Source organism: Hibiscus syriacus, unplaced genomic scaffold (genome assembly GCF_006381635.1).
Source record: "Hibiscus syriacus cultivar Baekdansim isolate YM2019G1 unplaced genomic scaffold, ASM638163v2 tig00111427_pilon, whole genome shotgun sequence".
NCBI classification, from domain to species: Eukaryota; Viridiplantae; Streptophyta; class Magnoliopsida; order Malvales; family Malvaceae; genus Hibiscus; species Hibiscus syriacus.
In genome coordinates, this window is record NW_024063088.1 from 3439106 (window position 1) to 3555946 (window position 116841).

General features: G+C 33.3%; 3 protein-coding genes, 1 long non-coding RNA gene and 2 pseudogenes across 5 annotated transcripts; 2 read left to right on the plus strand and 4 right to left on the minus strand.

Moving 5' to 3' along the window:
• Window positions 1–11275: 11275 nt before the first annotated feature.
• LOC120162969 (peptidyl-prolyl cis-trans isomerase FKBP53-like) lies at window positions 11276–15657 on the minus strand. Its single transcript, XM_039173003.1, has 11 exons — window positions 15559–15657; window positions 15219–15292; window positions 14715–14956; window positions 14411–14553; window positions 13397–13742; window positions 13103–13252; window positions 12181–12454; window positions 11842–11929; window positions 11700–11741; window positions 11555–11603; window positions 11276–11473 (listed from the first exon to the last, which is right to left on the minus strand). Exons 1-11 carry the CDS (start codon window positions 15569–15571, stop codon window positions 11392–11394), a joined length of 1503 nt encoding a protein of 500 aa, XP_039028934.1. The 5' UTR covers window positions 15572–15657; the 3' UTR covers window positions 11276–11391.
• A 1714-nt stretch (window positions 15658–17371) lies between these two features.
• On the minus strand, window positions 17372–20035 carry LOC120162978 (protein PPLZ12). The gene is made up of 5 exons (XM_039173011.1): window positions 19722–20035; window positions 19008–19128; window positions 18800–18891; window positions 18186–18282; window positions 17372–17925 (listed from the first exon to the last, which is right to left on the minus strand). Exons 1-5 carry the CDS (start codon window positions 19914–19916, stop codon window positions 17552–17554), a joined length of 879 nt encoding a protein of 292 aa, XP_039028942.1. The 5' UTR covers window positions 19917–20035; the 3' UTR covers window positions 17372–17551.
• A 2118-nt stretch (window positions 20036–22153) lies between these two features.
• Window positions 22154–26442, minus strand: LOC120163013 (serine/threonine-protein kinase rio2-like). Of its 2 annotated transcripts, none has more exons than XM_039173048.1 (13): window positions 26210–26442; window positions 26080–26126; window positions 25926–25996; window positions 25353–25466; window positions 25088–25263; window positions 24906–24994; window positions 24340–24457; window positions 24083–24156; window positions 23924–23971; window positions 23035–23203; window positions 22769–22873; window positions 22552–22659; window positions 22154–22438 (listed from the first exon to the last, which is right to left on the minus strand). In XM_039173048.1, exons 1-13 carry the CDS (start codon window positions 26291–26293, stop codon window positions 22238–22240), a joined length of 1404 nt encoding a protein of 467 aa, XP_039028979.1. In that variant the 5' UTR covers window positions 26294–26442; the 3' UTR covers window positions 22154–22237. The 2 variants fall into 2 exon arrangements, with proteins under 2 accessions (XP_039028979.1, XP_039028980.1); XM_039173049.1 differs by having other exon boundaries at window positions 22154–22429; window positions 26210–26441.
• Window positions 26443–57242: 30800 nt separating this feature from the next.
• Window positions 57243–57656, minus strand: LOC120163067. Its single transcript, XR_005519618.1, has 3 exons — window positions 57537–57656; window positions 57343–57430; window positions 57243–57254 (listed from the first exon to the last, which is right to left on the minus strand). It is a non-coding gene; the product is annotated as an uncharacterized LOC120163067 (long non-coding RNA).
• Window positions 57657–60690: 3034 nt separating this feature from the next.
• LOC120163066 lies at window positions 60691–61810 on the plus strand (annotated as a pseudogene).
• A 12173-nt stretch (window positions 61811–73983) lies between these two features.
• Window positions 73984–86980, plus strand: LOC120163143 (annotated as a pseudogene).
• The last annotated feature ends 29861 nt before the right edge of the window (window positions 86981–116841 follow it).

The window sequence follows — 116841 nt, forward strand, 5'->3', positions numbered from 1 at the left end:
TGGCCGATTCCGTCAATCGATTAACTCAACAATTGGTATCATAGCCTCACTCATTTAAAGGTTTAATCGCCTCTTGAGTCGATCCAGGAAGAGTTAAATCAATAAAGATGGCGTCTACTTCCGGTTCATTCTCCATGGAAGAATCCAGACCTATTGACGTGTCTCCACACTTCAATAGAACAAATTATCGTCATTGGAAGAGGTGTATGATGATATTCATCAAAGCATTTGATATGGAAGCTTGGATGATAATCAAGAAAGGATTCCTCTCCCTACTAAGAAGGCAAAGAAGTAGACTGTTCAAGAACGGAAGGAAGCTCAACAAAACTCAAAGGCTATGCACATGTTGTGTTGTGCAATTGATCCTAATGTATATAAAGGAGTTTCTTCTTGTTCAAGTGCCAAGGTAATGTGGGATAAGCTTGAGGAGATCTATAGAGACAAGGAGGAAGAAGAACCAATAAAAGTGATGTCTCTATTAGCTCTCACAGAGCCAAAGGTGTCTTCTAACTCAAATATATCAAATTCAAAATCTTTTAATGAGTTACAAGATGCTTATGATAAATTATTTTCGGAGTTTGAGACCATGAACTCCAAATACAATAAATTGATTTCTAAATTTATTACTAAAAATGATCTTATTTTGAAAGCTAAAACAGACTTGGAAAATCAAAATGAAATGTTGAGAAAGGAGTTAGAGCTTTCAAAAATAAAATCTGAAAACTTTGAAAAAGAAATTTTCAAACTAAACAAACTTCTTCTAGAAATGAAAATGGATTTTGAAAATCAAAATGAAATCTTGAAGAAGGATTTAGAACTCTCAAAAATGAAATTTGAAAGTATTGAAAAAGAAAATTTCAATTTGAAAGACAAGCTTGAATGTTTAACAAGAGATAAAGAGATCATTCTAAATAATTCGTCTAGTTCAATAATGAAAATATGTTCACATTGTCATTATCATGGTCATAAGGAATATACTTGTCCTTTAAAGAAAGGAAAACAATTTAAAATTAGACAAGTATGAGTTCCAAAAGGAACAAGAGGCATTGAAACTAATGTTCAAGGATCCAAAGCAATTTGGATACCAAAATCTACTTAAATGTCTCTTGTAGGTGTGTGAGAGCAATTGTGATAAAGATGATGATATTCAAGATGCTCTAGCCACACATAAAAAGGGAATGAGTAACCTCTAAACTTAATGTTTTTATTATTTGGTTGCTCATTTAGTTTATGCATGCATGAGGTTTTAAATGTTGAATTATGTTTTATCTCATGTATGTTGAAAAATATTGTATGATGAACATGGTAAATTTTTTAATGTTTTATAAACTCTAGTTCATCATATTAATTTTTGGTCAAAATTGTTTTTAAAAAGTATTTGATATCTCTTTAACAATTGATATCGATTTTTCAAGAACTTTGGTTTTGCAAAATTTTGACCTGAAATTTTTCTTAATGTTTATGCATAGATTTTTGTTTAAATATTATAAAGTTTTAATGCATAACATTTTCAAAAACTTTATGCATGTGCTCTTAATCTCTATAATCAACATTGCATAATGTTTTATATGTGAATGGGTTAAAAGCATAATCTTTTGAAAAAAAAATTTGATAAAAGATACAATGTTTTATTTTGCAAAATTGATTGACATTGCATCTATTTTCGATTATGCCTGTTGGTCATAAAATAGGGATATATACATGGTGCATTTAGATTCTTTTGATATGACTAATTTATGCCTAGTTGCTAAGGATGAGCATGATAGTTGGTTATGGCATAGGAGACTAGGACATGCTAGTATGAGTGTTTTGCAACGGTTAATTCAAGGAGACCTAGTAAGAGGGTTGCCTAAGCTTAAATTTGATAATGATAAAATCTGTGATGCTTGTGCTAAAGGAAAACAAAAGAGAGTTTCTTTTAAATCCATTAATGATGTATCAACTAGTAGAGTTTTACAATTGATCCATTTAGATCTTTTTGGGCCAACTAGAACTACTAGCTTGGGTGGAAAACAATATGCATTTGTCTTGGTAGATGACTATTCTAGATATACTTGAGTTCTATTTTTAAGTGCTAAATATGAAGCATTAGAACAATTCATCACGTTTTCAAAAGTAATCCAAAATGAAAAAGGTTACTCTATAACTAGTGTTAGGAGTGATCATGGAACTGAATTTGAAAATCTTGGATTTACTGAATTTTGTAACTCTAACGGTATTAGCCATAATTTTTCAGCACCTAGAACCCCTCAACAAAATGGAGTTGCTGAGAGGAAAAATCGAACTTTAGAAGAAATGGCTAGAACCATGCTTTGTGAAAATAATTTGCCAAAATATTTTTGGGCGGAAGCCACAAATACCGCTTGTTATATTGTAAATCGAGTAATGATTAGGCCAATTTTAAAGAAAACTCCATATGAAATTTTCAAAAATAAAAAGCCTAACATTAGTTATTTTCATCCTTTTGGATGTAAATGTTTTGTTTTAAACAACAGTAAAGAAAACCTTGGCAAATTTTATGCTAAAAGTGATGAAGGAATTTTTCTGGGTTATTCCTTAAATTCTAAAGCTTATCGTGTATTTAATAAAAGAACTTTAGTTGTAGAAGAGTATATACATGTTGTTTTCGATGATAATCCCCTTCCGAGGAAGGATTCTTGTGTGAATGATGATGTAGGTGTTATAAATTCAAATGACATTAGACATGACGTTGGAGAACCATCATCAAAGGAATAAACGAAAAATGAGGAAACTCATGATCCTCTTGAGAATCCAAAAATTGAAGAAAGGGAAGTATCTTATCCAAGAGAGTACAACTATGTCAAGGATGGTGAAATTATAGGTGATCCATCCAAAGGGTAACAACTCGATCTTCTCTTAGAAATATTTGTAATTATGTTGCATTTATCTCATGCATAGAGCCTAAGAATATTAAAGAAGCATTAAATGATGAACATTGGATTATGGCTATGCAAGAAGAGTTAAATCAATTTGAGAGAAGTAAGTATGGACATTAATTGAAAGGCCTAGTAATAAATCTACTGTAGGTACTAGATGTGTATTTAGGAATAAGCTTGATGAGAGTGGTAATATAGTGAGAAACAAGGCTAGACTTGTTGCTCAAGGGTATACTCAAGAAGAGGGCATAGACTATGATGAAACATATGCTCCCGTAGCTAGGATGGAAGCAATTAGAATGTTATTAGCATTTGCATGTTTTCATGAATTTAAATTATATCAAATGGATGTTAAAAGTGCATTTTTAAATGGTTTTATAAAGGAAGAAGTGTATGTGGAACAACCTCCAGGTTTTGAAGATTCAAAATTTCTAGACCATGTTCTTAAATTGACAAAAGCTCTTTATGGTTTAAAACAAGCTCCTAGAGCTTGGTATGAAAGATTGTCAAATTTTTTAATTGAAAAAGGTTTTTCAAAATGGAAGGTTGACACTAAATTATTTTTGAAGCATAAAGGTAAAGATTTATTAGTAGTTCAAATTTATGTTGATGATATAATATTTGGTTCTACTAATGATGTTCTTTGCCAAGAATTTTCTAAGCTAATGCAAAGTGAGTTTGAGATGAGCATGATGGGGGAGCTCTCATTTTTCTTGGGACTCCAAATCAAGCAAAGAAAAGATGGCATCTTTATCAATCAAGCTAAGTATGTCAAAGATATGCTCAAGAAGTTTGGACTGGAAAATGGCAAACAGCATGACACTCCAATGAGCTCTTCAACAAAACTTGACTTAGATGAAGAAGGTAAATGTGTAGATGTTAAATTATATAGGTCAATGGTTGGATCTCTACTTTATCTAACTGCAAGTAGACCGGACATTATGTTTAGTGTTTGCTTATGTGCTAGATTTCAATCATGTCATAAGGAATCACATTTACTAGCTGTTAAGATAATCTTTAGATACCTTAAGGACACTTCTAGTTTAGGACTTTGGTATCCTAGATACTCTAGCTTTAGCTTGCATGCTTTTTCTGATGCGGATTATGGAGGATGCAAATTAGATTGGAAAAGCACCTCCGTTACTTGCCAATTCCTTGGAAATATGCTAATTTCTTGGTTTTCAAAGAAACAAAATTGTGTTGCATTATCTACCACTGAAGCCGAATACATTTCAGCTGGTAGTTGTTGTGCACAAGTTTTATGGATGAAACAACAACTTTTTGATTATGGAATTGAAGTAGGTACCATTCCTATCAAGTGTGACAATGCTAGTGCTATTTGTCTCACTAAAAATCCCATCCAACACTCTAGAACTAAGCACATTGAAATAAGACATCACTTCATTAGATACCATGTCACTAAGGAAGATGTAGTTCTAGAATTTGTTGATACTTTTCACCAATTAGCGGATATCTTTAAAAACCCTTAGACAAGGAAAGATTTTGGACACTTAGGAGAGAATTAGGTTTGACCAACCTATCTTCACTTAGTGTTTAAAATAATTTTAGAACTTTTAATAATAAATGAAAAATGCTTATAATAGTAATTTTTGATTGCATTCATTGCTATTAGTTAGGGGGGGTTTATGATTCTTAATGAAAAATTAATTTTATGTTCAAATATCGTTTAATGATTAGTTTAATTATTTGAACATGATTAATTTTCAATATATGAGTTGCCAATACCACTAGAGGAAATTAATTTAGCATTTTGAGTGTTTAAAATCGGATTTTAGCATTTTGGTGCAGAGGGAATCGATCCCCCCATGAGGGAACCGATTCCCCCTTTGAAGGGGAACGATTCCCCCCACAGGGGAATCGATACCCCCCTGGGGTTCTGGTTATACACGAGCAGAACCCTTATTTTTGTTCAAAACCCTTTTCTCTTCCGTCGTTCCCTCTCAACTCTCTCCCTATCTCCATTGTTGCCTCAAATCATCAATTTTAATCGGAATTCACTTCAAATATCGTCTCCTAAACTTGCAATCATCATTAAAATTGTGCAAACAACATCAAAATCCACTCAATCTCATCCTTCAAGGTAAAATTTTCTAAACTCCCTATTTTATTGATTAGTGATTAGAAACTAGATATTACAACCAATTTCATCAAAAACACAAGAATTTTCCAAAAAAAATTTAAATTTTCGAAATTAAAAAAAATGTTAATTTTCAAATTATTATGTTTTGATTAAATTATGTTGTTGTTATGAAAACTATACATATATTGTTTCTCAAAACCATATTTTTCAAAAGTTTTTCAAAAACTTTGCCCATTAGGATTGATTTAGAGAACCTTGAAATATTGATGACTCAATTGAGTTTTGGGATTGATTGAATTTCATACATGTGTTTTCTAAATTACAGGTTTTCAATTCTATTATGATTTCCTAAACCATGTCCAATCCTAAACATGCTAGGTCATCATCTAGTCGCTCACACCGTCAACCAAATCCACCTCCAAATCCTCCTCCTATTCCAATTTCTAATCCTAATCCCATTGATCCTAACTTGACTATCCAAAATTCATGTTTTAATCATCCTGGTCCTAGAAATCATCGTTTTTGGTATTATCAATATTTCGACTCTTACAAAATCCGGGAAGAACGTATTTCTTCTCGTCAAGTTGTGTTAGCTATCAATTTTAAATATCTTCCTCTTTTACAAGAGTGGAAATTTGATAAACTCTTTGACCTTGAACCCATCGTTTACCATCAACTTGTTCGTATTTTCTATTCTAATGCCGTTTGTGTTAAAAACCAAACTGAAACCGAAACCATAGGAATTCATTCCTACCTCCTAGGAAAATTCTTATATATTGAATCGGCTTACATAGCCAATACATTCGGATTAGATAATGATGGTATTTCAAATGAAAAACAGGTTTTAGGATCTCGTTATAAAAGAAGGGATAGTGCAAGTGTCTTAGACCTTCATGAACGTTTTCTTCATCTAATGATTTCTTGGTGGTTTCGATCATTTCGGAGGTCGTTATTCTACTCTTAGAGCCTTAGATCTTTGGTGGTTACATTGTTTCGAAAACAATATTAAAATTAACCTACCTCAGATTATTTTTGCTGAAATTGTTGAAACCGTAAATCTTGTTCCTAACAAGAAACTCTGTTCATCTCTTGTTTACGGTTGCATTTTGAGTAATCTGTTTTCCAAAGCTGGGCTTAGAGTCGGTCTAGATGTCATTTTTCCCCTTAAGAAACAAATTAACCTTATTTCCTTAACGAGAGCGGGATGGATTAAGGATAAGGAAACCGGTGAATGGGTTCGATCTTCTGCAAATACTCCGGGAGCTAGTTCTTCACAAGCTCCACCCGAAGTTGACGAAGATCTCGAGCTTGAGCAATTAATGCGAGACATCGATGAAGCCGAAGATGAGCCTGAGCAGCCCGAGGAGCAGCCCGAAGAGCAAGCACAACAAACGCATCAAATGCCTCCATATTTTCAATCCTTTATGGAGACATTCGATTTCCGATACTCTACCATGGATTCACGCTTTTGTTCTATAGAGTCCCACTTATCCACAATGGGAGCTCAACAATTAGAAATTATTCGGGAGATGCGTGCAAACAACGAAGCAACCAACGCGCGTATTAATGACCTCACTCACGAAATGGCCACTATGCGAGCTCGTTTTCCTCCTCCTGATCCTGATATGTGATTCTATGTTTTACTTTGAACTCCAAACTTATTGTTTTAACATTTTGAATATTTTGGAATGTTTGAATTTGTGGATTGATTGACTATGAATTTGTTTGGATTTATGAATGGTTAGAAATTATCTATTTGGTGTGATTAAATTTATTCATTATTGCATCATTTACTTCATGATTAGATATATGACCAATTTTGCCATTTCACATTAACTATGAATATTGATTATGAAACTAATGGCTAACGTTTCTCTTGCTTGTGATCTTAGCAGTTTAAAATATAATCAATTGGCTAAATGATTTCAAAACCTTGTTTAATTAAAATGTCTTTTTGATTTGGGAGAAGTGTTAAATGTGCTTTTTAAATGATAAATTGGAGAAGTGTTAAAGTAAGGGGGAGTAATTTCAAAACTTGATTTCAAAATCTTAAAATTACTAAAATGTTTTGTTATATCAAAAATGGGGAGATTGTTGAAAACATTTTGATATTTCGATATAACAAATTAAGTTAAATGAATTTTAAGATTTTCCAAATGATTTTCTAAGTATATTCAATATAACTATTCAAATATCAAAACATTACTCCAAATCTTTTAAAGATCATTTTTAATCCTTACTCAAGTGTAAAATTAAGTTTTAATCTTAAAACAATTTCAAAATAATTTTACAAAGTATTTCGAATCATTTCAAAGCCAAAAATTCCAGATTACTCAGAGGGAACCGATTCCCCCCCAAGGGGGTACCGATTCCCCCCTGAATGGTTTGGCTCCGAGAATTCCAGTATGCTCGGAGGGAACCGATTCCCCCCAGGGGGTACCGATTCCCCCCTTGTATAACGGTCGAAATATTTGAATTTCACACTTAGGGAACCGATTCCCCATAGGGGGTACCGATTCCCCCCACGCTCCAAGATGTTCTATTAATTGTTTTCACACTAAAACGGCTATATTATCTTCTCTAATCATCCCCAACGTTCAGAAGTGATTCAAGGTGTATTTAAACAAGTTCTGAAGCCTTTGATCAACAAGAAATTATAGATAAACAAGAGTGAAAGCATCAAACACCAAGTTTGTGCAAATCAAGCCAATTTTCCTTTCAATATTCATTTTGCTTTCAAAGAACACCATTTGTGCTCATTTGTAATTATTTGTGAGTGTTCTTTTCTTGTTCTAGAATTGTGCAAACATCTTACCTTGTGAGGTTTTCCTTGTAAGTTTGCAAATTTGTAATCTTCTCTTTGGGAAAGAGTGTTCTCAAGAATTGGGGTATATTCTTGAGGGTGTTATAAGGTTATCTCTTTGGCCTCAAAAGAAAGAACAAATTAGTGAATTTGTTGGAAAATCCTTAGTGTGTATAGCTAAGGTAGTGGACATAGACTTTGATTGAGAAAGTCGAACCACTCTAAATCGCTGTGCAATTTCTTTCAATTTTCTGCAAAAGCTTCCACCAAAATTTTTATTGCCAATTTACCCCCCTCTTGGCCGATTCCGTCAATCGATTAACTCAACAAAAATATATAAGAAATCGGGTATCAGGTCGACAAGAACCCGATTAAGCATTATTTTATGACCTCGACCAAACCCGAAAACTTGCCAAAAATAATGTGTCAGATACCTGATGTAATACCCCAAATAGTGGGTTCGGTGATCATAGTGAAAGGATTTAAAAATTGTTGGGTTAAATTGAGTAAATTGATAAGTATAATGAATGATTTAGGAAGTTGTGTTTAAGACTAAATATTAATAATGGAAGAATAGAGAGGCAATTTAGTTCTTTTGAAGGAATGAATTTAATATTCATTTAAGTTGAATTATTAATGAAAGGGGGAATAGGAGGAGAAAAATGGATAAGTCTAAAGTATTCTCTTCTCCTTCTTCTTCCTCACGACCGAGCCCCCATAGAAAAGGTAAGGCTTTATTTAGTTAGTTTTTCCTTTCTTTTTTTGGGTTGGTTTTGAAACCTTAAATATTATAGAGGCTTAAGGAAAGTTTAAAAAGATTAAAAACTAAAAGATGAAGGTTTTATCTGAGATTCAAGGAAACGGGTTTTTAAATGATTTGATGAGATTTGGTCTGATATTGATGTTAAAGGTATATTTAACTTGCCGAAGAGGTAAATAAGAGATTTAGAGCTTTAGAAGTGATTAAAAACATGTTTAAGATTTGTGCGTGATTTTAGTTTTAAAGGGTTCTTTGGAGTTATTGGATGTTATAGGGAGATTTATGAATGTAAGAAAGTTGGTTTGAATAATGATTAGTTTAAGGTTATGTTTGGTGATAAAATTAAGGGATTTAGATGAAAATGTGGTAAAAATCAAAATGAAAAATGGAAAATACGGGTAAGGATATCGGTACTGGAAGAACAGTACTAATACTATATGTTTAAATTTGAGGAAATATGATGAATAATATCGATACTGATGCAATTAGTATCGATATTGTTGTGGGTATCGATACTAAGAGGAAAGTATCAATACTATGGATTCCAGAATGCATAAATGGTATTGATACTGAAGGGAGTATCAGTACCATAATAGGGGTACCGATACTATTGAGCCTGAAATTTTAAGATAGGATGAATTTTAATAGAAATTGAAAATAATAGTACTATTGAGTATTATTAAAAGTATAAATGTTAGAAAGTATACTAACATTACTTTCTAACATTTGTATGGTATGAGTAATTAATGGATGCTTGTATAGATCGTAACCAAGCTACAGAGTCAAGCAAGAAAAAGGGCAAGGATAAAGTTGTCGAATAGTCGGACATCATTACAGCATACTAGCGAGGCATATCAGGTGAGTGCATTTATTGTACTTCTATGAAATGAGGGAGATTTACGACGAGTCAACCTCGAATGATTTGATAAAACATGTTTTACAGTACTTTGATATGTTTTCATAATGTGTATAGAAATGATATTACGAATAAATTTTAGAGTATGAGCTGCTCTAAAAGGAATAGATGAACGTTGAAATTGTTCAATGGTTATCGATATTGCAGAAATAAATGTTTAAATATGTGAAATTAATTTAAAAGCTCATTGTGTGTGCATTGAGAGTCATAGGTGCATTTCGACATACTTCGTGTATGATGGTATCGATCGATTTTGTTTAATGCATAACAGTGTATTTTTGTATTGGTACTATGTGTACTTTTGGCACTATATGTGCAATCATGGTATTCATAATAAGTTTGTGAATTGCCATTTCGATATACAATTATATATATATAAGTTATCGATCGATTTTGTTTAATGCATAACGGTGCATTTTCGGCACTAAATGTGCAACCCATGGTATTCATAATGTGTTTATGAATGACCATTTCGGCACTATGTGTGCAATCCATGGAATTCATAATGAGTTTGTGACTTTCTATTTCGGCACTTCGGTGCAATGTATGTACCTTGCATTCTCATTTAATATACATTGGGCAAAATAAAGGATAAATTAGAAAATATTGATTGATAGGTATATTAGGCATATTAAAGATAGTTATCATGCTAATTGAATGAAGATTGGTTCGCCAAGCTAATTTGATGAATTGATATGAATTATACGATGTTCATTCGTATTTTGATAATTTGTGATATGCTTATATTTTAGTATAATTCATTTTATATTAGTATGCATCACTAAGTAAATATTTAGTGTGTGTTGATTTCACGCGTAGGTATTAGCAAAGACTAGTCGAGTAAAGAGTGCAACATAGATCATCAATCCAAGGTTGACTCATCAGTAATTGTAGGACAATTGTGTCTACTTTTGATAATTAGAAGGCATGTATTGGATTTATAAAATGTTATGGAATGTATTTGTCTTATGGTTATTGTAATATGTTATAAGCTTAAGATTATTTTATCTACTAAAAGTTAACGAGCTTTTATTTTTATTACACTAAAATGTTTTATTAATGAAACAAAAATTTTATGGGTTTACAAATAAAGAAATTTTTTTTAAAAAAGTTGTGTGACGCCTATAACTTGTGTACGGAAACGTATATGGGGAATGGGAGTTACACCTGACCCGAAAATTCTGATATTTTCACTATAAATACTCTATAATTTTAAACCTAGTCGATAGATCAACAAGTTGGATATTTTTAAACGTCCCAGATTATAACGTAAAAAAATTGTACTAAAAAAATATTATCAAATTTATTAGAAAACGAGTTTTGTCAAAACTTTTCTAATTCATTTTTTTCTACCAAAACAAGTGGGAGTTGGGCATAGTTCCATGATGCGCAAATAAAATTTGCAATTATAATAGCAACAAAATCTCAATAATTTTAAGAGAAGATCGAACCCGAGATTTTTTATTATTATTTTTTTATTATTATTATTTTAAAATAAATACAAGACTGTATTTATTCAAAAAAAATTCAATCATTTGAAACTGAACACTCAACTTTTCAATCATTTGAAATTGAACACTCACACATTGATATTCTTGATGCTCGCACCCGAGATTTAATATTAAACAAGATTAAGTGTATACACCACAGACTTAATAATCAATTACTTGTTTTAATTATTTCTAAACAAACATAAAATTGGCATAAACGGACATGACGAGTTTAAGTCATTCCTTTAATCGGCAACGGAAAAATAATGTCGCAGTCCATACAAAATTTGCAGCCACAAATCACCACTTTCTGCAAAAACTCAAAAATTGAAAATTGCAACACAACCAAAATATTGTTTCTGTTCTTGTTCATTGATGATCCCTCAAGCATTTGAAAACATTTTCATAGCTTATGTCGTGCGAATCACCGAACCCCGACCAACTCTACATCAAACTCAAGCCATGCATTTGGAGGTATCCTGCCACCAGCTCCCGCAGAACCGTAACTGCATTTGAACACGAACATGATTGCCGGTTACAAGAAAGTGTTCCCAGCATTAATGACAAATTTACATAAGCATACATACCCCATTGCTGGTGGAATTATGAGTTTTCTTTTATCACCAATGCGCATGCCTGCGGCCAATGTACATTCCCGATATATATAAATGCTTTGGAAATGAATCAACACAAGAACTAAATAACTTGTTAACAACTCAGATTAAATATTACCTTCAACACCAACATCCCATCCTTTAATGACTTCTCCTACACCTATAAAACAAACACAATATTAAAAAAAATCAACTAATCAGAAGTTTCCTTCCAATAAGAGCTAAGTTTTGGTATTTCATAAGTCTTAATGCTATAGTACCTAGGCGAAATTTAAAGGGGGCCCTTCCCACATTAGAATCGAAAATTTTGCCGTTCTTCTGCAGCTTCCCAATATAATGGACACTCACCTGAACGGAAAAGGCAGACTTGGGTAAGAGTCCAACTCAATCCTAATAACATGCATGCAAAATATAAACATAATCTGTGTCATCAAATTCAGTCCATTATCTTTCCAGACAATCTTCTATCCATTCCCTTAGTTCAGAAACTATCCAAATATGATAAAAGAATTCATGATTGAAGAAATAGAAGAAAGCACCAATGTTATTTCTCTTAGGGGAAAATAGATCAATTGAAAACTTAATGGAGAAAGAATCACCTGCTTCCCACGAGATGCTCGTTTACCATCTGGTTTGCCCATTGCTAACTCTTGGACAACAAAACCATTTGGAAAGGTTCTCACTTGGGATGACTTGCTAGCAGTTGGTTTCTCTTCAGACTCCAAAGTGGAAGTACCCTTATCTCCACTATGTGAAACTGATGCATTTGCATCAGTCTGATTGTCTTGGGTGGTTTTCTTTCTGTTCTTCTTCTTCTTTTTCTTCTCAAAGAAGTTATCACCAGGGATGTTGTCCAAGTCAGATCCAAGGACCCTAGCAGGCATAAACAGTAACATTTTTTAGTAACCAAAACATAAATTTAGCTAAGGGCAACAGCTAGAGTTGGTCTTAAATACAAATAAAAATTCACGCATTTCAGACTTCAGAGAGAGAGAGAAAGAGGGAGAAGAGAAAACCCCGACACCCAGTCATTTCCCTGTTTCCACCACTACAAGACTTCAGATATGTCTGTATAGAAGTACCATTGAAAATTAAGCAAGCTCTTGCTTATGTGAAGTTAGATTATACTACGGAGAAGAAAGTATCTTCACTATACCATTTTATATAAAGGTTATAACTTAAGACCTCACCTAATCAATATACTTGTTTATCATGCATGTATATTTATGAACTATTTTATTTGAGACAATTTGAAAGGAAAATAGCATTAACGAGCACATGCGTGTGCACATACAAAGACAGACACTGTTTATATAGTCTCATCTCACTGGAGCATTTTATCTAAAGGTTTTGAACTTAAGACATCACCTAATCAGTATAATTGTTTATCATGCATATAAATTTATGACCTATTTTATTGGAGATGATTTGAAACGAAAATATAATCAACTACTACAACCCTGTGCATATACAAAGACAGGCACCGTCCATGAATACACAAAAGTGTAAAAGTGTACTCACCTATCACTATGGGGATGAACTTGTTTGTTTCCAACAGGCATAACCTGCTCTGGATCCTGGCTCTCTTCCTTCACGGGCTGATCATCGTCTGGCAAACCATTGATGATGGTATCTGTACCCTTTCCCTTTTGTTTCTTTTTCTTCTTTTTCCTAACAAATTTTGCAAAACAATCTCAAAGATCAATGGATTAAAAATATCTTAACAAGTTAGGCTGCCAGCAAAATACAAATCGCACAACCAACTGTAAAATCATGTTCAGGAAACTGTTAAGTTGAAGGGGGTCTCACTCTCACCCTTCTTGCTGACTGTCTTCATCAATGCTTTTAACTTTTCTTTTCTTTTCACTAAGGTCCTTTCCTTTCCTCTTGTCTTCTTCAGTAGTTAAAGTTCCTCTCTGTTTCTCAGTTTCTGGTTGAGGCTGTTGAATAGCATCTTCGCTTTTATGTGAAGCAGAAACTGGAAAGCCATCTTCATCTTCAGTTTCCAAATCTGTCACAACAGCACCTCTCTTGACAATAAGTTGACACCGCGAGTTCTTTTGTTCCTCAGAGCTAGTCAATTTATTCTTTTTCTTGGATTGTTTAGATTCCTCATTTCCACTTAAAGGTTTTTCATCATCCATGATCTCCTCAATTACAACTAAAGTTAACTCAAACAAGAATAGTAAGCAAAAAGCCTGTCAAGTACCAGTAAAAATGCAACAAAAACCCTGTACATAGAATAATGAGCTTCTAGAAACTATAAGGCAATTTTAAAAAATGAGCAGTGAACCAACAAAGTGAAATAATAAATCAACTTATTGATAAATACTTTTGTAATGTGCTTAAAACATACGAATTTCACCAAAAATCTAAATTTTCAATACCGAATGATCCTTTTTAAAAACTAATAATAAAGTAGCTAAACCAATTATATTTACTAGATTCTCATCACATTGGTCAACCAGTTTTTAAATCTTCCTTTGTTCACACTTAAGTACTCTGATACTCTCATTTATGTTTCCATCTTGGGCCTTCTTTTAGACACTATTATAGACAGGTTCTAAACAAAAGAAAGTTTATCCATCTGCCAAACTTCTGCAGTGACATAAATATTAACCAAAATTTCAATTTGTTCAAAACAGAAAGATTCCTGAAGCAATAGGTCACAAGTTTGGGGACAAGACTAATACTTTCTCATACCATGTTAGCAATACATTACTTCCAAGTTTAGCCTGTATAAAATACTTTCTCATGCCATGATAGGAAAAGGAACAAGTATGATCCAATTTAATGAACTCCAGTAAAACTATCCAAAATGATAAATACCTCCACTATTTGGGACAGGTGAAGGTGGGTAGAACTCAAGGTCATCATCATCTATGAAGTCACCCCCATACTTATCATCAGAATCATAATCAGAGGACTCGTCTTCAGACTCAGTCTCAGCAATATCCTCCCCATAAGAATCACTTCATAATGTAGTAAAGGAATGAATAACTTACATTATTTGAACCATATTCTAATTTCTAAATAATGCAACCATGTACTCAGTTCTTTCATCAAATAATTAAAAAAAATGGAATGTAAAAATTCTTGTCAGTCAAATCAGCGAATCTGAATAAAAGGATACGACTCATATTCATCTCCTAGGTGACCACCATCATCATCAGCAACAAAGTAACCAGAGAGGTGGATGCTCCGAGAGCCAATTACTGAGAAAGCAACCAACTCATCATCTTCATCAAATTTAAGATCTAAGGAGCAAGTCTCATTCCGATTTGGTAACAAGGAACACAAGATGATTGGACTGTTGTGTCCGACAGAACACTGAAGTACAGCCCTCTCTTTAGATGATCCAAGGCCTAAAGTTGCCTGTGTTATTACATAATATACCTTAACAATGGAATATACAAGGATTCAAGGAAACCAAAACTAGGAACCCAAAAATTAATTGGACTAGCAATGCAGAGAACTAACAAGTAAGCCCTAATCATTAACCAATACACGCTATGAAATTATTTCAACTATTCAACTCCATAAAAACAATGCAGTCCATTAATGAGAAGGGTCAAAACCAGAAAGAATAACTATTCAACTCCAAAAAACGCTCTGGGTTTTTTTCAGGATAATATACCTGAGTAATGTGAAGCTTTCCCCGAACATTGTCGGAATGATAAGGGTGTGGTTTTCCAGGTTTCACTTCAATTCCTGGTTTAAAAAAAAAGCATATAATAACATATAGAGAATTTGAAGCTTAAACAGATACAAATAATCCCTCGTTTGGTTAATGGAAAATGGAAGGAAGCGGATAATAAAACTAGGGTTTAATTTCAAAAGCTTGATCCAAACCCATTTTCACAATTCAATTTCTGAAATCATTCCTCTACATTTTACCATAACCAAACAATGTTAAAATGAAAAACAGTAAGAAGAACTAAAAGCGTGAAACTGAAAAGGTTAGGTCAATAACAAACCCCAGAAACCCATTTCTTCCGGCAGGAGAAAATATTGGAAACTAAAGCCAAAAGCAGCTGCTTCTATGACTAAAACCCTTGTGGTTCGATTCTATTAAACCCTAAGGGATTACATACATCTACATGTAGTCTTACGGTAAAGGCATACAACCTGATACGAATGGTGACACGTGGATACGGAGGACGATTTATTCCGTGGATCGTCTTTTGCTCAAGGGCTGTAATGAGTCTTTGAGCCGTCGGATCAGATTTTGGATTAATAGATTTTTATTTTTTTTGAAAAATGGATTAATAGATTGATTAGCGATTCCAGGCCATAAACATGTTTTTTTCACATCACCCTAATATTTTGTTTAATTCAGTTTTTATAAAGGTAAATTATCGTATTTATCTTTTTTTTAGTATTATTATTTATACACTTTTGTATACTAAATTTTTAAAAAAATTATTTAAATCATTTATATTACCGGTTTATTTAATTTTAATCACATTCATTATTAATTGTTACATTTTAGTCATTAAATTGTTAACTCATATTATTATAATTTGATGATATGGCACGTTAATAAAAAAAGTTTAACTTTTAACTTGGTTCTCAATTTTAGATAGAATATTAATTTAACCCCAAACTTTAAATGATATCATTTTAACTTTTTAAATAAAATATTAATTTAATCCTTAATTTCAATCAAAGTCTCCTATCACTGGCCACCACTCACCACTATCACTACCGATCACTGTCGATCGATATTTGCCACTGTCGTCATCGACTATTAGACCTTCAAAATCCAGTTCACTCATTTTTGACCTCATGGACGTGAATCTCATGTCTATTTCATAAAAAAACATGGGACTCAACAAACTAGCCTAGAACCCTTACACTTCCTTTAAAATTAAACCATAATAATGAATTTATCATTAATATTCCTTTAAAAATAAGAACACAAAAAATCTAAATCTATATCATTATCAAATGTATAAATTTTTTGTTTATAAAATTGTCAATGTTATAATTTTTTTTTATGTTTGTAATATTAATTATGAGTATTTTAATAATTATAAATTACAATATTATTTTATAAATTTTTAATATTTAAACTAACATTATCATTCGAACTTTTTATATATTTTGTTATATATTTTGTTATATATTATCGATGACAAGTGTCGACGACGATGGTAAGTGATAGCCGATGATGGAAGACTTTAGTCTCAATTATAGGTTAAATTGATATCTGTCTGAAATTCAAGAATCAAAATGATATTTTATCTAATGTTTAGGACTTAAAATAATATTTCATTTAAAATTTAAAGATCAAAATAATGTTTTATCTAAAATTTAGAGGTCGTGATATTTCATCAAAAATTTAGGAATTCTTTCGACATTTATCATCATCAACTCCACTTGGATATCTTAGTTAACTGAAAAATCAAATTGTCGTTCTTAGCCATCACAATTAGAAAAATAAATGAAGAACCGTACACGACATATGCTTGGCATGTGTTTTGGATACAAAGAAGCTTTGCATGTTTGCAACTAGGGATGGACCATGTAGGTGCCGGGTACGATCGCACTTTTAAAAATTTTAAAGTCTTGAACTGACATTGAACTTAAGAGACAATGCCATGCTATAGCTGCCTACAAGTTCTGTACTGTAATTATTTAGATGCCATGTAAAAGCCAACAGTCATCAGGTTTCCCATGTATTTTCTTGCCTGTCTACTAAAATATCAGTGACTCGATCATCAGCCACACATGCCATTTTCAACAACGTGCATGCTTTTGGTTTGTAATATAACAAGTTCAAACAAATAGTGGTAAAAGTATGGCAATCTCATCTCATCAAATTGCTGAATCTTTTACAACCCTATATAACAAATCTTATTATAGTCTCACCACTCACAAGTATCACATCTGTATAAGAACTCTTATCACAAAGACCTACCTATTTGATCATCTTCTCTTTCATTTCAAAACAACCATTACGAATACTTACTCGACGATATTTACTCCAGCACTAGATGCCTCCATCAGCCCATTCCGTATTTGCTCGGTGATATCCCTGACATGACCAGGTCCGTGTGGAATGAAAACAGTAGTGTTCTTGGAGGAGTTTCCAAGGTCCTTGATTGTATCAAAGTACTGTGTGATCATGATAAGATCCATCACTTCCTTGGCTGAGGTGCCTTCCACCTTGTGAGAGAAATTCAAGATGTTCTCTCTCAAGCCATCCGTGATTGCCTGCCGCTGCCTGGCCACACCCAGCCCACCCAGGTACTTGGATTCAGCTTCAGCTTCTGCTCTTTTAACCTGAAGCACCTTCTCGGCTTCCCCTTTGTAAACACTGGCAAGCTGAAGTCTTTGAGCTGTAACCATTTTGAAGTTAATTATTTCTTCAACTTAAGATGAATGGATCTCAAGTTTGCACGGTCATCGAATTGCTTTGCATCATTTAAGTTCATATCTTAATTTGTGTCAATAAGATGGACATGATTCTCCGAGCAGCTGAACTTTAGGTAGTAATTTCCAATCTTTAACAAAATTTTATATGATTGCACCAAAATGAGAAGTACTAAAAGAGATAAATTGATAAAATAAGAACATGTTTACTTGTACATGAAATTACCAGCATTTATCTCATTCATTGCCTTGCGCACAGCAGCATCCGGAATAATGTCAACCATCAGAATATGCTCAATGCTATATCCATATTCTCCCATCACCTGATACATGATTTCAGATTCTATATACGACATGAAAAGCCTCATAAAAGGTAAAGAGGAAGCACATAGATGATAGAGAAAGGGTCACCAAAATTCAGATGGATCATTACCCACTCTGGTGTAATTAGATACAAAACATTCATAATTTATCATGTAGCATCCAAAAAATATCCTATTTTACTATAGCAGAATGGTTTTCGTTCCTCATATACTCATATTCCAGGAAAATGCAAGCCAAAGAACAGGACCACGAAACAATCCTAATCTCTGCTCTCTATTATGAAGCAAAGTACATATAGTGCTTCATTTACCATTAACTTTTTCGACACTTGAATATTTGTCTTCTATGGTTTAGCAGCTCAACACTTGTCTTCTACATTCACACACACACACACACATATATATATATATAGATATGTATTTATGCATGCCTTATGCACTTAATTTAAGCACACTTGAGTATTTTAGTGCAAGAGGGTAAATGGTAGAAAATGAATGCACCATGGACCATGGTTACCTTCTCAAGTTCCTCAAGAACAACTTTAGCAACCTCGCCCTTTTGTTCAAAGAGCTCATCCAAATTCATTCTTGGAACTAGAGCTCGAACCACTGGCATCAACCGGATAAGAAAAAAAAGGTGGATTAATATGCATAAATAAAATAAATGGGGATTCGGTAACATAATAAATAGGCTGATAAGCATAAAGAAAGCCAAAGAAAATGACCATCAAACACGTAAGCCTGGATCTGTTCTTTGGGATTTTGAAGCTCATAAAATGCATCATCAGCATGTTGCTTCATCACTCGGTACTGAATGGAGCAAACCAATTGAACAAACACGTTGTCCTACAAAATGTAACATTATCAATATTCACATTCGTTGAGCTTTTGCTAGTAGAATAACAAAATCAATATAAATAGGGTAAACTATATGTTTAGTACCAAACTATCACTTTTGTTCCGTTTTGCTCCTCTAATATATATTTTTTTTAATGACACCTTTAAAAAATGTCACGTCATCATTAAAGAAAATTGAATGGTGGGGACCAAAATGTAACGTTAAAACCAAAGCAGAACAAAATGATAGTTAGATACTAAGCGTGTAATATTTTTTGACAAATTCTAAATCTATTCTTAATACTTCCTAAAGGGAGGGGATGGGACTCTAAGAGAAGGAAGGTGCTCTGGGTCTAGAACCCATGACTAAAGAGAATATGGGAACAAAGATGAACATCTTGGCCAATTGGACTAACGTGATTGCTCAATATTATTGAATTATATAACAAAATACTGTTCAATAATCATATAGTTGAATTTGTCACAGAAATTGGGCGAGCTCAGACCAAAAAAACAAATATAGAAAGACTAATTGATCAAACATAAAAAAATGAATAGGAAATTAATCGAACATATAGGCGTTAGGGTGAAAAAGAAACAACCTTGGTTTTGGTTTCGATGCGGACATCGAGGGAAGAGATTCTGGTAGAGAGGACGCCGGCGAGACACTGTCCGGCGAAAGGGTTAAATAAGTGGAGGCCAGGCTCAGCCAACTTCTCGAAACGACCGCACCTCTCGACTACACCGATACTGGCCTGATCGACGCACGCAAATAATACGCAAGACGTATTACCCATTTCCCCCCTGGATGGATCAAATACGGATGGATAAAAGGAAAAAAGGAAAGGAAGGCGGTGGTATTGTTTAGATCTTAATGTAAAGTTGAAAAGTGGGAAGCTTAAGTCTTCATTACGCTTATGGGAGGGTGATAAGTAGGAGATTGGGCCGTAAATCATTTAATTGTAAATTACAATTATATATTACAACCTTTTTTTATTCTTATTTTGATCAAATTTAAAATATTAATTTAATTATTTAATTTTTCAATTTTTTTATATTTTAATCATTTGACTGTTTATCTTCTAGCTTTGTGCTAATCTAATTTTTATTAATTTTTGAGTTCAGATTTCGACCATCACATTAATCGTTAGACCTTATAAATTTTATATTTTTTTTAACCTGAATTCAACCTTCGTTCCACCCAAATCCCAAAAATAATTTAGTCTATCACATTAACCGTCTCAACATTATCTTTCACCATCTCAATAAGGTTAAATTACATTAGATATCACCGAACTTTAGGCGTTGTTTCGTTTATACCACTAAACTTTAATTTTTTCAATTACAACATTGAACTTTGGTTTTTATTTCAATTATACTACTGAACGGTTAGATCATTAACGACATAATGACGTAGTTGACGGCTGCTAACGTGCCTAACGGCTCGACATAGACATCTCACTAAAATGACGTCGTTTTAATTTGTTTGTTAACGATTTAACAACCCAGTAGTATAATTTACCTTTCAACATCTAAAATAAGTGAAATATATGAAAATATAAAAAAAGATGTTTCAATATTTTCATTAAAATTGTTTTGGAAATTTAAAAATAAAGAAACATGAGATCTAGATTTTTAACTTAACTTATACGGGTTAAAATTATTCTAAAAATAATTTTTTTATTTAATAGTATCTAAAACCCTTTTTTTTACACTCAATATAGTCCTTAAATTGAATTTTTTTAGGAATATAATTTTTTTAGTATTTTTATATTTAATGTATTGAATATCTCAATAATTGTTTGTATTTTATATTTTTAATTTAAATAATTTTTGATTTTTTTAAAAAATTAAAGTCATCAAATTTTCTAAAAAAAATCAATTACACCATTAAATTTACTCAAAAAATCAATTAATTCATTACCGCATCATCTTCTATCTTGCACTACCACAACAATATTGTAAATTGTCACATCAATATTGTAGATTGTCATGTAAGTTTATGAACTATCATGTAAGCGTCAACGATTATTTTGTTTTCAAAATGTTAGATTAATTTTTTTCAATGCAAAAACATTCAAGAACTGCATTAATTATTTTTTCTCAAAAATCTGACAGCCTCGGTTGTCATTAAATATATTTTAATGATATTTTTGTTTTCTCTTACTTATAACAATATTTTTGTATATTTTTAAAATTTGATTAATGTCCAATATACAATAACAATATATTCTTATTGTAAACTAAAATAAATTGTGTTAATTTTTGTGTTATCTAATCAATTTTTTTATTTTATATTTACATAGCTCATATGTTAAATTAATGTAATAAAACTTTTTAATAATTACAGTTTAATTTAATATTTTTAATAACAATTTATTCATTTCTATTTTTTAAATATTAGATGTCAAATAGATTTCTACTATTTTACTTTTGGATTCAAGTTTTATTTATATTAACCACACATGTTTTCTAATTTTCAATAAAACCGAAAATGAAAATTATTTAAAAAAACAGAAAATAAGAATAAAAATATTTTCTAAAACTAAACTGACCCTAATATTGTCACCGTCTCAATATACCGTTTCAAGTTTAACAATATTCTTTTAATTTTTTTCATATATTTAGTTTTAACAAATTGCATATTAAATACGCATACACATACATCCCAACTTCATAATACAAATATATTTGGTGAACATCTTATTCATAATTCGATAACTATGTTTGAAAACTATTAAAAATAAATTTATAAAATCAAAATCTTGCTGACTGATGTGCTACTTGTATGCAACACTTACCAAAACAGACCAAAACACACTACAAAATGAAATTTGAGCTAAAACTGAACATAAGCCCTAAATTTCTGGAAATGACAAACTTGGTCCAAACACAATTCAGGTTTAATATATATAATATAAATATTAAAAAAAATAGTATAGCATGAAAATGACCATTCGATGATCAACATGTTCTAGGTAATGGTCCTGCCTCTCTGATGATCTAATCATCAGATAAAGATACTATAGTATCGAATCGTCTCCACTGGCACGTACTGTAAAAATACTAGGAGGCATTTTTATATATACCTCAGATTGTGCTGGATCAATACTAAAATTTACCAACTACTCAGTTGTTTCTGGATTTTAGAATTATTGGAAGATTTACCCCCTTTGTCTTTGTAGGAATTTCTAGAGGCAGTATTCTTGTGTCCTTTGCGAGCTGCCGCCATTGCACGTCGTCTCTGCTTGGCCAAGCTCTTCACGAGTTCGGTGTCATCTTCTTCACCCTTCTGCTCATCATCTTCCTCCTGGAACATCTAAACTAGCATAAGCAATCTCCTTCATATCGAAACCACTACTTTGTTTGTGCACTTACATCTTCAAGGAAATACAGATACGAATATAGTTGGAATAAAGAAAATATATATACCTCATTGTTTGAGTTTTGACCTTCCGGATCACCGCTTTGGTCTGCTTCAGAGCTTTGCAGATTTTCATCTAGTTGATCTTCCTCGTTACAACTTGCAGTTGGCTCTTCCTGAATCAATTTGCAGTTATCCATAAGATCATCAGCATCCAGATATGCATATTATGATTGTCATAACTCAGAATTGTGTTCATAATCTAAAAGCTCCAGAAGAACACACCTGATCTAAGTGCAATGAATCAAAACCCTTTATATTAGTTTGATATAACTCAGAATCATGTTCACTGTGAGAAACATCGTCCTCTTCGACATCACCTTCAATGAACTGCAAAAAGTAGCATTAGAAGTAATTATTATGCATGATATGATATCCTATGAAAGTCTGAAAGAAGACTTCAGCATATGGCATAAGAATAAATTACCAATACATAAAAACACACACAAGCACATAAAATGGTAATAACAGTAAAGTATGCTTCGCCGTACTTTCTGAATTTCATCCTCATCTTTTCTAGTAAATCCACTGGCAGCGAGCTCCTTATCAAGAAAACCAGAAGTTTTGGCTATTGAAGAAAAGGAAGGTCTGCTACTTTCATCTGGGTCTACATCTGAGTTGTCAATATCATCAGAACGTTCTTCAAAGGACAAGTTGAACCTATAAAAACAGGAAAAGATTAACAGCATAGATGTCAGCAAGAAAGAATATGGAATAGGGTTTCATAAGGTATTCTTATGTACCGAAGAAAATGAGAACATAAACAATGATACAAGGATTCTATTGCTTTGGAATTCAAAGACTTTATGCAAAGAAAAAGGTATCACAAAATAATTATTAGAGTTCCTTTGTCATTGTAACTAAGTTGAATGCAATAACAGATCCTTCCTCTCTACAATTTAAAAGTTCACATGAGTTTTCTTTCGGAATGAAACATTAGCACTAACTTTCAAACTTCAACTGTCACCTTTAGGAATTGATCAAGCCATGTTTCAATTGAAAAGATTTTACCTAGTGCCACCACAACTTCATCTTCAACTACAAATAGGATAGGACAAAAACAAATGCATCTAGAGAAGGTTATCGTTTGAAAGTAAGAACCCAATATTCCCCTCTGGGGAAAGACAGAAATTATGGTGTTCAAATACAAGACGAGGTTGTTTACTAAGGCCAAAATAGCTACCTCCATGAAGGAGAATCCAAGTAGATTAACTAACAGCCTATGCCAACACACAAGTAGAGAATCAGTTTAAAATTCATCAACTAGCTTCTTACATACGAAACATCAGAAAGCAACAATGATACTGGGAAAGCTATTAAAGATTACATAAATCATCTTATAAAATGTAATAGTAAATTAAAAAGAAAAAAAACACTGACCTCTTGCCAAAAAACTTGTAAATGCATTCTATATCACGATCAAAGTACCTGAACAACATAACAAAAACTTTGAAATAAATAAGTATACAACAACTAATTCACAAGTAAAATGATCACGAGAACTAGGAATAGCATTAGATAGAAGATGGTGAAAGATACATCTGTGCATTACGATGTGAAACAGATACCATTTGGGGAAAATCAATCATTGTCACCTTTTCATCATCATCAATCTACAGAGAAGAAATTTAAAATTCATATTATTAACTTCAAAGAAGCATTTTTTTTTCTTTTTAATTGAAGGAAATTAAACCAAGTAACGACGTGATCTTACTAAAGTTGCAAGCCAACAAGAAAACAACTAAAAACAGAAAAAAATGGTCATTGTGATGAAATAAAGTGTCTTAAAGGAATACCATTATGTTAAACTCATTGAAGTCACAATGAATTAGGCCGTGTTCTGCCAGACGAACAACAAGGCCAATGATTGTTTCAAATACTGTCTCTGGATTTTGCAACTGTTTCACTTGAACACTGCATTACGGGGAAAAAACTAAGAGATATGAAACCAACTCCAATAGACAGTAAAAGTGATTGAAAGTCCAAAGAAAGAAAGATAAGATGAAAAAAAGGGGAAAGCATACTTTAGCTATCAACACATGACGAAGATAAAACCTAGAGTTTTAATGCAATTATGAAAGCACATAGCAAACTTATTTAAAACTGCAACGCCAATTAATGTTATCAGTAAAATTTATTGAAACAGCCAAGCCTACTCTCATCAACTCTGTGGAACTCATTTCAAGATAAATAGGATGAAAAGATTTAGTTTTTAAGGGGTAACAGATTATAATTCTATACGCTTCTTTCCAACAACCAATTTTATTCATTCAATTGCTAAGGATGGATGCTAAAGCCACTTGACATGCATGCAACAGGATTATATGCAAACAAATCCAGAGGATTAAGGAGAAACCCTTACAGTGGGTAACCTTGGATAAGAGACATAACCACACAATGTCTATTACTGTCCACAGCATTTGGTACAGGAAAACCATGCTCTTCCAAAGCCTGCATAAGAGAAGTACATGCATAAATCCTACTTTATTTACTACAAGAAAGAAACAAAGCAAGTAATGGGGAAAAACATTTTAAAAAAGAAACCTTCATAAATGCAAATTCCTTGAGTGCAGCTAACCGGGACAAGTAGAGCCAATTATAACTACTACGATGTCTCAAATAATCACGCTTAGATTTGACGGCCCTAAAGGAAGTTCTACCAAGCCTATGCAACTTCATTGCCATCACAGTACCATCTTCGCTCGCAACCTCAAAGATATCTTGAACAAGTAAAAATAAGAAAATTTTAACAACTGTCATCAAACATTTTAAAATACACAAGCTGGTAGATGTTGATAGAAAGAGTTACCAGACTCTTTGCCAACCCCAATTTGACGACCAACAGCAGTGAAGACTCCACGGTTGACCATGGTTTTAATGGCAAGGAAATCATAGCCAAGATACGTAAGACGAAACCCATCATCTAAATTTAAGAAGGAAAAGAAAACTTTAACACCTTGTTTGGTTACATAAGTATTAGCACAAGGATGGTAAAAACCTAGTAAAAGATAAGACCACATCAAAATAAGTAAAATATTTTACTTCCCTTTGTTCAAACCAAGTTATTTGAGTGTCTCAAATTTATCAAGGTAAACTAGTTTATTGCTAACTCATGTACCAAGACATGTTGAAAAAATTATATGCATAGAAGAACGGTAAAACACATAATGGTTATGCTTGATTATTGCCTTTGCTACTTACTATTTTGCCTAAAACTCCAAGATAAAGCAAAACTAAACCAATAACATTATACAAACTATACTTGATTCTATATGGGAAACATGTTTATCATCATTAAACTCTAGTAAAAAAAAAGGTTTCAAACACAATGTATAAAAAGAATTTAAAAAAAAGAAAAGAAAAGAGAAAGTATAAAACTAACATTTGGAAGAATCATGATGCACAAGTTTATGCTTGAGTAAGTTCTTCAACACCTTGTAAGTGCCTCCATGCCTACAATCAAAATTAATACATTTTATTACTCGTAAATAAAAAGGCATAATTATAATCATAAATCTAAACAATACTATTATTACTTTAGGGAAGCTATACGACCGATGAGCTCTGAAGGCACGATTTCATGCTGGAAAAAAAATAAGCAAGGATGAAAATTAAAAGAGAAACTAATAAAATAAATTAAAAGTAATAAGAATCATGCATTAATACATTTCGCATGCCCATCTCGACGGCGGTAAGAACCCTAAAATCATCTTTGGTGAGATATCTTAAAACGTCGACGTCCAGCTTCATCTTTTTCTCTTTTACTGGTGATTAATTACAGTTCTTCTTCAACACAAGAATTTAGTTCCTTGAGCAAATGAAGCCAACTGTTAAGAGGACGAATCGGCACGAATTCAATTCCTTGAGCAAATGAAGCCAACTATTTACCTAATTTATCAACAAACCGAATCTAAAACTAAAGTACAATCTAAAACTCAAGGCCGGTTCAAAATTAACGGGTAAAGGCGTTGGAGGCGGTAAATTCAATTCCAATTTGATATAACCTGCAAAAATTACGAAATTCGCATTAAAATCTCAATACAACGATTTTCAGATTAATGAAGCAATTTAACAACATTTATAAGGATTTCCGGTCCGAAACAGGGATCGGCAATGGGGGTTTTAACACGACTAAGGGATCGCCGGTCCGAACTAAGGGACTGTCGGTTTTGTCACGGCCCCCAACCGCCAAGGTACCCCCGCAGCACGGCAGCAGCCCCACGGCCAAAGTACGCTAGCCACAGGGCTGCCCACTGGGAGATCAGTGCTGTTGAACGGCGGTAGCAGCACCCCGATGAGGGAGAACACGTCGATTTAACACTCCCATCCGAAGCCACCATCGAACGGCCACGAGCTCGGAGTGTGGCGGCGGCGCAACTCACAGTTTTCTTACCGTGAGAAAGAGAAAACGTTGACCGAACGGCCAAGCGAGGGGAGGATCGCGACGAAAGAGTGGCGGCACGACAGATGACTTACCGGTGACGAAACCCGACGTGAACGGCGACGAGAGGTGAGAGAGATGGTGAGCGGCGTGCTTGGGCAGAAGAAAAAGAAAGAAGAAGAGTGAAGAAGCCGTTCGTTGAAAACAAACAAAGGGGAAAAGGAGGAACAGCGGCCGCGCAAGGGATTTTAAAAGTAGAGTTGTGATTTAATTAAAAATAGAAAATTTCAATATCAGTTCCTTAGTTATCTAGTAATTTATAATAAGATACAAATTTTACTTTAATTACAAATTAGGCACTAGACAAAATCAGGGATTTGAAGGACCCCCCCCCCCAAATTCTAGGGTTTTTAACACGTGGACGATTTATACCGTGGGTCGTCCTTGGCTCAAAGCTCTAATGAGTTTTTTAGCCGTCGGATCAGATTTTGGATAAATAGATTGATTAGCGATTCCAGGCCATTTAACATGTTCTTTTTTTCATGTTTCTCACATCACCCTAATATTTTGTTTAATTCAGATTTCATAAATGTTATTTTTTATTATGAATTTGTGGGTGTAATCAAACGATAAATAAAAAAATCTAAAATTTATTTAATTAAATTAGTACAAGTCAAACCAAAATTTCATTATGATAATATTTTAAAAGAATACAAGAATATAATGATCTCGATGGTTAAATGGATGAATATTATTCTTAAAGGTTATGGGTTTGAGAAAGTCGTTTAAAATACATTTGAGTGTTCATTGTTAAATAATTGATGGATGAATTACTAATTTATTATTTTATATGTGGGTATATATTTGATATTAAAATTAAGGTGGGCTCACATATATTTATATAAAAAAAATTGATTTTATATTAAATGTGTTATATATAGGGGTGTGAAAAAATACCCGACCCGTCGATATAAACTTAAAAAAATCGGGTAATTTTCTTAAAAAAATTACCGACTAGGTCGGGTACCCGGCCCTACATTTCTCCGGTCGAGCCCGAGTCACAAAATTGAGTTTTTCCTAGTACCCGATTAGTTTTTATTTTTTTATTATATTATATATATATATATATATATATATATATATATATATATATATATATATATATATGGATTATTTATATTATGGATTATTAGATTTTGTATTTCGAACTTTTAAATTTTATGTTCGGATGTTGAAATATGTAATTTGAAGTTTCGAACATTTAAATTTGGGTATTTTTTTAAAATTAATAATTTGAAAATAATAAAAAACCGGGTACCCGCAACATCCGAGTCGGGACACGGGCCGAGAAATCACCGACCTGGATGTTGTGGGTACCTGGATTTGCACACCCCTAATTATATACGTGTGTGTGATGGACTTAATTTAAAAAAAAAACCACTAATTTTATTCAAAATAGGAAAATATCTTAAATTACAATAAATATTTACAATTATAATCATAAATTAAGTACAAAATTAAGACAATGTACTATAATTATTGAAATAAAATAGCAACTTAAGATCACATAAAAACCATACAAATGATTATTAAAATATAACCAAGAAACTCTAACAAAGATAGATACAAACAGATATATTCGCATAGGCAATCGGCAAACAAACAACAAAAGGGCGTTTTTACCGAAAAATCATCGGTGACCTGAATATTTACCGATCTAACACCGGTCAGATTATATTTTCTGATCTAACACCCGTAGCAGTAAAGCGCGCTCCCTGCCCCTCGCTATATGTTGATTTGGCGCCACGTGGGGTATAGCGCGCCCCCTGTATCGCGCTATACGCTGACATGGCTTACACGTGGGTATAGCGTGCCCCTGTTCCACGCTATATGCCACATAGGGGTATAGCGTCGCCCCTGCTCAGCGTTATACCTTGGTACAAATTATATTTAGCGCGGACCCTGGTCCGCGCTATACTTTTTATCTGAATAATTACATATAGCGCGGTACAGGTACCGCGCCTTATATGGTTATAAATACCCTTCACTCTCGGTTAAGTTTCTCACATCTCTCATCTCAACTTATAAATTAATACAACAATTACGTCAACGAGTAATAATTCTGATAATTTTCTCATATTTGATTTAGAAGTTCGTGCGATTTTTCGTTATAAATTTTGTTATAAATTTTTTTATTATACTTATTATTTATTATGATTATTTAAAAAAATATTATACTAATTATTTTCAATTATTTTTTAACAAGCAGGAGCATACGTCAAAATAGTTTTGCAGTGCAGGTAATAATATAAAATTATATTATTTAAATTATTTACGTTGATGTGTAAAAAATTTATTATGTTATATTTTCGTTCATAAATAATTTATTTAATCAAGTTTGTTTCAGTTATTTTTTTTGCAGATATAATATTGTCGCACTTTTAAACTCAAAGAATGACGCGACTTTCAGCTATTGTTTATTATGATGGTGAAATTCGAGAAGATGAAACCGACTTTGTTTTCGTATCAAATGAGCGTGTTAAAATATCATTCAAGAGAAACATAACTCTTGAGGAGCTGATAACAAAGATTTCGAGGAAGATTCATGTTGGAAGTAGTAGAAGAATGTCGTCGTTGCAGTACAGATTTCCAACATCATTGTTGCCATTAACTTATACAGCGTTCGAAATTTTGAACAATGATGATGTTCAAATGATGGTTGAAGCTCAAAGTAATTATTCAGACGCCGCTATTGAGATGTATGCACATTTTGTTCAAGTGCGTGTTGTTCAGAGTCAATCATTAAGCTTCCACTATGGGCTGGCTGAACAAGTTGATCAAGTTGACAACCCGACCTCTTCAAGGGGTTGAAGCTGTGTCGTTAAGAGTAAATCTAAGGGACAGAACGTGCGACTGCGGGTTTTTTCAAGCTCTGAAGTATCCATGCTCTCATGTGATAGCAGCTTGCTCACATACACGTCAAGACTATAACCATTTTGTGGATCTCGTATACCTACTATCTAAAGTTTTTAAGGTATACGAATTTGAGTTTCCCCCATAGGTAATGACAAAGACCCTGATGAGGTTCAAGATTGGCTTTCGATTGTACCAAATCCGAGTTTATTGAGGGAGCGTGGTCGTCCAAAATCTAATCGAATTCATTGCGATATGGATATTTGAGAAAGATCTAGACAAGACAGAAGATGTGGCCATTGTAGAAACCCAGGACACACTAGAAAAACATGTCCACTTCTGTTTTCATCAAGTAACAATTGATGAGGAAATGATGTATTTGTTTATCAAATAATAATTCTTGTACTTTAATTTGCATTTACTTCAAGTTAATGTCATTCGATAATCGTTAATGAAGATTAAAAAAACGAACACAATCATTAAATTTTATCAAACTAATAACAATTTGGTATTTAAATACAACAAACTTACAATAAGAATTAAATGGTAAATGATAACCAAATTATAATAACTGATATTAAATGGTAATAAATAAAATTAACTGAAATACATTAAAAAAGAGTCCAACAAATTTAACAAAATAAAGTAAGTATTAAATGAGAAATAATAAAAAATTACAATTAAACAAATAAAGTAAATACAAATATAATTAAAAAAATCTATCGATGCCTACATCGCGAATGTGTTCGCAGTGGTGGTTGTCGGTCTCGAGGAGGATTTCTTCGTATCACTGGTTCTGACTTCTCACTGTCATTATCGTCGTCGTCGTCTTCGTTGTCCTGAGTAGGTACATTAGGTTGATGAGGAGATGATGACGATGAAGCACCTCCATAGAATAAGGACCCTGGAGGTGTATGACTGATTATCCCACCGGCCTGCGAAAACTGGGAAAACTCATAAAACCCAGACATCATTGAGTGTAAAAACTGTACAGGAGGTGTTTGTGATGCGGTCATGGGTGATGAGGCTGAACCCGCCAGATATCTAGTATATGAACCCCAAGTTGGATCTACAAACATAGACCCATAATAGCCTACAGGAGGGGTCATCTGTGACGATGGCGGCGGCGGGGTCATAAAACCAGGTGAAGGCGACGACGACGTCATCTAATAATGGAAAGGCGGCGGCATCATATATGGTTGCGGCATCATAAATGGTTGCGGTGGCTGTTGTGAAGGTCCTGCTGGTGCAGCTGAGGATGAACCGGAAGCACCTACTCTCTGTCCACAAGTCGAGGGATGATGGTGCTGTATCGGTGAACGTCTCTGTCGACGTCGCGGAAAGGTCTGCCCTCGTGCATCCTCAAGAAGTAGAAACGATTTCCCGTTACTGTTGAACCACTCATAATAACCTTCAGCAACACTCAAAGAGGTCAAGTAAAATGGGCTCTCTACGGGGAAGGCGCCGATGTCGATCCTCCCACAACACGACCCACTGATGATGCCTCACCAGCCAATTTGTATCTGTTTTGCCGCGTCTATTTAAGCTATGCAACTCGTCCATATTGCGAGGTTCTTCCGGAATTGGTTGAAAACAACCAAACTGCCGGAGCACGCGATCAGTAGAGCGCCACTCAACGGTCGCATAACATATCAGAGGGACCGTCGCCATCCAAACATCTGATGGGCCCCTCAACTTAGGTGGGATCACCGCCCTCACATCATCAGTACAATATGGCACCCATTCAAACTAAAACAAATATTATATAATTTTTATCAAAATAATAATCTAATTATATAACTATAATCTAAAATCAATTTTTAAACATTAAAATTCATATATGTATGCCAGCCTTCTGATCGATTAGCACCCTAATTTTTTCTAAATCATCAGGTAGCTCCTGATGATTTTTCCTATCAGTAGACCACCTATTCAAGGAAAAAAATTATTATACGTTGTATAAAATTATTAATATATAAAATCAGTTTTATATACCTCAGAAGTAGTGGAAATACGAATGGTTTCTTCACAACGGGACATAAAAAAGGCAATCGATACCATGCCCAAGACTGTAGCAGCAGGAGACATCCGCCGATAGCATTACGCATGTAGTCAGTGGCTCCACACATCTCCTTGTACAGCAAAGCCAAAACTACCAAGCCCCAATTGAATGATCCGGCCAGACGAAAGTCGCTAAGATGTCGCAACCACATGCAGTGAACTAGGTTGCACGATTTGTCCGGCATCAACCCTCCTATCAACTGCAGTATGCATGCCCATGCATACATCTTAACTTTATCCTCAGAGGCGTCTGCGCTCAACTCCCGAAAATTGGCATCTAACCAATTTAACGGTATCCTACCTCTGATAAAACTTTCTGAGACACGTCCTAGATTATCCCGGCACAAAGTAGTCCAAGAACCCTGCGAGATCCCTGATATCACATCTCCATCCACCGGAATCCCTAGGTGCATAGCAACATTCTCAAGTGTAATCGTGCACTCTCCGCACGGAAGATGGAATGTATGGGTCTCCGGCCTCCACCGCTCTATTAAGGCAGAAATAAGGTCTGGTTCTATCTTACAGTGACCCTGATATCTACCTATGTAACCAAATCCAGCCTCTATTAAATACGGCAAGACACGACTAGGTATCACTAACTTAAGATTCCTAATAAAAGGATCTAATACATGGTCCTTCGCCTAAAATCAAATAATTACACAAATTAATTCTTAATATAATAATCATGTATTAAATAAATCAACAAATTATTACAAATAATTTAAATTAAATTAAAACGTTAAAATGTTACCGTATCAGCAAAGTGTCGAGATATATGATTTCTATCCAAGCAAAGTAGACCACTTTCCATTATATATCTGCAAAAAAATATATTAGTAAAATATTAAATAAAGTAAAATGCTTAAATAAATTAAATACATAATATTAAAAATATTATAAAATATACCTTAAATAGAGAGAGAATTTGAGAGGATTTGAGAGAATATGATGTGATGAAAGTGATAGAGGAGGGGTATTTATAGGGACGGTGGGGGGTAATTAAAGGTATAGCGCGCCTCTTGTACCGCGTTATACCCCACATGTCAGATAAACAGCTATAGCATGGATCAGGGGGCGCGCTATACCCACGTGTAAGCTATGTCAGCGTATAGCGCGGTACAGGGGGCGCGCTATACCCCACGTGGCGCCAAATCAGCATATAGCGCGGGGCAGGGAGCGCGCTTTACTGCTACGGATGTTAGACCAGGAAATATAATCTGACCGGTGTTAGATCGGTAAATATACCGGTCACCAGTGATTTTTCGGTAAAAATGCCCAACAAAAGGGGATCAAGCTACAGAAAGACCACATACAATCGACAAATCAGACTCGAGCGACTTGAAAGCTATCCACAAACGCATAACGGATATCCAAATCCAATATAATGGTCTAGAGCAGGGAATATCAACAATATAACAAATAAGCGCCATCTTGATCAGTCGTGGCGATGTCTAATCAACCCTTAGAAAAAGATAAAAGAAAACAATGACCAAACGATCGAAAAACGTGTCAAAAACAGAAGAAAATATGTCATAAAGGCATAGAAAAAAATGTTATACAGGCATACTTATTGAAAGAAAAAAATAGAGAAAATAAAATGACAATAAAGAATATCAGTGGTTGGCAACAACATTAAATTTAGTGACATCGCCGATCAACAAATACAAAAAGAAAAAGAGATGAACGACTTACCAATGAGAGAAAACTATAAGAAAAAACTGTGTTGGACTTAATTAGATTGATTGGTTTGATTAATAAATTATTATTATTATTATTTTATTGGAAATAATGAAGGATACACTTAAATATTCTTTTGAGGTGTCTTATGATGGTAGTATAAAAGTATAAAATTAAGGGTTTTAGAATAGTGGAGAAATCACTAAATTTTTATTCAATGAGTAAAATTCATTTAGGTTTTTATAAGAGACTCAATCGGGTTAACTTTTAAACCTAACTTCTTATCTAATAATCGAGTCAAACTCGTGAACTAATATCATGTTCTAACATCATGATAGGGAACTCAGTGTGTGTGAATGACTCAGCCATTCCATCTAGCACAACCACCTCAACAGGTATTGTCTCATCCTAACAGTGGGCCACCCAAAGATCCCAACAACTGTAGTAGTAGACAATCAATGACCTTCTCAACAACAATCGCGTCCTCGACCAACAACAATAGTAGCAACCATGGTCAACGCACATAATCAACCTCATAAAAAAAATCAACCAAAATCAAAGTAAACTAAAAACATAAATCCAAGGAAAAGGGAAAAAGAGCCTGACGAGCAAAGGGATGGTGTTCCCCTGTGATGGAGCCCTCGTTTGAGAGATCTCGACGATAGAGATGCTCATCGCATCATCATAAATCACATATCTCAAAGGCAGTCCCATTAAATTATTGGCACTAATGGTCAATGAATTTTGTTTCCATAATCTCGCAACATGACATTTAAACAACCCACATACAATTTATCAAAATTAATTGGTAACCAATAATACCAATAAAATTTAACCAACTCAAAAAGATCGAGAATATCGTCACCAGTCGATTATAAATTGATCATTAGCTGTGACTCTCTATTTGAATCAGAAGGGGTGAATTGCCCACAATCACCATAACTCACTTGGTCCCATCAACCTTCGAGGTATGAAGTCTTAAGTTGAGCCACTTCATGACACTCCCTTGACAATGAAGAAACGATTTGTTATACCTCTAAAAATACCACTCTTTACCAACATGCCTGCAAATTTCTCTTGAGAGATTTATTAAAGAGCATAAATCATTGACATAACTCTTAAAAATATTTTAGGTCATCTTCATAAATTTTTTCATAATCAAATTTTCTAACTAGAAGGTAATAGTTACATTCATGCGATCAACTTACACATAACAAATTATGATTTTAGATTTCACATAAACATACTAAAAAAGTTAGTTTATAGTCAATATATAAACCAACAACAAAGAAGAAAAAAAAGGCTTCTATTTTCTACACACTTAAAAAATTGGCTGTCTTATATCATTTGCAACTCCATTTCCAACAAACTAATCAATTATCGATTGATCATTGGCTATGGATCTCTATTTGAAATAAAAGAGGTAAACCGATTTATATAATCATCTTTATTTCATATATATATATATATATATATATATATATATATATATATATATATATGGTTAGAATCCACTTATAATATGTAAAACTATTAATTTTACATTAATTTATAACCATTAGATTTAAATAAATAAATAAATTATATTTAATTAAAAATTATAACACATAAATAAATATTGTTTTAATTCACGGTAAAATAATTTTTTATTTTTATGGTTAGGGTTAAGATTTATGATTTAGGGTGCGTTTGGTTCACGGAATGTAAGATTACCAGTAGAATGTAAGATTACCATGGAATAGGATTTCTGAGAATGTTGTATTTTGTGTTTGGTTGGTTTAGCAGGAATGTAAGATTACCATGTTTAGTTAAAGGAATAAAAGATTATTGGAATGTATATTTGACCAAATTGTCCTTATTATATATTTGTTTTTTAACAAGTTGGAAAATATTTATATATTTTCTTTAAAAAATGTAAATTCATAAAATTTATATAAACCTTTTTTACAAAATTGAAAATATAAAAAAGGTATAATGAAAGGGTAAAATTTTATTTTTAACCCCTGAACTTCATATAAAATTTTAATTATAGACTTTTTTTGTAAATCTAAAGTAGTTTAAGGATAAATTTATAATTTAACCTTCGTAGAATTTTTATTATTAAATGACAGAAGAATTATATTTTTGAAAAAAAAATTTAAGGCATTTTAGTCCAAAACGCCGGTAATCCAACAATACGTAAGGAAAGGGAGGTAATGACATTCCCGATAATATACCCCAAAAAAATCCACTATTAGTAATCTTACATTATCGGGAATGAGATTCTCGGGCTAACCAAACGGGGGAATGTGGATTCCATTCCCATGGGAATCCCACATTCTCCATCCAAACCCTCTTAGGGTTTATGATTCTGGATTTTGAGGTTTAGAGTTTGAGATTTTGGAGTTTAGGTTTAAGGTGAGTAAAAAGATTATTTTATTACGAGTTAAAGAAATATTTGTTTATAAGTTATAAATGTTAATCAAATCTAAGCCATTTATTATTTAAATCTAATGGCTATAAATTAGTGTAAAAATTATTAATTTTATAGTGTAAATGGAATCTATCCCACACAAACATACATGCATACATACATAATAAAACATCATCAATACCGGGTTAGTGACCAAATTGCTAAATTTTAGAATTTAGTGGATAAAGTAGATAATAGAAGTTCAAGGATTTATACGAAAATTGTGTAGGATTAAATTATAAAGAGGGAATAATGAAGGACAAAAATGGTTATTTGCAAGGAAATAATTAAATATGGTTATATATATTAACCACGTGGGGGGAGAGGGAAACTAAGTGAGTTTCCAGAATTCTCTTCTTCTCCGTTCTTCTTCACGTGTGGAAACTAAGAGCTAAAGGTGAGTTTCGGTTAATTGATTCTTGTTAAATTTAAGTTGAGTTTTGATTATAAGTAATTTAAGCTTCAGGAGAGCTTAATTATCTTGAAACAATAGATGAAGAGAATAAGGGAATTAAAGAAAAGAGGGGAATAAGTGAAATCTTGAAAGAGGGTTCTTTAATGAAGTTTGAGATCGAATTTGACTTATCATCAATCTAATTAACATGTATGAAGTGTTAGAATTGGATTTGAAACATGTTAAAATTTGGGTATGATTCTAGGATTTCATATGGATGATAAGATTTTGAGGTTTAAGAGGTGATAAATGAGTAGTAATGGATTTAAGTATATGGATGAGAGTTAGGATTATGTAAAGGGATGAAATATAAAGTTTTTGAACCAGGTTGAGTAATTTTCATGCATAAAATGTGAATTTTGGGCTGGTGTATATCGATACACATTCAACATGTACTGATACATCAAGGGTAAATTTCTAGAAATTATTCAGTGTGTATCGATGCACAAGATGTGTATCGATGCACCCCTTAAAATGAAAACATCGAATGTAATTTATGTATAGATTCATATTTAGTGTATCGATACACATCTTAAGGAATGTACCGATACACTACAGAGTGTATCGATGCCTACCTTAAATAAAAGATGAAATCAACCTTTCTTTTAGTCTAAGGAGTGAACAATTAGAGTATATTAATTAGAATATTGATATGTATTAATGTATAATTATATAGATATTGAACGTGACTGTGTTCTAGAGCAATCGAGGAATTAGAATCGATTCAATTCAAACAAGGCTAAGGTGAGTGCATACTAGCTAATATATGATGTGTGATGGAAATAAGACTTTTGATAAGTCTATTTTCCATATTAGAGCTTATATATATGAGTATATATGTCATATGTGATTGAATGAGTTACATGATACATTATGTATGTTAAGTGTGTGATGTGTTTGTTATGATTCATATGTGTGCATGAGCAGATGTATTGACATGTTACAATATATATTACATGAGTTGTGTAAATATATATTAGTGTGATAAATATGTGAAATAGTTAAAATGATTTATATGATTACCTAAGAATATGAAATAAGAGGTATGGTAAGAACATAAGAAACAATATGAACTATGTAGCATATGAATATGAAATCATATGAGAAGTAACATGAATTACACGAAAAATATATGAAAATATGCTAGTGTGATAAGATATAGGAACTGGTATAAGTGATGTATATGTTTATATAAGTTATAGGATGAGAATATATCAGATCATAAATTAATCCAGGTGATATGTGATTAGATGAGAAATGAACATGAGATATACGAATATGAATGAGATGATATGTTTATATGAATATGAGAAAAGGTATATGTGATAATGTGATCATATGAACATGTGATAAAAAGCTATAAGAAATAAATATGTGATATGAATATGTGAATGTGTAATAAGATAAAAGATAATGCCCATGATATGAGTTATGAGAAATGTATGTATAGTTGGCATGCCAAGAGTCGAGGGTTACCTATATCTTTCGAGACATATGGATAGTCTACCTATGTCCTTTGAGACATATGGACAGGTTACCTATGTTCTTCAGAACATATGGATAGGTCCTTCGGGACACAGATTTCATATGCCACTTGGTGGATTTTATACAAGCTGTGGTGACAACATCTGTGTACACAACCTCATAGTACTCGTATACCTTGAGTTCTCACTAGTGTACATGGGCTTATAAAGGACAGAAAGAGTATGTATATAATTGTATCTTAATACGATATTGTTACTTACATTATTCTGTGCATGAGATAATAAATTATGATATGACAAGCATAATTATATATTAATATGGTACCATCATGATATTGATTCATATATATTGTATGACTGGTTTATGATTTAATGAACATAATTGCATTTGGATAATAGATGGCATGTTTATATTGATAGAAATTCTTTATTATATGATTATGCATCACTAAGTCTATGACTTAGCGTGTAAGTGATTTACACGCAGGTACCGGGAAACAAGAAGATCAGCTTTAGGAGCAGTAGAGCAGCATATCTCCGTGTGACGATCAGATCAGAAGTACTTTACACAATATGTTTTGGTTATGTATCAGATATGTTGGCATGTAAATAGAGTCGTAAAGTATGCATGCTCTGATCAATTTTGTAATGTGTTGAAATCAATTATGTATATATGACTTTTATGTTAATAAAAGTTTAAATTTCTTATAGTTTTATAAATGTACATGTTTTGAACAGTCAATGTGACACCTCGGGCTAGTATTCGGGTCGGATACGGGTTGGGGTGTTACATTTAATGGTGTCAGAGCCATGGTTTAGTCGATTCTCGGCATAAACCGGAGTCTAAATTGTCATATAAAATGTACATGCCAACATAGTTGTAAGAACTTCTTATTTGATAAGAGTAAAGAGTATGATGTTTTGCTGATAGAGACATTTGCTTATATTTTATTAGATGTCAGGACAAGATAGCAACCGAAGTGAAGCGTGGGATGATAGATTAGCTGAGAGCAGTAATTCACCTGCCTTGGCCAGGCAAGGTGAAGGACAAACACCCTCTAGAGTGCTTGTGCAAGATCAAGATGTATTCTTCAGGACGTTGGACACTATCTTGACACGTTTCCAACCTCCTGTATCCTCAACGCAGAGGATGAATGTAGAAAAAGAATTAAAGAGATTAGGAGCTCTAAAGTTCAATGGTGAAGCCAAAGAAGGTCTTGTTGCTGCGGACCTTTGGTTTAATGATGTAAAAATTATGTTAGAGGGACTCCACTGTTCTGATGTGGAGAAGTTAGACGGCTCCTTGCTTCGTGGGCAAGCGAGAATTTGGTGGACGAATGTTACTATGAGGATGACCAGTGATCAAGTAACATGGTCTCTGTTTCTTGAAGAGTTTAAGCACAAGTACATAGGAGATCAATTCATCAAGCAAATGAAGCAAGAATTTCTGAATTTAAAGCAAATGAACCGCACTGTGTATGAGTGTGAGTTCAACAAATTAAGTCGTTTTGCAGTAGAATTGGTGCCTATAGAGAAAGATGCATATGAGTGGTTCATTGAGGGCTTGCGCCCAAGACTAAAGGAGATGTTAATTGTGTTGAATTTGTCCTCATTTAAAGAGGTAGTAAATCGTGCTAAAGCTCTAGAAAGAGTTCAGAATAAACAGTTTGGGAACTAGAGAGCTCAACTTTCCAAAAGAATGGAGGCTTAATCGAGCCCTGTACCACCCAAGAGAGGTAGAGATCCTGGTTTCCGATCCCAAACAAGGTCTGAATCAGTGGTATCCTCCGCTAGAGGATCAAATCAGATGAGAGCTAGACAGACTCAATCAGGAAGGCCTGGTGATGGAAAAGCACAATAGAGACACTGCCAGACTTGTGGAAGATATCATGGTGGGATATGTAGAGTGGAATCTAGAGCCTATTTTTGATGTAGGGAAACAAGACATTTTATGAGAGAGTGTCCATTGAAGATAGGAGAGCATGTGCAGTTGGAGTGATCTGTTTCGATGTCTCAGAGATGAAGAAGTAGAGGAAGAAGCAGAAGTCAACCAGAATCCTCTACTCAACAGGAAGTTTGCTCCATTGCTCGAGTATATAATCTCAAGAATGCGAAGATGGGGATGATCCAGAGATAATTGTAGGTACTTTTCTATTATATAATAAATGTGTTATGGTGTTGATAGATGTGGGGTCTAAATATTTATGTATTAGTAGTAAATTGGTGAAATAAGTGAGAAATAATTAGAAGTTAATGGTAATGATGTGATAGTGATCAATTCATTAGGACACAATGCTCAGGTTAATAAAGTGTGTCAAGGATGTTTCCTACGGATTCAAGGAATTGAATTCCCTGCTAATCTGATGAAATTACCTTCTGATAAATTTGAAGTGATACTGGGAATGGAAAGTTTATATTGCTATCATGCAAATATGGATTGTGAAGCAAAAAGAGAACACTAATTATTTCAGATGAATGAGAAAGTATAGTGTTAGAAGATCTCCATCATTTTTTCTAGAAGAGTAGAGGAATATATATTATTTGGAAAATAGTAAAAGAGCAAGTGATAGGATTATTGCTTTGGAAGAGTTTAAGAATGTGTATATCAGTGATCAATTTAGAAGACAAAGGTAGATGGAATGTTGAATTTAAATTAAGGTAATTGTATAGTGTATGAGAAATGATGTGGACTTGATAAGTTAAGTAAATTATTGATGGGTTAATTTTGACTGAAAAGAATGTATATAATTGATTCAATGAAGGTTTACATTTCATAGTGGAAGAACTGGTATCGATTAATGAAATTATATGATAGTAAGTGAAATTGAGTTAAGGAATTAGAAGATGATATCTGGGTAAATTAATCAAGTATCAAGTCAAAAAGATAAGGATTCGTATGATAAGGGGGAATTAAGGATTGATAGAAAGGTTAAGATGATAAAAAGGGATATGTGTATTGTGATTCGAATAAGGATTTTGCAAATAATAAGGTTTATGCAAGTAATACTAACTTAGAGTTATTAAATGCGATAAAGATTGGTGATCAGGATAAGTATAAACGATATGAAAAGAGTATATGAGTATAAAGGAAAGGATATGATCCATTTTATAAGGGGATTTTGGTTTCTGGAAGAATAATTAAATTGAAACTAAAGAGGGAGTTAAAGGATCCCGTACGATAAGAGTTATTTTGGGGTGCAGATTATAAGTTTAATTAGAAATAAAAAGTATGTAAGGTTGTATAAAGAGATTGTTGGATTCTGCAAAGAGTATGTTGTAATCATTTGTAATAAAGATTTAAAGTTATGTTTCTTAGTTAAGCAGACGTGGTCAGCAAAATAAAGAATAATTTATATGTATTAAGGAAGTTTATGAGGTGGTTAAATGATGATAGAATAAAAAGTTTGGTTATTATTGCAAGGCAATTAAAGATTGATAAGAAATTATGTTCGATTTATGATTTTGAATAATAAGAATTGATGTTATTGTTTACATGATAAGTGACAATAGAGGAAGGTATCAAAAAGAAAGGTAGTTGAAGAACTAAAGGAATGAAGGTAAGTTTCTGACGATGACAGGAAAGATTAAGTAAAGGAAGTAGTATGAGAACATTATGAGATATATTTTTATCAATGTGCACAGTGAAAATTCGAGGACGAATTTTCTTAATGGGGAGATTTGTAACATCCTCAATACCGGGTTAGTGACCAAATTGTTAAATTTTAGAATTTAGTGGATAAAGTAGAATAATGGAATAGTTCAAGGATTTATATGAAAATGTTGTGTATGATTAAATTATAAAGAGGGAAGAATTGAAGAACAAAATGGTCATTTGCAAGGAAAATAATTAAGTATAGTTATATATATTAACCACGTGGGGGGAGAGGGAAACTAAGTGAGTTTCCAGAATTCTCTTCTTTTTTCCTTTCTTCTTCACGTATGGAAGGCAAGAGCTAAAGGTGAGTTTCTGGTTAATTGATTTCTTGTTAAATTTAAGGTTGAGTTTTGATTATTAAGTAATAATTAAGGAGAGCTTAAATTATCTTGAAACAATAAGATGAAGAGAATAGAGGGAATTAAAGAAAAGAGGGAAATAAGTAAAATCTTGAAAGAGGGCTCTTTAATAAAGTTTGAGATTGAATTTGACTTGTCATCAATCTAATTAACATGTATGAAGTATTATAATTGGATTTGAAACATTTAAAATTTGGGTATGATTCTAGGATTTCATATAGATGATAATATTTTGAGGTTTAAGAGGTGATAAATGAGTAGTAATAGATTTAAGTATATGGATGTGAGATAGGATTATGTAAAAGGATGAAATATGAAGTTTTTGAACTGAGTTGAGTAATTTTCGTGCATAAAATGTGAATTTTGGGCTTGTGTGTATCAGTACACATTCAACATGTTCCGATACATCAAGGGTAAATTTCTAGAAATTATTCAGTGTGTATCGATGTACAGGAAGTGTATCGATGTACCCCTTAAAATGAAAACATCAAATGTAATTTGTGTATTGATGCATAGTTAGTGTATCGATACACATGTTAAGGAATGTACCGATACACTACAGAGTGTACCGATGCCTATCTTAAATAAAAGATGAAATTCCTTTCTTTTAGTCTAAGGAGTGAACAATTAGAGTATATTGATTAGAATACTAATATGTATTAGTGTATAATTATGTAGATATTGAACGTGACTGTGTTCTAGAGCAATCGAGGAATTAGAATCGATTCAATTCAAACAAGGCTAAGGTGAGTGGATACTAGCTAATATATGATGTGTGATAGAAATAAGACTTTTGATAAGTCTATTTTCCATATTATAGCTTATATATATATATGAGTGTATGTGTCATATGTGATTGAATGAGTTACATGATATATTATGTATGTTAAGTGTGTGATGTGTTTGTTACGATTCATATGTGCGCATAAGAAGATGTATTGACATGTTACAGTATATATTACATGAGTTGTGTAAATATATATTAGTGTGATAAATATGTGAAATAGTTAAAATAATCTATATGATTACCTAAGAATATGAAATAAGAGGTCTGATAAGAAGATAAGAAAGAATATGAACTATGTAGCATATGAATATGAAATCATATGAGAAGTGACATGAATTACATGAAAAATAAACTAGGTGATTACAAATATATGAAAATATGCTAGTGTGATAAGACATAGGAACTGATATAAGTGATGTATATGTTTATATAAGTTATAGTATAATAATATATATCAGATCATAAATTAATCCAGGTGATATGTGATTAGATGAGAAATGAACATGAGATATACGAATATGAATGAGATTATATGGTTATATGAATATGAGAAAAGGTATATGTGATAATGTGATCATATGAACATGTGATAAAGAGCTATGCGAAAGAAATATGTGATATGAATGTGTGAATGTGTAATAAGATAAAAAGATAATGCCCATGATATGAGTTATGAGAACTCTAGGAATAGTTGGTATGCAAAGAGTCGAGGGTTACCTATGTCTTTCGAGACATATGGATAGTTTACCTATGTCCTTCGGGACATATGGACAGGTTACCTATGTTCTTCGGAACATATGGATAGGTCATTCGGGACACAGATTTCATATGCCACTTGGTGGATTTTATACGAGCTTTGGTGACAACATCTGTGTACACAACCTCATAGTACTCGTATACCTTGAGTTCTCACTAGTGTACATGGGCTTATAAAGGACATAAAGAGTATGTATATAATTGTATCTTAATATGATATTGTTATTTACATTGTTTTATGCATGAGATTATAAAATATGATATGACAGACATAATTGTATATTAATATGGTACCATCATGATATTGATTCATATATATTGTATGACCGGTTTATGATTTAATGAACATAATTGCATTTGAATAATAGATGGCATGTTCATATTGATAGAAATTCGTTATTATATGATTATGCCTCACTAAGTCTATGACTTAGCGTGTAAGTGATTTACACGTAGATATCGGGAAACAAGAAAATCAGCTTTAGGAGCAGTAGAGCAGCATATCTCCGCGTGACGATCAGATTAGAAGTACTTTACACAGTATGTTTTGGCTATGTATAAGATATGTTGGCATGTAAATAGAGTCATAAAGTATGCATGCTCTGATCAATTTTGTAATGTGTCGAAATCAATTATGTATATATGACTTTTATGTTAATAAAAGTTTAAATTTCTTATAGTTTTATAAATGTACATGTTTGAACAGTCAATGTGACACCTCAGGCTCGTATTCGGGTCGGATACGGGTTGGGGGTGTTACAATATATATATATATATATATATATGATTTAGGACAGTTAAATGAGTGAAAATAGATGGATGAGATTGACAGTAAGAAATGAGTAGATATTAACTGAAAAAACATATGTAGTCAATCTCAACTATATATTTTCACTCATCCAACGATCTTAAATTTGTGTAAAACTAAAGAATTTTACATTGTGTAAGACTAAAGAATTTTACATTATGTAAGTGGATCATAACCCATATATATATGATTAGAGAGTAGTGTTTAAATTGTAACCAATCAATATCATAATATTATAAATAATTATAATTAAATTTAAATATAAATTTAAATAAATATATTTAATTTGACTTAACTTGAATTACATAAACTTAACTTAAATTAAAATATTATGTAAAATTAAAAATAATAAAATAATACTCATCAACTCAATTAATTTAATTTTATTTCTTAATTTAACTTTACTCGATTGAATATTCACTTCTATCTACTTTAAACTAAAATTTGAAAAGTAAGAAGAATATAAGGTCTCCCAATTAGGGGTGTGCAAATTCGGATATCCGAAAACTTTAGATATCTAAAATAATTATTCATATCTAATCTGAAAAAAATTAGATATCCGAATTTTCAAATATCTGAAATTTCAGTTCGAATATTTGGATATCTAGATCCGAAATAAAATTTAATTTGACAAAAATTAATTTTAAAATTAATTTTCTTATTTAATATAACTTATTTAATACCTCTACTATATTACACACACTCTCTCTCTCACACACATATATATATATTTAATTACTCACACACCATAAACAATTAAATACCCTAATTTTTATTGGGTTAGAGCTTTAATAGGTTAGTGATTTACTCATTTTTTGGGCTAAAAGTATCTAAAATCTAAAAGCCCAATTTTTTTTGGATTTTTGAATAATCTGAAATTAAAATTTATTTGATTTGTATCTAATATAATGATCTAAAATTTTTCAGATATCTGATCTAAATTATCTAAAAATAAAAGAAACGAATCAGATATATAAATTTTCAAATCAGATAATCAAATCAACGTATTAGGTCGATCGGATTAGATATTTTTCACATCCTACCCCAAACAGTAATTTATGGGTAGAGTTGTGTTAATAGCGGGCGCACATGAGAAAAGGACACAAAAAGAAAAGAAATGGGTCTGTCTGGAACTGAGTTGTAGTACTGGGTGGTGGTGTCCCAGTTGTCATGGCCGCATATTGCCATGGTTTTCAGAACCGGATCGGCTAGTGAAACGGTCATGCTATCGTTTTATTGGTTCAACCGGTCGAATCGGTTCGATCGGTCGGAAGAACCAGACGACGACATAATTATTTAAAAAATTAAATAAAAATACCAAAAATATTTAATAAAAAATTTTTTTTATATCACAAGTCATATTCAAAGCAAGTCATAATATATATAAGTTAAAAACCATAAAATAAAGTGAAACAAAATGATTCAAATTAACTACAACATAATATTTAAGGTAAAACATATTAATAATAAATATAATTATATAACTATAATTAAAAAATAAATTTGAGGCTAAAAAAATCATAACAAAAGGATATTGTTTGGTTTAATTTTTTTTAAAAACAATCTCACATGGCTAAGAAACATAGAAGATTATTCCAAAAGTCTAAAGAGTAAAAATATGAGAATAAAACAATCCCACGTGGCTAAGAAACATAGAAGAGCATCCCAACTAACTTCTATAAATAATAGAGGTAATTTGGCATTCAAAATCATGGAGCCTTTTGGTGAGCATTGAGTGAACTATTCTTTTACTTCAATCAAGCTCGAATTTTAGGCTTCAATCTAGCTTCTAATTTTTTTTTTGAGTTCAAGCCTTTTCGAGTTCAAGCCTTTTCGAGTTCAAGTCTTTTCGAGTTCAAGTTTCAATATTATATTTCGAGTTCGAGTTGTTTTTAACTAGTAAGTTTGAGTCGAGTTGAGCTTACTTTTAAAGTTTTCAAGTTCAAGTCGAGCTCAGTAATACTCGAGTTTGACTTGGCTCGTTTAACAAATGACGTCGTTTGGTTTAATTTTAAAAAAATAAATAAAATTGGCGGTTTTTTTTTAGTTTTTAGTCGGTCCGGTTCGAACGATTCAGCGATTCCGGCCGGTTCACTAATAACGATTCAACCGGTGTAGATTGAATCGGACTAGACAGCGATTCCCGATTGAACCTGCCGATCCGATCTGATTTTCAAAACACTGCATATTACTCCGTGATTTGCACTTATCACTTTACCACCCACCCATCCTCCTCTACTACTTGTCTTTAATACCCCTCCCAAATTTTACCTTTTCTTTTTATTTAAAATTTAGGGTTAAGTACACAAATGGTCCCCCAACTATAGGGTGATTTTTTTAGTCCACCAACTATTAAAAGTTACAAAATGATTCTTCGACTATAAGGCGCTACTTTGTTGAGTTCACTGATTATTAAAAGATACAAAATTTTCACCCGACTATTCATATGTTCAAAATTCGTATTTTTTCGTTAAAAAATTGACGGTTGTCTAAACTAGATGTAAGCATGTTATCTGTGATATGATAAAACATGATCTCATAATCGTTTGAGTTGTATTTTGATGATCAATTCTCTGTTTACTATACCGTCGAGCTAGTGCATGAAATATTATGTCGTTAATTTAGTGTTTAAAAGAAACAATAATGCCAGTAGACATCATTAAAATATGATTTTATCATATCTTAGTCAGCAGGTTAACTTTTAGCTCAAACTGCCGTCAAATATTTTAATGGAAAAAGTCAAGTTTAGAACATATGAATAGTCGAGTGAATATTTTGTAACTTTTAATAATCGGGAGACTCAACAAAATAACATCCTATAATTGGATGATCATTTTGTAACTTTTAATTGTTGAGGGACTCAACAAAGCAACAACTTATAGTCATGGGATCATTTGTGTACTTTACCCTAAAATTTATTAGTTTTGCGTTCAAATTCATAATATATTTTTACATAATTTATTATAGTGATTTAATTATTTTAAATAGTATGTTTATGTTATATTTTATTTTTTCTTGTATAAAATATTATAAGTTTCTATAATATTTAAAACATCAATAATCCATTTGTATAAATTCCAACATTTTTTGTGTTCATTTTATTTTTTATAATGACAAATTTCTATTATATTCAATTTTTTTGTTTCATAATTCAATTTGCTATATTAGTTGTATAGACATAACAATTTAATTTATTTAAAAAAATGAATTATTACACATTGATTGAATACTAATTCAATTATAGTCAGTTTGTTTCACTGAAAATAAAATCATGGAAAACAAATTCTGGAAAATGAATTATATTTTTGAAAAATATTTTTCAAAAAAATATTTTTCGTTGTTTGGATGATACGGTGTAAAATATTTTCCACTGTTTGGTAAATATTTTTGAAAACAATTTTGAGAAACTGTTTTCCAATAACAAACATGCATATTTTATGAATTATTCTTGTGTTTTCTATTTTTCTAATTTTATTATAAATTTATATTTTAGCTTATGATTAATGCTATAGGTAGTTTCGATTGATATAATTAATATTGATAATTTATTAAAAAACACATCGATAGCATCAATGACCTCTTCATCATATACACCAAAGACAAATTCTCGAACCACATGCAACAATTCCAAAATCATAGAAAACGTACATAGCAGGTTGAGTATCCTCTAGTTGAGTATCCATAACAAGTTCTGCTGATTGAGCATGTTTGCCCTATTTTGTTCAATTCATTTTAGAAAATAATGACATTCCGCATCACTAAAGGATACATCATAGAAAGAACTCACACCCTAGTAAAAAAAATACGAGTCTAATGTAAATATGAGCACCTTAAATTCAATAAAAAAAATACCTTATCATATTCGGCTTGCTGTGAATTTTTTTTCTTGAGATCATGTTGTTGAAAAATTAATTGATGTAGTCCGAATAAACTGTGCATGTCGTCCAAGCAACCAAGAAAGGTCACCAAGCAATCCATGCTTTGCTGCGTGCAAGGTTCTGGAAAAATGAAAGCAATAAATAAATGGAAACAAATAATATTTTATTTTAGAGTAATAAATGATGGGTCCAATCTTTTTGTTAGGTTCTATATTTTAGTTTTTTAGGTTAAACTATAACAAAGACCACCCAACTATAATCTTTTTCCAGTTCAACAACTATTTTTGAATTATTGTCAATCAGATCACTTAACTTTTTTTTAATTAATCATTGGTATCCGATCTATTGATCGACTAATCCAGATCGACAATTAATGGAAGTGATGACATGACAGTTAATAAAATTTGTATAATTTACATTTAGTCCTTATTACTTACATAATCTATCAAACTAATCATAATTTTAAATTAATTCAATATATTTAATCCTCTAATTATATGAGGACACGTGTCACGATATTATTGGAGGGATTTTATTAATTTAATTTAAATATTTTTCCTTTAATCAAATGGTAACACGTGGCACCATCTAATGGAAGGAAAATAAATTGAAACAATATTGTCCAAAAAGGGAAGGAGAATCAAACATGGACCTCTTGGATGATAGGTAGCAGCCTCAACCAATACTCCAAGACCAATTTCTGGTATAATATTTACATCAACTAATATTTATCTTATAATAAAACGAAGATCAAAACAATGAAAATAAAAACAACACTAAAACGACTCGATCCAACTCAGTATAAATTATTAGTTTATTCTTTTATATCCATATTTGAATTGGATCATGTTTAAGGGAAAATATATTATTTTTACTATTTAAATAATAACAAATAATTATAAATATATTATTTTAACTATTTTAAAGTATTAATATATTTTAATAGGGACGGGCCAGGTTTAAGGTAAAAAATCACTAACCTGACCCAAACCGGTATAAATTACTAGTTTACTTTTTTATATATTCAAATCGGATCGAGTTTAAGGTAAAAACATATTATTTTAACCATTTAAAATATAATAAATAATTATAAAGAAATTATTTTAACTATTTTAAAATATTAATTTATTCGAATCAAGTCAGGAAGAGTCGAATATAAACAATATATTTTTTGAGTAGGGCGGGTTTAATGTAAATAATATATTTTAAAATATTAATTTATTATGTTTTAGTGTTGCTTCTATTTTTATTGTTTGGTCTTGATTTTATTATAATATAAATATTAGTTGATATAAACATTGTACCAAAAATTGGTCTTCGAGTAGTGGTTGAGGCTTTTGCCTATCATCCAAGAGGCTTGAGTTCAATCCCCCCTTTGGACAATGTTGTTTCATTTTATTTTCCTTCCATTAGATGGTGCCATGTGTCACCATCTGATTAAAATAAAAATATTTAAATTAAATATAAATTGAATTAATCTAATAAGCATTTTTTTGTTGGTATAACGTTAATATTAGTTTTCAATATTTATTAAAATGACCTAATATTTTCGTATCCATTACCTACTCACCGCTCACAATGGGTAAAATTTTCTAAACTCACACCCGTCAACGCGACTACATTCTCAAATTCACCCTCACACCCACCACCCATTTAGATACCTATCACCCATGCCATCTTGTACCCATCTATATATGGCCATACCCGCCTGACAACAACCTCATAATTACATTAGCAACAAAATATAAAACAAATACATTCATTATGAAGCATAATAAAATAAACTATATAAAACAAATATATCCATTAAGAAGCATAATGAAATAAACCATGATAAATTAAGTTTATGCCCTAACATTTGGTTAAATTATAAGTCATGTCATATAAAATCTTATAGAATAGTCTCTAAAATTTTACCTAAATTTATAATGATCCAAATTTTATATGGTGGGTAATTAGTGGGCGGGCGGATACGGAGCGAGTAAGGTCTTAAATCCATCACCTACCCACTACTCACGGCGGATATGACTTTTTACATCCACACCCACCCACTACCCACTAAACTTATATTCATCCCCGCCCTAATTGGAGCGAGTGTGGTGCGAATTCCATGAAATAGTACCCGTATGCCATCCATGAAATAGTACCCGTCTGCCATCCCTAATTTTAGTCTTTATTTTTTTGAAGTATTTTTGTCTTTAACGTTTTATTGTAGGGCAAAAAAGCCCCTTTATGGATAAAAAATCGTGTGTTAACAAATAGGTTAATGTTTTAAAATAAAAATCTTTTTACCTTAAAATAAATTGTTGATGACCAAAATGCTCTAAAAAACAATAGTTAAAATGACTATTTGATCAAACATTAAATCACTCTTTAGCCTAAAATAAAAACCTTAGGCCTAAAATACTAAAAAAATATATCAAAATATTGTTTTAGTAAACATCAGGGGCTTATTTTAGATTATGCCTTTTTCTTTTTACTTGAAAATAATGTATTCCCCTCTCGATTCTCCCCAAAACGAAAAAGGAAAAATAATAAAAAATGGTAAATTATATCAGAGACCACCCAACTATAACATCTTTTCATTTCGACTATCATTTTTGAGTTTTCGTCAATTGGACACCTGACTATTTAAATGCATTCAATCAGTCCACAAGTCGTTAACAAAGAAGGAAAAAATTGGTCTTGGAGTAGTGGTTGAGGTTGATGCCTATCATCTAAGAGGTCCAGGTTTGATTCCTCTTTCCCCTTTAGACAATGTTGTTTCAATTTATTTTCCTTCCACTAGATGGTGCCACATGTCACTATTTTATTAAAGGAAAAATATTTAAATTAAATATAAATTAAATTAATAAAAGCCCTCCAATAATATAGTGGCACGTGTCCTCATATAATTGGAGGATTAAATATATTGAATTAATTTAAAATTATGCTCAATTTAATAGATTATGTAAGTAATAAGGACTAAATGTAAATTATACATATTTTATTAACTGTAATGTCATCACTTCCATTAATTGTTGATCTGGATTAGTCGATCAACAAATCGGATACCAGTGATTAATTAAAAAAGTTAGGTGATTTGATTGACAAGAATTCTAAAATAGTTGTCGAAATAGAAAAAGACTATAGTTGGGTGGTCTTTGTTATAGTTTAACCTAAAAAAACTAAAATATAGAACCCAACGAAAAGATTGGACTCATCATTTATTACTCCAAAATAAATATTATATGTTTTCCATTTATTTATTGTTTTCATTTTTGCAGAAGCATGCATCAACGCATGGATTGTTTGGCGACCTTTGTTGGTCGCTTGGAGGACAAGGTGACCAACACATCGTTCGGACCACCTGGCGACCAAGGATACTACTGTAGCAAACACCCTATCTCAGTAATTAATTTTTCAACAACATTATCTCAAGAAAAAAAAATCACAACATTATTTCAAGAATTTTGCCTATCATATTCCATATGAAGTTGCCACATTTGCTTTTGATAGTGAAATTCTTAAATAAGACCACCTACCTTCTTGTTGCACAAAAACAGAGCTCACAACATAAACACTAGAAGAAGATACGAGTTATGTTGTTAACCCGGGCAAAATTATGTTATTACACATAGCTTTCAAACAGAACTCATAGACTTTCCAACATAGATATATAGACTCCCATTCGAAGAAAAGAACCCCGCAAAAGATGATTACGACAACAAAACTTTCCAAAGAGCCGAGATGCGATCACCCAAAGGGCTCGTAAACAATTCGAAAGATAGAATCCACCTTTGATCAAATCGTTCAAGAACAAGACTAAACACCTAGTGATATTACTATGACATTCAAAATTAGCCAAACACGAGATTATCAACACAAGACAAACTTAATATTTCGGCCAACCCCTATCCATCATGATGCTCGAGAACTATGAAAACCAAACAAGAAACAAATGAGCATCTGATCTTACCAGCAAAATAAGACATCTTCTAATAATCATCCCCACATTTAACTTCATCTATCCTCATCAAAATACCAAGAACTCATGGAAATGCAAAAAACAACAAAAGTAACGCCAATAGCTACAACAAGGTTATCTTGCAATTAACTGTAAAGAAAAAACCATTAAACCTTTCTGGCATCTCCAATTTCCACTCCTAAATTAATCAAACACGAGACTATCGACATGAGACTAAACATCTTAGTAATTTTTATTGACTAGTGATGAATTTCATATCATTAAGCACGTGATAAAACCAAAAAGAGGAACATGTAAAATGGGTATGGCTTAAAAGGTTAGATTTTGAAGTTTGATGGAGATCATGGATTGTAAAATTAGGAATTTGATGAACTCGAATGAGGGATTTAAAGTAAAACCCTAATTTTTATGGGTTTAAAAAATTAAATTGTTTTAAGATAATGGTTTTGAAAATAAAACAATGGAGGTGCAGAGTGTTGATTATTATGGAAAAAAAGATAGATACATATAAAAGATAAAATACCTTACGGTTGCTGCCACCGCCGGTGAGAGAGTGATGATATCACTTCTAGCACCAGTGAAAGAGTGATGATATCGCTTCCAACTCAGTGAATATCACATTTTTCGGTGAAAGAAAGAAGACAACAGAAAGACTGAAGAAACGACGAAGAAGTATGTAAAATGACTTATCGAAAATGAAACGGTAAGTCATTTTAAGCGAAAAACTCAAGTTTTTTCGTTGACTTGTAAAACAAATTACTTTGACCAAGTTTATTTCACTTTACCAAACACGAGAAAGTAAGTAAAACACTTTCCGTAAAACGAAATACTTGAAACAAACACACCCTTGGTACAAATGTTGTTGTAAACTCTTGAAAATTATTACTTTTGACCGAATACTAATTCAATTAGTACAAATGTTTTAAAAATATATATTAAAATATTAACAATAATATAAAAAAATAATCCTCTCCAAGAATTAATTGTTCAAATGGTGCGAACGATACAATGCTTGTATTGGTTGCCATGCAGTCCAAGCGAGCTTATAGGCCGCCATGCAGTCGTTGCGACCTTGTAGGTCGCCATGCAGGTAGCTCGAACTCCTCCGTGTTTCTGCTATAATCATGACAAAGGTGGCCCTGCCTCCCTCAGCCCTGTCTCCCTCATACATACAACAATAATTTAACGTAAATTGAAGGCGTGAAAATGATGCAATAATTCACGTAAATTACAGGCATGATTTGCAACAATAGTTCGACCCCTCAGCCCTGTCTCCCTCATGCATGCAATAATAATTTAACGTAAATTGAAGGCGTGAAAATGCAGCAATAATTCACGTAAATTGCAGGTGTGATTTGCAGCAATAGTTTGACATGGTGGTGGTTCTGCAGTGACAAAGTTGGCCTTACCTCCCTCATACATGTTGGCCCCACAAGCTCATCCTCTTTCGGTGGCAATAATTTTACGAAATTTGCAGGTGTGATTTGCAGTAATAATAGTCGTGTGATATGCAACATTATTTTGTTTCTCTCATGTATGCAACATACCTACATGATTTGCACGTTTTAATAGTAACATTATTAATACGTGAAAATTGGATGAATTATTGTAGCAGCTAATTTAGGGTTTATGGAGTCAATTTAGGGTTATTTATGAGTTGGTAATTGGGTATGGGGTACGTTTAAGAAGAAAGAAAGGGAGAAGAAGGAAAGGAAGAAGAAAGGGAGAAGAAGGAAAGGAAGAAGAAAGGGAGAAAAAAGAAAGGGAGAAGAATGGGAGAAAAAGGAAAGGAATAAGAAAGGGTGAAGAAGAGATCGGGTAAAAGTTTGTTAGTTTGTTAATTTAAATCATTAGTTTGTTAGTTTAAGTTATATTATATTAGTTTGTTAGATTAAGTTAATATTATATTATTTGAAAAATTAGTTAATTAGTTTGAAAGTTTCTTAGTTTAGGATTTAGGGTTTATAAAAAATTATTTAATTAGTTTGTTAGTGTGTTTAAACTTATATTAGTTTGTTTGTTATGTTTTTAATTAGTTTTTGTAGTCAAATTAATTTATATATCTTTTATTTTATCATTAATATTTAATTTAAAAAATATCAAAATTTGATTTTACCATTAATATAGTATATTAAATTATTTATTTAATGATTTATGAAATTATCTTATCAAATTTGTGAAATCTAAATTTATATATTTTTTTATTTGTAGAGAAAATGAGCAACAAAATTTTCACGGTTGTCCATTATAATGGACAAATTATGGAGAATGGGTCGAAGTTGTTTTTCAGTCTGAAAACCAATAAATATGATGTTCAAAAGAGACATCACATTTCTAGAAATGAAGCAGAAGATAGAAAGAAAATTTTGAGCTGCAGTTGATGGTTTGATGTATAGGTTTATGATATGTCCCAACCCAGTCAGATATGTTGCAGTACCAATTGAAGAAGATGATGATATTGGAACCATGATTGGACTACATGAGTCAAGCAATATAGCAGTTATTGAGTTATTTGTTGATGTGCGTAACATATTTGATGTTCCTGGGTATGAGACGAGAAATATACACCATTCAGAATTGACTGTTGATATTGATGTTGAAAATCGATGGGGAGAAATTCATGATGATTCAAGCGAAGATGAAGAAACAAAAGAATCCGTTTTGGGCGACGATGATAATTTTTTTGGTGGAGGTGCAATTGACTTGGCCATTGATGAAGTTCTGACACCGTATGAAACTACTCCTCACATGTACGAGATAGATTATGAAGCGATGAGGGCACCTGAATTCCCAGACATGCCACATTTACCTCTGTACCAAATGGCTGAATCATTCGAAAATTCTGGTGAATTTTCAGTTGGGGTGCAATTCAGAGGAAAAAATGAAGCTACGCTGGCGATTAAAGAATATTGCATCAAATGCCATATTGATGTCCATGTTGCACAGTCCAACCAAAAAACCCTATACGTGAAGTGTGTTAAATATGACCCAGAGTGCAAGTGGAAAATGAGAGTGTCGAAAATTCAAAGGCAAGATTCTTGGGTCATCACAAGGTACAATGGTCCTCACACATGTTTGCGAAACTCCATCGAACAAAACCACCGACTATTGGACTCCGATATAATATGTCAATACGTGAAAGCGATGGTTGAAAAGGATCCAAGGATCTCTTGTTCAGTGTCAGTTGTATTTATTCGAAGCCAATTTTGATATCAAGTAAAATACGACAAGGTGTGGAATGCGAAGAAGAAGGCAATGAAGCTGACGTATGGAGATTGGATACATCGTACAATGATCTACCACATTTGCTATAAGCAATGAAGTGATTTATCCCAGGAACCATAGTGAAGTCTCAAACCCTGGCTGCACATGATGAAGAAGGTCAACTTGTGCCAGGGAAAAAATATTTCATAGACTCTTTTGGGCATTCAAGTCATGTATTGAAGGATTTCCATTTTGCAAACGTATGATCCAAGTAGATGGTACGTGGTTATATGGTCAATATAGGCATGTACTCTTGATGGCAGTTACGCAAGATGATGAGCGAAATATCTTCCCAATTGCATTTGCCATTGTTGATGGAGAGACATCAGAGGCTTGGGATTTCTTTTTGACATATCTACGTCAATATGTCATTCGAGAAGATGGAGTTTGCTTGATATCCAATAGAGGAACATGTATTTTGGCGGTAATTGAACGACCAGGAAGTCGTTGGATACCTCCTCATGCATATCCAACATTTTGTATCCGTCGTATTGGTAAGAATAATATCGACCAGTTTCATAACGCACACACGTAGCGAGATAGTAAGCATGAGTAAGTTTTATTCTCAATATTTGTGCATTTTTATGTGGTTTTTTTAATTGAGATTTAATACAATATATTATGAAACAGGATACGAACTACGCCGACCAAATTTTGATAACAGATTGGAGAATTTGAAGGTATGTTATGATGATCAGCGTGTTTGGAAGTGGGCTTCAAAAATACCGCGGGAAAAATGGTCGCAAGCATACGATGAAGGTCGACGATACAGACATACGACCACAAACCTTACTGAGTCCATTAATTCAGTACTAAATGGTACACATCATCTCTAAATAACGAGTGTGGTGAAAGAGACGTACTTTAGGTTGGCTAAGGTTTGGTCCGATAAAGGCAAGGAAATTGAGACTCTAATAAATAGAGGTCACACTTGGGCTTCTACAGTGGTGAAAGCAATGGAAGCAAATGAGCGATTGACAACATCAAAGGTTGTTCATAATTTCGACCGAGTTGGTCATACTTTTGTTGTGTCATGCATACGACGTAACGTCGGAGGAAAAGACCAAACATTTAGAGTTGATTTACGACATAAATAGTGTGATTGTGGTCGCTTTCAAGCATGGAAATATCCATGTGCTCATGCAGACACTGCATGTATGTTTGTTGGTGTAAGCGCATACACTTATGTTGATGAATGTTTTCACCTACATAGGATATTAAATGTTTACATATACGCGTTCAGGCAGATCCCAAATGAATCATATTGGCCTAAAAAGGATCATGACAAATGGCTGCCAAATCCAATGCTTCGTAGAAGTCTAAAGGGTCGACCTGAGTCCAGTTGTATTCATACCAGTATGGATTTCCATGCTAGAGAGGTCAACGAAAGAGATGAAGATTATGTAGGGGTGAAGGTTATTCAAAAAACAAATGTCCTAATTTACCAAGATATAGGCCTCCTCATTATTAATCATATATATATTTCTATGTATTTATATATTTGATTTTGTAATAATGAACCTTTTTTGCAAAGAAATTTATGTAATTTTTTTATCTTAAATTATTAAATCTTCGAATTTAAGTTTAATTCACCCGACGGAGACCATATAAGTTTTGGAGGAGGTCATGATCCCATGGACTCTGCGGAATAGGTTGGTGGAAGTTGAATTGCCTCAGCACTCTATCCGAAAATTAGATCTCAACAAAAGAAAATTTGATCAATGGTTTAACAGTACACCAATATTGACACTCATAAAAAACAGCGTGCGACACACACACCATAATTTGTGCATCTACGTATGATCTCCAATTAAGCTGTAAAATTAAAATAACAATAAAGTTGATTTAAATCAAATAATATAATTAATTTAAATAATAATTAATAATAACAAATTATACATACTTCCTTTTTGCCCTTAATGTCGATCTTTAACCTAAACTCTTTTATATTATTGTGCACTAACCCCGTGCCTTCAATTTTATGCCTCCATCTGTATATCAATCAAAACAAAAATATGACCATTTAGTTCAATATTTTTAATCAAAATAAGTAATTAATAATAAATATTTTATATTAAAATAGAGAATTCATATTACCTTCCGGCAAGTGGAAAGTCAACCGCAGTCCGACTAATCGGTGTCAAAAACGGAAGTCTATGACAAGCCCATGATTATAGCAGCATCAGACATCCACCGATTTCTACTGTATTATTATCATTCACGACTAATAATGCCTTGCACATCTGACGATACAAGAACACCAATATCACCGATCCCCAGCTACATTGCATACTATTCACAAAATTGCTTAAAAAAAGAAGATACTGAGTGTGAACATAATTACTGGATTTATCCGGCATCAAAATTACCCCAATAAACTGCAATATATATGCTCATGTTTCATATATAATTTCTTGCTCCGTACTATTTGGTTGGAGCTGAAATTGATTCTTCAACCATGACAACTTCACAAGCCACCCTTTACACTCTGGTGTTACCGGCGTTTTCCCAAGAAACACACTACAAAGTTGTGCCACATTTTTGTACTCATGTGTCATTACCACTAGCATCCCATTTGTTTGGACCCCGAGTTGCATTGCCACATCCTCCAGAGTTATCGTACATTCTCCACACGGAAAAATTAAATGTGTGTGTTTCTGGTCTCCAAAGTTCAATCAACGCACTGATCAAACATGGGATCAACTCGTATTCTCGCACAAATGTTACATAGTAAAATATAGTTTGTTGCAAGTTTTCTTCTATCAATTGGTGTGGCTTGGACGAAATAATTACCCGATGACGAAGGACTCGCTGATCGTCCTCCTGCAATTAAATAATTCAAAAAATTTATCACAATCATGAAATTATCTTCAAATATTTAATAATAATAATAATTCATTAAATACATATTTTATTTTATTAAATAATAATAATACCATTATTCCCAAATGAGTAGAAATATGTTGATTGTCAAGTCTCAATAGTGGATTTTGGTCAGCCATTCGAATGAATCTGTAAAAAAATTAAACAAAATATTTTTATATAACTTAAACTAATAAACTAATTAATTAAATTTTTTATATAATATAACTTCAACAAACAAATATAACTAAAACTATTTAACTAACAAACTAATTAAATATTTTATATATATAACTAACAAACTAATTAAATACTTTTTTTAGAACATCATTTAAACTAACAAACTAATATAACTTAAACTAACAAACTAATTAACTAAATCTTTGTTTTACCCTAAACCCTAAACTAACAAAATAATAATTTAAAATAATAAACTAATTTAAAAATAACCTTACCCGATGTTATTCTTCTATGTTCCTTTCCTTTCTCTCTTCCTTTCCTTTCTCTCTTCTCCCTTTCTTTCTTCTGCTCAATGCTTGTTAAATATAACCCTTGTATCGAATATATAATCCATTGGCTGCTTCACTGGTGCAATTATTTCAGCCCATCACGGGCTGTTGAAGGAAGCAACAATTATTGTTGCCTGTATGAGGGAGACAGGGCCAGCATGCATGATATGCTGCAGGGCCACCTTTGTCGTGATTACAGCAGAAACACGAAGGAGTTCGAGCTGCCTGCATGGTGACCTACAAGGTCGCAGCGACTGTATGGCGACCTATAAGCTCGCTTGGACTGCATGGCGACCAATACAAGCTCGCTTGGACTGCATGGCGACCAATACAAGCACTGTATCGTTCGCACCATTTGAACAATTAATTATTGGAGAGGATTATCACGTGATTTTTTTTTCACTGCATTTTTTACGTGAGTTTAATCTATGTAGAAGAGATATATAATATAAACTAAGTATCATTGCTTCAAATGTAGGCACACCTAAAGATAAGCAGTTGAATTATTTTGGAGAGGTACACAGTGACAAAGATGCATACATGGTTGCTTAGTTGGTCGATAAAAATACAGCGTTGATCCTTATAAAATTACATTTTCAGATTTCTAATAGTTTCCCGCACTATCATTATCAAAAATGTCATATTAAATACAAAATATTATATATTAAAAGATAACTTTAAATTATTTGACTTTGAACACTCACATCCTTAACATTCATGATACTCGAACCTGTGACCTCAAAGAATAATAATTTTTTTTACCACCGAGATCGCTTAGGTCGGGTCAGGCTTTTTTGAAGGTTATATTCAGGTTAGGCCGTTCAGGTTTAGAGTGAGAAATACTCGTCCCAACCCGAAAAAAATATAATTTTACCATATATATTTAATGATAATTGCAATAATATCTCTCTATATATTATTTTTTAATTAAATATTTATTTTTATTGAATAAAAATAATATTTTAAATAAATATATTATTTTGGGACATGTCAAATCATGTTCAGATTTTATCTCAAAAATCGAATCAAATTCAGGTCTGGTCATCCAAAAAATCGACCTATGCCCATCCTTATTCATATCTTGCATTCATAATATTTGAATTTAAAACTTTAAAAACTAATAATAATTCTTTTATTAGGTAGATTGTTCGGTTGTTCGACCTTCATGAATGAATATGAATGATCATCAATAACGTTGAACCCGTAGGCTCCACTCTCAAACCCACACCTCCTATCTTTACTCTTCGGGTGCGTTTAGTTCACGGAATGTAAGATTACTAGTGGGAATAAAAGATTACCAGAGAATAGGATTACTGAGAATGTTGTATTTTGTGTTTGGTTGGTTTAGCAGGAATGTAAGATTACCGTGTTTAGTTAAAGGAATAAAAGATTATTGGAATGTATATTTGACCAAATTGTTTTTATTATATATTTGTTTTTTAACAAGTTGAAAAATATTTATATATTTCTTTAAAAAAATTAAATTCATAAAATTTATATAATTTTTTTTTACAAAATTAAAAATATAAAAAGGTTTAATGAAAAGGTAAAATTTTATTTTAACCCCTGAACTTTTATTATTCAATGACAAAATAAGAATATTTTTGAAAGAAATTTTTTTAAGGGCATTTTAGTCCAAAACGTCGGTAATCCAACAATACCTAAGGAAATAGAAGTAATGACATTCTCGGTAATATACCCAAAAATCACTATTAGTAATGTAAGATTATCGGGAATAACATTCCCGACCAACCAAACGAAAATGTGAATTCCATTCTTATGAAAATCTCACGTTCCCCAACCAAACATATCCTTCCATCCTCGCGTTTAAATTTAATTCCCTCTTCCTATATATCCATGCCCCCTAATCAACCCGTCACTCATTGACTACTCTATTCTATCCGTTTTCCTGCGAAAATGCACCCATCTCCGGTGCTTCTCACACTTGTCGCTGTATCTATACTGCTCACACTAACTCCGGTCATCGGATTCCGTCCATGGCCTCACTTAAAACCCAACACTTCCGACTTAATGTACGGAAGCTCCAAGAAATTCGAGGGCTCATCGGAGTTCATCCAAATGAGATACCACATGGGTCCAGTCCTGACCGCCAACGTCACTATTCACATTATCTGGTACGGCCGATGGCAGAACTCCTAGAAGAAGATAATTCGTGAGTTCATCAACTCGATCTCCGCCGTCGATGCCAAGCGACCTTCCGTCGCCGGTTGGTGGAAGCCGTACAACTTTATACGGACCAAACGGGTGCCAACATCTCCCACTCGGTGCATTTAGGGGAAGAGAAGAACGACCGTTTTTACTCGCACGGGAAGTCATTGACGCGCCTGTCGATACAGTCCGTGATAAAAAGCGCGGTGACTGCGCGTACAAAACCGCTGCCGATAAACCCCAAAGGCGGACTCTTCCTCCTGCTCACGTCCGATGACGCGTACGTCCAGGATTTTTGCGGCCAGGTGTGTGGGTTCCATTACTTCACCTTCCCTTCCATCGTGGGGTACACGCTCCCTTACGCGTGGGTGGGTAACTCGGCGAAGCTCTGCCCCGGTGTGTGCGCCTATCCCTTCGCCGTGCCGCGTACATGACGGGATTGAAGCCGTTAAAGTCACCCAACGGTGACGCGGGAGTGGACGGGATGATAAGCGTTATAGGACACGAAATTACTGAGCTGGCAACCAATCCCTTGGTGAACGCTTGGTACGCGGGCAAGACCCAGTTGCACCCGTCGAAATAGCGGATTTATGTGAGGGAATTTATGGAACTGGAGGCGGTGGATCTTACACTGGACAGATGTTGAACGATAGAGATGGTGCCACGTTTAATATGAATGGGATCAGACGGAGGTACTTGGTTCAGTGGGTTTGGAATCATATTGTTAGTTACTGTACTGTGCCTAACGCTCTTGATCAATAATTTATTATATTTTAGGGTTTTCTTCTTCTTCTTTGTTTTGGATCTTCTGGTATTGTCCTATCTTGATTGCTTAAGGTTGTTGGGTTTATTAAATATGTACATTTTGTAATATTTATTATTCCTTATTATAACTTTTAATTAACAGTTAATGATTTTACAAATCACATTTTTCGATTATTTTAGTTTAAAATCGGTCAATTCAAATTGACCAGAAATATTAAATGTTTAATATATTATATATTTTATTTATATACACTTAACCTTAGGAGGGTAACGGAATTAATCAACCAATTAATTGGATTAATAAAAAATATTTAATATGTAATATATATTATATATATTTGATTAATTTAAAAATCAATTGAATCAACTGAATTTTGTTTGATTTGATTAAAAATTGATTTTTTTATTCAGTTATTGATTAAAGTAAAAAGATTTCGATAAATTTTAAATAGTTTGATACGATTGATTAACCAAGCCACATGATTAAAACACCCTTACACTCGACACCCATCGATCATCAAACTGAAATCATATCCCTTCTTACTCGAGCCACAAAAATTTCACCTCCTTAGCCATCAAATACACTTCAAATTATTTAAAAATTTAAAAATAAGAAATTGTTCAAAATAAAATATATTAAAAAACAATCAATTAGCTTTACCAAATTCTCTCTAATGGACTCATGTTACTTTTCTCATCTTTCATTTTTATTTCAACCTTCAATATATTTTTTATACCGTAAGAAATTGGTCACCTAACTATTGTTTTTAAAATTATATCTAACGTTATTTTTTGGTTTCATTTTGATTACATCTCGTTAAAATTTTAACAGAACTGTTGCTGTGATATTTTCAATGACATGACATTATCTTATGGTGACATGTCAACATTAATGTTAAGTTTTTAACAGCGAGTGACCAAAATGAAATCAAAACAAAACATTATGTATGATTTTTAAAAAAATAGATAAATGGCTAAAACAGAATTATACGAATAGTTGAGTGATTAAATATGTAGTTTTCCCTTTTTTATATTGACTTTAGGAAAAAAATATATTTTAATGAAAAAATGTGAGTGAAATAGATATGTAACAGTAGCAGCAAACACTTGTGTAAAAGGCGCGAGCCGGTTTTAAGTTAGCAACTGTTGTGTTGATAAGGCTGACGAGTTCGCGGCATGCACGTTTTATTTTTCCTTCCCAAAACTGAAATAATAATAATAAAAAAATAAGGTTAAAGTATATAAATGGTCCCTCAATTATAAGATACTAATTTATTAGTCTTTCGACTATTAAAAATTATAAAATAGTCTTCAGTTGCTTTGTAGACACCCATTTTCTTAAAAGATAGAACTAGCAAGAGTTCATCTCTTAAGAGGACTCTTCCACTACCATATCTTTTAAAGCAACAACCACACCAACAAACGTGCAACAACCGAGCAAGGAGTCTAGTTGCATTAGGATTCTAAAAATAGTTAGTTTTTTTTCACTATAAATACATGTAATCCTCCCCATTTGTAAGACATGATTTACATACAAGATACAGAGGAAAGCACGAAAAAATACAAAGGCAAAGCTATTGTAAAAGATTCGAAAAGGAAATAAAATGTAGCATCTTTTTTTACATTGATTCGTTCATTTCTCGCATGTGCATGTTATTTTCTTGAGATTTGGTTTGAATAACCCAAAGCGTGGGTTGCGCCGATGACCAAAAAAATGTGGAGTTTCGAAATTTCGAACCTAGATCTACTCCCGAGGCATGTTCATTTTTTAAAGTATTTAATATTCCCCCTAAGTCAATCTTAATCTTTAATTTTCCTTGAAATTTACCATTTAATTTTACTTTTATATTAATTTCGTCCTTTATATATATATATTTTTAAATATATTTTATTTATTTATTTACTATATTCATTTTTTTATTTATATTATATTATTTTTATTATATATATCTTATATCATTATATATATATATATATAGATGTATTAATTTTTTCCATTTACTATGTATATATATTTTTTCTTAATATTATATTTTATACATTTTTATATATATTTTTTCTTAATATTTCATTTTTGTTTTTAATTTTTTTATATATATATATTTTACTTTATTTTATTTTTTTCTATTATTTTTTTCTTAATATCATGTATATCTTTATTTTTTATTTGTTTTACTTAGTATTATATATTTATTATTTTTATTTGTTTTAGTAAATACTAATTTATATGTACACATTATTTTTATTCATTTTTAATTTCTTTTTACCTTTTTTATTTTTTTACTCCATTAATATTTTCCTTTTATCTGTGTCTTTATTTTTTAGCATTTTATTTTTTTTATTTTTTTACGTGTTTTGTTATTTTCTATTTTTTCTTGTTTTATTTAGTATTATCACGTTTGAACACTTGCTATCCTAATTTGATTTTATACTCCGCTACGAGTCAAACGTTTTTATCTTTTAAGGGTATTCAAATCAATCAATTGTAAGTAATTTGAATCGGGTCTGTTAAATTTTAATTTAAATTTCGAATTTTTGCAACTAAGACAACCGGCAAATTAATTGGTACCGAAATGGCAGTTCAAGGGTGCTAATCCTTTATTGATCATAACCGACTCCCGAACTCGACACATTTCTGGTAAAAACGCAGATCATGTAAGATGGTGTCCGACCCACCTAAATTCGTTTAAAAATGGTCGGTGGCGACTCCAATATACATTTTTCAAGTCGAAGCTTAATTCCGGGGCCCAACCGAAAGACGGTTACGATAGCTTGGCGACTCTGTTGGGGACAGGTAAGTGAGTCAGGCCGAAATTAATTTTCGGTTGTCTTTTTTTTAGCGAAAATTACAAGTTTAAATTTTAATTTATTTATTCGATTCTAATTATTTATCTTTGATTTTTTTTCCAAGTAAATAGTTGTACTGACGTTTTTTCAATAATTTCAGATTTTTGAAAAAGTATCCATCTCTAGCTCTATACCCGAGCTTTGAACCCTTTTAAGTGGGTGAAAGCGACGCCTTCGTGTGAATTTATTCACCGTGCGGGCCTAGCAAGTAGCCTTCGGGATTCATATACCTTATGTCTTCGTGTGAATTTATTCACTGTGCGGGCATAAGGGAATGTTTCTTCTCGAGTTTAACTTAGTCCACATAAGCTTGTAATGGGCTAAGGACTAAGAGTCTGGTAAGCCCAATGGGGCACCGGCAAGGAGAACTCGTGTCCCATTTTTTAGAACCTAAACCGGGAGGCTATGGAGAATTAGAGCCCACCACAAAACCTAATTCCAAACCCTAGACTGCTTTGTTTCATGATTTACTTTCTGTTCAAAGCATGCAAACTAGACAAATATGCGGTTAGGATTTGTGTGGAATTAGCATGCGGGATAGAGATCATGTCCGGGTAGGAATTAAAGCATGTGGGGTAGATATCATGTGGGGTAGGACCTTTTATTTTCATTATTATTATCTTTACCTTACTAACTCTTTTCAATTTTTCTCTCTTTTATTTTATTTCCATCATCTGCATCATTCAAAAGAGGTGTTGACCCATAAAAAAAATGTGTTCGTTAACCATAAATAATTTTCATTAATGGACAAAAGGGTTGTAATACAAGGGATGAAAAACGCAAGGGTCCGGCTATGGTCAGAAAAGACTTAGAAAGAAAATGAGGACAATTTGCAAGACAACTATGTGTCACATTCGATCAAGAAGACATGGTGCCCACAATCAAGTACATCAAAAGTTAACTTTTCAAAAATGGGTTGACAAAGGTGGCAGGGGCAAGACGAGAAAAAGGTTACTGACCTCGAGAGTCCATTCAAAGACAACAAGAACAAGATGGCAAGTCACTGTCGACAAAATTTAAGAAACAAGCAAATGAACTTCGGATAATCCCTTTGATGGAGGATTTCAATGGAATTTTCGATTCAGCAAAGGATGAAAGCCAGAGATACGGCCATTCGATACTTTTTGGGAACCAGTACAAAAAACAACTCAACATTTTCACGGTTCATCCAGAGAGGCCGGAGTGGTTCAACAGGTTATTCAACCGACGAAAGTCGAAGGCAAATGACTAGTCAACCTGTTCTGGGTCTAGAGGATTTAGTCCGGATGTACCTTTAAATATGTTTATTATCTCTTAAAAGATAAAACACTTTTGTCCCAATAAAGGTTATTTACAATAACATACATGTTTTTGGATTAATGCCTCAAACATTTCATGCATTTTTGCATTTTTGCATTTTGCATCTATATTTCATTTTTATGCATTTTCATAAACATGAAATTTCTTCAAGGAGAATTCGATGAAGTGGTTTTAACCACATGACACCATATGAAAGCAAGATTGTAACATCAAAATAAAAAACTGAAATCATAACGAATGAGCTCAATCAGCTGGTTGTACGACTAAGCCTGCCAAGATGATCTGAGAAAATAGTCCACATATCCTAAGGGCTATGATGTTGAAGCTGTTTGCAGTTGCCACATAGGATGCTCCAAATATTTCTTTGAGAACTATAAGGCACTGAAGCGCGAGATCCAAAACCTGATGGGTTCAGGGGCACGGACAGCCGAAGAAGGGGCATTGCATATACCATTTGCACCTAGAGGATTGTTTTGTTTGAACACGTCTTTGATCTTTTGCTTAATCTTTTAAACGATTGAATTTATGCTACGTTCTAAGGTGGAGCAATTGAACAAATTTTAATATTTAGTTCTTCGAATATTAAATGAATTAAGGATTCTTTTAATTCTTCAAGAATTATAGATTTTTGACATATGGCAAGATTAGACCTTTCTTATCCTGTCTCAAACCCCAAAATAAAATACCTTGATTCTTTACCCAAAATAACTCATGGTCATTACCAAAAAGACCAAGTTTTGATGTTACCACCCCTTTGAAACTTTTTCATACCATACCTTTCTTTGAGTCGATAAAGTCACACCATTGTCTTTTTAGACTCAAAATTAACATTTTATGCCATTAAAACCCAAGGCATTGAGTTGTTCATTTGAACATGAACATTCTTCTAAGACACAACTTGTGGCATCTCGCAGGGAGCCTAAACATTGAGACATGTTGGGGGCAAGAAGCAGAAAGAAGAATTCACTCGAAATAATTCTATCATGCATTAATTACACTATTTTCATGTGAATAAAATTAATCCTGAAAATCTATCCCCCTGGGGATACCTCTTATGTGAAAGCTTCTATGTATGAAATGATGAACGCCTTTCTTTCTTTACCCCTTCACAACAGGAGAAAATATATATCCCTTGTGTCCCCTTTTGAGCCTATAGGATTTTTCTTCTGATTCAACCCTAACCAAGGATCACCCTCCACACTAGGGGGCAAGGTGGAGAAAATCTGCTCGCATGAGTGAAGATATTGATTTAGATGAGATACCGAAAGGTGAACCAAATGCCAAGTGCGAAGATTCAATCAGAACAAAAAGAGAAAAAAGAGAAAAAAGCAAAGAGAAAATAAAAAGAGAAAAAATAAATGAAAATTAAAGAAAAAAGAAAACAAGATGCATATGCAAAGGTTCTCTCGATTCAAATGACGCATCGAGATTCAAACTATGTGATTGATCAAGCACAATCATTTCCGAATCACTGAACCACTTCACTCAAAGATCACAGATCATCAAATGAGATTGATCAAGCACAATCATTTCTGAATCACTGAATCACTGAATCACTCCACTCGAAGATCATAGAGCATCAAGAGAGAGACACATACGAGCAGATTCAAATTGAGCAAGATATGATTGAAGACATCAGAATGAATTGATCCTTGGTTCAATCACACTTAAACACTTGTTTGGGCCTTTTATCCTTTTCTTTCATAACCATTAACCATGACCTACGTTACGTGCCTTAAAAGTCCCTTATAATCATACATGAAGTTCTGAACAGAAGAGACTATCTTCAAATTTCATCCCGCCCATCAGGATTAATCTTTATTTGCAAAAAACAGTGTGATTAATGCATTATAGAGAAAAATAACAAAGGGGGGTTCAAGACGTAAATTCCAAAATTGATAAGGCGATCGCACAAATTCCTTGATAAGGCATCGCACAATCCGAGCGTGACCATGAAAGCTGGGAGTCGGAGAACACTTCTAGTAGACGAGCATACAAGCTACCCCATCAAACCTTTGAGCATCATATAAACAAAAATGCCAAACCTTTGACCAAACACAATAACCTGAGACTTTTTATCGTTTCCTTACTTAACCATTTCCCAAAAATAGCTTTGATCTTGGCACGTGTCAAATAGCTATAATTTATTGAAAGATTAACATTGTAACTAATTCTTTGATATCCAATGAACTCTAGTTTTATGATTCGTCTCAATTGTAAAATCGTGAAAGGGACAATATTTTCAAAATTCTGATTAAACATTTTTCGAAACTCTTTTAATTGATATTTTCAGAACTTTGAAAATAAAAGAGAAACATTTTTTCAAACAAGACAATCTCTCTAGAGTGGATCTTGGTAAATGACATGTGGCTCTCAGACAGTAATCTCATGCTTAGAATTAATGTTGAAGCAAGAAATGAGGAATAATAGGGGCACTTTTAATGTTGGGCCATTTTTGGAGATTCAACATTGAATATTGGGGCATCTCCAGGGATTCAAAATCATGATGCGAACGATCAAATCTTCCGAAGGCTTTTCCTCCACATGTAGGAACCAGCAGGAAAAAAATGAGATTCTGTCCAAGGAATAAAACAAGAACTCATTCATTATGCATACATTTTAGAGCATCATATTTATCATTTTTTCACATACATAAGTTTTGCAGCTTTAGAGTCAAGTTTCAACTTCAAGGCGAAAGATACTTGATTCAAAAGAGTTTGTAAAAATCGATGGTGATTGCTTAACTCAGCAGCAAGAAGTCACACTTCAACCAACTCGATAGATTGAAAGATCGACATTCATCTTCAGATTCAACATTTCCAATATAAATTTTATCTCGCTTGAGACAGTCTCATTTAATGCAGATGATTATCTCACTTGAGATTGCTTTTCTTAAAACAGACTTTGTCTCACTTGAGACTGTTTCACTCGAAAGAAGACATTTTATTTCACTCAAGACTGTTTTTAAAATGAAGATTTTATCTCGCTTGAGATAGTTTCCCTTGAAACAAAATATTGTCTCCCTTGAGACAGGTTCTCTTGAAACATAAACATTGAAAACATTTCCCTTGAAACAAATTTTGTCTCTCTTGAGATAGTTTCCCTTCAAACAAAATTTTGTCTCCCTTGAGACAGTTTCTCTTGAAACATAAACATTGAAAACATTTCCCTTGAAATAAATTTCATCTCTCTTGAGACAGTTTCCCTTGAAACAAATTTTGTCTCTCTTGAGACAGTTTCCCTTGAATCAAATTATTTGAATATGTTTTATTTGAAACAAATTTCATCTCTCTTGAGACAATTTCTTTTGGAACTAAGTTTTGTCTCTCTTGAGACAGTTTCTCTTAAAACAAATTTCGTTTCTCTTGAGACAGTTTCCCTTGAAACAAAATCTTTGAATTTATTTCTCCTAAAACAAATTTTGTCTCCCTTGAGACAGTTTCTCTTGAAACACAAAATCTTTAAATTTATTTCCCTTAAAACAAAATTTTGTTTCCCTTGAGACCGTTTTCATGAAACAACATATATCTTTGAGATCGTTTCCCTTTAAACGAATTCTATCTCTTTCGAGACAACTTCTCTTGAAGCATCATCTGAACCGTTACACTCAGCTCAGACACATACTTAAGATGGTCGAGAAGCATTTCTCAAATAAAAAATAGAATGCGCACATCAGATTTGAACATTTGAAGAATTCAAGATCAGGGATCAGAACTTGAAGATTCAAGAATCAAGATTCCAGACAGGCAACCAGAGATCGAGATTTCTCTCCAGAGCCCCAAGATAACATATATTGCATATGCATTTTAGGCACACCTAAGAGCATTGCATCCATAGCATCACATATATGCATAACTTTTTAGGTTTTAGCTAGAGTCAATTTCTACTTCGCAGCGAAGGATATTGAACTCAAAGCGACACAATTTTCTCGAGAGTAGATTTCATCTTCACGACGGAGGATATCTAACTCGAAGCCAAACTTCACAATAAAGGGGTCATCCACGGTTTCAACTTCATGGCAAAGGGAATCGTGTCCACCCGCAACATACAATACTTGGATTTCAACTTCACGACGAAGGATATTCAAGTCAATGCTCACCTTCACGACGAAGGGACCATCCGCGATTTCAGCTCCACGACAAAGGATATCGTACCCGCACATCCACGATTTCAACTCCACGACGGAGGATATCGTGCCATTTGAGGCTCAACTTCATGACGAAGGGGCTTTCTAGTTTCAGAGCCAATTTCAACTTAACAGTGAGGGATATTGGACTCAAGATAACACAAGCTCAAATTCATAACGAAGGGGGGACTGATTGTCAATAAACAACTTTTCAGTTTCATTCAGAGTCAATTTCAGCTTCACAGTGAAGGATATTGAACTCAAGACAACACAAGCTCAACTTCATAGCGAAGGGGCGGATGACTGTCAACAAACAATTTCCCAGTTCCAGAGCCAATTTCAACTTCACGACGGAGGATATTGGACTCGGAACAATACTACCCACTTGGATTTCAACTTCACGATAAAGGATATCCAATTAACAGGCTCAACTTCACGACGAATGGGCCACCCGTGGTTTCAACTTCACGACGAAGGGGAATCGTGTACACAAGCAACATCCATCTCTAGATTGGATTTCAACTTCACGATGAAGGATAACCAACTCAAAGAAGGGTTATCTGTCAACAAAGACCTTCGAGTTCGACTATGCTCAGCTCCAAGACACATAATTTGCAACATAACTCAAGGCAAGAAGGGTTATCTATCATCAAAGACCTTCGAGTTAGATTACATTCAACTCATAGGTAAATCAAATTTATAGCATAACTCAAGGCAAGAAGGGCTATCTATCAACAAAAATTTTCGAGTTTGATTCCATTCAGCTCGATGACACCTCAATCAAACTATTGTCCGGATACAATCGAGGTTTTCAAGCCGAGAAGAAGATATGGGTTAGCCGTGCCTTAGTAGAAAGAAACCTTTTTTTCGTCAGCATAGCTTAAGTCGAGAAAAGCTATCTGTTAACGAAGACTTTTCGAGTTCAGTTTCATTCAGCTCGAGGGCATATCAACCATATTGTGGAGTCAAGGGATTACGTTCCAGTCGAATTTTTAGCCAAAGTCTTTAAACCGAGAAGAAGACCAAAGTGGACTACAACGAGAAGCCACATTCTGATTCAAATCATTTTAAGATGGACTCGACTTCGCGACGGTGGAGCCATCCACAACTCAATTCGACAGGGAGTTATTATTCAACTCCATTGAACGAAAATTTGTGTCTTTTTGTCTTTGTCCTATTTTTCGTTCCACGAAAAAGGACAAAGAGGGGCAGCTGTAGACACCCATTTTCTTAAAAGATAGAACTAGCAAGAGTTCATCTCCTAAGAGGACTCTTCCACCACCATATCTTTTAAAGCAACAACCACACCAACAAACGTGCAACAACCGAGCAAGGATTCTAGTTGCATTAGGATTCTATTGTTAATAAGATTCTAAAAATAGTTAATTTTTTTTCACTATAAATACATGTAATCCTCCCCATTTGTAAGACACGATTTACATACAAGATACAGAGGAAAGCACGAAAAAATACAAAGGCAAAGCTATTGTAAACGATTTGAAAATGAAATAAAAGGTAGCATCTTTTTTTACATTGATTCGTTCATTTCTCGCATATGCATCCTATTTTTCTTGAGACTTGGTTTGAATAACCCAAAGCGTGGGTTGCGCCGATGACCAAAAAGGGGTGGAGTTTCGAAGTTTCGAACCTAGATCTACTCCCGAGGCATGTTCATTTTTTTAAAGTATTTAATATTCCCCCTAAGTCAATCTTAATCTTTAATTTACCTTGAAATTTACCCTTTAATTTTACTTTTATATTAATTTTGTCCCATATATATATTTTTAATTTTATTTATTTATTTATTTACTATATTACTTTTTTTATATTATATTATATTTATTATATATATCTTATATCATTATATATATATATGTATAGATGTATTAATTTTTCTCCATTTACTATGTATATATATTTTTTCTTAATATTATATTTTATATGTTTTTATATATATATTTTCTTAATATTCCATTTTTGTTTTTTATTTATTTATATATATTATATTTTTACTTTATTTTATTTTTTTGCTATTATTTTTTTTCTTAATATCATGTATATCTTTATTTTTTATTTGTTTTACTTAGTATTATATATTTATTATTTTTATTTGTTTTAGTAAATACTACTTTATATGTACACGTTATTTTTATTTCTTTTTAATTTCTTTTACCTTTTTTTTACTCCATTAATATTTTCCCTTTATCTGTGTCTTTGTTTTTTTAACATTTTATTCATTTTGTTTATTATTTTTTTATTTTTTATGTGTTTTTGTTATTTTCTATTTTTTCTTGTTTTATTTCTTATTCTCATGTTTGCACACTTGCTATCCTAATTTGATTTTATACTCCGCTACGAGTCAAACGTTTTTATCTTCTAAGGGTATTCAAATCAATCAATTGTAAGTAATTTGAATCGGGCCTGTTAAATTTTAATTTTAATTTCGAATTTTCGCAACTAAGACAACTAGTAAATTAATTGGTACCGAAAGGGCGGTTCAAGGGTGCTAATCATTCTTTGACCGTAACTGACTCCCGAACCCGACACATTTCTGGTAAAAACGCAGATCAGGTAAGATGATGTCCGACCCACCTAATTTCGTTTTAAAATGGTCGGTGGCGACTCTAATCCACATTTTTCAAGTCGAAGCCCAATTCCGGGGCCCAACCGAAAGACGGTTACGACAACTTTGTTGAGTCCTTCAACTTTTAAAAGTTACAAAATGGTCTCCCAAATATTCATGATGTTCTAAACTCATTATTTTTCGTTAAAAAATTAACGGTTGTATGAGTTGGACGTTAACATGTCGACTGAGATATGATAATCGTTTGAGATAATGAGATAATGAATAGTCGCTAATTTTTTATCATATCTCAGTCAGCAGGTTAACTTCTAGCTTAGATTGTCGTTAACTTTTTAACTAAAATGAAGAGTTTGAAACATAATAAATAGTTTGATGACTGTTTTATAACTTTTAATAATCAAGAGACTCAACAAAATAGTATCTTATAGTTAGGAATCATTTATGCACTTTATTCATAAAGAGCAATGTAATAGAGCATCAATAGAGATTCATGAATAATTAGATGAATATCTGTTCATTGAAGAAAAAATCAAGAGCCTTAACTTAAGTCAATAAAGACTGAGAAGGTTGACTCAAGACCCAATTTTATTTCATTTTTATTTAATTTATTATTTAATATTAATTTATTAAATATTCTATATATTATAATATATTAGATTATTATCTATAATATTCTAAATTATTATCTATATAAATTATCTATATCTATATAATTATCTATATAATTAGATAATTAAATTAGAATTCTAATTTAATTATTTCTTTTCTATTTTATTAATTTTATTAAAAATTAGAATTTTATTAAAAATTTCTATTTAAATTTAAGTAAGTTAGAATTTTCTATTTATAATTGTTCCTGAAGTCGAAAACGTTCCATTTGTTCCTGAATAGCTTCTTTCAAAAGCGTTTATTATATCACTTTGACTCCTTTTCCATTTATTCTATCATATTTATATTATTCTAATTCTATGTATTTCTTTTTTTTGTTAATAATAATCAATTATTTAATATTTATTATTAATATTTATTATTAAATTATTGATTATTATCAATTTTCATTTACCTATGTCTAAACCTAGAAATGTATTTTTTTTTTCAATTGAAAATTCCAATAATAATAATTCTTATTAGAATTAAAACGAACTGCTTGCTGTGTACCTTAAAATAACCATTCCCTTAAAATAACCATTCCCTCAAGACCTTACTCTTCATTTTCTCTCCCAAAATGATTTCCCGGATTTTCTTATCCTTCCTCTAAATTATTTATTTTCTTCACAATTTAACTTTATTTAATAAAAAGCGTATATTCTCTGCTCTTTCGTTACGTGATGATCAATTGATCATCATAATTTAAAGAATAAATTTACTCTTCATCGTAATGCATTGAATGGAACAAGCGACATGTCGTCGACGGATAATAATCAGGAGTACCCGACGCCGACACCGACGGAAAAGATGACGGTTACGTTATCGACGTCATCACCATCTTCATCGACGTCGAAGCTCCGTAAGATCCTCGGGATCCCTATTCAACGGTCGTGGAGCGAACCTCCGGAGAAATCAGACGTTAGCGGGAGCAGCGGCGATGGCCTCGAGGACGACGACGATGAAGCCGAAGACGAAGTTGATGATTATGATTTCGGTCATTTTGATTACGGAAAGAGCGAATCATTGGAACCAAACATGAGCCGCGACGATGATTCAATAATTCTAGCATCTACTCTCGGATTGAACCGTATTAGAACGAGATAGTCTCTGCTTCCGTCTCCTCTCAGGTGCTCTTCTTCTTCCTCTGCCAGAAAGCCTTCGAATTTTGGAAATGTAGGTGTTAAGCTAGGAAAAGTGCCTAATAAGGAAAAGCTAAGGGCAGGAATTGAATCCTACACTTTTCAACTTCCCAATCTCAACCCCATTTATCAAGGTACCAATAACTTTTTTCTCTATCTCCCTATCTCTATATATAGAATCACGTTTTACCTGTTGGTTTCTTAGGATTGATTTTACTTTCCCTTATAAAAACAAACTCTATTGATTTTACGTATGGTCGAAGAAATCCAAAGTAAAGATGTGTAAGTTGAGAATTTGTGGAAATGAACAAATAAATAATTTCGTTTTCTTGAGTTTTTGTAGGAAAAAAGTCTCAATGGACTCAATCAAAATCACTAAGGCCTTCATCACCACTCAGTACCGCGGTAAATTGATGAGATGTTTTTTTTGGAATGAACTAGACATGTTAGATAGTAGCATGTAGTAATTATAATGCCGAAGAAATATTTTTGTAATGTTGTTTGTATTTGGTGGAGGAATCATGTTGGTTTTGCCGAGAAAATGCAGTCACCACGTTTCCGGGCTATACTGCACGTCACCAGTGGGCGGAGGAAGAAAGCTCCTGATGTGAAAAGTTTCTCTCATGAGCTTAATGAGCAATTCTAACGAGGTGCACTTCAATTAAAAAGGAGCAAGTTACCTCCATAACTATTTTTACTAAGATCTTCGTTTCTCACAATGGCTTCAAAATACACAATTAAAGAGCTTTTTATAGCTTCCGTTAAACTCTACTTAAAATTCTTTCTGGATTTGGATTTATCTCCTTGTTTAGCTATAATATGTTCATAAATGTATATAATGAATCCGATTTTCAGGAGGTTCTGCTTGTAACCAGGATGAAGTTTGACAGATTAAAGGAGGAAGTGAACGCTGATTTGGGTGTTTTTGCTGGAGATTTGGTGGAGAATCTTGAAAAGACATCAGATACTCATCCTGAATGGAAAGTGACTTTAGAGGATTTGCTGGTTGTAGCACAGCGGTGTGCAAAGATGCCGGCTTGTGAGTTCTGGGTCAAATGTGAAGGCATTGTTCAGAATTTAGATGACAGACGGCAGGAGCTATCAATGGGAGTTCCCAAACAATTACATACCCGCCTACTTTTTATTTTAACGAGGTGCACCCGGCTTGTGCAGTTCCATAAAGAGAGTGGTGACGAGGAAAACCACATTCTGGAGCTTCATCAGTTTAGTGATCTTGGAGTTTATCCAGAACAGATGTATGAATATGGACGCCAAGATATCAGTAATCAAGTAAGTGATGGAAAGACAGAGGGTGAGAAACAGATGAAGAAACCACAAGGGAAAGAGAAAAGCAAACAAGAACATGTTGGTCAAAATTTAAGTAGTGCACATGTAACTGCAGAGGTTGACACTGCCAAAAGTGCTGATTCAGCTTCAAGCAGCTATAGGATGTCATCTTGGAAGAAACTCCCATCTGCAGTTGATAGAAATCGTAAAGGAAATTAAACACCAGATTCAAATGCCAAAAGTAGGATGACAAAGCAGAATGAGTGAGAGAGAGAAAAACGTAGAGAGAGAGAAATTGAAAGGAAAGTCAGTTCCTGATGAGTGTTGGTCGGCGTTTATCGACAATCTTAGTAGAAGGGTTTCCCGTCGTATGCTTAGGGAATTATTCTTAGTCCATGGTCTTGTTATGAGAGTTTTTATTCCCAGCCAAATTAGAAATCCAAAATACAGATTTTCCACCTTTGCTTTTGTTCATTTTAAGAGGGAGGAAGATCTGAAGAGGGTTGTTGATGAGTTTAACGGGGTTGTGATTGATGGAAGGAAGATCTCAGTTAGTCCTGCCAGATTTAAGGATGAACGTTCAAGGTCAAGGGTGGTGCTTTCTTCTTCAAACAAGGCTGCTGGTCAGATTAATGCAGAATCTTCAAAATCAAGAGAAAGAGAAAACATTAATAGAAGCAGAAGGGACGACAGAACTTATAGGGATGCTCTGTTGTCTAATGGGAATAGAAGGGGGAACAATGATCTATTGTCTGAGGATATCCAGAGGAGGAATGTCAAGAAAAATATATTTGAGATGCATATTCCATCAGAAAGTGCCAACTGGGTGAAGAGGTCGTTAACAGGGATTATCAAATACTCTTTTCAAGTTGAGTTCATTCGGAATGCTTTATTAAAAGAAGGCTATGATGTTCAAATTGCTAGATGGGGCTATGTCTGGAATTCTTATGTGATAGTTCTTAAATCTCATGAAGAGATGCTGGAGTTATGGAGCAACAAGGAAGAGGTTTTAAAACAGTGGTTTGAGCGAGTGGAACCTTTACTGAATGAAACTGGGGTCCCAATGGCCTTTTGCATGGCAGAATTAAAAAGGGTTCCTTTGTTATGCTGGAATGAATCCTTCTTCGAGAAGTTGGCTGGTAGATGGTGCAGTGTGGTAGATATTCATGATAGTACAAGAGAGAAGACCTCACAATGGCTAGAATTTTATTGAAGGTGGAAAGTCCCTTTGATGTTCCAGATGTGATTACTCTTGGATTGTATGGAAGATCATTCAAAGTAAGTATCAAGATTGGATCAGCTAGTGAGTATTCAAGTTCGTTTTTCAGTAATTTTCCGGTGGAGGATTCCGGTGAGATATTTTTTGAAGAGAGTATGTCTGAGAAGGATGAAGACAGATTGTTGTCAGATCATGGGGAAGGTGAGACTTGCGCAGCAGGGAAAAATCGTTTGTCAGTTGACAATTGGATTGACCAGGGAGTGTTTCGTGTTTCTGGAGGAGCTAGTGAGGATAGACAGCTAGCAAGACTTTCCTTAGATAGGAAAGATATTAAATGTGGTCTGTCAGAAAGTCAGACTGTTGGGAATTTTAAAGTTGGTGAGTATGCAGGTTTGGGGATTAGAAGTCAAAATTATTCGGCTGATGGATCTCAGGCCCATTCTGAAGACTCTGGGCAGTCTGGGTCAAAAGACTTTTCGGGTTTCATTTCTGGGCCAGCATTTACAATTAATAAGTTTGGGGAATTGGTTGAAAACCTTCATTTATCAGGAAAAAATAGGGAAGTGTCTAATGTATTGGAGACGAGCCCAATTGTAGAGAAGCCAGTTAGTGTAGAAATAGAGCCCGAAGAAGAAAACTTAAGACCGGTGGAACTGGTTTCAACTAATTTAGGATTCAACTCAAGGGGGAGGTAGTTACATCGATCTAGAAGAAAGTTCACAACAGAGAGTAATGTGCTGGAAACTAGAAGTTTGAGCAGTTGCAAAAGGGTATACAGCAGGTCGAGGGAAAGAAGATATTGGTATGAGGATTTGTTGAACATCTCGTCTGAAACAGGGGGTACCATAGTTAAGCAGAGGGAGCTAGATGTTGATTCGAGTACTAAAAATCAGCTTTGTTTATCAGCAGAGCACATTGCTGATAGGAGTCTTATTCCTCGTCTTGATAATGGATCTGGGGGTGGGAGCGTAGAGAGGGAGATTGAAGGTTACTTTTCAGAAGGTGAATGCTTAAGGTCCAAATCTGGTTTGTTGATTAAAAGGAAGAGAAGAACTAAAAGGATCCTGTATCGAGAAGCCCTTGACCAGGTGAGCATTGATACAGCATCCTCCTCAGCTTTTTCGATTCTATTGAAAGAAGCGGTAGAAACTTGAGAGGTTAGCAAGCTTTTGGGTGTGTCTTTTAAGGAAGGGAAAGAAGCCTTTTTGGAAAAAATCATAGATTTAGAGAAAGGCGTGAATGGGGTTAATAAAGGTTTGGTTGATTGAGGGTTATGTCTATACCTATTTCCTTTTATGAAGATGACAAAGTTAGTAATATGTTCATGGAATGTTAGGGGCTTGGGGAAAAACGAAAAAAAGAGGGTTGTTCAGAATTTAGTCACCAGCTTTAATCCTACTTTTCTTTGGCTGCAAGAAACTAAGACTGTGAAATTTAGAAGGTCTTTTTTAGGAGAAGTGGAATTAATAAGCTGAAAGGAGTTTTGGAATCTCCTTCAGTTGGATCAGCGGGGGGACCTGTTGTGTTGTTGGGATGACAGTGTTTTTGAGATGGAGAGTCAGTTTATTAGCAGAATATTTATAGCTACTTTTGGTAAATTTCGGAATAATAATTCCAGGTGTGGTTTCATCAATGTTTACGGTCCAGCAGTGGAGGAGGAGAAATCTGGTTTTTTTGAAGAATTAAGCAGTTTTCTTAGTGGACAGAATTATCCCGTTTGTGTGGGAGGGGATTTCAATGTCTATTTACAAGAAGATGAGAAAATGGGAAGGGGTCAAAGTAGGAGTTCAATGGAGATCTTTAATGAGTTCATTCTTCATACGGGCTTAATTGATCTCCCTATGAATGGGGGTAGGTTCACTTGGTGTAATAACCAAGAGAATCCCACTTTTGTAAGATTGGACCGTTTTTTGGTTGATTGTCACTTTCTAGAGTTGTTTCCGGGCATTTTGCAGTCTCTTCTACCAAGTTCTTTGTCAGATCATAATGCTATAGTTTTGGAGAATAAAGGAGTGGAATGGGGTAGAAAACCGTTTAGATTATTCAATTATTTGATGGATGAGGAGGGTTTTGAGGATCTGATTGTTTCTTCTATTCAGAGTGGTAAGGATAGTCAGAAGAAGGCAGGCGTTTTTAGTCTGATGAGGAACACCAAACATGCAATTAAGAAGTGGTCTGGAAACAGAGATAAGTATCCAGGAGCTTTGATTTCTGAGTTAGAGAAGAAAATTTCGTTGATAGAGAATGATATTCAACAGAAGCAAGGTGTTGTCGACAGTGAGGTATTAACAGAGTTGAAAAATTTTAGAGCAGAATTGTGGAAGCTTCATAAGATTCAGAAGCAGATCTGGTTTCAGTACTCGAGAACTAATTGGATTGAAGATGGGAATCGTAATACTAAATACTTCCATACCTGTGCTACGATTAAGAACAAAAGGAATGCTCTACTTGCTCTAAATTTCAAAGGGAAACAGTTGAAGATCCAACTGCAATTAAGGCCATAGTTAAAGAGTATTTTTTTTAAGATCTATAATGAACGAACTACGTTAGAAATTGATGATTTGAAACTGGATTTTTCCAGAATTTATTTGGAGCAGAATCAGTTCTTAGAGCAGGAGTTTTATGAGGAGGAAGTTTGGGATGTTGTGAAGTCTTGTAGTAGTAACAAAGCTCCGGGTCCTGATGGCTTTAATCTGGGATTTTCAAGAGGTTTTGGCAGGTCCTTAAGGTAGATATTATGAAATTCTTTCATAATTTTTACTTGGGGAAGGCATGAGAATATGGAGTAAATCACACATTCATCACTCTTATTCCAAAGATTTCAAACATTGGTGGTCTGGATGATTTTAGACCTATAAGCTTAGTTGGTGGATTGTATAAGATACTCTCTAAATGTCTGTCAAGAAGACTTAGGAGCTGCATTTCAGATTTGATCAGTCCAAGTCAATTCGCTTTTATCCCCGGTCGGCAAATCCTGGACTGTTCTCTTATAGCCAATAAAGGGATTGACTTTTGGAGGAAGAATGGTTTAAAAGGTTGTGTTTTTAAGGCTGATTTCAAGAAGGCATATGATACTCTTGGCTGGCCTATTTTGTTTAGAATAATGAAGGAAATGGGCTTTGGTTCTAGATGGATAGGTTGAATTTCGAAATGTATCACATCCGCAACTGTTTCAGTTTTGGTGAACGGGGTTCCTACTGAGGAAATTCCAATGGCGAAGGGTCTTCGGCAGGGCTGTTCCTTGTCTCCATTGGTGTTCAATATAGTTGTGGAACTCTTGAATTTATTAATACTTAAGGCTGTTTCAGGAGGGCTTTTTTCGGGTTTGGTCATTAGAAAAGAGGAGAGGAATTTTAATTTAACTCATCTGCAATTTGTTGACGACCTTATTATGTTCTGTGGTGCGTCGAAAAAACAGATCTTGAATGTAAAATGGGTGCTTCGAGTGTTTGAGATTATTTCTGGTCTTCAGCTGAACTTGAAGAAGTGTAAATTATTTGGGGTGAACTTAAAGAAAGAGGAAATTAAGGATTGGGCAGCTATGATTGGATGTTCAGTGGGTTCTTTTCCCTCAGAATATTTGGGACTCCCTCTAGGTTTACATAGGAACTCCAACATTCTATGGGATCCAGTGGTTCAAAGCTTTAATAAGAGGTTAGCGGGCTGGAAATACTTCTCTCTGTCACTGGCAGGCAAGCTAGTTCTAATTAAATCAGTCCTAAGCTCACTCCCTATATACTTTTTGTCAATGTTCAAGGTTCCAGCTTTAGTTTACAAGACTCTAAATTCTATTATGTCAAATTTTTTATGGGGTGGTGGAGATGGGAACAAGAAGATCCATTGGGTAAGCTGGTCCGACGTTTGTAAACCAAAAATTGAAGGAGGCTTGGGGGTTCCTAATTTAAATGTGGTGAATAGGGCACTTTTGGAAAAGTGGGCTTGGAGGTTTGCTATTGAGAGGAAGGCAGTTTGGAGGGAAATGCTCTGCATCAAATATAAATTGGACCCTTCATTGATGCAGTTCGACAGTAAAGTTTCTCCTAAATTTTCTTGGATGTGGAGAGCTATGGTGAGTAATCATTATAAAGCTGATTCGTTGGGTTGTAGTATCAGAGGCAAATATAGCTATAAAATTGACAATGGGAGGAACATTCGGTTTTGGAAAGACAATTGGGCAATGGATCATCCTTTGATGGTATTGTTCGCTAGACTATTCTCTATTGCAGTGAACAAAACAGGAAGATTATTTCAGTTTGGGGAGTTCAGTTCAGGGGGCTGGCTTTGGAACGTTCAGCTGAGAAGAGAGTTGAATGACTGGGAATTTGAGCAATGGGCAAATTTGATGGTTGTTATCTCTGATTTTTCTATTTCTGCTGATGCTGCTGATGGATTGTTTTGGAAGGGGACTGGAGAAGGGGTTTTCACTGTGAAATCATGTGTCAATCTATCTTATTCGGGTTCTCCCGATTCAGAGGAAGCTAAATTTTGGAAGTTTATTGTTTGGAGGGGTCTGTTGCCTCCAAGAGTAGAGACTTTTCTTTGGCAAGTTATCTTAAAGAAGTTGGCAGTGAAGGCAACTCTGGTTAAGAGAGGTGTTCAGGACATAAATGATACTTTGTGTTCTTTTTGTAATCTAGAAGAAGAGTCTTCATCGCATTTATTTGTTCCTGTTCGGTTGTTTGGCCAATTTGGATGAAATTCTTGGGCTATTGGAATTTTCAGTCTGTTTTTCATGCAGATGCTAAAAGATTCCTATTGGCTTGGAATGACTTGAAGACCAACTCTCTTATCTGGTCATTTATCCCTGGAGCTGTTTTATGGACAATTTGAAAGACCAGGAATTTTATAGTGTTTGAAGGAGGGAAGCTTGATCGAGCAGAAATTTTCTTTCTAGCAAGGTGCAGGCTTGCTTCATGGTTTCTAGCTAAGGAAACTCAAATTACTATTTCCAAGGATGATCTTATTGCTGACCCTTCCTTAGTGGATTCCTACTCGTCCCATTCTAATCGGTTTTATTAAACTTAATGTGGATGCGGCTACTTCGAGTGATTGGAAGAGGAGTGGTTTAGATGGTATTTTGAAAGACATGTCTGGTTCAATTCTTGGCTCCTTCAAAGAGCCTGCTGGTCCGGGGCCCCCAACTTTAATGGAATTGAAGGCTATCCTAAAGGGTTTAGATTTTTATGAATCTATTCGCCATAGGTTTAAAGATAGATTGATTATTGAGAGTGATAGTAAGGTGGCAATTGGCTGGGTTAAGGATGTGGTTTCTTGTCCTGTTGTTTATGTTCAAATTGTTAAAGACATTATTCAAAAGCTTAGTGTTTATGAAGGTTTTATTAGTTGGGTTAGTAGGACAGCCAATATAGAGGCGGATGTCCTAGGTAAGGCTGGTATTGGTTGAATTATGTTCTGTTAAGGGCTGTTTCTTTCTGGTTTTGTATCTCTTGAGGGAGATTAGTTTGTATTACTTTGTTATATTTGAGGTTAATGAAATCCTAGGGCACTCTTTTCCTCCTTTTGCGGATTAATGAACTATTTTTAAGTTCCGTTAATCACGAAGGGGATTTTATCGAGGCCTATTATTCCTATAAAAAAATGCCAAAAGTAGAGAAGAACAATCTCACGCTAAAGATGAGACTCCAACTCCTAGAACTGAACCTCTAGAAACTCCATCATGCCATCCTCAATCTTCCAAAGCACCAAAAACTTCTTGGCCATTCTGGGGTGATCATCAAAGTGTAACATATGAAAATTCAATGATTTGCCGAAAAAAAATGTGAGGTTGAAATACCAGTTGTACATGTGGAAGAGCACTCTCGAATGTACCATAGCTGATGATGTAACTTGAAAGGCTTAATTGTGAATGAACGTCTTGAAAGAGTTGCTGAAACCCTTGACAAAATTCTTGATTCATGAACACCAAAAAGCACACCCAAAAGTATAGACATTCCACGTTAAAGTATGAGGCTACAAGTTTTACAGTACATGAAGATATTGATGACTTTTCACCAAAACATAGCAATCATTCACGTCAATACTCTGACATGCTTGATTGTGTGCCTGATGTTGATAATGCATTTCTTATGGAGGATCTGAATGTTCTGCATGATGCATCATGTGAAAACATATAATCTAACCAACTCGATCTATGCACAAAGGCTTCATCAGGAGGAAGCTTGACACCACGATCACCATTGTTAACTCCAAGAACTACCAGATTGAATTGCTGTTGAGTGGACGGAAAAGAATAGCGAGCTTGAGAATCACCAAACGGATATTTTCATAAGTTATATTTCTATGTTTAACCTTGTCTTCAATCAATTCTCTTTAAATACTATTCAGACACCCTTACTGAGTTTGTTTACAGCATGGTCCCTGTTGTTACATACTTTCTTAACGTGGATTTATTACATCCAGTGTGATTCTCATAAATGCAGTAGTCTGATTTGCTGTATTATTATTATTTATTTGCGGTTGGGAAATGTTGGGATTTTCTGTTTGCCTTCTGCAATGACTACATTGTAGTTTTATTTCCTTCAAACTATCTAGTGTCTGTGGTATTCTGTTTTGCATTAGTAAGCATCTCGAACTTAAGACATCCACAGTTACTATCATGTGATTTCTAACAGATCTTATCACCGTCAGTTCAATTGATTGAGAGTTCAAGATGCATACTCTGGTTTGATTTTAGAGTTTTGTCTTAAATTTGCAGATACAAAAGCTGCTGGATATTGCTCTGCTGTTGGAAATGCAAATGATTGCGATTACAATACATTGGAGTTTATGCTTTGAACGCCTGGATGAACTAAAATATGCCATCCAAGATGGGAAGGCAGATGCCCTTGTTGTAGAAACTTTTGGGAGACGTATAGAAAAGCTATTGCAGTAAGTATCCTGTCCCAAAATTTATAGTCACACTGCTTTTCCAGTTTGTTAATAGGTTCTATAGTTAAATTAATTGGCAAATCTAAATATGGATTTTAGCCTATGTTTCCATCATCATTCATTTACTTAATAACTTTATATTGGCTGGTCTTTATGGTATATTCATCCATACCTTCTCATATATATCCTTTCTTTTTCTATTTATAGGGAAAAAATATGTGCAACTTTGTGGGTAGATAGAGGATGAAAAAGTCGACACTCATCGAATAATTGCCTGATGAGATAGCTCAGTAGTGATGATATACAATTCGTAGTCTACGTGCAAGTCGATCAATCCATGCACTAAGGATTGAACATTATAGAATATTTGAAAAATAAAGCCAATCAGAGGGGAGCATTTGGGCGAGTTTTCCTTGCTAGGAAAAGAGCAACTGGAGACTTATTTGCTATAAAGGTAGGTGTATATATAACCAGAAAATGGTGACACTTACCATCACATTTTACCTGTTAATGTTTTGTCGTAAATGTTATTTCTACTTCTACAGGTTTTGAAGAAGGCAGACTGATTCGAAAAAATGCGTTGAAAGTATTTTAGCTGAGCATAACATCCTAATATCTGTCTGCAATCCTTTTGTGTTGAGGCTCAACATTATAATAGTTTAGGGAATGCAATCTGTTGCAACTGCTGACTGGGTCTGTGGGTATTATTCTTTTTGAGCTACTTGTAGGCCTTCCTCCATTCAATGCTGAAACCCCACAGGTAGGTCACACAAACGATTTTGGATGATAGTTATGTATGTATGTAGGCGTGTATGAATTTGTTTTTCCCTTTCGATCAGATCATTAATTTAGGAGGTGTTGAAAATTGTACATGTAGTTTGAGCCAATGTTTGTCTGGTTCACAATATTAACATTACGACGGATCATTCTATCTTAATTCTTTGCTCATTACTCTGTAAGTACCAATTAATTTATATAACATGAACGCGTGATTTAACTAGGATTATATGCGAACTTTGAAGCCAAGATACATATATGGACATGGTATGGGATAAAAAATAATTGGTGTGGAAACCGATAAGACACATTTTACACTAAGCCAAAATTTCAGAAGGAAAATAGTGAAAAGGAATTCTGAAGCCATCCTACCACCGCCTCACTTGTTTTTTATTTATTTATTTCATTGTCATAGGCTCTAAATCTAACTTAATTTTATGTCTCATAAAGATTGTAGTACAGGATGCTAAAAATATTTTTAGCAAACAATTTGTTGATCCGTCGAGTAAGTACCGGCAGACTCTAGATGGGATATCCCATATTCACTTCACACATGGATAAGCAATAACGATAGAAAACATATGGTCAAAATTCATTGTAGAACATTCATTCCTGCAGTATTTTTGGTGTTCATATAATACTCATTAATGATCATGACAAGTAGTGCACTAGTAAATAACCTTCAAAGCATAAGCATCTGACAAAAAGCATGACCATAAACCGAATGAAGTCCCTATAACCCTCCCTAGTTGGTAATTAGAAACGTCTGTTGAATGTATTATGACTGAATCCATCAGAACGATAAAGATAATGTTCTATCCTTGTATGAAAGAATTAATTAATCATGAAAAATAGTCAATGGCATCCATAAGAAAAATATTGAACCTGAGGTTATAGTATTGACTGTATACAGAGTCCATGTCATCTCTTTTGTGAGATGAGGACTTGTAGGCTTTGCTCCCTTTCAGACTGTTAACAGAAAATCCAGTTCAAGGTTAGGAGCCACGGGAGCCAGTGAGGTAATTTGCCTAGAGCCCTTGGCAGGGACTTCTTTACACGTTAAAATGATGTTAACAGTAATCGAATATTTGGATAGGTGAAGCAACATGCTTTCTTCATGGATATTAATTGAAGTACACTTGCAAGACAAAAGGTCTTTAATGCCATTTTTCTTTAAAACAAATTCATTTGAAGAATAAATAAAGAGGATTAGGGATTAAAATATTTGTAGAACTTAGTGAGATTTCCTTACTGGGATGCAGGCTATGTTTATTCCATCAACTGAAGCACATGACACTAGTTACTTTATGAGCCGGTACACAGAAGATGGACAAGCTCATGGAAGTAGTGATCTCGATGACTTGACTGATACCTGCAGCAGCGGGTCACTCAGCAACATGCAAGATGAAGATGTATGTGAAAATTTTAACATTCTTTTTATTTTTTTCTGTTTATAATGGATGATACTTCGATGATGCCTCTGCTACACAGCAATTTAAGGAGGCAACTTCTTAGTTCTATATATTTGAAAAGTTTGTAGGACTTCATTTGAATGAAGTTATTGCATAGACCACTTTTAGATGAAGAAACAGGCTCCATCTATAAACATCAACAAGGACTAGATAACGGTATCTCTAGAGAGGAGAATGAATAATTCTTTAAAGAGTCATGATCATGATTCCCATATACATCTTAAGATTGCGCAGATATGATTTTATTTGAACTGGTCAAATACGGACCATTGCTGTTCTGAGATTTCTTATGCCTATGAACCAGGGAGATGAATGTGGCAGTTTGACGGATTTCAGTGCTCCTGCCCTTGCAGTAAAGTATCATTTAGTAATTTCTCGTATAAGGTTAGAATGGCCACCACTACTCACTCTACCGTTTCCTGTATAAATTGTCAGATGGATTTGAATTAATTATTAACTACTTTTAATCGTCAATTTTTATCATATTGGTGCAAGTGGGAATCTAAATTATCCCCAGGCATTGGGGGAAATAGTTGTTTTTTGTGGGAAAGATGATAAATTACTAATATCTCTGTTTAAACGCCATTTGCGCCTTTATTACAATGTTGCAGTAATATTGTAGAATTTACTGGAGTTCTTTTTTAACAGAATTTGTCTCAGTTGGCTTCCATCAATTATGATCTGGTTGTAAAGAACGCCAAGGAATCAGCAGAAGCCCCCAAACCCTCTGAGCCATGACCGGTTTAGCAAATGTGTATTGCAATCCCATATTTGTTCATCTGCTCTCTCATGTGTAAGTTTCATCTCTGATGCAATCTTCTTTCATCTACGATCCCTTGATGAACAAAATTTCTTTTCCCTGAGAAGTTCAGGACGACACTCATTTGGCTCAACACGGCTCCAGCCGAAAGCGTAGCAGTTGATTTTTCCCGACGACAATTATATGCTGATATTTGCTACAAGGGTGCATTGTAATCAGACTATACAAATGAAACTGCAGAAGCCAGTGTCAGCCTTCACATCCGATCCTGCCGTCCCGTTTGGCATCCTTCAGCTCCCCACACCACATGCCAATACCCCCATCATCTTACTTTTAGTTTCCTTAAACGTCGTGGCCTTTTTCTTGTATAGTTTATGCTTTTTTCATTAGATTATTAATGAAATATAATAAGCTTATGCTGCTGTATTTCATTGTTATCTGCATTAGAGGCCAAGCAGCGAAGATTTGTTCAGAGTAGCAATCATCGCTCAATTTGCATACTTTTGGAAGTGAAGCAGCACTAAGCAAGTAAGCATTTCATTACTTGTTTAAGTAGGGATAACAATTTTATTCGGACCCAACTGGTCCTAATCCGACCTGATCGGGATAGTTTTTATTTTAAAAATTTGGGTTTAAGTCAAGACGGGTTGAAATTTTTAGGATGTGATGGGGTGAAGTGGAGTTCATGATTAGGGTGAAAAATCTTACCCTACCCTACATGATATTATAATTTTCCTTTATACATCTAGGAACAATTGCAATAATATCTTTTAATTTCATTTTCTTCGGTTAGGTTATTTTACCTAATAAAAATGATTATATGTATAATTTTTAGATCGGTTGAGTCGGGTGCGAATTTTAGACTAAAAAATCGGATTTTGAGTCGGGTGAACTCTCCTTAATCAAGGTTAGGTGCAGGTGAGGGATTAATTTTTGGGTCGGATTCAAATGAGCTAAAAATCCGATCCCACCCTATAACCTCCTTAGTTTTAAGGGACATATGAATAACAACCAATTAAATTCAGCATTCCACTTAGCCTAGGCTTTTAGAAAAACTTTATCAATCTTGACACTATAAAATGTTGGAAAACTTTTGAGAATCTAAAGGAAAATACATAAGCAATCCAGAAAAGTAATTAATCGAGCTTTAAAAACAGCTTTGGGGGTAGAATCAATGTGATAATTTCGTTTAGATGGGTCTGATCGTTGATTTGAGTTAATAATTTTAAAAATACTTTTTGTATTGATGTTTGCAACATGCGCATGTTAGTTCAGTGTGATAAGGCATTTTGTTTAGATTTAGAGTCTCTTGAAATTCGATGGGACTTTTTTGGACCTTCAATCTTCAATATTCCCTTTTGTTTATGTTTACGCTTTTTCTTTTATTTTGAGAATGTAGCAGCAAAATTTAGGTTAAGGAAAGATACAATCAAAATGTTAAGAAAATTATAATATTTTCGGTTGACAATTGGAAATATTACATTTTCGATTTCAATCAGAAATTTAAAAAATCAACATTTTAAGTTGCGTAAATGTTAAAAACTAACATTTTAGATTGCGTTCACCGAAAATATTAAGATTTTTTAATATTCGATTGCGCATTTAGTTTTAAGGGACATATGAATAACACCAATTAAAATTCAGCATTCCACTTAGCCTAGGCTTTTAGAAAAACTTTATCAATCATTGACACTATAAAATGTTGGAAAACTTTTGAGAATCTAAAGGAAAATACATAAGCAATCCCAGAAAAGTAATTAAGTCGAGCTTTAAAAACAGCTTTGGGGGTAGAATCAATGTGATAATTATCGTTTAGATGGGTCTGATCGATTGATTTGAGTTAATAATTTTAAAAATACTTTTTGTATTGATGTTTGCAACATGCGCAATGTTAGTTCAGTGTGATAAGGCATTTTTGTTTAGATTTAGAGTCTCTTGAAATTCGATGGGAGACTTTTTTGGACATTCAATCTTCAATATTCCCTTTTGTTTATGTTTACGCTTTTTTCTTTTATTTTGAGAATGTAGCAGCAAAATTTAAGGTTAAGGAAAGATACAATCGAAAATGTTAAGAAAAATTATAATATTTTCGGTTGACAATTGAAATATTACATTTTCGATTTCAATCAGAAATGTTAAAAAATCAACATTTTAAGTTGCGTAAATGTTAAAAACTAACATTTTAGATTGCGTTCAACCGAAAATATTAAGATTTTTTAATATTTTCGATTGCGCATTTTATTAACCTTAAATTAGGCCGTCGTACTATATAACTACCCTTTATTTTCCAAATTAGTAAAACGGAGATACTTTTTGGTTTTTAATATAGGTAAAGTCAGCTATGTATTTTTTATTTTATTTTTAGTTTTTGTAATATTTATTCTATCAATAAAATATCCGATTGAATTTTTTGTTATGAGTTAACTAGATATTAGTCAAGTTAAAAATCATCAAATTATTCTTTTCTTATAATGATGCTTAATGGAATGATGCTTTTATATTTTTATATACTTTTTAAATAAAACAATTATCATTCTACATATGAACATTTGTTGATTTATTTATTAAAATATATGTTTACCTAAAATATTATAATTCACCTATAGTTAGTGTGATAAAATCTAATACTTCGAAGAAGGATTAGCCTACCCCTCTATAGTATCTTAGACGAAATCTAGGCAACATATCATTAAAGCATACATCCAACTAGCATTCCTATGTGCCATAGTAGAACTCTTGGGAAATTCAGATAGTTCACCACACAAAATAGATAATCGTCAAACACAGTATCTCAGTTGTCTTTGAAGTTTCCCAAATATCAAACAAAGGTATAAATTGTGGAATCTCACATCATATTCTTTCTTATGCATATCAATCACATACTATTGAATTCTCACTTTTAAGCTTATTATTCAATCTTAAGTGCTATTAGACTCCTTACTCTCAAGTCCTATTTGATAATCAAGGTCTATTAACCAACCTCACTGATGGTATCGATACTTATACACGAATATCAATACTAAGCCTTGTGTATCAATACTCTTCTTGAGTATTGATATCAAAATTAGGTTCAAAATCCAATTAAAACCCCAAGTTATCAATACTTATATACAAGTATTGATACTCACTGTAGGGTATCTGTAACATCCCAAAGCAACGCTAGTGATTAAATTGTAAATTTTGAAAACTTTGTGCTCAATTTTGAAACAAGTTAAAAGTTCAGGGACTTAATTATAGATATTGGATTTAATAGTAAAGTTGGAAGGATGAGAGGGTATACGGTAATTATCTAAGAAGATTTTTATTTTTCCTTATTAAAAGGTGTAAACACGTGGAAGTGGAGAAAAGAAAAAGAAAAAGTCTGGAGATGCAAGCTTCTTCTTCTCCTTCTCTTCCCGTGTCTCCATTGCTAAGGTGAGAATGCTTTCAATTGGTTAATTCTTTCAAGTTTTGAGTCGGTTTTATTTTTGGGATGTTAAATAAGCTTAAGGGAAGCTTAGGGTAGCTTAATACTCAAAGAATTTCAAGTTATGAGAGATTAAGTAAAATGAGTTTTTAAGTGAATTGTTGATTAAGAAGGAATAAATGGATTTTGAAGTAGAATTTGACTTGTCAAGGTCTAATTAAGAAGATAGAAGTAATAAAAATGAATTATAAACATGTTGGAAAATTGTATGATTTTTTATTTCCATATTGAGGATGTGATTTTGAAGATAAAGATGTGTTAAATGTATAAGATAATGTTTGAGTATGTATCTTGGAGTCAAGGGTATTAAGGAGCTAAGTTATGAAGGATTTAAGTTAGAATAAGTGAATTTTTGGGCCTAAAAGTGATTTCTGGGCAATGGGGTATTGGTACCCATTAATCAGGTACCGATACATCAAGAGTAAAATTCGGGAAGACATTCAAAGGTTACCGATACCTTAAGATGGTATCGATACCCCCATGAAACGAGAAATTATCGAATGTAATTTGGGTATCGATACCTAGTAGTGTACCGATACCTCGTTAAGGGATGTACCGATACCCTATAGGGGGTACCGATACCTACCTTAAGTAAGAAATGAAAGTAGCCTTTCCTTTAGTTTAAGAAATGAAGAATTAGAATCATGATACTGGGAATGCTGATAGGTATATAATATAATATGTATGATTGTGTAGATATCTATCGAGAGCAATGTCTGGACAAGTCGACAAGTAATGGTCATCATAAGAGATAAGAGATTGGCATGGACTAGTGAGGTCAGATGAGTGCATATTAGTTAGTATATATGATGAATGAAATAAGACTTGTGACAAATCTATTTTCTATATTAGCATACATGAAATCATAAATATAAGCATGCTATTGATATGAGTATATGTGTGATATATTATTGTATATGTTATATATATGTGAATGGATGTTATTGTTATGTGATTAAGATCAATTATGTGATAATGAATATATGAAGGTGAAGTAAGCTGAATAATGTGGACCTAGGTGACTATGTGTGAAAAAGGGTATAAGCTATGTGATCATTAAGTATGTGAACATATGTATATGAGATAAGCCATATGGATATGAGTTATGTGAGCATAAGTGATATGATTACAAGATCACAGAGATAAGCCATATGATATGAGTGATATGATAAGAAACTATAAGAATGTGTCTATGTGAATATATGTAAACATAATGATGATGCCCATGTTACGTGTCATGAGAGCTAGAGGTATAGTTGGCATGCCAAGAGTCAGGGTTCTACGTGGTCATTCGGACATATATAATTCTGTGGAACATATATGTGGTACTTCGATATACTTATTTGGTCCATTATATTATGTATATGGTTTTTAAGGAGTGGTCATTCGGACAAATATTCAGTGCCCCTAGTGGGAATTTATTCGAGCTGTGGTGACAACATAATGCACAACCTTAATGAACTCACATATCTCTCCAAAGTGTACATGGGCCAATAAGAGATAATATAAATAAACTTAATATGATTGTTATATGTGATTGAGCAATTGGATACGAGTGTATGTTTCATTTATTGCATATGTTATAGTTTCTATGCGAAATATGTTGGTATGATATATTTGAATATAAAAGAATAAAATGAACTTATATGATATGTTACAAGTATTATATGAGAGATGATGTGAACTCTATAAGTATAGGTATATGTAATAAGTGTGGACTATGGGGTTATATAAATAAATAATTATGATCGTATGGTGAGAAAATACTTTGTAGTGAACTAGTATAATGGAACTATATTAGGAAATGAGAATTGAGGTAAAATAATTGATAATAATAGTACATCGAATAGGAAATATGTACAAAAATTAAGTTGTATAGGAAATTCTATATGTTTCAATAAAACGATGATCTAAAACTTGTTTAATTCTTAGGTGATATAAAACACAAAGATCTAGGAATGAAGTCATATAGATATCATAGGAATTAAATTATGATACGTTATGATATATGTTTATGTGACAAATTATGTGAAAATGAACTAATAGAATATAAAGAACTAGTACACAATAATAGGATATAAATATGTAACAAGAGTCTATGGGTTATATGATAAAGAGAAGCATATGGAATAAGAGATAAGATAGATGACTATTGTAGATTATATGATTAAGAATTATGAAAAGGAATGATTCAAAGGATAACAGAGAATGTGATATAAGATAATGATTAAATGAACATGAAACAATATACAATACTATATGATATGATGATATATGTGTATGTATATATTTGTTACATGAATTGTATATAAGGTTTTATGATTGATAGTATGAAGCATGCATTCATTGTTAAGAATTATAGTTACCTTATACGTTTTATATGCCTCACTAAGTCATAGACTTAGCGTGTGAGTGTTTCGCATGTAGGTTCTGGAAAGCGAGAAGATAAGCAAAGATGAGCAAGAGTCAGATTCTCCTTTCCACAGATCAGATTAGAATTGTAGTTGAGTATATGTATATGGTTATATAGAGTGTAGTTGGCATGTAGTCCAAAAATTTAAATTGTATAAGCTCTTAATGTTTTGTAAAACCAATTGATTTTAACAAATTAAAAGTAATCATTTTCTTGAATTAGGAATTTAACTTTTAGTCATTTTGTAAGAAAAAAATATGTTGAAGTCAATGTGACACCATGGACTCGGATCCGGGTCGGATACATGTTGGGGGTGTTACAATATTTATATCTCATGAGTATCAGTGCCAAATCTAGCCTCAATACTTGAATATTACCTTTGTTTTGAAACCATAGATTGGAAATCGAAACTGAATGAACAATATCATAAATATGAACACCATATCGATACTTCCCTTTAAAAAGCCCAGACTTTTGCATAATATAACTAGTACAAATACTCATTCATCTAACTGTATCTAAACATTACCAACATAGAGTAATAAATATGTGTAGACACCTGTTTTGTCTGGGTCAACCAAAATATATTATATTTATTTCTATATTTATTATATTTATTTTGTTTACATTATTTTGCAACCATTACAAGCCCAACCCCAACTGAGAGCCCAAAATCAGATTACTTCAGCCCACCCTACCTGACTAGCCCAACATATACAAACCAGTTCAAGCCCAAACTGATCCATTTAGCAGATCCAACCCAATTAGAGCCCCAACACTCAACCCGACCCAAGACCCAAATAGTTGACCGATTAGAGATCCGATCTGACTCAAACCCTAAAATACATTAGGTTTTAGTAGGTTCCATGTGCTACTTTGGATTCCACTGTTGGATTAAATTCGATTCAATGTCCAAGATGACCTAGTTTAGGTTTTTTTTTCACTAGCTCAGCAGCAGCCGTCGACTCCTCAGTTCCCAGCGTCGTTCAAGCATGACTTCCTTCACCGCATGAGCGCCATTGAGCCATCGAGCTACTACCAAATATGTCATATAGCCTTCCCATCCATCAATAGTGATATGTACCAAATCAATTAGCAAAATCAGAGAAATCAGGAAAAAAATAAAATGACAATGTAATCCTAAGCAATCGGGGTTGTCATCAAGCCTAAGCATAGGGAAATCTTCCCTATCATATCCATCAGCCACCAATCACATGCAAGATAAAACAAAAGATAGAGGATATTAAGAGATTCAGAGGGGATTTGAGAGAAGAGATAGAGAGAACAGAGAAGATATTGGGGAGAAAAAAGAAAACCGAAGACAAAAAAGGAAAAAACTAAGAGGGAAACAGTTCGAATCAACAAAAATATCAAGGAAAATAAAGGAATGAAAAGAGAATCTCACCGTGGGTTCGAAACTAGGGGAAAGCCAAAATCGCCAGAGCCGTTTGTCGAGAGGTAAATTATAGATCTAGGGTCCTAGAGGGGTTTTTAGGCTGAATGGAGTTGAGAATCAAAGAGAGGGGTCGAGACATTTGGGGTGGTGGCATCTCTCTGGCCGTCGTGTGTCGCCGTGAGCTCCACCGGCGGTGGCGTTCCCTCTTCTCTGTTGAGGGAGTTCTCTCTCTCTCTCTCTCTTGTTTATGAGGCAAAGGAGAATAAGGGGAGTTGGTGAGAAAGGGCCTCAGTTTGGGTTTAAATACCTAAACCAAAACGACACAGTTTGCCCTTACTTTCGTGCTTTCATGATTTTTGGGCATATTACAGCTTTAGGCCCTTCAGTTTTGTAATCTATTATTTCGCCATGAATGAAATGGATTATATGTTTGATCCTTTTATTTTGCTTACTTTCTATTTTAGCCACTGTGTTGTCATAATATTTGTTTGGGTTTATTTACATGTTTGTTCCTCACTAAATATTGTTGCTTCTAATTTGGCCATATTATTTACGCGTGTTATTTGGTCACTGTAAATTATATTTTTAGTTATTTCAATTTTAGCATGTAATTTTGGATATTTTATTTTAGTCCTTATTTTTAGTTATGGGTTATTTCATTTCGAGTGCCTGTATTATTTAACATTTGTGATATGGGTTCTACTTTATTTGTAATTATTGTTTAGCCTTTCAGTTTCTGTTATTTCATTTGGTCCGTAATATTATTTTGGGTGATGTGCATTTTTAGTACATACTGTTTAATATTTTGTTCTTGGCTCTAGATATTTTTATTTGTTGTTCAGTCCTTTAAGTTTATGTTTTCTCCATTTGGTCCTTGTAAGTTCAAATACTTATTTTTGCTCATTATATTACGGATTGTAATATTTATTTGTTTTCATTTCAGTCCTTTATGTATATGCATGTTTCCTATTTATGTATTACTATGTATAACATTTAATAAATATTATTTTTATGTTGTAAATATTTTTATTTTTCAATTATAATTGTGTTTTTTACCTTATTTCCTTATCTTGATATGTTATTTGAATATTCAATAACCCGTAGTTATAGAACGGGAGTGGAAAGTATCACTTGATCGAAGTGGTACAATCCGATACGATGTTCAAACGAAATGAGACTTGAAATAAATATAGTTTATTTTACTAATTGAATCTTGTTATTCAAATAATTCAATGTGTTTATGTGGTATTTTATTTTATGCAAATATCGATTTTCAATTATATTCGATTCGTGTTTTATCGAAGAGGAAATATTCTTTACGGATAAGAAATAGTCAAATAGCTTTCCCGACAGAGGACTGCTAATCTCGAGATTTCTTTTCAAGTTAAAGATTTTTCTCGAATTAATCAATTTGAAACAAATTAATTAAATTTCAATAAATGGATAATAATTTAATTTTATTTTCGATTCATGATTTCCACAATTTACAACAACGTGTAAGCAACACAATACCAATTTTGGGCGCTGTGGGGGTGTTAATCATTCCCCACGCGTAACCGACTCTCGAACTCATTTTCATCGAATCTTTGTAAACACATACCAGCTTTTTGTCTTAAAAAACGACTTTTCTTAAAATTGTTTTTAAAAGACGTTTTTAAGTATACAACCTACCTAATCCAAAGGTCGATAGTGACTCATTTTCCATTTTATTCGAATCAATTCCAAATCACCAAATTTTCCAAATTAAATCATAATCATTTTTTAAAATAATATTTAATTGTTTTATGAAAAAATGGTTTTGACAGCTTGACGTCTCCACTGGGGACTTTTTTTAGAAAGTCAGGCTGTAGGTCGCTTACACATTGTCATTGTGGTGGAAATTATGAGTTCGAGTCTATAGTTAGCTTATGATTCATTTATTGAAATTTTTTAATTTCTGTTTTTTTATCGTACTAACACTTTGATTTATATTTCAGCTTTGTCCAGATTTTACAAGTTTTTTCCTTGTTTTTTTCCTTCGAGTCAAAGGTAGTACGCTCCTTCACACACACATACATTTGCAAAAAAAAAGCTATATACACGAGCTTCGATCCAAATTAGTCAGGGTGAATGTTTATTCTCGTAAGAATTTATTCTTCGTATGAGTTTTAGCAAATAACCCATGGATACATATATACCTTCGGGATTTATCTTCGTATGGGTATAAGGCAGTGAATACCCTCGAATTGAACTCGTTCCATTCGAAACCTGCAATAATTGAGGATCGAGGGTTTGACAGCCCAAGGGGGCACTAACATCAAGGACAATTCGAGTTCCTTTTTTCTGTTAGAGCCGAAAATGCATATAGTGAACCGTAGAACGGTCACCTTAGGTATAGACATGTCAACCTCAGTTATTCAGTAGTACCCAAAATTAGGTGAACACAAAGGAGTTTTAACCTTTCCTTTTACTTCAATTTCTGTTGAATAAAAGCATGCAAACAGATACCATGCGGATAGGATTAATTTCTTGAAAAATCATTTTTGGGTAGATAGCATGTTCGGATAGGATATTATTTAATTAAAGCATGTTTGGGTAGATATCATGATGGGGAAGGTGTTATATTCATCTTTGAATAGCATTTTATCTATATCGACTGTGTTATATGTACTAATTAATTTATTTTCTTTTGTTTGTGTACACTAATTTATTTCATTCATCATCATTTTTGCATTGCATTGCATCTTAACATAATGCAAGGGTGTTGATCCGCAAGGGGATATTCGAGAGAAAATTTTCACAAGAAGAGATAAAGTTTTCAATCAAGCAGTCATGTACACCGACATGCACCGAAGGTTAAAAGAAGTTCAGAGAGTACAAGAATGAAGCTTGCTCGAAGATCGTGCAACATTCGAGACTGAATGATGATCCAATGATTTGAGGAATAATCCAGTAGTAGAGTCTTATCTACGATTATTTCATTGCTAGTCATCAAGGACCGATGCACGAACTTCAGCATCGTCGGGGTATCAACCGAGTTAGGTTACAGAGCGTTGAGGGCATCGTTTTCAAGGATGAAGACGAAGCAATGATCCACTTTAGACTCAACATCTAAGCGAAGGCATGTGTAAAATGGAATGTATTATAATGAGAGGCTTTTATCTCTGGTGAAAATTATTCTACGATATTCATCGTGGGATCAATATTTTTGTAGTTGCATTGCGTCTTTGCATTTTGCATTTTGCATCTGCATTTCATTTTAGCATTTTCACATAAACGTGAAATTAATTCATGGAGGATTCGATGAAGTGGTACTAACCACGTGACACCCATGGAAGCAAGATTGAAAATTAAAGAAGAAGCTGAAATCAGTATGATGAAGTTTATTCGGCTGTTGTAGGGTTGAGCCTTTCAGAATGATCTGAGAAAAGTGTCCTCATGACCTGGGGTTTATGATGTTGATGCCATGCGCAATTACCACCTAAGAAGCTCCAGACATTCTGCTAAGAATTATAAGGCACTGAAGCGTAAGATCCAAACCTGGTGGATTCAGGGGCATGTATAATCGAAAAAAGATGGGGTCATTGTATCTACCAATTGCACTAAGATCATTGTTTTTTTTGAACTCATTTTTTTCTTTCTTTAATATGTGCTTAAATATTTTTAATCTTTAATGATTGAATTTATGCTACATTCAAGATTAAATAATTGAAGATTAATATTTAGTTATTTGAATATCGAATGAATCATATGTCTTTTAATTCTTCAAGAATTATAGATTTTTGACATATGACAAGATTAGATATTTCTTATACCATTTAAAACCCAAAATAAAATCTATGATTATTTACCCGAATAATTCAAGGTCATTACCAAGAACCAAAATTTGACATTTCTTTCTTTCAGACCTTGAACATTCTTTTCGACCTTAAACATTGCATTTATCTTTTTGATACACAAAATTCATATACATACCTTTCATTGAGCCAAGAAAGTCGTACCATCGTCTTATTAGACGTAAAATAGACATTTTTTACCAATAAACTTAAGAATTGAGTATAAGTTCACTTGAACATGAATCTTCCTACCAGAATAAACAATGTGGGGCATCTCGCATCAATCCAATTCCGATGACATATGAGCAATTTGTCCCAAGCAGTTGAGAAGAACCTTGTGACTCTAGTTCAATCCAAAACAAGAGAGGCCCCATCTTGACGGCCATGTTAATAACACCATATGCAGTTATCATTGGAGCTCATGGACACCATTGAGAATTGTGGGGCATTGAAGTGCAAGGTCTAAGATCTGATTGATTTAAGGGTATTGAGGTTCAATGTGTGATGGGGCATTCTGATCAGGAGTCGACTGGGGCATCCATCAGGATTTTCGTTGCATTCTCATGCATGTCATCTTGTTTGAACTTGTTTTTCTTCTGTACCTCTTATGTTTAAATGTTTGTAAATCGCTTGACGTTCGAACATTTTTAAAAAAATGCTTTATTCTTAGAAAATGAACAATGAGCAAATTTCAATCTGGAAATTCTTTGAATATCATTTTAATTAAAAGCTTTTTAATTATTGAGGTTGTAAATCTTTTACAAATGACAAGATTAAACCCTGCAAAACAAGTACCCCTTGATCCTACTCCAGAGATACACCAAAATATATACCCTTCTCTTGCAGGGATTGAGCTAGTTTTCTCTTCACATGAAGAGTAAATCAAAGGTATTAGCATTCAGGTATGTGTTAGGAGTGAACAAAATGGGGCAACTAGCACATGAAATTGCAAAGCTAATTGGTTCTACTTCTGTTAATGACGTTCAATGATGATCATGATCTTCACAGATGAAACGGTCTAGTAGGTGAATCTAGTTTAGGTCAGTTTCTTGGAAATTGAACTCTAATGATGATATTTTTAGACCTTCAACAAACAATGGAACTATAACATGTTTTCCTCAGGGAGTTTAAGAAATGGAATCCATATACAAAATATATATATATATGTGTGTGTATGCAATAAAGTTGAGTTATTCCGCTAAAACAATTGATTATAGAGGAATCTCGAAAGCTCTAGCTTTATGAATAGATTCCATTCAAATCATGACATTGATAGGGTACTTGGCAATCTGGTGTTTGCTACACTGTGGTTGTCAAGTTAAAGACTTTGTGACGACATGAATCATTCAGCTAGCCAAACAAAGGAAATTATAAAAAATATATGTACAATAAGGCTAAATTCAGCTAGCCAAACAATGAAAAGTTAAATCAAATTTACTAAATAAGGTGTTTCGTTAAATATGGACTAAGGGAGTTGAGGAACACTTGTTATAGTCAACTTCACACGAGCACTCAGAAATCTCATTTTTAGACCAATATTTCTGCACTTCCTTGACTAGAGGAATCTACGAAGCTTGAACAAATTGAAGATTTCAGAGAACTGAAATAAAAGTGTTCTAAAAAGTCTAGCAATTAACAATGCTAGTTGCGACATTTTGTCTGCCTCCGATCAAAATGCCAAACCAAGAAAGAAGGGCATGCTATGATATTCACGATGACCAAATCGAGGAAAAAACATTAGAGTTTAGACAACTAACCTCAAAACCAACCTTTCGATCTTGATATTTGTCAAAGATTTGCAGTTATCAAAGATTAAAAGAGCAATTGATTATTTTTATATCCAATGAACTCCTATTTATGATTTGTTTCAATTGTGAAACTTAGAAGGAGGCAATATTTTTTTTCGAAAACTCTTTTGATATTTTTCAAAATATTGAAAATCCAAAGGAAGAAAAACATTTTCAAACAATATAAGTTCACCGGAAGTATCTTGGAATTCAATGAATATCTCTTCGAAGCTCGGGCAAGGGAAGCCAATTTTTGGGATAAAATTTGATGGGGCAAGGAAACAATTTGTCTCAGGTCGAGGTTTGTACGAGTACACTCTGGTGGAAAATGAAGACTGTGCAACTATTTCATAAGAAGCGATCGTACAAATCCGTTGATAAGGCATCGTACAACCCGAATGAGATCATGAGAGCTGAGAGTCATAGAACACTTCCAATAAATTAGTACAGAAGCTACTCCATCAGATCAGTGAACAAAAAATAAATGAGAACCCCATACCTTTGACCAAAAATAACAACTTGAGACATTTTTATCCTTTCCTTAATTAACCATTTCTCAAATATAACATTGATCTTGACACTTGTCAAAAACCTATAATTTATTGAAGGATTAAAAGTGTAATTAATTCTTTAATATCTAATGAACTTTTTTTATGAGTTGTCAATTGTGAAACCTCGAAAGGGGCAATATTTTCTAACTTTTGATTAAACATTTTCAAAACTCTTTTAATTGACATTTTCAAACTCTTGGAAATAAAAGAAGAAGAAAAACGCTTTTCAAACAAGAAAATCTCTCTAGAGTTGATCTTGTTAGTTGACATATAGCTTTCAGACATGAAGCTCATGCTTAGATCAGTGCTGAAGCAAGAAACGATGAATGATGGATCATCTTTGAAGTAATTAACATTGAATGTTGGGACATCTTTAGGGATTCAACATCCTCATGCGAACGATCAGATCTTCAGAAGGCATTTCCTCCACCAGCAGGAATAAGCAAATTATCAGTATCCTTTGAGTTGTTTCTCTTGAAACAAATTTTGTCTCCATTGAGACAATTTCTTTTTAGAAAAAAAATCTTTGAGTTTGTTTCCTTTGTAACAAAGTTTTCTCTCTTTAGACTGTTTTTCGTGAAAAGAATCTTTAAGTCGTTTCTTTTGAAACAAAAAAAAAATCTTTGAATCGTTTCTTTTGAAACACAATCATCTTTGACTCTGTTTCTTTTGAAACAAAAATCTTTGAGTTTGATTTTCTTGAAACAAAATTCTTCGAGTTTGTTTCTTTTGAAACATCACCTTTGAGTTGATTACCCTTGAAACCATTATCCCTAAAGATGGCCTGCCATCCTCATCATGTAGGAACCATGTCATCCACTTACCAGACATCCTTATCACGTAGGAGCCATGTCACTTCTGATAACCAACTTTCCTCATCATGTTGGAACCGTGTTATCACCCTCCCTAAAGATGGCATGTCGTCCTCATCATGTAGGAACTGTGTCATCCCCGACCAGACCTCCTCATCACGTAGGAGTCGTGTCACCCATAGATAACCAGTCATCCTCATCGCATAGGAACCGTGTTATCGCCCTTCTTAAAGATTGCCAGAACTCTTTATCACGTATGAGTTGTGTTATCCACCGACCAGACCTCCTCATCGCGTAGGAACCGTGTTATCGCCCTTCCTAAAGATGGCTAGAACTCTTCATCACTTATGAGCCGTGTCATCTACCGACCAAATCTCCTCATCACGTAGGAGCCGTGTCACCCTTAGACGACCAGACCTCTTTATCACGTATCAGCAGTGCCCTCCCCACCAACCAAATATATCAAATTTTAAACTAAAAAAGAGAACCGGAAAAAAACCGGATGTCTTTTTTCGTCTTTGCCCTATTCTTGTGTTAACAAGAATAGGTAAAGAGGGGCAGCTGTAAACACACGTTTTTGTCCGGGTCAACCATAAATATTATTATATTTATTATTATTATTATTACATTATTTTTGTAGACCATTATAAGCCCAACCCCAACTGAGAGCCCAAAATCAGATTACATCATCAGCCCACACCACCTAACTAGCCCAACAGAAACGAACCAGTTTAAGATTGAATCAATCCACTCAGCAGATCCAACCCAATTGGAGCCCCAACACTCAACTCGACCCAAGACCCAAATAATTGACCCGATTAGAGATCCGACCTGACCTAAAACCCTAAAACATATTAGGGTTTCTAGTAGGTTCTATGCGCCGCTTTGGATTTCAACCGTTGGATCAAACTACATTTAACCGATATGACGTTTGAATGAAATGAGACTTGAAATAAATATAGTTTATTTTACTAATTGAATCTTGTTTATTCAAATAATTCAATGTGTTTTATGTGGTATTTTATTTTATGCAAATATTGATTTTCAATTTATATTTGATTCGTATTTTATCGAAGAGGGAATATTCTTTACGGATAAGAAATAATCAAAATAGCTTTCCCGACGGAGGACTGCTAATCTCGAGATTTCTTTCAAGTTAAATAATTTTCTCAAATTAATCAATTTGAAGCAAATTAATTAAATTTCAATAAATGGATCATAATTTAATTTTATATTCGATTCATGATTTCCATCATTTACGACAACGTGTAAGCAACACAGTACCAATTTTGGGCATTGTGAGGGTGTTAATCCTTCCCCACGCGTAACCGACTCCCGAACCTGTTTTAATCGAATATTTGTACACACAGACCAGTTTTTTGTCTTAAAAATGATTTTTCTTAAAATTATTTTGAAAAGACGTTTTTAAGTATTCGACCTACCTAATCCAAAGGTCGATGGCCACTTCTTTTCCATTTTATTGAAATTATTTCCAAATCACCAAAATTTCCAAATTAAGTCATAATTTTTTAAAAAAATATTAATTTTTACGAAAAAAATGGTCATGATAGCTTGGCGACTCCGCTCTGGACTTTTTTAGAGAGACAGATTGTAGGTCGCTTACATATTGTCGTTGTGGTAGAAATTATGAGTTCGAGTCTATAATTAGCTTATGATCTATTTATTGATTTTTTTTTAATTTCTGTATTTTTATCGTACTAACATTTTGATTTATATTTTCTGCTTTGTCAAGGTTTTATCAAATTTTTTCGTTGCTTCGTTTTCCTTTTGAGTCAAAGGTAGGTACGCTCCTCTTCACACACATCACAAACATTTGCATAACATAATCTATAGACACGAGCTTCGATCCAAATTAGTCTAGGTGAATTTTTTACTCTCGTAAGAATTTATTCTTCGTATGAGTTTTATCAAATAACCCCTGGGATACATACCTTATACCTTTGTAGGGATTTATTCCTCGTATGGGTATAAGGCAGTGAATCCCCTCAAATTGAACTCATTCTGTTTGAAACCTGTAATGGGTGAGGATCGAGGGTTTGGCAGCCCAAGAGGGCATTGACATCAATTCGAGTTCTCTTTTCTTGTTAGAGCCGAAACCATGCATATAGTGAACCATAGAATGATCACCTTAGGTATAGACATATTGAACCTCTGTTCGTCAGTAGGTACCTAAAATTAGGTGAACACAAAGGAAGAGCGTTTCTAAACCTTTCCTTTTTGCTTTAATTTCTGTTGAATAAAAACATGCGAACTAGATACCATGCGGTTAGGATTAATTTCTTGAAAAATCATTTTTGGGTAGATAGCTTGTCCGGGTAGGAATGTTATTTAATTAAAGCATGTTCGGGTAGATATCATGATGGGGAATGTGTTATATACATCTTTGAATAGCATTTTATCTCTATCAATTGTCTTATATGTACTAATTAATTTCTTTTCTTTTGTTAGTGTACACTAATTTATGTCTTTTCTTTTGTTTATATCATTCATCATCATTTTTGCATTGCATTGCATCATCATAACATAATGCAAGAGTGTTGATCCGCAAGGGGATATTCGAGAGAAAATTTTCACAAGAAGAGATAAAAGTTTTCAGTCAAACAGTCATGTACACAGACATGCACCGAATGTTAAAAGAAGTTCAGAGAGTACAAGAATGAAGCTTGCTCGAAGATCGTGCAGCATTCGAGACTAAAATGATGATCTAATGATTCGAGAAGTAATCCAGTAGTAGAGTCTTATCTAAGATTATTTCATTACTAATCATCAAAGAGCGATGCACCAACTTCAGCACCGCCGGGGCATCAACCGAGTTAGGTTACAGAGCATTGAGGGACATCGTTTTCAAAGACGAAGATCTGAGACGAAGCAGTGATCCACTTTAGACTCAACATCTAAGCGAAGACATGTTTGTAAAGTGGAATGTCTTGTAATGAGAAGGCTTTTATCTTTGGTGAAAATTGTTCTACGATATTCATCGTTGGGATCAATATTTTTGCATCTACATTTGCATCTTTGCATTTTGCATCTGCATTTCATTTTTAAGCATTTTCACATAAACGTGAAATTAATTCATGGAGGATTCGATGAAGTGGTCCTAACCACGTGACACCACATGGAAGCAAGATTGGAACAATTAAAGAAGAAGATGAAATCAATATGATGGAAGCTTATTCAGCTTGTTGTAGGGTTGAGCATTTTATGATGATCTGAGAAAAGAGTCCTCATGACCTGGGGTTTATGATGTTGAAGCCGTGCGCAGTTACCACCTAAGAAGCTCCAGACATTCTGCTGAGAACTATAAGGCACTGAAGCGTAAGATCCAGAACCTGTTGGATTCAGGGGGCATGTACAATCGAAAAAAGATGGGGTCATTGCATATACCAATTACACTAAGATCATTGTTTTGTTTGAACTCGTTTTTGTTCTTTCTTTAATATGAGTTTAAATATTTTTAATATTTGATGATTGAATTTATGCTACCTTCTAAGGTTAAATAATTGAATGAGTTTTAATCTTTAGTTCTTTAAATATCGAATGAATCACATTGCAACACCCCCAACCCGTACCCGACCCGAATACGAGTCTGAGGTGTCACATTGAGTTTTCAAACTTTGACTCTTGACAGAATTCAAGGAAAATTTAAAACATTCATTAAAATAAAGGTAATTTATTTACATAAATTGACCAAAATAACCAAAATCAATTAGAGCATTCATAACTGACACTTTTCTTACATGCCAACACACTATACACCACAAAATACATACTTTTTCAGTTACTTCTGATATGATCTTCTAGCAGTGTTACTGTTCTTGCCACTCTTATTTATGTTCTTCCCGAATCTTGGTACCTACATATAAATCACTTACACGCTAAGTCATAGACTTAGTGAGGCATATAAAACGTATAGGGTAACTATAACTCTAACAATTAATGCATAATTTATATAATCAAATCATAAAACCTCATATACACATTCATGTAACAAATATGTACATACAATTATATCATCGTATCATATAGTATTGTGTAATGTTTCATGTTCATATAATCATTTATTTAGCCTTACTCAGCTTATAACACATTCACTTGTTATCATTTACTCATTCCCTTTTTCATAATTCTTAGTCATATAATATCTATACTATAGTCATCTATCTTATTTCTTATTTCTATTTACTTCTATTTATCATATACTCATAGACTCTTGCTACATATTCTATATCATATCTTTGTGTACTAATTCTTTATATTCTATTAGTTCATTTTTTCACATAATTTGCCACATAAACATATTATCATAACCTATTATAATTTTAATTTCTATAATGTTATCATATGATTTCTTTTCCTAGATCTCTGTACTATGTTTTATATCACTTAAGAATTTAATCAGTTTTAAAATCATCATTTCATTGAAACATATGTAATTTTCGATACAATATATTTCTATATATATATATCCCTATTTGATGTACATTTATTTATCTCCATTAATTTATCTAAATTCTCATTTCCAAGTATAATTCTATTATACTAGTTCATCTACAAAGTGTATTCCCACTATACAATCATAACTATTCTATTCAAACACACAATTACATAACATCATATCAAATTTATTTCTATCATCTCTTTATTAGCCCATGTACATCTATGAGAACTGTAGATATATGAGTCTATTGAGGTTGTGCACTATGTTATCACCATAGCTCGTATGGGGTCCCACTAGGGGCTATGAAATTTGTCCCGAAGGACCACTATGAAATATCCCGAAGGATAACTGTATGTCCCGAAGGACCGCGTAGACCCTCGACTTTTGGCATGCCAACTATACCTATAGCTCTCGTATCATATAACATGGGCATTTTCACTTATACTCTTTCATATTACATGTCATATAAGCTCATAGCTTCTTTCACATATACATATAGTCACATAGCTTCTTTCATATTCTCATAGGATCACATAGCTCATATCTTATACCTTGTTTTCTCATGTTCACATATATCATGTCATATGATTCATATCTTTCTCATGCAGTCACATAGCACATACTTCTCATATCATTACATTCAAAAGCATGTTAACACATATAATCAAGCATACAAACAATTCATGTCATTCATATATAATCATATATTCATGCATTCTAATATAGGAAATAGACTTGTCGCAAGTCTTGTTTCCATTTAGCACCATAGACTAACTAATATGCACTCACCTGACCTCACTAAGTTCAAATCCACTTTTATGATTTCTTTTCTTTCGATCGAATCTTAACTTGATAATCGTTCCGGAACTTATTTGTGCTCGATATCTATATAATCATACATTGATACATATCAGTATCCAATTGATATATTCTAATCTATCATTTCTTAGACCAAAAGAAAGGTATAAGTCTAGTTTCCCCTTGAAGTGCATCGATACATTCTACAGTGCATCGATGCATTCTTTAACATGTGCATCGATGCACTACCCATGCATCGATACACCAATCACCTTCGATGTTTTCATTTTAAAGGGGTGCATCGATGCACTCCTTATGCATCGATGCACTACTTGCATTCGATGTTTCTTCTTTAAAGAGTGCATCGATACACATTGAATGTGCATTAATACACCCTGCCCATAATTTACATTTTAAGCACGAAAACCATCAACTTTTCACTTAATTCTTCTATTTTAAGCCCCTATCATGTCATTAAACTCAACTACCATTACTTAAACCAACTTATATCCATATAAACCATCTTTATCATACATATCTCATCATGATTCTTAAAATTTAAGAATCTTACTAAACTTTCAACTTTGTTATTAATCCTTTCTAACTTCATAAATCTCTTATTCTTATTGATGGCAAGTCAAATTCAACTTTCAATTCTTATAATAAACTCTACTTTAATATTTCACTCAAGAACTCTAAATCTTTAATCTTCTTTAACTCCTTTATCTTTTGATTTTAAGATAACTTAAGCTTTCCCTAAGCTTAGTTATCATCTAATGATCATAACCCAACCTTAAATTTAACCAGAAATTATCTAAATAGAAGACTCACATTTTGTTCAAGCCTTCACGTATGAAGAAGGAAGAAGAGAAGATAAGAGAACTTTGGAACCTTTTGATTTCTTCTCCCTTCCACCCATGTGTATATATAATCATATTTAATTATTTTCCTTGCAAATGACCCTTTTTCCCTTTAATTCATCTAATAATTACTAATAACTTTTATGATTTATTTCTAAATAAATCATTGAACTAATCCATTGTTCTACTCTAGTCACCAAATTCTGAAACTTTACAATTTGATCACTAACCCGGTATTGAGGATATTACAAATCTCTCCTCCTTTAAAGAAAATTTGTCCTCAAATTTTCACTGAACATATCAATAAGAACATATCTTCTAATGTTCTCATGCTACCTCCTTTACTCAATCTTTCCTTCCTTTATTTCTTCAACTATTTTTTTTATCTACTGTCACTTATCATATACACAGTAACCTATAACCTCAATCCATTTATGTCTTTTCTCTCATTTGATTCTTCATTTTCCTTTGACCTTTCTAAAATCCATATAATGTCACTCATTACATAGACAGTAAAATCCATTTTAATCACTCAACATCATAAATCCATCTCTAACCACCTTATAATAATAACCAAATTCATTTTCCATCATCATTTAACCAAGAACACGACCTTAAATCTTCTTTAAATATGATTCAACATACACTTTAAAGAATCTTTTCACATCACCTTGCACACTTTTCTTACTTCTATATCAAAATTATCATCTACACTTCCATATAACCTTTATCGTATTTGATCCTTTAATTCAATCCCTTTCATTTCTTTATTCCCTTATACACAAATCATATATTTCCTTTCATGTTCACATACTCTTGTCTTATCACCTATATTCATCTCTATGTATCAATCTTCATTGCATCTTCATAACTTTGATAACCCATTTCTTATACAGAGCTTCATTCTTTATCATTTCTTATACTTGTATTTTTCTTCCTTAATGTTTCATGCAAATACTTATATCTTTTTCTACATCATAGCTATCTGATCAGAATACACAACTATATTTAGATTCACATCATAATTGATTAACTCAACTTTATCTTTTCCTCCAATCTCATAACTCTATCACTTTTACTCTGAAAGTTAGTCAATAACATCTGTTCAATCTAGGGCACAAGCCCTATTCTACCAATCATATACATCCTTTCTAATCGAAATTATCTCAAAATTAGTTTACTTAACTTATCAATTCACCTCTATTCTCATACATCCTGTAAATTCTGGTGTTCAAACTCAACATTATAACTTCATCTGTCTTATAAACTGATTATCGATATACACATTCTCAAACACTTCTTATCAATCCTCAACTTTACTCAAATATACAAATCCTTATTTCATTTACTATACCACATTACCATGATCCAAATATACAACCGTATCCAGATCCATTTCATATTTGGTTATCATATCCTGACAATATCTTATAATCTTATACTTCAATATATTCCCATCACATATTCTTGTTAGCCAACGCTAACTTTTTCCTTCTAAAATGCAATCTCTTATCATATCCATACTTTTGCTTATGTACAACACTATTCTTTGTTTCAACTCATAAACGCTGGCTTTCTATATCTTATACGCTTTTCACTGATGCACTTATTCTTGAGCTCTTCTATAAGTACTCACCACGTCATTTGATCTTTTTAACGTTCATATGGTGACACTTGTTCACCATATTCTATCTTATCCACATACTAACAAAACTAATCCATATCGCTTTTCCGATTCAAAACAAGAAAGATCTTCTATCATTATTCTAATATGATTTCAACTTTCTGAAATCAACCTTTAATCTTATAAGACACTTTTTGAGGTTTCCGCTCTTCATCCTGCTTGGCCAGGGCAGATGAATTGCTATCACCATAAGATTTGTCAACTATCGATTTACTTTACTTTGACAATTTCTATAATCAATTCCTACTATATCATACAAATCTTATTCTATTAGCAAGACAACATACTCCTTACACTATCAGATCAGAAATTTTTACTTTTAGTTGGCATGTACATAATTTTAAACCACATTTGACTTCAGTTTAAGCCTAGAATCGGCTAAACCTTAGCTCTGATACCATTAAATGTAACACCCCCAACCCGTACCTGACCTGAATACGAGTCTGAGGTGTCACATTGACTTTTCAAACTTTAACTCTTGACATAATTCAAGGAAAATTTAAAACATTCATTAAAATAAAGGTAATTTATTTACATAAATTGACCAAAATAACCAAAATCGATCAGAGCATTCCTAACTGACACTTTTCTTACATGCCAACACACTATACACCACAAAATACATACTTTTTCAGTTACTTCTGATCTGATCTTCTAACAATGTTGTTGTTCTTGCCACTCCTATTTATGTTCTTCTCGAATCTTGGTACCTATGTGTAAATCACTTACATGCTAAGTCATAGACTTAGTGAGGCATATAACACGTATAAGGTAACTATAACTCTTAACAATTAATGCATAATTTATACAATCAAATCATAAAACCTCATATACACATTCATGTAACAAATATGTACATACAATTATACCATCGTATCATATAGTATTGTGTAATGTTTCATGTTCATTTAATCATTTATTTTGCCTTACTCAGCTTATAACACATTCACTTGTTATTATTTAACTCATTCCCTTTTTCATAATTCTTAGTCATATAATATCTATATTATAGTCATCTATCTTATTTCTTATTTCCATTTACTTCTATTTATCATATACTCATAGACTCTTGCTACATATTCTATATCATATCTTTGTGTACTAATTCTTTATATTATATTAGTTCATTTTTTTCACATAATTTGCCACATAAACATATTATCATAACCTATTATAATTTTAATTTCTATAATGTTCTCATATGATTTCTTTTCCTAGATCTATGTACTATGTTTTATATCACTTAAGAATTTAATCAGTTTTAAATCATCATTTCATTGAAACTTATGGAATTTTTTATACAACATATTTCTATATATATATTCCCTATTTGATGTATTATTTGTTTATCTCCATTAATTTATCTAAATTCTTATTTCCAAGTATACTTCTATTATACTAGTTCATCTACAAAGTGTATTCCCACTATACAATCATAACTATTCTATTCAAAAACACAATTACATAACAATCCTATCAAATTTATTTCTATCATCTCTTTATTAGCCCATGTACATCTGTTAGAACTGTAGATATGTGAGTCTATTGAGGTTGTGCACTATACTGTCACCACATATCGTATGGGGTCCCACTAGGGGCTATGAAATTTGTCCCGAAAGACCACTATGAAATATCCCGAAGGATCACTGTATGTCCCGAAAGACCGCGTAGACCCTCGACTCTTGGCATGCCAACTATACCTATAGCTCTCGTATCATATAACATGGGCATTTTCACTTATACGCTTTCATATTACATGTCATATAAGCTCATAGCTTCTTTCACATATACATATAGTCACATAGCTTCTTTTCATATTCTCATAGGATCACATAGCTCATATCTTATACCTTATTTTCTCATGTTCATATATATCATGTCATATGATTCATATCTTTCTCATGCAGTCACATAGCACATACTTCTCATATCATTACATTCAAAAGCATGTTAACACATATAATCATGCATACTCACAATTCATGTCATTCATATACGTATAATCATATATTCATGCATTCTAATATAGGAAATAGACTTGTTACAAGTCTTGTTTCCATTTAGCACCATAGACTAACTAATATGCACTCACCTGGCCTCACTAAGTTCCAATCCACTTTTATGATTTCCTTTCTTTCGATCGAATCTTAACTTGATAATCGTTCCGGAACTTATTCGTTCTCGATATCTATATAATCATACATTGATACATATCAGTATCCAATTGATATATTCTAATCTATCATTTCTTAGACCAAAAGAAAGGTATAAGTCTATTTTCCCCTTGAAGTGCATCGATACATTCTACAGTGCATCGATGCATTCTTTAACATGTGCATCGATGCACTACCCATGCATCGATACACCAATCACCTTCGATGTTTTCATTTTAAAGGGGTGCATCGATGCACTCCTTATGCATCGATGCACTAATTGCATTTGATGTTTCTTCTTTAAAGAGTGCATCGATACACATTGAATGTGCATCGATACACCTTGACCATAATTTGCATTTTAAGCACGAAAACCATCAACTTTTCACTCAATTCTTCTATTTTAAGCCTTTATCATGTCATTAAACTCAACTACCATTACTTAAACCAACTTATATCCATATAAACCATCTTTATCTTACATATCTCATCATGATTCTTAAAATTTAAGAATCTTACTAAACTTTCAACTTTGTTATTAATCCTTTCTAACTTCATAAATCTCTTATTCTTATTGATGGCAAGTCAAATTCAACTTCCAATTCTTATAATAAACTCTACTTCAATATTTCACTCAAGAACTCTAAATCTTTAATCTTCCTTAACTCATTTATCTTTTGATTTTAAGATAACTTAAGCTTTCCCTAAGCTTAGTTATCATCTAATGATCATAACCCAACCTTAAATTTAACCAGAAATTATCTAAATAGAAGACTCACCTTTTGTTCAAGCCTTCACGTATGAAGAATGAAGAAAAGAAGAGAAGAGACCTCTGGAACCTTTTGATTTCTTCTCACTTCCACCCACTTGTATATATAATCATATTTAATTATTTTCCTTGCAAATGACCCTTTTTCCATTCAATTCATCTAATAATTACTAACAACTTTTATGATTTATTTCCAAATAAATCATTGAACTAATCCATTGTTCTACTCTAGTCACCAAATTCTAAAACTTTATAATTTGATCACTAACCCAGTATTGAGGATGTTACACACATATTCTTTTAATTCTTCAATAATTATAGATTTTTGACAAATAACAAGATTAGATCTTTTTTATACCATTCAAAACCCAAAAATAAAATCTCTTGATTCTTTACCCGAAATAATTCATGGTCATTACCAAAGAATCAAATTTTGATATTCCATCTCTTTGAGACCTTGAAACATTGCATTTATCTTTTCGATACACAAAAAAGTCATACACATACCTTTCATTGAGCCAATAAAGTCATACCATCGTCTTCTTAGATCTAAAAGTGACATTTTTATACCAATAAAACCTAAGACGTTGAGTACAAGATGTTCACTTGAACATGAACCTTCCTACCAGAATAAACAATGTGAGGCATCTCGCATCAATCCAATTCTGATGACATATGAGGAATTGCTCCCAACTCTAGTTGAGAAGAATCTTGTGACTCTAGTTCAATCCAAACCAAGAGAAGCCCCATATCCTGAAGGTCATGATATTAACGCCATATGCATCTATCATATTGGGAGCTCAGGGCACACCACTGAAAATTGTGGAGCATTGAAGTGCAAGGTCTAAGATCTGATTGATTTAGGGGCATTGACGTTCAATGTGTGATGGGGGTATTCTGATCAGGAGTCGATTGGGGAATCCATCATGATTTTTGTTACATTCTTATGCATGTCATCTTGTTTGAACTTGCTTTTCTTCTGTACCTCTTATGTTTAAATGTTTGTAAATCGCTTGACGTTCGAACATTTTTAATAAAATGCTTCATTCTTAAAAAATGAACAATGAGCAAATTTCAATCTGGAAATTCTTTGAATATCATTTAAATTAAAAGTTTTTTAATAATTGAGGTTGTAAATCTTTTACAAATAACAAGATTGAACCCTGCAAAACAAGGACCCCTTGATCATACTCCAGAGATACACCAAAATATATACCCTTCTTTTACAGGGATCGAGCTAGTTTTCTCTTCACATGAAGAGTCAATCATAGGGTTTGACATTCAGGTATGTATTAAGAGTGAACGAAATGAGGAAACTAGCATATGAAATTGCAAAGCTAATTGGTTCTACTTCTGTTAATGATGATCATGATCTTCACAGATGGAATGGTTTAGTAGGTGAGTCTAGTTTAGGTCAGTTGCTTGGAAATTGAACTCTAACGATGAGATTTTCTGACCTTCAACAAACACTGGAACTATAACAGGTTTTCCTCAGTGAGCTTAAGAAATAGAATCCGTATACAATATATATATATATATATATATATATATATATATATATATATATGTATACATAAAGCAAAGAAATTCCACTAAAGCAATTGGTTATAGAGGAAACTCGAGTGTTTGCTCTATAACCAATAAAGCTCACTGAGGAAAACACAGTTATATTGGTTATAACCAATATATATGTATACAATATATATATATATATATATATATATATGTATACAATAAAGCAAAGAAATTCCACTAAAGCAATTGGTTATAGAGGAAACACAGTAGAGCAAACACTGTGTTTTTCAAGTCGAAGACTTTGTGATGACATGAATCCTTCAGCTAGCCAAGCAAAGGCAATTATAAAATATATGTACATAAAGCTGAATTCAGCTAGCCAAACAATGGCAAGTTAAATCAAATTTACTAAATAAGGTGTTTCGGTGAATATGAACTAAGGGAGTTGAGGAACACCTGTTATAGTCAACTTCACACAAGCACTCAGAAATCTCATTTTTAGACCGATATTTCTACACTGCCTTGACTAGAGGAGTCTACAAAACTTGAACAAATGAAAGATTTTAGAGAACTGAAACAAAAATGTTCTAAAAAGTCTAGGAATTTACCATGCTAATTGCGACATTTTGTCTGCATCCGATTAAAATACCAAACCAAGAAAGAAGGGCATGCTATGATCTTCACGATGAGCAAATCGAGGAAAAAACCTTAGAGTTTAGGTAGCTAACCTCAAAACCAACCATTCAATCTTGATATTTGTCAAAGATTTACAGCTATCAAAGATTTACAGCTATCAAATATTAAAAGATCAGTTGATTTTTTTGATATCCAATGAAATCCTATTTATGATTTGTTTCAATTGTGAAACTTAGAAGGAGGCAATATTTTCTTCAAAACTCTTTTGATATTTTTCAAAATTTTGAAAATCCAAAGGTAGAAAAATATTTTCAAACAAGATAAGTTCTCCGTAAGTATCTTGGAATTCAAAGAATATCTCTTTGAAGCTCAAGATCGAAGTTGGGGCAAGGGAAGCCAATTTTTGGGACAAAATTTGATGGGGCAAGGAATAACTTGTCTCAGGTCGAGGTTTGCACGAGTACACTCTGGTGGAAAATGAAGACTGTGCAACTATTTCATAAGAGGTGATCGCACAAATCCCTTGATAAGGCATCGCACAACCCGAATGAGATCATGAGAGCTGGGAGTCGTAGAACACTTTCAATAAATGAGTACAAAAGCTACTCCATCAGATCAATGAACAACAAATAAATGAGAACCCTATACATTTGACCAAAAATAACAACCTGAGACATTTTTATCATTTCTTTAATTAACCAATTCTCAAATATAACATTGATCTTGACACTTGTCAAATAGCTATAATTTATTGAAGGATTAAAAGTGTAATTAATTCTTTGATATCCAATGAACTTTTGTTTTATGAGTTGTCAATTGTGAAAGGGGCAATATTTTCAAAATTTTGATTAAACATTTTCAAAACTCTTTTAATTGACATTTTCAAACTCTTGAAAATAAAAGATGAAGAAAAACGCTTTTCAAACAAGACAATCTCTCTAGTGTGGATCTTGTTAGCTGACATATGGCTTTCTGACAAGAAGCTCATGCTTAGAATCAGTGCTGAAGCAAGAAACCATGAATGATGGAGCATCTTTGAAGCAATTAACATCGAATGCTGGGGTATTTTTGGGGATTCAACATCCTGATGCGAACGATCAAATCTTCTGAAGGCATTTCCTCCACCAGCAGGAACAAGCAAATTATCATTATCCTTTGAGTTGTTTCTCTTGAAACAATTTTTTTTCTCCATTGAGATAGTTTTTTTTGAGAAAAAATCATTGAGTCTGTTTCCTTTGAAACAAATTCTTGTCTCTCTAGAGATAGTTTTTCTTGAAAAAAAAATCTTTGAGTCGTTTCTTTTTAAACAAAAAAAATCTTTGAGTCATTTTTTTTGAAACACCATCATCTTTGAGTCTGTTTCTTTTGAAACAAAAATCTTTGAGTTTGTTTCTCTTGAAACAAAAGACTTTTAGTTTGTTTCTTTTGAAACATCATCTTTGAGTCAATTTCCCTTGAAACCATTATCCCTAAATATGGCATGCCATCCTCATCACGTAGGAACCGTGTTATCACCCTCCCTAAAGATGGTATACCATCATCATCATGTAGAAACCGTGTCATCCCTCGACCAGACCTCCTCATCACGCAGGAGCCGTGTCACCCCTAGATAACCAGTCGTCCTCATCGCATAGGAACCGTGTTATTGCCCTTCCTAAAGATGGCCAGAACTCTTCATCACGTATGAGCCATGTCATCTACTGACCAAACCTCCTCATCACGTAGGAGTCGTGTCACCCCTAGATAACCAGGCGTCCTCATCGCGTAGGAACCGTGTTATCGCCCTTCCTAAAGATGGCTAAAACTCTTCATCACGTATGAGTTGTGTAATCCACCAACTAGATCTCATCATCATGTAGGAGCTGTGTCACTCTTAGACAACCAGACCTCTTCATCACGTATGAGCAGTGTCATCCCCACCAACCAAACATATCAAATTTTAAACTAAAAAAAGATAACCAGACAAAAATTGGTTGTCTTTTTCCTATTCTTGTTAACACAAGATTGTGCAAAGAGGGGCAGCTGTAGACACCCGTTTTTGTTCGGGTCAAAAAAATATTATTATATTTATTATTATTATTATTTATTTTGTTTAAATTATTTTGCAGACCATTACAAGTCCAACCTCAATTGAGAGCTCAAAATTGGATTACATCAGCCCACACCACCTGACTAACCCAACATATACAAACTAGTTCAAGTCCGAACCGATCCACTCAGCAGATCCAACCCGATTGGAGCCCCAGTACTCAACCCGACCCAAGACCTAAACAGTTGACCCGATTGGAGATCTAACCTAACCTAAAACCCTAAAACACATTAAGGTTTCTAGTAAGCTCCATGCGCCGCTTTGGATTCCAACCATTGGATCAGATTCGATCAAACGGTCCAAGATGACCTAGTTTAGGGTTTTTTTTCTCACTAGCTCAACAACAGTCGCCGACTCCTCAGTTCCCAACCGCCGTTCAAGCCGGACTTCCCTTACCACGTGAGCCACCGTCGAGCCATCGAGCCACTGCCGAACATGTCATATAGCCATTCTTATCCATCCACAGTGATATGTACCAAATCAGTTAGCAAAAATCAGAATAAATCAGGAAAAAATAATAAAAAAGATAATGTAATCCCGAAGCAATCAGGGTTGTCAATCAAGCTAAGCATAGGGACATCATTCCTTATCATATCCATCAGCCACCAATCGCATACAAAGATAAAATCAGAAGATAGATGATATGAAGAGATTCTGAAAGGATTTGAGAGAAGAGATAAAGAGAGAACAGAGAAGATATCGGGGGAGAAAAAAAGAAAACCGAGAGAAAATAAAAAGGAAAAAAACAGATAGTGGGAAACAGTTCGAATCAAACAAAAATATCAAGGGAAAATAAGAGGAAGGGAAAGAGATAATCTCACCGTGGGTTTTAAAACAGTGGGGAAAAC

Bases quoted from the DNA above. Each gene is read 5' to 3' on its own strand.
- LOC120163013 (XM_039173048.1), bottom strand. From the start codon at position 26,293: ATGAAGCTGGACGTCGACGTTTTAAGATATCTCACCAAAGATGATTTT. The intron at 24,458-24,905 runs GTAAGGGTTTCT...CCCGTAATGCAG, and splicing joins CTTATCCAAGGTTACCCACT to TGTTCAAGTGAAACAGTTGC. The intron at 22,874-23,034 runs GTACGGCGAAGC...TACTTTTTGCAG, and splicing joins ATGAGGATGAAATTCAGAAA to TTCATTGAAGGTGATGTCGA.
- LOC120162978 (XM_039173011.1), bottom strand. From the start codon at position 19,916: ATGGGTAATACGTCTTGCGTATTATTTGCGTGCGTCGATCAGGCCAGT. The intron at 19,129-19,721 runs GTTGTTTCTTTT...TACATTTTGTAG, and splicing joins GCATCGAAACCAAAACCAAG to GACAACGTGTTTGTTCAATT. The intron at 17,926-18,185 runs GTAATTTCATGT...AAATGGTTACAG, and splicing joins AATGAATGAGATAAATGCTG to CTCAAAGACTTCAGCTTGCC.
- LOC120162969 (XM_039173003.1), bottom strand. The intron at 14,957-15,218 runs GTATATTATCCT...GTAATAACACAG, and splicing joins GAAAGCTTCACATTACTCAG to GCAACTTTAGGCCTTGGATC. The intron at 11,474-11,554 runs GTATGTATGCTT...GTTCAAATGCAG, and splicing joins ATAATTCCACCAGCAATGGG to TTACGGTTCTGCGGGAGCTG.